Source organism: Rhinichthys klamathensis, unplaced genomic scaffold, assembly GCF_029890125.1.
Source record: "Rhinichthys klamathensis goyatoka isolate OS25496 unplaced genomic scaffold, OSU_Roscu_1.1 h1tg000051l_1, whole genome shotgun sequence".
Classification (NCBI taxonomy): Eukaryota; Metazoa; Chordata; class Actinopteri; order Cypriniformes; family Leuciscidae; genus Rhinichthys; species Rhinichthys klamathensis.
Window position 1 is genome coordinate 761,311 of NW_026606597.1, and position 127,174 is coordinate 888,484.

A 127,174-nucleotide genomic window follows, 5' to 3' on the forward strand; every position below is an offset into this window, starting at 1 on the left:
GTACTGACAGGCTCGCGGGCAGTATAAAATGCATGGGCGCAACAATTGCATCAGATTCTCTATGTTCACGCTGCCATCGTGGAAGCTGCACCAGGAGGACTAGGAATCTTTTTCTCTAAGCATCCGATGGCTTCAACTTGCCAGATTTGTGTGGGCCCCATCGACCCGACGAACATGAGTTCTGCGTAGCCTGCCTGGGCCTCGCCTCCACGTGCACCCACTGCACCCTAAGAACCAGGAGGGAGCGTTTCTCCGAGACGCAGAAGCGCGTGAAAGCGATGAGCCACGTGATGCCCCGTTGCTCGCTCCAGCCCTCGTCGAGATCTTGCTCTTCCTCTGCGCCTCGCCCCGCTCAGGGACCGGCTAGACAGCCCGCCGCAGCGCCCCGCCCCCGAACCCGATGTTCACCGCAAGCAGTGGACGGGGCCTGGGAGGAAGCGTTAGGGTCAGAGGAGAAGCCCGCGCTGCGAGAAAGTCAGCGCGCCATCCTCGGCTACCAAGCCTTCATCCTGACGGATCGGTCAAGAGGAAGAGAGAGTTCGCTAGAGGCCCCGCCTCCAAGCGCCATGTTCTGCATCATGTCCCCTGTGTTCCTGCAGGCGACAAATGTAATGTTTGTGTAAATGATGTGTCTGTTTGTGTGAGTTCCACAATAAAAACACAAAAAGAATCCCTTCACAAAAAGAGCTTTTTCCTCCTCTTACACCCAACACTGTCACTCGCGCTGCCCCAGAGCAGCACGCAATCGCAGCCCATAACTATAATGGCCTCTCGAGGGCGCGAGAGTGCCAATATTCCCCATCGTGCACGACCCCGCTCGTGCCCGATTAGCTGGCAGCCTATCCTCCACGAGCCGTTTCCCCGTCAGTGCTTCTAGCCTCGCTGGGGCGGGGCTCCAATCAAAACACGTCGCCAATTGCAACGGCGGCCGTAGAACTAACGTCAAATGTCATTTCCTAGACGCGTGGAGGGCTATTCCAGGCATTTCACTGTGGCTACTGGGAATAATTCAACACGGATATTCTCTTCAGTTCAGACGCAGACCACCCCGCTTCAATTGCGTGGTCCCGTCACTGACATTGAAGCATGGAAGTTCTCAGTCTGCTCGAGAAAGGAGCGATAGAGCGTGTCCCTCCGAGCGAGCAGGAGAGCGGATTTTAAAGCCGCTATTTCGTGGTGCCAAATAAGGATGGAGGACTCCATCCAATTCTGGACCTGAGACCCATCAACCGAGCACTTCACAAGCGCTCGTTCAGGATGACAATACTGAAGCAGATCCTGGCACAGATCCGTCCCAGGGACTGGTTCGCTTCAGTGGATTTAAAGGACGCGTACTTCCATATTCAAATAGCGACTTACAGTATGCGAGCGACTTCCTAGCGGCGCAGCTATTGGCTAACTCCTGTCTGTCTCTTCCATGGCTGGTGTAGCTCTGGTTACTATCGTAACCTCGGTTCCCATGAGAGGCGGGAATGAGACATTGTTTGATCAGCTGTGCAAGCGTTCAGTCGTGATCTGACGCAATTGTCGCGCCCATGCATTTTATACTGCCTACGAGCCTGTCAGTATTTGCATACTTCGGGACAATTGGCCAGCTGTTCCAGGCTGGCGTTAGCCCATACGATTTCAACAAAAGTGGAGAAGGGAGGAGTTCCCGCAGCGTTGGTACGCTATGTCTCGTTCCCGCCTCTCAGGGAACCGAGGTTACGATGACCAGAGGCGTTTTCCACAGAATTCAATCCAATTTCCAGTAACATGTTTTCAATCTATCTGCAGATGTTCCAGGAAAAGGAAATCAAACCAGGAAAAAAATAATATATGTAATAGGCCTACAATACATTTTCTGTTTAGTAACCCTGTTAGTAAGACTCATTTGCTTGTGTTTCTGGTTATTCTGTGATTTGGAGGATCTGCATGTCTCAGATCAAGAGATCATGCACTGCACATTGCGCATCTGCAAATAATGTAACTTGTTAAGGCAGCTATACGTCTGCTTTACTGACTTTAAGGCCTCACTCTTGTCTAAAGATCCTCATCGAGCCATTCACTTGCACTTTACAGGAACTGAATCTGACAGAATCTTCCTACTTCTGCTTTTCTCTCTGATACCCAGAGTGGGTTGCTTTATTTGTGTGGATCTGTGTGAGGGTGTTGTTTTAAAACAACAGGTTTGGTTGAAGTCAGACATGCAAGACCTTTAACAGACCAACAAGGGACCTGAAGAAATCGTGAGATTATCACCCATAAGAAGTGACTGATAATCTACCACTGATAACACTGTGCTCCTTTTGCTGTCTCTGAAACCGTCTGCAGTTCTCCATTCTTTGATATCTAAGGTTCATTGTTGTATTTAAAATGAAGTGCCTTAAATTTCCAGGGATATTTCTGTAACAGTTGCGAACCTCATATAGCAGTAAATACACACACAAATGATCACGCATTTATAGGTCAAAATCTACATCCATGGCTGAGACAGACGCAAAAAAATGTCTTTTTTCAGATCACTGAAATTGAGAAGTGAAATTTGTCTCACTTTCTACCTGCTTTTTTCAGTCAGGAATATACTAGGGCCTTACACAAGCATGTTTCCAGCAGACATAATACACTGTAAATACATTATATAAGATATTAATAGAGATATTAACCTTCAAATTGTTCCAAACCTGTATGACTTTCCACTGAACACAATTAAGATATTTAGAAAAAAAATGTTTCAATTGTTTTTGCTTACTTCATTTACAGTCAACAGAAGAAATAAAATGATACCGCTTTGGATCAATGTGATGGTGAGTAAATGATGACGGAATTTGCATTTCAACAGGGATGTTGGAAAACTCAAATACTATTATACAGAAACTGCACTAGTCAAGTTAGTCCTTGTTTGCATTTTTTTTAAATGAGCAACACACTTTTAAGCAGTCGGTGCTGTGTAATGGGAAGAATGTACAGGTTTAAGCAACACATTCACAGCTTTCCCACAGTTGCGCCATGCTAAGACTGGCAGGGAGAATGAAGCAAGAGCTAAAGGAGCTGACGTTGAGTGGATGAGGAAAGGCAGTGTGGGTGGAATGAAGCACTAGAGCTAAACATAGTCAAATGCCTCAAACACTAATGAAGAGCCAGCAGCAAATTGGAGAATGAACCAGATCATTTCAATTCCAGCTACATGTAAACAAAGAATACGTATAAATATTTTTTAAAAGTGCAAAGCCAGTCACAACTCAGTTTGTATAAACCACTTTACAATAAAACATCTGTGGGGCTGTAAATATAAAATTGAAAAAGATTGCAATGTTTTCATCAGAATAAAATAAGAAAAGAAATAGTGTTTTCTCATATGCATTTTGTGTGCACCTCTTGAAATAGCATTGGAGAAAATAGACTGCTGAAGTAGCTGCGACACATGCAGTGTGTATTAATATATAAAGAAAACAGTGAAAGTCATCAGTTTTAGCCGGGTGTGCAGGCAGCTGTGTGTTGCACCAGGGCCGCAGTGAGCTCTGTGGTTTGGACAGCTTGAATCGTGGTGAAACGGAGCAAATACAATAGCAGTTTTAAAAACATCACAACTTTATTTAGAAATGTACTAATACGCTGAATGCAAGATTCCCAAAAGTCTTTTGTGCATTGCTAAGCAGACGAAAGAAAGTAGGCCTGTTAGTGATCTAGAAAGAAACCATGACTGTTTAATACAAAAAGTGGCTCTCACAATATTCTAAAATAAATGTATAAATAAAAAGGGAAACTGCTTTGCAGGAACAATATGAAAGTAACAATTCATCCAAAATGGAAATCCTGTAATCGCCGTTCTAAACCAGTATGACTTTTTCATCCGTGAAACAGGATAAGGGATTATGGTTGATGAGTTCATATAATTCATATTATACTTCTGAAGTCATTCAATTACATGTGTGAAATTCAGAGAGGCAATTAAATCATTATGCATTCAAATCTTGACCTCCCAACTCGAGTCTAGCGCGCATGCGAGAACAACTTTGTGTTTCTACATAAGGGCAGTGCAGTGAGCACTCTCAAGCCCATATAAGCAGAAGAAGGTGGAAAATAAGAGATTTTTTTCTGGCATCCAGCATCAATACAAAATAATTAAAATTTTGTGAGTCACTGCATTAAAAATATGCAGCGCACATTTTGCTGCAAATCAAAGGATATGCAACATTAGATAAATCATTAGGTATCATGAACTATGTCTAGTTTAATGCTGTTCATTCCAAATAAATTAAAAATATTTGCAACCTGAAATGTTCAAATTTATTTGTATATGCAGAACTAAACATTAACCAAGATTAATAAAGGCTGCAAGTGTTGATCATCGTTTTTTTCATGTTTGCTATTGCAACTAATGTTATCATATAGGCCTACAGAATTTTATTTTGAAGTTTTAGGCTACAGCTCAATTTGATACAATATGTAACAAGGGTTCCCTCTCTATTCAGGTGCTCAGTCAGTTACCTGACAAAGGTTAAACCCCTGAGCAAAGACAACAAAGACATAACTCTTTTTTTGACACTGAGATTATATGCTTAAGCAGTGCAGATATTCAGAGGCAAAATATATGTTCAGTCATTTTCACGTAAGCGTCCTTGTGATAACAACAGGTCAGTATAATCATCTTATAGGTCACCACGTTGACAAGTGGATCATTTTTGCATCTAGCCAGTTTCATGTTTGCAACTAGTTCGATAATAATGTCTCACTTAAAAAAAAAATACAATTAAGTACACACACCCTTTAAATTTAGAGTCGCAAGTTATGGCAAAAACATTATATAATTGTACAATTCATAATACAAATTGATAAATCAGCAGGGATGGGCAGTATTTCACATGTATTTAAAATACGTATTTGAAATACAGAATACTATTTTGTATTTTAAAGCCTTTGAAAAATATCTAATGTAATTGGTTTAAATATATTTAAGTTTAGTTTTTTCAAAATACATAAAATACTTGTACCAGTCAATCTCTTTATTAGGCTGCTGATTTCCTGTATCAACTAGTTCAGGCCCCCCAACCCCAACTTTCATGCATGTGGGCTGCAGCTGTACGACTAGCATTGGGTGAGCACATTTTCTGCATTAATAAGGAAGAAGATAAGGTGAGGATGTCATGGTCAATTCTATTTGTTGATTAAGTTTAAATTGGAACATTATTCAGATTTACTATCAGTTTACATAAAGAAATAAAAGAGCAATGGTAAGGGTGAAAATAGTGTTAGCCAACCCGATCTCACGGCAATTCGTACGAATTTTACACAAACATGTTGTAACCAATCACGTCAACGTGCGGGACAAGGCTTAGCATATCATTAAATATTCTGGCTATACTAAATGAAGCAAAGGGTGTAGAGTTACATTCAAGCTATTTTAAGGCGTGAATAAATTATTTTCATGAGAATTGTTTTTTAAATGTGTAATTTTGGTGATCAAATATGAGTTTTAAGGGATAAAATCATTGACTACATGCAGGGGGACGTTAACTTTTTCTATATAATTGGAAATATATCCATGCAGCTTTTAGTGGACAGGAGTTATTGACATGATAGAGCGATAAAGAAACATGGGTGAGTGAGTAATAAAGAGCAGGACGTGCTCAATGTTATAAAGAGTTATTATAAGTGCAATATCCTGCAAAAGAAAAAAATCACTATTCGCACACTGACTGGCAGCTTTCTGTGTATGGCTAAATGGTTAAATACACATACAAGTATGTCAAAATCACTGCTCTTGACTGAATAACTTTTGTAACTTTAATATGAATCAATTTATATTTAAATCATCTAGTGGAGACTATGCAGTGTTTTATTTTACATTTTATTACTTTATTAAATTTCCGTAGTATTTCTTACTTAGCACTCTTTATTTAATTTGTCTCTTTTTTTGAGTTTTTTTGAGTGAAAACAAAAGTTTCTAAGCAGTTGTATACAAAATCTTCTTTGCATTCAGAATAGGTCCAGACAGATTGCAGCCCAATAGCGATACTTCACTGTTCACGGTTTTTCACTCCCAATTTTACATGCATTTTGTGTATTTCCAAAATACAAAATACTGTATTTATATTTAAGTTAAAAAAATCAACACAGTATTTAGTATTTTATTTTGACATTATAACTGAGTTTAAAAAAAAAAACATTTTCATGTTTGCCCATTTCTTTCTCTGTAAATCAGTTTGTTATGGGTTGGGTTGGGTTTTGTTTTGATGATAGTGTTAGCTAATACATGCAAACATGATTATCCTACATTAACATAATGCAGACATAATATTGTACATAAACTTAAAGATAATCACTAAGGGTTTTTATCATGTGATATGCCTGACTCTCTTGTGTGTACTTTTTATTCTTAAAGGGGCCATATTCTTTTGCAATTACATATCCTTTATATAGAATAAAGAAGTGTGCACACAAACACTCACAGCCATAAATGCAAATACAATCTTTTGTTATATACTGTAAAAAAAAAAACAAATCTTTATCTTCCTGCTGCAGCTTAGCTTTGTGATAAGTTAAACATGTGGTAGATGAGGCAGTAAATGACATCATACGCTGTATTCAGCTCACTAATCACTTAGTTTTGATGTTTTCAAAGCATTCACTGTAGGTAAACTGTCTGTATGCACACATGAATGAATGAACGAACATGTATGCAAGTTTGTCCTCTGTAAATAATTTTTTTATGATATTGTTATATACATGACCAAAAGAAAGGCAGACAGATGGTTTGAGACAGGTGGAATGTTTGATAAAGACGGTAGATTCTTTCATCATAGTCATTCAGGATGTTGTATCTCCTCTCCCAGAATGTACTGATGCAGATAGGACATGCAACACAATCAATCAGCCATCTTGTCTGTTACTAGGTTATCTGTCTGCAGTCGGGATGAGGCTAAAGCCCAGACTCCAACCAACTAGAAGCTTTTCTAGTTTATTTATGGATCAATCATTTGTTCCATTTTTTTTATTTGGGATATATTTGTCCTCGGATTTATTTTATATATATATATATATATATATATATATATATATATATATATATATATATATATATATATATATATATATATTTTTTTTTTTTTTTGTAAAATATATATATTTTTTTAAAGTAGGAAAACAGCTTGGAAAGTTTGTACATAAAAGAAAACTTTTAGCTTAATACTCTGAAAATGGCACCAATTTTCTGTGTATTTTCATCCGGCATTAAGGACTTTCCATAGAACGACAAGCACTATGGAGGTGGACAGGAAAAACAGCGGTCAGCTGAGCTGTCTCTGATTGGCCATTGGGGGAGGTGACACTTTACGCCTATTCTAACTGCAAAGATAAAATCCCCACCTGCCATTACCCTAAAATCAGGAACCTCCAGCGGATACGCACACACGCTTACCCACACACCCCAAAAATAAAGAAGTAACAAACAGAAACTCTGTCCCTTTTTCGACGGCCACTGTCAGAGTAGGTTACCCTTTGCAGTGTATCTCTGGTTGGCTTCTTTTTTGGGCCCTTGGCGATCTCTGAGGCCCCCTGCGTGATACGGTGCATGAGTTAGATCATTGGTTTCATTTGTTAAGAGGAAATTTAGCAGAGTTGAGCAATGGTACAGGGACAATTTTGAAAGCCCTTGAGAAAGCATCAGAGTTGCCGATCGAGTGTCAGGCGGCGAGGAATCCATGCTGCATCCGTACAGAATGGAGGGGTACATCATCCCACCAGTGAGTATTTTATTCTCTAAATGGTCTAATTATGATACTGCTGCTTGCTTCTGATAGATGCGTAAAAATTGCTGCCAGCGTGTCAAAAGGCATTATGAAGATAATAGTCATTGTGGACATAGTAGCTGACTGACCAGCTGGATCTTTTTTGTAATATTAGTGTTTGACATCCGTCAGTCTAAATATCTTGAGGATAATTTATTTTTGTTTGTGTATTTTTTTTTTTTATGTAAAAAGTCAGCGTTAGTTTCGAGATGCATACGTGCTTGCGCCAACCACTTTAAAACAACAATATATTGAGATTCAGCTACTCAGATGTACATTTAAACATCTGATGTTTTTAGTGTAATGAATAAATGTCTGTAATTGTAGCTAACGTGTAGAGGTGTGTTTATTGTAACAGGCTATGATTAACATCAATAATGAAAAAAATAAACTGTTCTCCAAAATGTATAATAATCATAATTTCTATGTAGAAAGAAGAGAGTAGAGAGAGAGTAACCTGGACTGGCTGGATGTCACAGACACCGTCTGTACAAAAAGATTACTGGGCAGTTTTAACCAAAGATGTGAGGCTTTTCTTATATGCTAAAGTGTATTATTATTTCTGTATTGGCTCCAGTCATTCAAACTGGTCACTCTTTGTTTCTTATCTATTTGCTCAGCAGCAAACAGAGGAAATGTTTGAATCAGAGATGTATCGACCCCAAATGGAGTATCAGTATATAATTGATGACGGTCAGAATGGTGAGTTTGTATTCTTTGTTATCTAAATTTATAAGCTACACAATAAGAAGGTTGGTTTTTTTTATTCATAAAATCTAAAAACAGTCCACAAATAGCTGATAAACTGATGATAAAATAATGCAACTGTTACAATAATCCAAAGTTACAATAATGTGCACTCGAATGAGGTTACTAGCTGTTGGCTCTCAGCCTCCTGCCCAAGATGAGTAACACACGCAAACTAATTAGCATGTGGATGCATTTTAAAAATAGACAACATAAAGGAAGAATGTAGAAATTAAAAATATCATATCTACTAACTATGTTTAACAACCTTATTTCTTATATATTCTGTTTAAGTATGAATTGCTCGGAATAGTTTTATTTTGCATAGTTCAAATAAATAAAATGTTCAATACACATGTGTGTATTGAATAGCCTGTAGTGTTTGATGATTTTACATTAGGCCTATACAGTGTTTTTTTTTATACCAAAGATAATGTAAGGTTTAATATAATTACATTGAGTAATTTAAGTGAAATATGTGCATATATATCAATCACAGGCCAAACGTTACTAAATTTAGCTGAATTTAAAAAGCCAGAAGTGGTACTAAATGAAAGAGCCGTTTGGGAGCTGAAAGAGCCGGCTCTTATACTGAGCTGAGCCAAATGATTCGTTTCCCTAAAAAGAGCCGGAATTCCCATCAATGATTATAAACAGGTAATTGATACCAGAATAAAAGTCATTCAGAAACAATTAATCAAAACCACAAACTCATAATTCAGTCAAATCACAATCTGCCTACAAATTATAATTGAAATCATAAAGATAATAAACCAACAATTCATTTTAATTTAGAATGAACAAATGCATTTAATGTAATGTAATGTGAGGAAATGTTCATTTTCCCCTTTTCAGCCCAAGTTAAGCAAAGTGCTTTGACTAAATGGGCTGCATTACTGAAGATGTCTTCTTACGTATGATCTGTTTTATTATATATTACTGACTAAAGCCCCAGCTAATAAAACACTTAAGGGTTTTAACACCTAGAGAGGCCCATGTATAAACAGCACCTTTTTATATTGAGCTAACGGATCAAAATCACACCCAGGGCAGCTGGGCCTGAACTGTAAGGGGGACGTTAGGAGAGCGAGCGAGTGGAACCGGGCCAGTGACCTAGCACAAAGCAGGAAACAGATGCCTCGTTCTGACAGGCAAGAAAACTACAGACGTAGAACGACAAATATCCCCAAGGGTTTCTGTCCAAAATGAGACAATATTGCAATTTAGCTATGTAGGCATCTAAAATTGGGTGCTAAACTGTAACAGCAGTCTTTGAGGTTGAGGACGGAGATTGCATTTTGCTACTGTGTAGGACTGTGGTACAGTTTATAGTGATCTTTGGTTAGACATTTGTATTATTTAGTCAGCTCTGTCGTCAGACAGCTATGTGCTGATTTTCGAAGAAGTTAAATGACAGAAGCTGAAACCAGTTTTGAGTTTCGTTATACAGCAGTGGAGAAATGTACATTTTCCCCCCTTTTTCCCCACAAGACCATTTATGTAAAAGCTATTTCTGTTCAGTGGAGGTATGTGCACATATATGTTTCTCCAGAGAATGTAATAAATGTAATGTATGAACACTAGTGTGATTGAAGTTCAGTGAAATTAGATTCCTTAGAATGATTGGTTCATTTACCAAAACAGATCATTTAAAAAATCGGATACATTTGATCACCCATATTTAAATCTTCCATTTAGAGATCTAACCGTTAAATACAATAATTAAAAAAAAACCAACAACAACATGCATGCTTGAGGCTATTCAAAAACAGCAAAGGAAATGGTGGTGTGAACAGGAAACAGAGTGACACTCGGTCCCAGCGCAGTGAGAAAGTAAATGTAATTTCTTGCATGCGATTGAATTGACAGACAGCATATAGCTACTTGATTTATCAGTTGCTTGTACTAGCTTACACAAAGCATGTGACGTATTGTCACATTTCCTTCAGTTGTTAAAAGATGCTTTCTACTGACCTTCTGTTTCAACTTCATTGTCCTTGTCTAGATCACGCATGGGATTATAATACACATCATGTCCATCCAGTGGATTTCGAGAACTTGCCAGAGAGCCACTTCACAGAGCTACAGAGCGTGACGCCACTACATGCATCGAATGTGCATCGCTTCCCAGATGTTGAGTCTGGTCATTTTATTGACCCAGGCCTGACCGGGCATCACCTCACCCTGCCCCCTCCACAGGTGAGATCTGCATTACCTATAAAACACCTCATATTTAATATCCATTCACTTTCACGTCTTTAACTGTCCTTTTATGTGCGAGAGCTCTTCTTTGTACCTGACGTGTTTTGATGCCCTGTCCTCACACGAGTTCTTTGTGAGCTTTGGTCACATTATTGGTGACGAGAAGTAACCATTTTGTTTAATACAGTGTAGGAGACATTTAGGAACAGAGAAATCTTTCGGAGAGATACTGCCAATGGGTTTAGTAACTTTTGAAACTTTCCTTAAGTTTCACCTGTGCTTTGCGATACAAGTGGGTGTTGATGCTGGTTAGGCGGTTGTAGAAAGCATCTGTGCCCAAGCTATTGCTCAACTAAGCCGTATCCTGACCAAAACTCAACAGTGTCACCGTAACTGCAGTCTGCATACTCATCAACTGCCATTACACAGAACATCCCCACTTACACAAACAAAACCGCTCTTTATTGTGACACAAACACACAAGTGCACAAATGTTAGAGCTTAAAAAAACTAAGCTGGAACACTTTGCATACACAAAAAACATACATATGACGTTAGCATGTATACAGGAACCATATTGTGATTAAACCCATATTCGTTTTTTAGCCTCTTTTAGGCAGTTTATTAGAAAATAGCTACATTCTAGAGACTTTCTACATCGCCTTGGCCTTTTGGTGTAGGTGATATTTGAACAAAAAGAGGATATACGTCTTGCATATCCATCAATGACTCCTCTGTGGGTGGAAAATCAAAGATCACCTCTTGAAAGAGATCATTTAAAATCTCTTGTGAATAATGCAGTGATTGATTTCCCTTCCTTTGGTTGGACCTCATCTCGAAGGCAGACTCTAACCATAAAGCCTATCGCAAAAGAGAGCTTTTCCTTTCTAGACGTCCTTGTAGGAGGAAGCAGAGATCCGTCCACCACGGACTGATATACTGCCTGTCATACTAGCTTAGTCTCACTGAAAGGCGAATGATGCTTGAAGAAAAAAAGTTCTAGTTTTCAGCTCAGTTTATAATAACATTACATTTTTCTGATCATGTACCGTTTAAAAGTTTTCGGCAGTAAGATTTTTTAAAATGTTTTTCTCTTATGCCCACCAAGGCTGCATTTATTAAAAAACTAAAAAAACAGTAAAACAACATTTTGAAATATTGGTACAATTTAAATAACTGTTTTCTATTTAGAAACTTTTTTTATTATAATTCCTATGATGGCAAAGCTGAATTTTCAGCATCATTACTCCAGTCTTCAGTGTCACATGATCCTTCAGAAATAATTATAATATGATGATTTGGGCTCATGAAACTTTTATTATGATCAATGTTTAATTTTTTTTTTACTTGTCTTATGTAGCCATAAATATTGTAAATCTAGACTACATTCTACCAAGATAACCAGAGTTTCCGCCATAATAAAAGTTACTACAGTAATTGTCACTACTAAAACCATAATACATGCACAGTATATGAGATCTCCTTTAAACAGTGTAAATATCTTACTCATTTTAGTAACTGTTATTTTGGTGGAGAGTGTGTTTGCCATGGTAATTTAATCTGTAGATTAGTTTTTTACACCTCAACCCTAAGCAATGACTTAAATGGGCTCTATGCACAGCGGTATTTCCGGTGAAGGTCTAAGGATGCTGGATTACTTCCGCCGATCGTAGAGTCCAATGCTATACCGAGAATTTATATTGGTTTTTATACTCTATTGCTATACTAAAGAAACGTTAGTCACAAAAACAGACAAAACAGACACCCCTCATTTTGTTCATGCTTCTGTGTTTATTATATTAAATAAACATAACTATATATAAAATTACATCTCTAAACGTAATAAAGTTTCGTTTCAAAGACGAGAGGACAGTAAATTTTGAAGACTCTGCCATAATCGCGTTTTCCTCGGTTTTCCTCCGCTTTAAATCTCCCCAACCGGAAACGCAAGAGCATCCTTGCGTCAAACGCGGAAGTTATGCGTGCATATAGCCCATTGAACTCTTTGAGAGAAAAAAAATGCGGCTTCCTTGGCCGAGAAGACAAGTATCACTCTATCGTGCTGAAAAGAGGAGAAATGTAAGAAATATTCTTTTTTATATAAGTATTTTCAGGGCCTAAATGCAAAACAACCACAATTCCAGCTGCAGTCTCTGGCCCTGTACAAAAAGGGTGCAGTATAACAAATGCACAAAGAAATAGTAAAAATGTTCCTTATGAAAATACTGGAAATTTCTAAATATTGTATGACTGTCATGTGTTTTTGAGGACACTCTCCTCAAGTCATCAGACTCTGCAACCGTCATGTCACAAGAAACTGCAACCCCAGCACTGTGTGTGAAATCGCACGAGACTGCTATGATCCTTGACACTTTGGGTTTTTGTAAGGGCTTTACACTGAAGCGGTTTAACTGAAAAACCTTTCAGATCTCTCATAACATTTCCTTTCTTTAATATATATATTACATACTGTACATTGTATGTATGAGTTCGATTGCATCATATTCTGCAGCTTGAAGTTTCACTGCACTTTTATATCAACATTAAACGTAAAGTTCCTCTTTCTTAATGTTGAACAAGGCTGAAATCTCCAAATGACAAATTTCAGACCACCTGATTGCACAAACCTGGTTTCCACATACTGTATAGCTCATATTATTTGAGCCATTCAACTGCATGTGAATTTAGCACCACCCTTCATAATAAAGATTCTTAAATTGCTCTTTTCAAGAACCACTTGCTGTATAGAGTTCTTGAGTTAGCTCTGTACTTAAGAAGAAACGTTCTTTACTAAGTTTTACATGCTCTTATTGGTTCCTGGGTTCTTTACAGCACCAGTATGTTTTCTAAAGAACTATGGTATTAATTAGTTGATTCTAACTGGAATCTTTCTTTTGTGTGTGTGTGATCTCTGATAAGTATGTCCTTTATGTCTTCACAGATGACATATTTGCCACGGCCATCAGTGTGTTACCCTCACAGTGTACAGCCCTCTCCTCTCCAGCGCAGCTCGGATGACGATGACCCCGGCAGTCGCAGTCCTCCGTTAGAGGTGTCTGATGAGGAGTGTATGAGAGACCACATTACTTCAACAACAGGAGTGGAACATGGTAAGGACAAAGGCAAAGGCAAATTTCACTTCACTGACATGAACACAACGATAATGATCTATGGCAAGCGGATAAGTGATGCAAACCCAAGCCAACTGTTATTGAAACAGTATTGTCAGTAACTGTTGACTGTAGTAATCTTCTAGATGTACACTCTTAAAAATAAAGGTTTAAAATGGGGGTTTTGTAGCGATGCCATAAAAGTAGGCCCTGGATTCGATTCAGATTTGATTCGATTAGATATCGATTATTTTGGATATATATATATTAGGTACAGTAGCCTATACGTCAAATTTTCTCAAGGAAAAAAAAATTTCAACTAATGCTGTAAACTATACATGGGAGTCAGTTGGTGCTAAGGCTGTGCGATTTGAAGAAAATATTTAAATGCAACTTTTCTGACAGATATTGCAATTTGATTTGTTCATTTTGTCAGCTATTTTTTTTTTAGACATAGTCCTTTGTCAAATGTACTTTTTTAGTTTTTATCATATTTAGTCACCCTTGTCCTGTTTTTTGTTTGGTCAAGTTTTAGCCTGAGCATTTTAGTCTAGTTTTCGCCAATGAAAACTTAGTCACATTTGAGTAATTTAGTCATTAGTCACACTCACATAGCATTAGTCATGCTATCTAGCTAATGGTTAAATTGATCAATATTTTGCTCAAAATTATAATCATAACGATTGTTGTAATTTGAGAAATGTATTTTTTTTTTTTTACATTTAATCGAAATTATTGCACTTTCACCTATGTGACCCTGGATCACAAAACCAGTCACAAGTAGCACGGGGATATTTGGGGCAATGGCCAACAATACATTTTATGGGTCAAAATGATCGATTTTTCTTTTTACGCCAAAAATCATTAGGATATTAAGTAAAGATCATGTTCCATGAAGATATTTTGTAAATTTCCTACTGTAAATATTTAAAACATTGATTTTTGTGAGTGAATGCAGCACAATCATAGGCCAATCGCAAACATAAATGGACAACTTTAAAGGCGATTTTGTCAATGTTTCGATTTGTTTGCACACCCAGATAGTTGTGTCTCCGCCAAATATTGTCCTCTCCTAACGAACCTAACATCAATGAAAAGCTTATTTATTCAGCTTTCAGATTATGTATAAATCTCAATTGTAAAAAAAATTACCCATGTGACTAGTTTTGTGGTCCAGGGTCACCTATAAGCACAAATCAAGAGAATGTTAACCCATTGGCTAAGCATTACCTCATCTTGTTTCCTGATTTATTATAGGCTGGCTATTTATCATATAGGCCTACTGGTAAAACAAGAAATGTGCACATGGTTGCCAGATTGCAAAGATTAGCCTAAAACACTGGGTATAACACACGTTCTTTCAAATGTTCAACCCCAGTTGGTAGGCTATACATTAGCCTACAATAATAGGCTATACTATAGGCATACGGGTAAAATGCTGACTAACAAACACAAATTACACTCAAGGAAGTTTTTAAGTTAGACCGACTAACTTTAAATTTACATTATTTCTACTTGCCGGATTGAAAAACATTAAAAATTATAATGTATAATATTATTAGGCCCTACAAGGCTATAGGCCTATTTAGCAAAATGCTCCTCTCTAGAGTTTTTTTTCTAGCTGACCGTTATGGTCACTAAATAGCCTGTTTTTTCCTGAGGTAAATGTTACGTTACATGACATTGTTTACAAGCGGTTTTAATGACTTCTGACGGATTTCGGTAAGTTGTAGGCTACTTTATTTTTTAACATAGCCTACCTTAAGATGTTTATTTCGCGCTGTAACCATAGGCTGTAACTGGTCTGGTTTTAAAGCAGAAGAGATGATCAGTTCAACTTCACGCGTGCTCCGCGCTGCCGCTTCTCTTGAACTCAGGTGTTTACAGCGATCTGTCATGCCACTGTAAACGGTATCCCCTCCCCCTCCCCCCGTACTAAAATAGACAGAATTTGAAATCTGAGACTTTGTTTCAAATCAAAAGTAACAAGCTTATTGCGATTTATTGGATGGGAGGCGGTGGCGCGCTACAATGAAATCAACTGAAAACAGGATAGACTAATCGATTCTTGGGATTTAAGAATAGGCTTAGTCTAGGCTCGTAAAAATGAGAAATGATTAAATCGAGAAATCGATTTTTTTTTTACCCAGCCCTACATAAAATAATATTTTTTTGCAGAGAACCTTTCAGTCAACAGTTATTTTTTTTTTCTTAATGTAAAGAAATTTTAATAATCTTAATGACCTTTCTCCACTATTAAGAACCTTTTGTAGGCTACAATGGAAAGGTTCTACAAATGTTAAAAGTTCTTCATAGAATCATTGATGCAAAAGAACCTTTATTTTTAAGAGTGTAGGTGCTGATTTCCTTTGTTTTTCAAGGTAATAAGAAGAAAATTCGCTTGTATCAGTTCCTGCTTGACCTTCTGCGAAATGGTGACATGAAGGACAGCATCTGGTGGGTGGACCGAGAAAAAGGAACATTCCAGTTCTCTTCCAAGCACAAAGAGGCTTTAGCAAACCGCTGGGGCATACAGAAGGGAAATCGCAAGAAGATGACCTACCAGAAGATGGCAAGGGCACTGAGAAACTATGGCAAGACGGGAGAAGTCAAGAAGATCAAGAAAAAGCTCACCTACCAGTTCAGTGAAAAGGTACTTGGGAAGAGTCACACAGAAAGGAAGATTTACATGTAAACATATGCGCAAAAATGCGTGAAAAAGACTTGGGGAAAACAAGAGAAAACCTTTTTCTTCTGTGAAAACAGAAAATGACTGGACCTGAACTTTTACCATAGTTATGACCCTATGGTTTAAAACTCAACGATTTTAATTTCTATTCCTTATTCCTTCACCTTTGCATTAATTTAGTAAACCTTAAGTCATTTTAAAATTTCACTAGTTTTTGTGCTGCAGGACCAACATTTACACACGTCTGTACAGTGTATATATATATATGGGGAGAGCACACATTTAAGAGAGCAGATACAGGGAAAATTAGTAAAGACAGTTGCAAACTTTACCACCACACATGATGGAAAAAAAAAATCACAAAAATATAAAAAGCAGAAGTGAAAACCAATGACACAGGCTCACGCAGCACGGAAAACTCTGTCACGTCTGGGTAACACACACACACAGACACATTCTCTGCTCATGTTTGTACTGTCTTTCTCTCAAGATCACATTCAATCTAAAAAAAAAAAAAAAATCTTTATAGAAACTAGATAAATAAACATTAATTGTCGATACAAAGTGAGCAGCGTGTTTGCTGTGAACCATTTGTTCATAAAGCTGTATCATATTTCAGGGTAATTTCTCAGCAGTGTAATGACTCATTGTAATTGTTTAAATATAACCTTAAAAAATAAATCCTAAGAACTGTGGGAAAATTTGAGATAGATCTGTCGTCACATGGAGTGACAATTAATTGTCCATTTGAGACAGAACTCTTAGGCTTGGCTTCACATACAGGGATTAGATTAAACCAGGACAAGGCTTTAGTTCAATTAGGACATTTAAGTAGCTTTTATAAATGTGTCTTACAAATAAAAACATTACTGGTGTGCATCTTGAGACAAAACAATGGAACTGACATATTTTAAGATGTCAGTGCAAGTTGCCAAAAAAAAAATAAGGCTATGACAAGCTCAAACATGCATTTTAGTCTGGGACTAGTATTAAACTGTGTTTGTGAAACTGGGCATTAATGACTTGGATTAAATTGAAGTTGGCACACTGATTTTCCCAAAGGAATGTTTAATGGTACTCTCACCAAAAAACATGAAATTTCAAGCCACATACCTTTATCAGACATACTTTCAACAGTATGCTGCACTTTGTTTTAAACTTAATCCAAGTTATTAAGAGTTATGTCTCAAATTGATTGTTTATATATCTCTTGTGCCGTTTCAGTTGTTTTTGAATGTTCATGCTTTTCAGCATTTGGATTAAGTTATTAAATGATGATATAAGAATTATTAAATGATATAAGTATAAGTGTTATACAGGTGAAACTTGAAAAATTTGAATATCGTGCAAAAGTTATCATTTTGATGATTATGGCTTACAGCTTATGAAAACCTCAAATTCAAAATCACAGAAAATTTGAATATTACATGAAATCAATAAAAAAAAAGGATTTTAAATACAGAAATGTCGGCTCTCTGAAAAGTATAATCATGTATATAGTTATATATACTACATATATTAGTTTCACCTTTTAATTTGAATTACTGAAATACATGAACTGTTGCATGATATTCTAATTTTTCGAGTTTCACCTGTATCTTCAATAGATGAGAAACTACTCAGAACCACCAGTTAAATACAACACTTACACCAAAACCTCAACTGAGAGCAAAACAACCTCTCAGCGCCCCCTTCAGTAAGACCACTGAACTGCTAAAAACAATATTTAAGATTATTTGTCAAATAATATATGTAAATGAAACCCATCAAATTAAAGGTCATCGATTAAATTTAATTTCTTACAAAATAATTAAAGAAACCTATAAACAGTGGTTACTGTGGAAAAAATTCATGCAAATATTCCTGGATTCACATATCCATTCTATGATTTTTTTTACCCTTGGGCTGCATCTGAATCATGCAAGCACACTCTCCATTCAGAGTCCCTTTTTTCAGGATGCAAAGCAGCTTATCTTTCTGAATAAAAATAAGTCCAATCAGGAGGTCTTCTGTAAGCTGGAGGGTTTCACAAGAGGAACATACCACTGTAGGTAAAGAGGGGGATCATCACAAAAACTTGCAGAATATAAAACGACATCATCAAAGCTTAGAATTGTCTTTAAGTTACACAGTAAAAAAAGGATGATCACTCTTCAGAAATTCAACAATGGTACGTATACCTCTTCTGTCATTCCTGCTGTCTTCCTTCCTTCTGTGTTGAACGGAGGCTTCAAAAACCCTTTGAAATGCAGCTTCACCAATTCATGGAATGTTTTCAAGGAATCCTGAAATATGAAAAAGCAGCTCTCAAGCTAGGATAAAGACACAAGGTGCATCCCAATTTGTGCACTTGTGCATTATTTAATGTTTTGTTGTATAAATAGTGCGAGTTGTGTTCACACACTGAAAATTACAAATAGAAAGACTAGATGATGCACTTAATTAACCGAAAAAACAAGTGTGGAATGTTGGACACTTCATGCACTGAACTGTTGCAGCTCTAATTACGTAGCAGAGGGGGAGGGGCTATCAGACTCCAATGCTAAATGCTAAATTCTAAAGCTAATACACTTCACATAGTGTATACTGCATCATTTGGGAGCAGACGCAGACTTTGCTCAAACAGTTGAATAGTTCAGCCATGAAACTATCGCCACGTTCCGATTGGTTCATTTAATGTAATGTTCCCAGCCAATCTATTTCACGTATACATCACAGTTTCCCTATATAATCTCTGTGCACTATGCAAATTCTCATTCTAGCCCTCTGCCTTCCCCAGCACCACCTGCCGAGATCTGCTATGGATTATCCTTCTCCCTCTCTCTAGCGGCAGCAGTGTAGCAGATCTAATCCGCCAATACCAAATCTGTGTACATTCTATTTACATTAATAAAAATGTTTTACAAACTATCCCCAGACTAGTTGTCATGAGTGAACAGCTGTATATCTCAAAAGCATCATCTGCATCAGTAAGGGTGTGTTTTAAAAATATGATGAATATGATGTTAAGATCAAATCATTCACTCTCACACGGTCATTTACAGGCAAATTTCACCAACCATTTTAATTGTACTGTTACATGGTTAAAATAAGAAATCTGAGCTGTTCTTACCCATCCTTCATGTGAGCAGATGTATGTGAACCATCTCAGCCCTGCAGCCACATGTGTGATCTCATCAGCATAAATCACCTCCAACACCTTCACTGAGCTTGTGTCTCCATGAGAGGCGAAGCGGGACAGAGTCTGAGGGTGCACATCTAAACCTCTGTGTAAAAACAATGAAAATAAGTACATACGTATGTGAGACAGTACATATGTATGTGAAAATAACAGATGCTAACAGACATGAGATGTGTTTTACCTTGCCTCATGGACCATGTGCACTATAGCTAGCCTTGCCAAAATGTCATGAGATGTATCGGTTGCTGACTGCCATAAACCTTTTTGAAAAGAAAAGTGATAGATTTTGAATCTCTAACATCACCTATGCTAAGTGAAATAAGTAAAAAAGACAAACACATGAAAACACGGACCATTGTGTACTGGTAAAGCACCAAAGAAGCTGCCAAGTTCCATAATCCTTTGCTCTAGTAACTGATAATGCTGCAGGAGAAGGTTATGTCAGATTAATGTGAATTACTTAGTTAGAATTTTGCCTAAATAAATTAAAGACGTCAACATTCAAACCTTGGCTTCATCTCCTGCTACTTTGACAAAGTCATCAAAGAACTGGCGAGGTAATGGCTCTCCAGTGCTCAGTCTAAATGTGGAGAATCTTGCTATCACATCCCAGGACAGGTCTATTGCCCACTGCTCTATGTTAGCAAGTGAGTGCAATAAGGCAATCCTACTCGCCTGATGGAACACAAACCATTATTCTTCAATCAACTTTCTGTTGAATAAAAAATAGAGTCTAAAAGGAATAAAGTTTACCAGTGTGCCGCCTTTGCCTCGTTTAATTTTTCCAGGCTCCACAACAGTCAGATTGTCTTTTCTGTAGGGATGCGCAGGGGGGCTGGCCTCTCCAGTTTCTGTTATTTTCCCGCTGTTCCAGTTCTCTTGCACCATCTTGGTCAATGAAACCTACATGTCACAGAAAAACAAACAAGCAGAAGTCATGTGATGATCTCTGTTGCGCAATTAAATACAGCACTGTGATGAGGGATACAGTTTAGTCAATCACTATTTGTTAAAGGACATTTCCAAACCTTTTCCTGTGGGTCTGGGGTGTGAAGAATTTTGGTGGCCCACGCGCAAAGAGTGTTTTCTGAGGAGTTTAATTCCATGGGCAAACTATCTGCAAGGAATACAGCATGTTTTGTGTACTACAACATTTCATATTCACAATTAATATATACAAGTTCTGCCATTCCTCACCTTTGCCGGTTATCTTTGTCACTGGGATGGGACAGAGGGACAGTGTGCTCTGAGTATTTATATACACTTTTCCATCCAGTACTCGGACATCATACACCTGGTTCTGGTTACAATAATATGAGACGTATCAAGAACACTTGCAGGTTTATCACTATACACATTATATGGATATATTCTATCCACAAATGAAAATTCTGTCATGATTTACTCACCCTGATGTTGTTCCAAACCTGTATGCCTTTCTTTCTTCTGCAGAACACAAAAGAATATATTTTGAAGAATGTTGGTAACCAAATAATTTGTGACATTTGACTTCCATTGTATGGGCAAAGACAAAAACAACAACCATTTCCAAAATATCTTGTTTTATGTCTCACGAAAGAAAGTCATACAGGTTTGGAATGACATCAGGGTATGACTGTCAGAGTAAATCAAGACAGAATTTTCATTTTACGAAATATCTCTTTAACATGGCCCATCATAACAACTTGCCTGTAGTCCAGAGGAAGAGGAACCAGTTTCAAGGCTGAAATCAAAATAATGCCATGGGCAAATCAATGCCAGTTTCCCATTGCCCAGATCCTCAATATCACCTTGCTCAAGTGGCCCCCCTGTTGAGCAAGAGATCATGATATACAGTAGAACAATTCTCTCAATTTACTGTATTACAGATATCTGTGATATTTTCACAGGGATTCATAATTAATTTGTAACTTTTTATGGACCTTTGTGGGCACCAATTGTTCAACTAGAAAGTGGAAGTTACATAAAACAACCATCTAGAAAAATTCTCTAAAAACTTTCTGTGTAGACAAAGGCATTTGAGGGAAGCCACAAGAAGGCCAAGAGGTGAGAACGGAACAGAGACACCAGTCAACAATATCAAGTTTTGCGTAACATTGTTTTGTATGAGAGGGCACAAAAGAAACTGATATTCAAGAAGAACCATATACTCATATGGAATTTGTCAAAAACATAAAAGTAATGTAGTTGCAATTGACACAAAACTGAATCTAAAACCAAAACCAGTCTGTCTAAACAAATAAAAAAACACTTGTCTTGACCAATGCATAATGCACTGGAGTTCTTTAGAGTCATAACTAACCTTCATGTGGGCAAGATGAATCCATAGCCCAGAATTGATCATGCTCTGTATGAACCAGGACTATATGCTCTCCATCATCTGAGTAAAACCTTAAAAATATTTTTATAACATTTTCAAAAAATAGAAAAAGTGTATATAAGAAATATTGTACTCAGGTAGAACATAAATATCCACATATTTTACTTTTTTTAAATACATGCATGTGGTCTCTTTTGGACACCATTGCCTTTTTCTAATTTAAGACACCTTTTCCCCTTGTGAGTTATTTTTACTAAACAGTTATTCAAAACATATTCATTTGTCACGTAACATAGATTCACTTTTTAAAAAACGCCCTTCCGAAACGTTATCTGTTATACAGAATGCCCTCTTGTGACAGTTCACGAGCATCATATATTTGTGTGAGCATATTATACAATGACATGCGCTTACTTCGTGCATGGTGACTTAAATTTAGATTTGTCTCCCACACACTGCCAGTTTCCAGCCTTGACAATGTCTTTAAGCGCATCAACTAAATCCTTCTCGAAGTGATCCATTCAGAAACCCTTTATGGCTCTTCCACTACTGATCAGGAGCCATGTGGCTACTAAAAATCTAAAAACACCGTGGACAATTTTTGTTAAACTTCCGGGTGCGACTTATTTCAAAATAAAAGTTTACAAATTATAGGTTTACTTATTTTTGTCTTTAAATTTGTTTATTTTTAAAGCAAGTGTACGAAAAACCTTTGAGATTATCAAATATAAAATACTGGCGTAAAGGCATATCTAATCACTTGGGAAATACTGTATGATCTTCTAAGGCGCTGCATGGATCTCTGTTTGGCCGCCCAGTGGCCGCTAAACAAATAACTGCGCATGCGCAGGAGGTGAGATACGCGTTTTACCGCTCACTCCATGTGAAAATGATTTTGGTTTGTGTGGAGCAATAACAGGCTTCTACATTTTTATCACGAATACAGAACCATGCCGATCTCCTGTTCAGCTATTGATTGCTCAAACCGGTTTGTTAAAGGGTCAGAGATCCGGTTCTATAGGTGAGCGTGACCATAATGGCAGTTTTGTTGACACACTTGAGCTTTGTGTTTGGCTTCAGTGTTTAGGCTAACGTTACGTAGCCTACGTCTGCACGAGTTGCTATGATATAACTTAGCTCAATAAGATTCTGTTACGGCGGATAGGTTTCCTATTTAACATCTTGTCGTAAATGCAAAATACTTTTTTCTTTAATACTTTTTGTTGTATAAACAAGAGGCAACGCAGTATTTCCCCCTCTTGATTATTATGGTGTGTTTTGTGCACCTTTTTTTTGTTTAGTTTATTTGTCAGTTAGTCATGGCCGCAGATATGGACCCCACAGCATAATTAACTGTTATAATTGAATGCTTGTGTTCTGTTGTCACAACAGAATTTAACTTGTAAAAACAGATATTATTGGTCAGAGTTTACTATGTGAGTCGGCCTCATTTAAATCTAATTGATTTGCACAAGTGGCTGACTTCAGAATACAACAGACGTGTGGATAAAACTCTCTTGAAAGTAACAATAACTAATGGAGCCTTCTTTGCTGTCTTTCTAATCAGGTTTCCAATCAGCAAGCCTCAGCTGGCCGAGCAATGGGTTCGAAGCCTCGGGAGAAAGAACTTTGTTCCCACTCAAAACTCCTGTTTGTGCTCGGAGCATTTTCAGCCTGACTGCTTCCGTGATTATAATGGAAAACTGTTTCTTAGAGAGGATGCTGTGCCGACTATTTTCAACTCTGGAGGAGATGGTACAAAGGTGTGTATCCTAACACTCAGTAAAGTTATTATTGTTGTCCAACTCAAATATATCTTTCTGTCTGCTTTTGATTCTTGAAATGCAATCCCTCTCACTGTTTTATTTATTGTTTACAGATTGAGTTACGGAAAAACAGGGGAGGATTAGTGGCAAAGGATGTAAATGATTCCAGTCGATTCAGTTCACTTTCTGATAAAGACAGAGCCAAACAAATCACAAAGGACAGAAGACAACCCATAAGAGACTCCAGCCTGAAGGTAACGCATACACTGCTGAATATGCAATTGCTAACACTTGCTTTAGTCTGTTTTTAGCTTCTCTGCAGGTCATTAATATGTCTCACAGCTACAGTCCAGCTGCATACTTTTACCTTTATCAATTTTTTTTGTTTGTTTTATTACAGGGCAGAGGTATAAATGACCGGAGACGTGCTGGGATAAAGCTCTCATCAAGTGACAGGTATCTGCCTTTCTTTTAGGGCAGCCCCCAAATAGGCGAATAAACGCTAGTCGCTAAGAAGAGGATTAGACAACCAAATTTTAATTAGTCGGTTAGTCGCTGGAAAAAAGTTCTCTCTAAGGTTAACCTCGATAAATGTGCGTTATTATTAGGCGCATATCCAAATGTTCGTGCGGAGTGTGAAAGATAATTTAGTACCGCTCTCACTGAAAATGAAATGTTTTACTTAACCCTTTGATGCACAACATGGGTCTAAATAGACCCGACTGAGTTTTCATTTTCTATATCTTTGCAAGAAATTAATTTCATCATTCAGTATTCCAGGTATTCCTCAATTAACTCGTTTTAGATCATTACAAATCCTTATTTAATTTTTCCCTTTCTTACTTTTCGAATAAAAATCGTTTTTGTTTCACTACCCTTCTAATGCGCAACATGGGTCTAAAAAGACCCGTATTCATGTTTCTTTGCTGAATATTTGAAAGAAATGTATTTTATCATTTATTAATCCAGGTATTCATTAAATATCTTGTTTTTGATTTCCACAAATCATTATTTTTCTTTTTCTTTTCTTACTTTATAAACAAACACGGTTTTTGTATTTCTACATCAATTTTACACACATGGGTCAAAAATGACCCATATAGGAACCTTTGATATTTATAAATAGTATAAATATATTTACTGCAGAAAACTATTCACCTGCCACACATTTCACAATTCAACACGGCTGCTTTTGTATATTTCATGCATGTAAGTTTTATTTAATACATTTTTTGTCACAGAAAATATTTGATATTTTGTGAAAGACATCTAGATATAGCCTAAAATTTGAACGTTTAGGCTAAGGTTACCTTGACCTTGAAATCCATTACTAGTGCAAAAGAGAAACATGTCCAATACTATTACCGGTAGCTAGCTTGCGGTCGACATATTTTATTTTATCCAATGTTAGCTATAGGTCAACAAAATAAAAGTTGCAATAGAAAGTTATATATACAAGTATATATTGGCGCTGTTGGGCAGAAACCTTACCTGGGCAGTACCTCCATATTAATTTTTATAAATGGTCATAAATCAATGCTATCGGTCACATAAGCCGTCGTGTGGTGCACTATGGCTGCTGTCGCATCATCCGGGTGGATGCTGCACATTGGTGGTGGGGAGATCATTGGTGGCGGGGAGATCCGCCTACAGTTGCACTACACTACAGTTCAATTTCAGTGTTATCGGTTATATGTGTGTTATGCGTGACAAAGTGGCCAATAAACATATTTCAAGTGTTACAGTAAATGTGTTGATCTAAACAACTGTGACAATGGTTATTTTAACAAAAAGTTTTCTTTATTCTTTTGTTTTATCACGCTTGCATAGATGGGTCATTTTAGACCCATGTGTGTAAACTTGATGTATTTACACAAAACCTAATATTAAAATATGAATTTGTGATAATTGAAAACAAGATATTTTTAATATTCATAAATCATGAAATTTATAGATCATGAAATATAAAATGCTCAAATAAAGTGATTTCAAAAGGTAAAAAAAAAGAAAATGCAGAGCCATGCATGAAATAACATAGGAAATGAATACGGGTCTTTTTAGACCCATGTTGTGCATTAGAGGGGGTATCCATAGCTTGCGCATCAAAGGGTTAACATGCATTTTTCTCTATAGATCCATCCACTATACTGCGGAGATAAGTCAGGGTCGTCAACTTCATCTTCGCAGCTGACATTGACCCAAACACTAGTTTATTAATAAATTATTAAAATGTTCACACACTTTTCAGAGACCATCTGTTTTTTTCGACACATTCACAATCATTAATTTTGCCAGTGCACTGCAGCAAGCTTTATGTGTGCACTTGAGTGCTTAATTCATATTAAAGGCTCATTATTATGGTTTAGTGTTTCTCTGTAATGTAAAACAAGGTTAACAATGTTACACATAATAATATTCTTTCTCAGCCCTGAAACATTTTCTAATGCCACCGTCGACTTATGGCGTGACAACTTGTTGACAAGAAGAATCTTTAGTCGGGGCAGCACTACTTTCTAATTTTTCAAAATCATGAACACCAAATTAAATCAGTCATCATGAAGATTTATGTATAAATCATGTTTTGAGTTAAATGGATTGCCGTTGTATTCAAAGTCTTTTATATGGGGCCTTAGGCCTGGTTGCACACACAGGGCTTAGATTAAGCCTTAGTTCAGTTAGCTTTTATAAATGTGCCTTGGAAAAAAAACAACTAATGTGCATCTTGAGCTGACAAAAGCTGTCACTGTGGCAGTACCCTTTCAAATGGTACTAAATATGTACCTTTTAGGGGTTAATAAGGTATAAAGTTGTAACGTTTGAAAAGGTACTTCCCCAGTGACAGCTTTTGTACCTTTTTTTTTTCTGTGGGACGAATTATCCCATTTATATGCTGTCTTTCTTGTCCCTACAGACAGTCCCTGTCTCTCAAGAGTAAAGTGTATGACAACAAAGGCTTGCTGATCTCATGTGGGAGGGATCTGTGTGACTGTCTGGATGTAGACTGCATGGGTTGCTTCTACCCATGTCCCGAGTGCGGCTCTCGGAAGTGCGGTGTGGAGTGCCGCTGTGACCGGAAATGGTTGTACGAGCAGGTGGAGGTAGAAGGGGGAGAGATTATTCGCAACAAGTTTGCCAATTAGATAACCTGTTGGAAGATAGAGAAGACGACATCACTTCTGCCTCTGAGCGTAAAGGGACTGACACTGGCTTTGTATATGGACATTGCAGAAGTACTTGCTTAATTCAGTGCATTTTTTATTGTTTTTAAATGTAAAAGTTTAATATAGAATGTTATCTTATATTTTTGCTTTTTTCCATACCATCACAAATGTAAATTTCTTTAATTTCCAGTTCTTTGGTTATGCTGTAATGCTGTGGCTGTTTTTTTCCCTTGAAATTTTCTTTTACATTTACAAAAATAAAAGCTGAGTGCTTTAGTGCAAATGTTTGTTATAGTGCAAGATTTTACAATGATGATCTTTTAGCCTTTTTCAAATGATAAGAATATATGGATAGATGTATCTACTCCAAATTTAGACTAAATCACTATAACTTATGTAAAATACCAAGCATAATCTGTATACTGGTTTTATTTTATTATAAATTTTATGTGTATATATATATATATATATATATATATATATATATGTGTTAATACATCTTTAGATGATGATATATGATGACATCTGAAAACGCTGTTGGTTATTACCTCAGGGCAGTTGAGTGGTGATATCATCTATTAGATATTGTCTAAGATGTTTTTCTAATTGGCCCATATGTCTCATCGTGCACATTCAGGGCACTCCACCTCACATTGGAGTGCTAGGAGCCAGGAACCTCAAGATGAAGAACAATATGTTATAGGCCCAGTTTCCCCTGTAGCTGCACAACAATAACACGTACAAACAGCAAGAAAGTTGACTGGAACAGGGATAATGTATTGCAAAAGAATTCGAATGAGGCAGATTTGATGATTTCCAAAACATTCAGGCAGACAGGCAGTTTGTCTAAGTAAAACAGCCTGCATGAAGCTTTTTTCCAGTGCAAATAACTGGCAATGCAATTTTAAAGGTGAAGCTGCACAGCATTGATACAGCTTTTTAAAATTATTACAACTCTTACAATGTAAGGCTATAGTAAACCTTTTTTGTCATTAAGGCGTCTTTTCTGCCAGTTTTAAATCAATTGATCAAAATCCTGATTAACAATTTCATTATATATATATATATATATATATATATCAATCACAATATATAATGTGAGTTTTTTTTTTTACCTTGTGAAGTTTTTACTCCTAAGCAACTGTAAGTTATGCATGTTTTCATTTGTAGATGACACCTTCAAGTGCGTCTGTTATAATGTACTGGCTCTTGATTCTATCATCTGATCCTTTTATTACGACACATGAGTATTAAATGTGCTCTGTGATGTGCCATAACTAATTTCTCTTTTTATATGTATAAGAGATTGCCCCTTTTCTGAAAACTCTTTGATATTCATATTGATTCATTACTAATATGATTATGTAAATCGAGTATGGTTTCAGTGAGTTTGCTCAGTGTATTAGAGAGCATCCTCACAGAGAGAAATTATTACAGTTGGTCTCAGAAGAACAATTATAAGCTCTGGTAAAAACGCAGCAATTTCACAAGCAAAATGAACGTGTCTGTGTGTATAAGCACTTGGGAACAGATGGTTTATCACAGGAAATGAGTTCTGTTTATGCTATGTGTAAGCTGTTTTAATGGTGCAGTTTGTGCCTGACTGAGATTATTGACACCAGGGCCTACAGAGGATTCCAGAAAAACAACAGGATGAATCAACATCTCACAGATGACCTGTTGGAAGCCAAAATATTTTTTTTTATGTGTATGGGTTATTGCAGTATGATATGTTTATTGATACAAGCAATACAGAAATGTTTAATTTTTGTTTTATCCATTATGCAATTTACATTTGATTATGAAAAACTGAATATTCAAACTTGTACAACAGGCTTTCAAATGGTTTGGTTTCCTTGTCTAATGTGCAGTGCACCTGGACGTCTGCTGGCTGAGAACTCCACAGTCTGTGACGTCAGAGTTACATTTGCTGCAGTCACAGCTGAGGGCCACAGGGTAAGTGAAAACCGAGTCAGCCCCGGCAGGACAGCCTTTAAACTCGTAGGTCTCGTAGGTCCATTCTCTGAAGTTACAGATGTTCTGGTAGTACTGTATCATGGGGCTACGGTAAACTCTTTCCTGTCAAAATGGAAAATATTTTAGTTCCCCTTTTATCTGATGCTAGTGTATTATAACTGAAACAAACAACAACAAAATGTCTGCACTTAAACTACGCTGTTTCATACATATATAATTTATACACACACATACATACATATATATATATATATTCAGCAAGGACACATTCAATTGATCATAAGTGAGTGACAATAAAGACATTTATAATGTTACAAAAGATTTCTATTTCAAATAAATGCTGTTTTGTGAACTTTCTATTCATCTAAGAAATTAGAAAAAAGTAGCACGTTTCCACAAAAATATTATGCAGCAATGCATTGATGATAAGAACCATCATTCATAAATAATAATTGAGCACCAAATCAGCATATTCTAATAATTTCTGAAGGATCATGTGAATTTGAAGACTGGAGTAATGATGCTGAAAATTCAACTTTGCCATCACAGGAATAAATTTGAGGCTTGAAAAATATTAAAACTATCACAGATATATGTCTAATGTGCACACATACATCTCAAATCAAAGGTTACAAGAATATTACTTCATCCTACCTGTGTTTTGCAAAGCCCGGCACAGGCAGTGGTGTCGATTGTGATGCAGCTGCCACATTCCTCACTTTCCACGTTAATGGAGATATTGGAAAGCCGACAGCTGGACCTGCATTCTGATCCTGCCCTCATTAGCGCTGGCAACAGCATCACCATAACAACGAAGCGCATCCTCATCTGGGAATCAATGCGAAAGAGTGCGGCTGATCAAATACAGGTACTACAGGGGATAGAGTATTAGCACTGATGTTGAGTCAATCTTGGGGTTATAGTGTGATTTGGGCCTACTGCTTAATAAATGATCTTTTTTTCCACAAGAAAATCACAATTGAAAGAGTATAAGCTAACCCAGAGCACAGGAAAACACAAACAAAAACTTAAACAAAAAGTTGATACATGACTAACAAGGATAAATAAATGTGTCTATATAGATTTGGTTTGGGCAAAGCAACTAACAAACACATTCAAACAGAGGTCAAACTACACTCATAAAGTTCATGTCAATCTTACCTGCTGGAGTTTCGCTGAGACAAAATCAATTCACCTCCATTCACATGGACACTTATACCCTCCTGTCAGACATGACGCCCACGTCTATTGAGAGCAGCCATGTCTTATCATACTACTGCATTTGCTTTTGTGGAGGTGGCACAAATCCCTAAAAGCCCAGTGGCCATGGCATTCAGTCTGCGAGAGGCTTAGATAGAACCGGATCCATGTAAGGGCCACCACTGATGTTCTGCTTTTCAAGGTCAGTGTTCTACAGAACAATTGATGGATTGAAAACCACTGGAACAACAGCTTGTCTTTTCTCTGAATGATCCACACATGACTGCTTCAACAGAACGTAGCCTACATCTGTTGGAGGAGATTTAAAAAAAAAAAAAAAAAAAACCCTGCCAAACAGGACATATTTAAGAACATTTTAATAACATAAAAATCAATCAGTTTTCAATCTCCGCTGAATCTGTTCAGTTTGTACCTATTTGAAACAGTTTCTCATATTTCAGATGTAGGTGATGATCCTACAAGAAAAATAACAGGCATCAGACCATATCACAATTTGCAGCACACACAGTATGTTAGTATTTATGTCGGTGTATGTATTTGACATGTCAAATGGTCTAATAATAGCATTTTCACCACCAGATCTATCTATTAATATTTGAAATATATATATTGAGATGCTCACAGGCATTCAAATGTGTAATGGTTAATTTGTGCATTTAACTGGTGAAGGATGCATTTAAATGATCTAACGTGATCTAACGTTGAAATGATCTAATGTGTTTAACACTTTGTAATAAGTATACAGTAATAAAGTTCTTACAAATCATTAACAAACTATTAGTTTATAGTTTATTCATATAGCCTAGTTTATATATTGTAACCTCTACATTGTTAATAGGCTACAATAGTCAGTTCTTCATTCATTGTCACTGTAATTAACACAATTATTATTGTTTCATTAGCTTGTAAAGGAATTGTTAATTGGTTAGTAGGAGTAAATAGTTCTCAATTTGGATTAGATCACAGAAAATGGTATTATTTAAGTGCTTTAAACCAAACTTTATTGGACATAAATGACATTTATATTCAGTTTTCCTTAAAATGTTTACAAATACAATTTGTATTATTATTGTATTTGTATTTACAAATACAAATATGTGGTTTAAGGGACTCTCGTAGTGGTTTTTATTCAGTACTAATTGTATATCCCCTTTCACTAATCCCACACACACACACACACGCGAACACATACACACGTATTCAAGGAACACTTAATACTGATGCAATTTATGTCTAATAAATGTTGGTTTAAAGGACTTCATTAATGACATTTTCCGTGAACCAATCTAAAGTGAGAACTATTTACAGTTAATACGTTGTAACAAAGCATAAAAAAACATTATCTAACTCTTTACATATGAGCTATTTAACAATAATAATTTGGTTAATTATACAGTGACAATGAATGAAGAACTCACTATTAGTATTAAGCCTATAATATAATAACAATATAGAGACTACAATATATAAATTATTAATGTGAATACTTTATTACTGTATACTTATAGTGTTACCAATTTTAGATTTTTAATATAATATTTAATTTCTTTTTCAAACAATTTCTATTTTTTTTTTACTTTCTATTAATCAGAAGCCTGATAAAATGGACAACTGTTATTTTAAATGGTAATATTTCACAATATTAGTGTTTTTACAGTATAACAGCAGCATAAGATACTTTTTGTAAGATTCAAAGATAAAAAAAACCGTACTGACCCCAATATTGTCAGTGTTATGTTTAGTTATAGTGTCATTGTGTTTTGGTTTCTTTTTTCCTGTTCCTGTTTTGCCTGTGCCATTCTTAGGTTGTTCATTTAGTTACACATCTGGGGCCTAAACCATGAAGCCGGTTTAGGTGGCTAGCCAGGCATGTTTCAGTTTAGTTTGCGCCAACACTGAGTTTTAGGCACCATGAAATTGGTTTGGCTTTTAGCAGTGTTCATCGCCATAGTAACTTACGCTCCACGGCTAACCTGGTCCGGGGCAGGTTATGTTCCAGGTAAGAGGTTGCAAAACGAACTTGGACCAATCAGCTGTGAGCAAAGTGACACATGTCTGATGCGATAAAGTCACTCCACCTGTTTCTACTCCAAATTAAAGGTCACTACATAGCAAATGATTTTTAAAGACAAAATCATCTGGCTTTTAGTAATGCTTATTTAGAATAATAAATTTGTATGATTTAGAAATCATTTATGTAATTATTATACCCTTAAACGATCTCACATGTACAATTTCAGTTCATCAATTATTACGCAGATTTAAATGAATAAGTATATAAAGGTAATATAAATACGCTTTAGATTTAATAAATGAAAATGACTACATGTGAGCTTAAATGTTCAATTCTCTCTATACCTTTATCAACTGTATAAACTAACTTCACAACTTTTATTTGCACTAATATAGCAAGACCTTTTCTTTTAGTTGTCCTCTAGACAGCTATTTTCTTCTTGCTGTGTAAATTTGTTTAAATTCTTAATATTTGAATACTTTTATTTAATAAGTGAATTGCGCTGCTTCTCTCGCGAGAAATTAATTTCAATGAGTTTTGAATGAGTTTCCCTCTTTCTCAGCATGCGATTGGCTGTTCGCTACTGATGTCACACCTAAACTCCTAAACCCAGGACCAAAGCCTGAGTTGACAGAGAAAGTTGATGATCAGCATCATGGTACCAACTGAACAAAGCCTGGTTGGATTGGTTTGGTTTTGTCAACTCGAAACTAATCCTGCAACCCTGAGTTTGTTCAACTACCATCATGGTACAGGCCCCTGTTCCTTGTTCTGTTGATTATCCTCCCTTGTGTATTCAAACCTTCAGTGCTCCCAGTTCTTTGTTTGGTGTATTTGTTGTATTACGTGGTTGTGTGATGATGTTATTATTCCTGTTATCTCCTGCATGTTCCTGTTGGATTTATTAAAGACTGTTTTTGTTTATATTCCTCATCATCGTGCGATTATTGCAATCACGCCTGACAAATACTTTACTGTGTAAATATATATAATGGTTAGGCCTGCAGCTATATGGAATGAATAGTTCTATTACAGAGACATTTTTGAGAAAATATCTAGCATTCATTTCATATAGCTGCAGGCCTAACCTTTATTGCCTTGACCAATATCTGTTTAAAAGTTTATACAGTGTTCTGAATTTTCATTTTGTTTCTGTTCATTTTCTTTTACAGATCTCAGTCTGTCTCTTTGTCTTTTCAGCCCCAGCTCAACCTTGACGAAACTAAGCTTTTTTCTTTCAGCCATGTTCTCTTTCAGTCTCTTTCCATCGCTTTTGAAGGTTGTACAGTCATTGACTCCTGATTTGTACAAATCTTGGAAATTGTCCAAGATGACCCAATGACCTTCATTTATCATGCAGCGACAAGTGCCCCATCCAAATAAGACAATCTGCCTTTTCACTCCTATCAGTGCATCCAAAATGCTGCTGCCTGACTCAGTAATTCTCACATTTACTCAGGTCTCAATGTAATTATTACTGGAGCCACAGTCATATTCAAGACTGCGTTTCTGGCCTACAATGCATTCAGCACCATTACTCTAATAACTATAAGCCATTATCCAATCGCACACCCACAACCTACATTCAGAATCTTTACTCTCTACACATAAAAAGCAGCCATCCTGTGTTTGCCCATCAATAGTACAACGACAAAATTCTGTTTTGTGAAATACTGCCCCCTTTTATTCTGTATAGTGCCAGATGCAGGTTCATAGCCTATACAGAATTGACAAGCATAGACCAAAACATAAGCTAAGGCCATAGAAGCTACTGCATTTCATAGGGTATTTGAATAATAAAACAGCAAGATGTCAATGCAGTTGTTAAGATTGTAAAGTTTGCTCAATGGAAACTGTTTTACCAAGAGCAAACACAATGTCTGCTGCATTACTAATGAGCTGGATCAAACAGCCCGATCATTCTGATTTCCCGACACATTTCCCACTCTACGACAGACCTGGTTTTTGTTGAGCATTTCCGTGGTTTGCAAGGTAAAATGTTTGCTTTCCAGGTGATACATAAAGCACCCGTGGCTTAAACACAGTGCTGCTGATGATACTGGTTTTCTAAAGCTCTCTTTTATAAGTGTCCCGGGAGAAACAGGCAGGTGGCGTAGTGGGAGTAATCATTTGCATTTTGCTTTCATACAAAGATCAGTTTGAATTTTGTCTAAATAATCTTGATTGTTATGTTTTTTTGTGTAGTTTTACAGTGCCATCATTCTGCATGACTGAGAGCTAAACCAGGTGTTTTCAAACCTTTTAATGCCTAGATCCAAAATAAAATCATTGGTCATTATATTTCCATTGTATACTAAAGGCAAAAAGAAATTGATATAAATATTATCTGGAAAAAAACTACTTTCCAATACGTTGACAGCATCTTTTAGCGATACTCGCTAAAGACATGTTAGTGTACAAATCTTAAGAAATACATTTTCAATTCAATTTATGCAGATTTAGGTGCTATTTTAAAACAAACCAAAAAACCCAGTGATTAATCTCATGCATCTGCTGTTTATTAAGAGCAGTAATCATTTCAAAGTCTGATAAATGTGTTTAAAAAAATATTAAGTTAAACATGTATAATTGACACATTGAGTCAACATTTTAAAACAGCTCTAAAACGAAATGTTGTAAAACTCTTTTTCCCCCTCCAGTTTTCCCTGGATCCTGTAGCACCCCCTTTTCGACCCTTCGAGGTCCCCGGACCTCAGTTTGTGCTAAGCTAAGGGAGGTGAATCTTTTATTTATGGTCTTTGTATAAACGCCTGCTTGTTTAATGGACCGTGGAAGAGTGGAACTGCAGAGCCCTCACGACACAATCACATAAGTCTTTTTTATGCTATGTTTACATTCTTATCTTTTTTCCCAAACAATGACTATACACAAACAGCCCGTGACAGAAAGTGTATGTGGCAATTTTTGACAGAGCCACACACAGGCAGCTTAGTGTGTGCAGCTCGTGCTCTGCAGCAGTCCCTCGGGTAGGCAGTTGCGATGAACTGGATGTCAACAGATGCACAAGGGGCTGTCGAAGTTTGAGAACTGCAGCACACCGGTTCGCGCGCAGTGGCCTGCCACGGCCACTCGGGGGCGATCGAGCTCTGCGCGCTGCGTAAACGTGCCTCTCGCGGCGGAGCTCAGCTCCCCAATAACACGAGCACAATGGTCAACGGGCGAGACTGAGCGGCAGACAGATGCGCGCTGCGCATACTTACCTAAGGCTATTTCACATGGCATCCTAAAACTTTGATACATCTCGATTCTCACGCCGCTCGTGTGATTTATCGAGCCACGCAGCATGCTCTTGGTATAGCAGCACCTGCTTTTTGGTGAGTGTGAGACCAGGCTTAAATGCAGGGGTGCATGTTTTTTTGAGGAGGGGGAGATGGGCAGGTGATGAGAGATCCTGTTGAATAAAGACCCAACGGCGAGCCGTGGCCAAAGCTGTCATCCCTCGAATGCGATAACACCTGACTGTTAAGGTGTCATGTTCTGCTTTTGGCTACGTCGAGGAATATCTGGATTCCCTGAGCAAGAGGGAAATTTGGACAAACCTGGGATTTAAATCCTCAGCCATCTCTAGCTTGTTATATGAAGGGTAAAGCTGTGAAGACGTCCTCAAACCATTTTCTACGTAAGTGGCTCGAATAATGGAAGGTGGAGTGCATGAGAGAGCTGATAAATTTCGTGCGACGACTGTTATAATTAATTGTCAAGGGATTTTGGATCAGTAATATCACGCGCTGTTTTCTTGGCTGGCCTGTTACCATAAGGGTGTGCCATGTTATTATTATTATAGTATGTAGCACAAAAATATTGACTTATGCCTTTGTTCCTGATTACTATTTAAAATTGTTTTGCTCATAAGCATATCCATCACAGTCTGCCTCGGCTACATTATGATGTGCAGTTTGCCTTTTACAACACGTTTTTCTTTTCTTTACAGCTGTTGCTGGTGTCAAGCGGATTTGTGATTCATTCATATCCACTGAAGGGGCAGAGGATGGAACAAACCGACACCCCACCCCTCCCTCCCACAGCGAAGATGGGAACCAGTGATTTCATAGGCGAATAAAGTCTCTGTGACCGACCTCAGTTAACGGAAAAGAGCCGCTCTCTCTCCTCCATTAAGTTTCTCTTTGGATAACGCGCGCGCGCTACGCACATGGATTCTATAACTGTTGGGCACATTTTTTCAAGATGATGAGGATGATAATTATGATGTCACCAGAAGCACGTCGCTTCGCCACAATTGTAAAGTCCAATTACAATAAGTGAAAGTGCACTGAAAGACCGTAAAGCACTTCCGAAGGTAGCGGACCTACAGTGCCAGTCAAGTGCATTTATGAACTTGCTGAACTCGTCTTTTGCTCAGCCTATTTCTTCCGCCTGTTTTCCATCATTCTGAACACTTCGTAGTTTGAGAAGATGGAATTTGCTATGGTGGGCGCGGACAGCGGGGGCTGTAACACCCACCTGCCCTATGGATATGCCCAGGCTCGCTCACGGGAGAGAGAGCGCGAGAGGGAGAGACAGTCTCGCGCAGCGGCGGCAGCTGACGCTGGAACGGTCGGAGAGGGAGGTGGGTCGAGTGGCCATCCCCAGAACCACCCGCATCAGAGTCGCACCGCCTCTTCAACGAATGCCAACAACAGTAGCGCCGGGACCGCCTCGCGCCCCTCCTCCTCCTCCTCCTCCTCCTCCTCCTCCACCTCCTCATCGCAACAGCCGCAACAGCAGCAGCAGCAACAGCAGCAGCAACACCACGAGCAACCACAGCAACTTCTCAGAGAGAGAAAAAAGGAAAGAGGCGTCGCGCGCTGGAGACGGAACCGCGCGGCACTCGGCGGGGATCTACGCCAGTCAGAGTTGGCGCTCCTAGGATCTGAGGAGGACGTCATGATCGAGGAGGACGAGGCGGAGGGCGAGGAGGAAGAGGAGGACAAGGGAATCAAGAGGTCGAGTTTTGTCTATATCATGGATCATGATGAAGAGGAGACGGTTTCGTTAACGGACAGACGTCCCCAGTCAGGCTACGAAAATGTTTACAATGAGTACGGCTGCTGCGAGAGAGTTTTCATCAACGTGTCGGGCTTGAAGTTTGAAACTCAACTGAAGACTATCGCCCAGTTTCCGGACACTCTCCTGGGGGACCCTGAGAAAAGAATCAGGTACTTCGACCCTCTGCGTAACGAATACTTCTTTGACAGGAATCGACCGAGCTTCGATGCCATTCTATACTTCTACCAGTCAGGGGGGCGTTTAAAGAGACCTGCCAATGTGCCGTTTGACATCTTTTCCGAGGAGGTCAAGTTCTATGAACTCGGGGAAGAGGCAATGCTAAAGTTTCGCGAGGATGAGGGCTTCGTGAAGGAGGAAGAGAAGCCGCTGCCCGAGGACGAGTTCAAACGTCAGATCTGGCTGCTGTTTGAGTACCCGGAGAGTTCAAGTGCAGCCAGGGGGATCGCGGTCGTGTCAGTGTTGGTCATCGTCATATCCATAGTCATTTTTTGTTTGGAAACATTGCCAGAATTCAGGGACGACAAAGAATTCCACAGCCCAGGTAAAAACTCCACACAGGCAGACAATGGATTTACGCCATTCAACGACCCCTTTTTCATCGTTGAGACGGTGTGCATCATTTGGTTCTCGTTTGAGATAATCGTGCGCTTCTTTGCGAGCCCCAGTAAAGCTGATTTCTTTAAAAACGTTATGAACACCATAGACATCGTCTCTATTTTGCCTTATTTCATAACTCTCGGCACAGACCTAGCTCAACATGAAGAGAACGGGCAACAGGCAATGAGTTTCGCGATCTTGAGAATAATACGTCTCGTCCGCGTGTTCAGGATCTTCAAACTGTCTCGACACTCGAAAGGTCTCCAGATCCTTGGGCACACTTTGCGCGCGAGCATGCGAGAGCTGGCGCTGCTCATCTTCTTCCTCGTCATCGGTGTCATCCTGTTCTCCAGCGCGGTGTTCTTCGCAGAGGCAGACGAGCCCTCGTCACAGTTCACCAGCATCCCAGACGCGTTCTGGTGGGCTGTAGTGACCATGACCACGGTGGGCTACGGGGACATGAAGCCCATCACGGTCGGGGGTAAAATCGTGGGCTCGCTGTGCGCCATTGCCGGTGTCCTGACCATTGCGCTTCCAGTCCCTGTCATCGTGTCCAACTTCAACTACTTCTACCACCGGGAGACTGATAACGAGGACCAGACGCCCGTTGTGGAACAACCACCGCCGGGCTGCCCGTATTTTACGGATTTCCTAAGAAAATGCAAAGGGTCCCAATCGGGGTCGTCTTTGGGTGACAAGGCAGCTGAGTATATGGAGATGGAGGAGGGCGTGACAGAATCCCTTTGTGGGGGTGACACGCAGAGCCCTAGCAGAGGGAACGGTACTGACATAGGCGGAAAAAACAGTTCACATTCACGAACCCTACAGACAGATGTATGATAATGGAAGAACGATAACCTCCCCAGGAGGTTTTTCATGAAGATGACTGCACAAATGAATCAGTTAACAGCACACATGCACAACTTGAAGACATATAGCCTACAGTAGCCTACGCGCGTGCGCTAACACACAAAACACACTCATTAAGTTCTGGACCTGAGCTGAAACATTTTTTGCAATGTGGCTACTTTTGTAGAGAAACATACCCTGTAATCACGTGACAGGCAACGCAAAAATCACCAGCTTTACGTGACGTGGAGAGAGGTGTCTCTATCTGCCCACCTGTTCAGTTCAGTTCAGTTGACAGAATTGAACGACTCCCGGTTCATTAATGAAGACAACAACAAGGAACTTGCATAGGCACTTTATGAGTTACATTTGTCAGTAATTGTAGGGAAAAGAGTCGAGTTCTTATCTAATGCTATTATGCAATAACGTTTAAATCGTTTGCACTATCATCAATTATGTTATAGTCTCCCAGTTCAATGCCGAGGAAAGAAACAGATGTAACACTGAGGTAGAGAGGGAGGACATCGAAAAACGACTAATAGCCTAACCATAATACAAATTGCATTATTAATTAATTCGAAATTATAGCAAACATACGCTGCAATCTTCACTGTTGAGAACCAATTCAGTTAATAGTAATGACTTATTTTAACTTAGCAAATTTAAATTATTATACATAATTGGAAAGCAGCATGTTGTAGCCTAACTTAAGGCAATGCTATCTTAAATCTCATTATGGCAAACGTGTGTCCGCATGGCAGTATTCAGTACTACACTGGTAAAAACCCCTTTAGCACACCCCTGTGTGGTTATTTGTACATTGTCCACGGTGACTGAAAGAGTCATTATAGTCAGTCCCTTTTGTGAGTATTGAAAAACCAATCGATCATGTTAGTTTGTGTTCATTAGCACAATATTTAAAACATCATCACGCAATCAAGGATTCTTTTTTTTCTAAGCATCAGAGTCACATTTCGGAATACTTAGGCCAAAATAATCGTTTCACATCGTCTCACAACACCTTGTACAACAGAGTCAGCGACACCATGGCTTGAAGGATCAGTTTGGCCAATGTTTTCAAGTTACTGTCATGGGAGTATATTTCAAGGGAATGCTTCATGCAACTATTTGTCTTCATCCCTTTACCAAATGACAATGCATCCCTTTATAAAAATGCTGACGGAAATGTACTGCACTGAAGGGAACATGAACTTGGTGGACTTCATGCACAGCGAATACTCATCCTATTGGAGTGCACGATTACCACAGAGCATGCGCAGTGAATCGCAGAACCCAGGTAAGCGTTTTCTGTGTTATGAAATGGTTTAGTCACACACACACACACACACACACACACACACACACACACACACACACACACACACACACACACACACACACACACACACACACACACACACACACACACACACACACACACACACACACACACAGAGCAATTATATTGTCATTATTCACGGTGAGTGTTATACGGCATCCAGATGTTTACGCATGTGCTCAGTGTTTACGCATCTGCGTGGACTTGTCTGTCAGGGCTAGGAACAGGTGTTCCACGTGATCTCAGCATGCATGCGACTTCAGATTTCATGTTTTCTCGCTTTATAATAATATATCAACAATGCCTTGGATTCCTTAGCAACAAGCCTTATTGTCAAAGAGACGAGTAACCGTGCTGTGTTTCCTTGGAATCCAAATATCCTCATTGCTCATTAAGTGTTCCGAGCTTCATTTTCTGATGTCATAATAGCTGTTACCATCTTTTTGTAGACAAGATAATTGTCATTTAATCTCCAGTAAACCGATATTTTGTCATTAATAAGACATACTATTAACACACGCTACAGGGAGATAACTATGGCATCCTTCGGCCTGCCCATCTCTCACAACACGTCACGATTACTTGGCCAACGTGTACTTGTATAAAATATGCACACTTGATATTAGATTATCATAAGTGCCTTGCGTTTCTGCATGCTAATCTAATCCTTGTGGGTTTATTACAAGAAACTGTTAGAAGAAAAAAGTAACAGACGACTGGCATTATAAGCTCATGAGCTTAGAATTATAAGGTTTTATCTCCGTTTAGGGTAGTTCTGAGATATTGAGCATCAAAATGTTTACATCCCTGCTGTTTTGTGAGATGGAACCTTTTTATTTTATTAATAACTACTAACAAAATATTTTTTTTTTACAAAAATAACACCACACGGGCATTAATAAACACCTAATGGATACGATTATGTCAAAAACTCAATTTCGACCAAAAGTGGAGATAGAACCTTATAATTCTAAGCTCACGAGCTGTTAATGCTGTCACCTATAAACTATGCACACAATGTACAGTGTCCCTTTTCAGTAGTGATCCTCTTACAGCTTAGTAGTAGATGCACTACTGATAATAAGTTATATAATGACATTAAATTACAGGCAGTGTTCTCTGTCTTTTAGTAAAATATATATTTTAAGCATACTATTGCTGTCTTTATGACTTAATGTGTTTATAGATTTGCAAATATTTTAACCCTGAACCATATTTATATTTTGAAAGGGATAGTTCACCCAAAAATGAAAATTCTGTCATCATTTACTCACCCTCAAGTTGTTCCAAACCTGAATGAGTTTCTTTCTTCGGCTGAACACAAAATAAGATATTTTGAAGAATATGGGTAACCAAACAGTTGATGGACCCCATTGACTTCCATAGTATGGAAGTCAATGGGGTCCATCAACTGTTTGGTTTCCGACCTTCATCAAAATACTTTCTTTTGTGTTCAGCAGAGGAAAGAAACTCACACAGGTTTGGAACAACTTGAAGGGGAGAAAATGATGACAGAATCACCCCATATTTGAGTGAACTATCCCTTTAATGTACATTCATGCTCTTATTAACAATTCATTGGTGCTTGGCCTTCATTTTCAAAGTCTTCATAATCTTTTAATCAGAAGTCAATAACTGTACTTCGCTTTTGCTGTGAAATGATTTTTTCTTTTTAACATCACTTACTTCGCACAGACTATAAGATCATTTTAAGTCTAATCTTTTAATAGTCTAATATTTATACTTCGGAATTGTTTTATCAAGCTCATATTCATTTAATTGGTAAATATCCTGCTTCACTTGGAAATACATAATATTATGGATCTATCTGATAGATATTATATATATTTCTGTCTGTCTGTGAGAATAGTTTTTTTTTTCATTTTATGTGGTATATATGATATTCAGTGCTTATGATATACTTTTTTCATGCCTTCTGATACAAAATTTTGTGTTATTGTTTGCACTGTTATGGGAGTGTATTGACTGTCCCATTGCACTGCTAATAAGAAGCGTTAGTGAGTAGTCTTTGTACTAAATCTTTAGGGTTACTGTTGAAATCTGACATGATATTCAGTTAATGAGGATATATTGATAGCCCTTAAACATTATGGGATTCTGCTTGCTGAGTCATGCTGTACTTTAGCACATATCCGCACAGGCACTCATATTCATGATAACCCAGGCTATTAAGCACTCGTTTACAGGTTAATGTTGCATAGCCTGTGGAGAGGTGTTACACTAGCTGTGTCTTCATTTTCTGCTGGTGTAGTTCATATTGGACTGCACCAATACTTCACGGCACTAGTTATTTGCAGTGCTGAACATTTTTGGGCTGTGAAGTAATGACTGTTGCCCATCTTGAGCAGTTTCTCTGGGCCTAAATGTCTTTGTTAATGAGTCCAAAAGCTGAATCTGCTTCAACGTCTGAGTATATTTTTGAAAACAGTCTCTTGTGCTGTAGTCCAGGTCTTGCATTTGTGAAATGCATACCAAACTAAAAGTTGGCTTCTTTCTCAGACTTTAAGATTTGACATCTTCTCTTAATATGTCTTCAATCTGTCTTCCTCCTTCTTTCTCTGTTCCTTCCATTTGCCCCCTCTTATCCTTCTTTCACAGCCATTGTAAAATAAGTACTACAGGGTGGAAGCATATCCCTCCGTTTGTGGCAGCCCCCCTCACTTCTGTGTAGAAAAACTCAAGAAATCACATTTAATTCATGCGAGATCAATGGACTGTACAGTTCACATTCACAATGCATGTTATTTGTTTAAAATGTAGGTCCATATGTGTGTGCTTGCTTGTCTGCGAGAGTATAATAAATCAATAAAACCCTTCACCCACATCACCTTCATAAATATCAGGCTCAATGCCACAGTAAATGGATATTAAACTAGATTTCCTAATATCAATCACCCATGACTATGACAGACAGTTTGCCATATTGATAGATCAGTGTAGCAGCACTCATTCCCATAACACTGACTCTCTGTAAATATCAAGACTGGCATTTGAGCAGTGTGGAGGGCCAGAATAATGTGGCATTAGTCCAACCGAAAGCAATCAGCATCACTCCACTCGGGGCATTAATTAGCTGGCGTGCGTGATGTGTGTCGTATGACACAGAAGCTGTACTTGGCTTGATCACCATACCCACACATACACTGAGGCTTAGCGGATGATGGGGGAATCAACAGAACTATAGATTAGAAACTGAATTGTCATGGCAGATTGTTCACTCTGTAATCCCTTCATCTTCTTCCTGTGAACAGTATAAACAACAGCACTGCACGTGTTAAAATTGGTTGGGCAGAAAAACACAAGCTAGTTACCCTTGTGTAACCTTATAAATGAACGTTTTTATTTCTGCTGCTAAGTGTCATCTGAACCGTTGTTCGTGTCAAGTGCAATGTGTGGCCCCAAGCACAGGTGGTGTGATGCAGCTGACAAATTAGCATTACTTCTTGTTCTGTGTAGAGCAATGTTTAACATCTTAATGACACGGAGGTACATGTTCATGCTCAGGGGGGTACAAACTGGGCTTTTAGGATCACAGGGCTTGATAGCACCAGTGTAAAGGGGGTTTGGTTTAATTCAGAGTCCTGCAGCTAAGACAAAGTTCAGTAAGAGGGTCAATGACCATGATCAAGAAAAGGAAGAACAACTCTTTGTGGTTTCACTATATGTTGGTTTCATATAGTTTTTGATATATTTTTTAGCCATTTTCAAGAAAAGCTTCAGTTTAATGAATGTGGTGCAACTATCAACTAAAATTACATTTGTAAAATGTAATAAATATACAAAGGGGCTAAAGGCACAGCTTAAGAAAAATCTGCTTTTCACTACGCACATAGTGTATGATTGCAGGAAAAAAAGTTTTTATTGAACATTGGAGCAACAGATTTTGTATGAGAATAAATCATAAAAATGGTTTGTTTGTTTGTTTATTTAAAAATCGTATGTATGAGGTGGCAAGGTGGGCCTTTTACCCCACACATGGGGTAAAAGGCACAAAGTTTTTACACATTAAAATGTCATTAAAATATGTTCATTTTAAAAATACAGAAACAAAATTATATTAAAAAATATACAATTCTGAAAGCATCAAATGAGATCCCACAATAATGCAAAACATTCTATGTTGAATCTGTCAATTTGATGTTTTTCCTCATTTAACACAATATTGACTTTATGATCTTTTAGAGGTAATTTCTCAGCCAAATATGATGTGCAATTAATTAATCGGCACATCATGTAATTAATTAAACATTTTAATCGCTTGATATATACTGCATATATAAGCATTATGTTTTTGTGTAGTTACATCACATGACATTTTACAACTAGAACTAGCCTTGTCATGCAAAGGTCAAATCATGTGATATTTTAAGATACTTATTGGCCTTGACACACAGTCATGAGGGTCTGCAGGGGTCCTTTCTATTATATCCTAATAGAAATTCATGTTTCTGTATACATGTAGTTGCACCACATGACTTCTAAAATATTTTGCATGTCAAGAATTTCTGTCTTTTAATAAGGCTTTTTTTTCTTCAGTATGATATCAGGACAGTTGTATCACCCAATTTTGTTTTTAAAAGGGTCTTTTTAAAACAGAAATAAAAACATGGCTATCATAGAATAGATGTATCCAGTCATTGTATTTGTGATTTTGTCATTTTAATGTAGGCCTATTTTGTGTTAAATTAATAGATAGGACAGAAAATAAGGGCCACGTCATTGCTCTAAAAGCTGATTCGGGGAAAGATTCAGTGCTTCTAACAAAAGGGTCTTTCACATTCAAGTCATGTCTGCTGAGTTTTATACACTAATATTTTCCTTCAATTCAGACAGAGTGACTCTGCACCTGAGTGTGTGGAGGAATAAACTTGTTGAACAAATATTCCTTTTCTCCTGCTTGTGTTCCATGAGGAAGTTTCAGATATTTTGAAGCTCAGTTCTTTAGTTGTCAGCATATCCCTCCTCGACATGTTTGTTTGTGTGGTTGACTTGACACAAACACACACACATAGACAAAAACGCTTCCCTTCGGGGTTCTAATAACACTCCCATAGGGCAGGGTACTGGAGGTCAGGATGTGTGTGTTGCTGAGCAGTTCTGTCTTGTTGGGTTTTGTTTCTCTTATCTGACGGCTTATGCCCAGAGGGTCAGGGTGCATTGTCTGTACTAATAGGACTGACCCCTCTGATGAGAGAACCAAGACGGGACGCACGCAATGGGACGCTCTTACAAACTTCATGACCTTAGCAGAGGCCAGCACATCATGCCTGTCATCTGCATTTACATCCAGCAAGTAGAAGAGCAAGTGATTGAAAAAGTAATCAAAAGACAATTCCAAAAGCTCCCGAAGCTATTTAGAAAATGATTGGTAGTACGTCTGTGTCTTATGACAGCCTCCTTCATTAGTGTAGCATGAGAACATGCAATTAATGATAACATTTCAATTGGAAATGAAATGGATGTTTCCTTCCAGCTGACCTGCCATTTTGTGTTAAATTATTTTGATGTAGTTCTTTAGTATGGTACTGTGAGCAATGGTTACCTGACTTGTCTTTTATTTGACCGACATATGCTGGAGAACACGCTTCAGACTGGCAATAATGCTGAAGGAATCGGATATGCAATGCAATTGAATTCTGCTCTGAGTAAATCCTGTTCTCAAGATATTGTGGAAAAATTACTGATGCTTCAGTACTGCTCAATATGATAAACTGTCAAATCTGAATATCATACATGCCACATCTGTTGGAGATGATGAAAGTTGTTTTAAACAAGTATAAACTGAATAAATAAGAAGAGTGTAGATTGAAGGCAATCTCTAACAAAGACATCTCTAGCACAGGCCTACAAAACATCATTATATCATCATCGCAAATTAACTTGGCATGTGCTAGAATATTTCTGGAATTGGAGAGATTTCAGAATCATATTCTCAATTTTAATCCATCTATGCATTTATATACATGTAGTTATTAGAGTTGACAGCAAATCAATTTGATTTAAAATTCTTTTATAGGGGATTATAGAATCCCCAATGTAGCCAAGACCGAGAAGGACGATTTATTACACCAAAAGTAACTTAAGAGGAAAATCATTTTATAATATAAGTACATATATATGTAAAATAATCGGACAGCATTTAGTCGAGTAGCATTGTTTGCATTTTTACAGATAATGATGATGAAGTTTAAAGAATCAATTTTGTGCTAAATGTTTTTCTGAATTAAAATTTTTTTACACAATAAATGAATAGTACGCTTGAAAATGTATGTTCATGGTTAAATTAATGTTCAGGTTAAACATTCACATGATATAGCTTTAATAAAAGATGATCTATTTTACATACAGTGGGGGTAGACATATTGACTAGCCAAATATTACAACTTTTACCCAGGATACCCTGCTGATTTTGGACACTTATGGAATACATTTTATGTCACTGACTGTGAAAAGTGCATTTCTACAATGGAAGTTTGTGTGATCCTGCATCCAGGTCAGCGTAAAGTACAAGGTAACCATTGGCATCAATAAATTACTGAGTGCACATTAAATAATTTTTTTTATGGAAGCTTGTTTCCATCACGGAATAAAAAAAAATCAAAAGATAATTGCGACTCTTTGTCTCACAATTCAGACTTTTTTTCTCCGAATTACGAGATTTTGCAATTTGTCTCACAATTCAGACTTTTTTTCTCAGAATTACGAGATTTCGCAATTGCAAGAAAAAGTTATAAATGCAAGATATAAATTTGCAGTTTCTCACAATTTATATCTCGCAATTTATATCTCTAATTTATATCTCGCAATTCTTTTTTTTTTCAGAATTACGAGAAAAAAAGTCAGATGCGATATATAAATTTGCAGTTCTGACTTTTTAATCTCACAATTGCGAGTTTATATCTCACATTTATGACTTTTTTCTCATAATTGAGAGTTTATATCTTGTAATTCTGAAAAAAAAAATCTGAATTGTGAGATAAATAGTCACAATTGTCTTTAGTCACAAAAATTATTCAGTGGCGGAAACGAGCTTCCATACAGCATTTGTTTCACATTCAGCATTGTTAGTGGCCATTGCATTGAATTGGTTTAGCAACTAAATCAATGGTCTGAACACACCTACATGTACTTGGTGGTGTATTGGCAAAACAAATTAATCGTTACACTCCGAGTTATTATTTGCATCACTGCAAAGACACATTTCCCAAATGCATAAGATCGAATTGTATAACAATTCAGTTTCTTGTCCTTCCTTGTCAAGTTATTCAACCATCCATCCCTCTAAATGACACCATCTTTCATGATGTGACACTGTAGTGTCCTGGGGAAGTACGTGGCCTTGCTCTGCATCATAGACCATCTCCGATCCAGAGCACACATACACACTCATCAGGAGAAATGAATTACAGACGGGACTGACTATGCCCTGATGTAATTCCTGCTCTTTTTGGTAGTTATAGGTAGACAGCGAAGCCAAGCGGGAGTCAGTGACCTTCTGACATTCATGCACTTGGAAATAAAGCATGGAATCCGCTGAGCTGTAAATGCAGTTTGCTTCTGCACAAGTAGGCCCATCATTTCCTGCATGTTGTCTATGGCTCCCACTAAAAAATGTGGGGTTGTTTTAACCCAATTTTGGGTCAAATATGGACCAACCCAGCCGTTGGGTTAAACATTTTTACATTGAATTTTTAATCCAATGTTTGGGTTTGTCCATATTTGACCCAAAATTGGGTTAAACAACCCAGCATTTATTATATAGAAATAGTTTATCAACTTCTAGCATTTGCCTCACATCCTGTCTCATTGTACAGCCATTTGAGTTTCTCCTCTTGCTGAGCAAGGACGTCTTCATTGTTTTGATCATTCTGCTCTGAATGTTTATCTTGGTGGGTTTCCTGTGCTTTAATTGGCTTGTCATGCTGCCCCCGGAGAGCAGGCTGAGAAACTGCAGTCTAGGGCTCTGGAATTAGCCAGCGCTTCCTGTTTCTCTGTGGGATAGACACACTGTTGTTAGTATAAACTGAGACTAATGTGTTTTTTTTATTATTATTTATAGTACTGCTGCGGTGGGTACGAGAGCATCTATGGTTTTTCCTCAAGAGAGCTTTTTATTTGCTGTTCTGCTAACCAAACATTTAATGCAGATTTGCTTGTGTAAGACCATCAGGGCCTACTGCAAATCTGTTTTAGCAACAATATGTTTTCTTGTAACACTTGAAAAAAAATGCTATATTTTAACATTACTATAAAAACATATTTGTTGTTTTGGTTTTCAAAGAAAAACACATTTTACTTTACAAGATATAGTTTCATGGCTGAGGCACAGGCAAAGTGAGATGACATTGATTTATGATCATTTTATGAACATCCCGTCCAGCTTTACATTGTGAACATAATGAGGTGACATGACAACCAATCACCTGCCATGAGTTTTGTATTGAAATTGTTTTTTGATTCTTCCTATTGTAAGTGCCAGATGTGTTCTGTTTACAATAATTCAAACTACACAACAGCAACAAAGTAATAACTCTAGATTAACCAACCCACAAATGAGAAATGCACTAAATTAAATCATTGATGTATTAGAATGAATGTATTGCATTTTATCTTGATTTCTTGTATGCAGTCTCTGCCAAAATGTATCTGCAAACTTTACATATTTATTCAAATAAGACTCCTTCCTTCTCCACTCTAGAGTTACAGACAGACAGACAGACAGACAGATGAGGCCTAGCAAGATGATTGACTTCCCCCTTGTTGTTCTGTGCACAAATGGAGGAAGAGTTTTTCTTTCCTTTCCATTCTCCCACCCTCTACCAGCCTCTGTATAGCTATAAAGCTGTCTTAGTTTGGGGGGTTAATGTTGCCATGGAAACCTGAGCTAAAATCTATTTTCTGGTACTTGCTCCAGAGTTAAGTGTGTGTGTATGTGAGGGGAGAATGAGTGAGGAAGCCAGACTTACTTTATTTATTTATTGTTAAGTTTTGCTCACTAACTAGATGATATGTGATAGATGATGCAGCATAGGCAGAGTACTTTTGTGCAGGGGTCTTTTCACTGAAGGAGGCAGTGAATGTTAATTTCGAAGGCAGTGAATTAAAAAAGGCATAAGCTTGATGAGATTTTGTTGTGGCTTGATTTGATTAAATAGTGGTAAGTTAATAAAAACGTGAGAATATACGTCTTGTTTTCTTGTTTAGTGCAATGGTGATAAAATATCAAATGGAAATTATGAATTTATATTAGAAAAAAGAGAGTGCAACTCCTTGCATGGGAAAAGTTGGGTTGTGAGGTGGCAGAAGTTAAAGTGACATACTGTGTCCAAAATTAACTTCTTGCCATCTTCCAACACTTAGTGAATTTAGAAAACTATAGAATTATTTAATGATTCAATAACCATGTATATTTGTGGCATACTCTGTAATGTAAGCTGTGATTGTGCTGCCCTAAAAGTTTAAGTTTAGTCAACTCAAATCTCCAAGTTGTCACTTAGTACAACTTCACATTTCAAGCTCACTAAACTTAACATTTTAAGGCAGCATGAACACTTACTTGTTTCAACTTAAAAAAGTAAGTGTTCATGCTGCCTTAAAATGTTAAGTTTAGTGAGCTTGAAATGTGAAGTTGTACTAAGTGACAACTTGGAGATTTGAGTGACAACTAAGTGACAACTAAGTGACAACTTGGAGACTGTATACAGTGAAGGTGATCTTGTCACTCATGGCATCAAATATTTGCCAGTCTCTGTGTGAAATTCCATCTCTCATAATAACAATTATATACCCGTGTTTGTGGCTTAATGCAAGTAATGTCACAAATGTGTCACAACATGCAATTCTATAGAAAAGCTTATCTGTTAGAAGATGTTCAGGATGCGACAGTCACTGTGTGGGCTCATCTCTTTATGAGCAAACAGGATGTCTGTGTCCTGAAAGATCAGAGGTGGAGAACTGCATGTATAAACACACACCAATCATTATTAGACAGTCACTTTAGTAGAGAGCTTGTATGTCTTACATTTGATTCACTCATGTCACTTATGTCAAGTACAAAAATGGCGAGGGAACTATATTGTTATTTGGAACTGAAAGTGCATTACCTTATAACTCCTAATAAAGATACCAGTCAAATGTTAAGTAAATTCAACTCAGATTTCTTGAATTTGGCACTTGGCAAGTGAATATATATATATATACGAAAGGTATGTTTACACAGAACTTTTTAATGAGCTGAAGAGACATAAATAATTTTGCAGAGTAATCACTATCGCGTGAAACATTATCACATGCAGAATTGTTGTCATAAGAAAAATATAGGAAAGAAACATAATGGTTCTCATGACAACAGCCAAGTTTAAGGCACAGAATGAAAAGGCTAGATTTCTAAACCCTTCTACCCACATCAGTAATTCATTTTCTTCAGTTTATTCACACACTCATTCCACAACATTAAAACATTTTCAGCACTGGGCACTGGGGGAGCTGTTCCCCCAGCACTTCTTAAACCCGCCTATATGACGCAGATCTTTTACCCCTCCATCACTCACACTCCGTCTCTCTTGCTGTGTTTTCTCGCTCAGTTACCTGTATTGTTTATAGTGATTCCATATTCATTGCAGTGCGGCGACAAACGCCATGACTCGGCTCATGATATCTTTGCCGCTCCCTCAGGCTTTGCTGCATGCAACATGTGGAGCACTTAAGTGCTTTCCTGCTCCTACTGCCTGAGAGAGGGCTGGATCCCCAAGCACAGCTCATCACGGCAGCTGCTGCCTTCTTTCCACGTAAAGTTTGACAAGTTTCTCCCTGTCGCTTAAATAATGCAAACTCCCTTGCTTCGGCTTAGAACAGTTAACCACAGTGACACTGTGTTTGTGATTTGTGCCTTTTGTTCTGTATGTTTCTGTAAGAATTACACAATTGGCTGATTTGTGTACCAACGATAATTGTACACTTTTAATCCTAATTCTAATTCTAACCGGTAATAAGAGGATTTGATCATAGAAACTTTCCTTATGGTTCAGTAATGCGTTAATATGGGCGCTCAAAAATGAGCAGTTTCAAGACAGGTGCAACCTATTTCACTTCTGTAATCAGAAACAGAATACTCGACAAAAAATAATGTACGATGAATGAGATTTGATTTTGTTCTCCATGAATTGATTGGACCATTAAAAGGGGTATTACAAATCAGAATGAAGCCCGGTAGTTGGAGTAATTGGGATTTATGATATCAGCCTAAAGTGAAAGTCATTTCAGAGGTGGAGAATCTGAAGATAAAAGATTATGAATCATTTTAAATATCTAAAATATTATTGATGTTAATCTACCCCTGTGCAATGCAATGCAATTTTGTTTGCAAAGCCTTTAAGGAAATCATACATTTTATTAAATGACTCCTCTTCAGGTGAATGTGTAATAAGCTTATACTGTAACTGATAAGAACAAAACAGAAAGTTCAATTTGCAATTATTTGATTCTCCGTAAAAATGTCATGATCATGTCAGCCCTATATAACAACTTAATTATTCACCTATTTTAATTGAGTTTCTACCTTTGACTTTTAGACACAGCTGGATTGCTGTTTCCTCAAATCTTTATATTCTGGTTTAGTTCTTGTCATCCAACATTCATTCTCTCTTTGGTGACATTGCACTTTACATCTTGCTTGTGTCTCCCACCACCTACCTGCCCTGCTTTCATTTAGGTGAGGCTTGAAAAATGGCAGTAGACTGCTGTGCTCATTGTGAGCTTGTGAGGGAGATTTGTCTCACTCTAGAAATACTCTTATGCTTCAAATACCCGTGTAGATGAAGCAGGCTTTATCTAAAGTGGATTGTCCAGACAGTAAGCGAATGCTTGAGACTTTGAAGCAAGACATTTCATAAAATTGTGTTGACACACTGTAAAAGTGACATTGCTGCTAGATAATAAGTAAAAGGGCAGTCTACATCTACTATATTGACATAGCCTTAGAATAGAAGAGTTTTGTCTCTTTAATTCCTAAAAAGATGTTCATTCTTTAAGGATTCTTCTCTTTCTTTCATAAAAAAATTGAAAATTCCTTTTATTTGTTTTCCGTTCTCTGTAGCAGCAATATATGCAGCTACATGTGATCCAACCACCGTCACTTTATTCGTTTTTATTAGCCTGACTGCTAATGTAAATGGCATCTTGAGCCCTGAGAGTATTCATTCATCTGTCACAAATTGCAATAACCAAACACGAAATGCATAACGCTATGCCTCAGTGCATACGACAGAACTGAGTATTCCTGCAACAGATAGTGTCAGGTAAAGCATTATTGATTCGTGCACACGTACGTGTGTTTATGTGCATGCTTGTGTGTGAGTGCGTGTATGTGAATTTGTGTTTGGAGGAGGCAGAGAAAGCATTTTAAGTCCAACAACTGTGCAGCTTAGACACTGACAGCTGAATCATAGGCTGCTAGGGCAGAAGGAGAAAAATCAATGGCTTTTAAATTCACTTTGTAAGGTAATATCAAAGGCTGTGACTGTTGAATCGCAAATAAGTACATGGCTGCTGTGTGCAGGTGTTATGCAGGGGCCGGATGAAGGGAATGAAGTGTTATGCAGAGGGTGTTTTCAGCAGGCATTGGGCAACAGCATGACGAAGATGCCTGACGCTGATAAAAACTCTTTCAAGACCTCCCACTCACCTTCACTCAATGCTGAAAAATGTCTCTCAGCTGCAACAGCTTGAAATCGCAAGCTGACAATCCATCAGCATACAATAGTTTCATTGGTTTTGAATACCAATATGTTGCAATTGATGAATGATGGACAGTTGATGGACTCATTGTTGGTGCAAATTTCATCACTCAAATTTGTAATATTTTTTATAATTAAGTATTATTTATCATTGTTATTTTTTGTTTTAATTTATTATTATTATTATTATTAAATGGTATGCATTTGAGGCAGAAATATCTGTGTGTTCCTTTTTAGGAAAACTGTTTTAGTGCAGTCATTATTTTTTCAATTCTGTTGATCTTATTGGTGCAGAAATTACACATTTCCCTTTTTAAAGGCAGGCTTTGGACTGATTAGGTATGGAAATGATTTTAAAAAGTTGGGTGTTGGCATTGTCTTTTCTGTTTGTGACATTCTGTTGTGTTCTGCAGTCTGTCTGCTTTTAACATCTACCAGCTTAATAACAGAACCTTATCTCTCGTTGATTAAAAAAAACAACAACACACACATCTAGCAGTTTGAGTTGGGCTGTATTTAAAGACGTGGCCTTGAAGTATTTAACCTTAAGTTCAAACCCCAATTTCACGTTCCATTAGCTATAATCACTTTGTGCTTGAGCAAGGCACTTAATGGGATAGTTCAACCAAAATTTATAATCATGTCAATATCGCCACATTTTTATTTGAAACTGAGTTCTTTTCAGTGGAACACAAAAGTAGGGGAGACCGGGGACGGTTGTAACACGGGGCTAGTTGTAACACTACCAATTCCACCAATCAGGGATAAGATAGGAGTCATGTGACAGTTTCAGTTTCCTCAGGCTTCCTTTACGATCTCACACGGAGGTTTTTGAGGTTTTCAAGTCTTTGTTGCAATCTCTCCTGAAGCTACAGCAGAAAATCTAATTCTGAGATAAGAAAATAAAAAAACATAACAAGATAATATTTTGTTTAGTACTTCTACCGTTGTAGATAATGTTGTATGAGTTATATCAGGTCAAACTGTAGTTTCTATAGTAAAGAATGGTGTATCAATCTCCTGGTAATTTCAAAGCACCATGCTAATACAGCTAGTTAAACAATTGTGACAGTGGCGGGGTAGGTTGTAACACGTGTTTTGAAAGTGTTATTGTGTTAGTGTATAAGTCCATTGTGACTTAAAATGCATTTCATTTGTTTGTTCTTGTCACCATTGTGACGTAAAATGCATTTCATTTGTTTGTTCTTGTCACCATTGTGACTTAAAATGCATTTCATTTCTTTGTTCTTGTTCACCATTGTGACTTAAAAATGCATTTCATTTGTTTGTTCTTGTCACCATTGTTTACACATGCACAAACTCGAAATATGCACATACACCCCCCATATTCACACATATTTTATTGTTGCAGCCATTCATTTAAAATAAAAATGATGTTGTGGCATATCACTTGGAATACCCTTAGTTTTTGTGCATTTTGTCTACCTGTTACAACTTACCCCAGTATGTGTTACAACCTACCCCAGTAGTGGGGTAGGTTGTAACAAAGGACCACCTTGTATTCATGATCATCTCACAAAGTCTGTGATATATTTTGAAGAAATTTAAATTGTTGCCATTTGTAGTAGACAAATATGGGTACTTTGCCTAAAAGTTTCAGACGTGTAGCTAAAAAAAAAAGGTCGTTTTAGGAGCTGAAGAAAAAAGTGTTACAACCGTCCCCGGTCTCTATTTATTTAGCAAAATGTCCATTAGGTTCCATAAATAACTAAAAATAACCTGTATGACTTGCACCATGTTTTCATTCTATGTCTTTTAAATCAATACAATAGCTTTTTTTTCTGTGAGAGACAGGCCCTAAATTAAGTTATTCACGAAAAGGCTCACATTTTGCAGCTTGTGTACTTATGTGCATTGTATTTTAAATTGCTTTGGAAAGAAATAATTAATGACCATTAACATGTTTGTTAAAGGTTCTCTAAGCGATCCTGGGTGACGCTACTTCTTGTTGACGTTCAAACTATTGTCAAACAAAACGGAGGCTAGCTAGACCCTCCCTCCTCATCCGCACACTAACCCCCCAAACCACACCCCCAAACCCTTCTTGTCGGTCATTGGCTGGAACAGTTTGTTATGTTTCGTGGTGTGGGTAAGCCCAGTTTGTTTTTGTTACAGTGCATTTTTACAGCCGCATTTTTTTACAGTGTGTTCAGGGGACAGGCAGCTAGCGGATAGTGAGGAGATGTTTGCTGTATGTGACAAAAAAAGTTTTGGCCTAAAAAACGTGTGACATCGCGTAGAGCACCTTTTACAGGTACCTATAACTTACCAGCATATTAGGGCAGCAGCAGTACAGGGCATATTCAATGTTGCGGTCTGTGACATTGTGTTAGTCTTACGTTGTACCACCACATGCTGGAAGGCCAGACGTGTTTCTCATGGCTGTACAGCGAGACATAATTGGCATTAGGCAGAGCCCGTCTGAGGCATTAGATCTGTCTTCCTCTAATAGGGATGAAGGTCATTGGCAGCATAAATCTAGCGCATGAAAAGAGATGAAAACGGGCACGGGATGACTGCTGAAATCATTTCTGTTTCAGATACGTCTGTGTGATTGATGAGATTGAAAGCAAACAATAAATCTTCTCTCAGGTGAAGAGAAGCAGCAAGGCAGCTGGCACACTTGTGTCCCTCCTTTAGATCACTCACAATCCATTTATGCTCTGAATGATCAGACATATTGGCATTCGACTCTATCACAGATAGAGTGAGGTGTGAATCAAGAGCAGACACTCTTGGCTTCATATTCTCTGTCAGCATCTGCATGTTCATTGGTTAATGGATCAATTGGTAATGATTATAGTCCGAAAGAGACACTATGTAATTGCTGTCTCATAGATCACTGGTCACTTATATTGGTCTTCCTTACATACATGTTATGTAATCCTTATATGTACATCCTTATAGACAATGTTACATTGACACCCAAGTCTAAGCGAAGCAGCACCAGCAGCACATGTTGGCTCACAAATCTCTGACCTATCCTGGATGAAGATCAGTTACATGATCACATGCGCTACGTGGAAGTGTGTTTTATTCTTAGTTATTCTTTAGGCAAGAGAAAATTAGACTTCAAATACTGTACATATATCGTTCAAAAATTTGGGGTCAGTAAGAGTTTTTTTTTTCTTCAACAAAGACATATTATAAGTAACAGTAAAGACTTTTAAATTGTTAAAAAAAATCTATTTCAAATAAAAGCTGTTTTTTGAACTTTCTATTCATCAAAGAATCCTGAAAAAAATTATCACAGTTTTCACAAAAATATTGATCAGCACAACCATTATCAACATTGAAAATAAGAAATGTTTCTTAAGCCCCAAATCAGCATATTAGGATTCTGAATGATCATGTGACACTGAAGACTGCTGAAAATTCAGCTTTGCCATCAGAGGAATACATTTTAAAACAATTAAAATAGAAAACAGTTATTTTAAATTGTAATAATATTTCACAGTATTTCTATCTTAATGTATTTTTGAAAAACATTAAAATATCATATTGACCCCAAACTTTTGAATGGTTTTGTATATAAAATATTATATATTTTCTGATATGGGTAAATGTACTTTTACATAAACTGAGGTGAGTGCAAACCACATGTTACATTAATGCATACTAAATGAAAACGGCTTAATTGTGTCTTCAAGTTTCTTATTCAGGTATTTGAAGTCGAGTCCGATGCCAAGAGAGAATACTGAATTAACTGAAGCTTGATGATTTAATTGAAACATCATTTTAGGAATTAATCAGAGAGTGACGTCCTTATTTGGACATGCAACTCTCAAGTGTTTATGTAAATTTCATGCACACATCTGTTTGTACATTTTAACGTTTTGTTGCTAGAGGGAGAGTGTACAATTAAATCGGTTAGACTTTATCCATTTTTACTATTCCCCTAATTTAAATCTAATAATAAACACTGCCTCAGAGCAACACCACTGACAAGCCTTTTTGCACATCATTCTGAACATTGCCCTTTTTAGTCACCATTCTGCTACAAGAATGTGTTTGTTAACACTGCCAGAAGCATCAGCTAAAAATGGAGTTTACAGTTTTTCTCAATTGCTAAAACACTAAAACCCATTGGCTGAACAAAGTTCTCAGTTGCCTGAACTCATTTAGCTAATTGTGCAGTCTGTTGTCAATACCTTAAACTATTTCACATGGCAAAACACAATTTGCAGATCTTACTTAGACTTTTCAGCAAAACGCTAAACACATTCTCATTCTCAAAACATATTCTGCACTGTAATGCACACATCATCCATACTGGTAAACACAAGTGGCAATGATCAAATACAAATAGAGAACAAATGTCATTGATTGAACACAACCACTCAAAATTGATTTAACCTGTTTCAAATGATGCCCAAAGACAAGAAGAAGCACACTGATCACGTTTACTCCTTTGATTTTTGTCCCTTTTAGTATTGTATACTGTAGTACAGTGCATTGTAGGCTGTATACTGTACAATGAACAAATTATATGGCCCCGAACATCGTTACTGTAACAGTACCATTTGTTACAGTACTGAATGCTCAATAGATTTTACTGGTTGCACTTGCAGGTTCATATCAACAAAGAACAAGCATTACAGTATCAAACAATAGAACTGACAAATGAGACGTTTGTGAGATGCAGGGCACTGTACTGTAAAAATAGGGGTACAAGGAGGAAGAACAAATAAAATTGCAAAGAGCAAAGCAGAGTAGTAATTTCTGATCAATTTTGCGCTACTATGATGTTTTTATTCATCAAAAGACAATGACGGACAAATATGAAATTTGTTTTAAGATTAAAAATGTACTTCTCCCTGAAATTTTGATGGTACAGTAATGTGTCACGGGTAAGTCTACAAACAGAATAGCCGTCAGTAGATATCTTTCGAGAACTGTATGTTTTAAACAATGTGTTTTCTATTTTTTGGTGTATTGTTTACTGACTGCTTGATAGTGTATATCATTTTGATCACTTTGTCTATGATTTGAGAGCAGTGTTTGATTTTGAACACAAGTAAAACTGTTTTGAGGCGAAAGTTTCATTTTGCAAGAAGAGTCAGAGGTTTTGTAAATAGTGCTTGAAGATGAGGTTTTGTGTTTAATGTTTTCAGAAAAAGGAGCAAGGATTCAGAAATTGTGTTTTAGCAATTGAGAAAAACTGTAATAACCCTGTACGAGCTAAAACGTCCGTACACTGTCGCAAAATTGGTTGCTCGTCCACTGGGGGAATGCAATGCACTATTTAGTTTTCTTGAAATGATGTTGCTGTTAGTAGGGTATACTGGTAAAAAACCTTTAACAACAGCTATGTACTGTATACTCACGTTGTGCTTTAGTGTGGAAGAGACACAAAATATATAATTGTGTTTGTGGTCCTTAATCTCATTAAACTTTTTAATAATTTATTTCCATTGTCTGAGTTTCTTAAAAAAAAAAAAAAATGTGTCACACTTTAGTTTAGGGTCCAGTTCTCACTATTAACTGACTTTTGCCTCAATAAATCCTAATTACTGCTTATTAATAGTTAGTAAGGTATAGTTGTTAAGTTTAGGTATTGGGTAGGATTAGGGATGTAGAATATGGTCATGCAAAATGCTGATATGTGATGCTTTTTATGCATTAATATGTGCTGCTTTAAGTACTAATAAACAGCCAATATCCTAGTAATATGCATGCTAATAAGCAACTAGTTAATAGCGAGAAGTGAACCCTAAACTATAGTGTTACCCTAAATTTTTTAGCTAAATTTTAGTTCTTCCCATTTTCATGTCAGGTGTTTGCCTGACATGACAAGTGTATATGCGCTTTATATTCACTTAATATTCAAGGTCACACTTCACTGTGCAACTAAATTAGTGAAGGGTCTTTAAAAGCTTAATACAAAGTCTTGTGTCACATTACAGGTAATACAGCGTATATTCAGTGTACAAGTTTATCTACATGTGTCGTATTTTAGCTCTCCAATTATCAATCCACTTCATTCAAGTTTATAGAATTAGAGATGTTTGTGATGGATGAATCAAGAAAACGATCTCTAATTGTAAATGATTTGCTGTCAAACTCAAGGCTGTCTGTAGACACAATGAAACTTCCTCTGATTAAAAATCAATAATCGCTCGACAGGGCATAGCACCCCACGTTGCCGTCTTCATTGTCTCACAGAGACCCCTGATGTAACCCTGATCGATTCTCATTCTTATGTTCTTGGTCAGAGGCATTCTGTACAGAATATGCATTCCGTTCTGTCTAGATGCCTTAGTCGTATGTGGTTGTGTTTGTGCCTTGTTTTGAGGGGGGCGGAGGACGTCTTTGCTTTAATGATGTTCCATAGCCCCCGCCCCCGTGAGCGGGATGCTGCTAATTCGCACTGACGGTCTGTCATAGAGTCAGATGACTCAGAGGCACATCAGGCACATGTGCCTCCATTGTGCACACCCCCCAATAAATCAGAATGCCGAGGGTTTCAGTGCTACACTTTGTCACATACTTACTACATGCTCTGCCTGCTACAGGGACGGCAGCCAAGAGGGAAAGAGGGATAAGAAGAGAGAGAGTCAGAGAGAACGAAATAGAAAAACAACAGCAGCTATGTAGGCATTCAGGCAAGCCAAAGAGAGATACATTGCTCATTGCTCAGGATAGATCTGCAGTAACTGATGGGAATTTCTGCTGTGGACATTTTGTTTTTGATTTAATGTGTATGATGGTCATATCAGAAATGAGTTTGTTTTTTTTAAATAGAAAAACCTACAGGTTCGCTTGTGTTATTTTTTTGTTATTGTTGTTATGGCCAGATTTATATTTATAATATACTGTATATAGCCTTAGTAGTATAACAAGTAGTATAGTTGTTTCTGAGTATCATAATAGTTGTGTTGATATTGGCTGTGTTGACGTTCAGACCAACAGCACAGTTGCGAGTGTGATCTAGCTTTTGTAGGCTTTTTGCAGGCTTAATAAACAAACAAAATGTTTTTGAGTAACTTAATGTTATAGACAGACATAATATTGTCAGTTACTTTGTATAGTTTTGCCTTGTCCGCAAAAGCCACAGTAAAATTAATCATGCAACAGTTTTGTGGCGTTTCTATGAATCATTCACATCCGAAATCGCATACTCTTATGAGTAGGTTCTCATTTGAAAAAGTACTTTGGGAGCAATAAAAAAGTCCGGACGTACTACATTCGCCATGTTGTCATTATCATTTGACCTACCAGCGCCAGTTACATCGCATTGCTGCCATTCACAAATCCTCTCTTGTGGCCTCATGGGACAATGAAGTGTCCATCGAAATGCACACTTCAGATTCTCTCTCTCCGAAAGTAGTAGGTCATTGGGGTACTTTTTGCCTACTCTTTTATCAGTAGTGTAAATTCTGACAGACTTCTTTTGTCACATACAGTTTTTTCGCCTACTATATAGTAGAGAAGAATGCGATTCCAGATGCAGCCAGTCACTTGATTCACTCTTGAATGAATCAGTGATTTTGAACAGTTGGTCAGGGAATGATTCTTCACTTGTCACCACCTACTGGTGTATTGATGAAATCTGCAGATAGAAAACATAAAGAAGAAATAAATAGGAAAAACTGAAAAAATCCCCATCACTAATACACAGGCTGAGTGTAACAAACAATGAAAAGTCCCAGTTCTGTTGGACTGTATATCAACACTCTTGGAACGCTGCTTATTCAATCAAATTGGTGGACAACAAGTGTGCAAATTATTAAATAAATAATGATTTTATTTTGTGTACAAAAAAGAAGAGTGACGTGTGTATATGAAATATCATTATTGTTAAAATGACTCATTTTGATTATTATCCTGAAACTAAATGTATATGTTCTCTCGTCGTTGATCCCAGCTGCACAGTAAATCTGAGCAGTGCTGCTTCAACCTCGCCAGAGTTCATGGGATTTGTGGTTGCTGTTCACAACACACACAAAAAGTCTGTGCAGGAGAGCTAAAATTAGCTATGGAATGAAATGTCTCAGAAATAGGAAAATTGGACTCAATTACTGGACAATTCCTTATTCAGTCATGTTTTGACCTCTCCTGTGCCAGGAAAATATGAACGTCGTTTAGTAGCAGAGAGAGGAAAAAGAGGAGAGTATGCAGGGAGAGGGAGAATGTATTTGTTAGTCTGTGGCTCTGAGGGTACGCTTGTTTCCAGTGGCACAAATCAACTCTAAATATTACGCTTTGATTAGACCATATGCTTGGCTGTTTTTATACGTTTGACTTCTCAGCATAGGAACAGATCTCACACATTTGATGGCTTGCCAGCCCATCAGTGTGCCAGTGTTTATTTATTACTTTAGTGTTTATTAAGAATTCAGATGTAAGAGGAGAATTAGAAAAAACAAACAGGCATTTCAAGTAGCTTAGACTTCCTAGTTGAAGTTTGCCAAAATAAATAAAGCAATCACATGCACAATTATAGTATTTACAGTATCTACTCAACTACACAACTGCATTATCTTCAGTTCTTTTATAGATTTCAATTCTATAGAGATAATTAAAATGATTAAAATACATTCATAAAAGTCACTTTATCTTGTAAACCATACATTTTAAAAAAAATGTGTTTGTTTTTCTGCTTAAAGGCTGCATTTATTAAATACAGTGAAAACAGAAATATTAAGACATTTTATTACAATTTAAAATAACTGTTTTCTATTCATATTTGTAAAATGTAATTTATTCCTGTGATGGCAAAGCTGAATTTTCAGCATCATTACTCCAGTCTTCAGGGTCACATGATCCTTTAGAAATCATTCTAATATGCTGATTTGGTGCTTAAGAAACATTTCTTATTATCATCAATGTTGAAGTTTAAAAGAACAGCATTTATTTGAAGCAAAAAACTTTTGTTATATTATAATTATCTTTACTGTCACTTTTGATCAATTTAATGTGTCCTTACTGAATACAAGTATTAATTTCTTTTAAAAATTAATCATGTTGACTTTTGACTTTTTATTGACTTTTAATTGGTGTGAGTGTGTGTGTATATACTGTGTGTGTGTGTATATATATACATTTATTTCATAAATATATTTCATAAATATGAACATATTTTATTTCATAAATATAAACGTAAAAAGTATCATATTTGACAACTGAAACCAAATGTATCAAATTTGTCAACAAACATGTCCTATGAGCTTGATCAACTAAATTGTATACCTTATATTAAGCTATATGTAATAAAAAGAAAAGTCAACATGTCAACAAAAGTAGAAATAACTGTGAACGTTAACAGTGCAGTTGCAGTGCTTTCAGTATCTTGTGTTACTGTCTATTGCAAGAGATCATAATTCATGGGATGTTTTCCCACAAATTTTGGCAGGCAAAAGGCTTACGTTTCTGGACCAGTGTGACGTGTTGGTGCTGCTCTGGCATAATAAGTATGGATTGTTTATCTGGCCAGCTGAAATCTTCTTGGACTTAGATGAGCAGCCTATGTAGTGTCTTGCCACTTTGGTACGTGACATGAGCAACAGCACGTCATCCCGTGGCCCTCGCTCTTGCCACAGCTGGCATTTTAGGCATTGTGGAATGCACTGAAAATGACTAATTGTGGGCTTTCTTGCACTGATGACCTACAACTTATCTGGCATGGATTTGGCCTCTATGGTTAAAAGTGCATGTACTTTTTTTCTTTCAGGCGATTGTCCCATTGTAAATTCAAGCTGTGTTGTAAATGACCTGAAGGAATAGTTCAACGAAAACTGTAAATTCTCACCTGTTCTCACTCGTTCCAACCCTGAAATACTTTCTTTCTTCAGTCACTCAAAAGGAGATGTTAGGCAGACTGCTGTCTTATTCCATAGCATATTTTCCATACAATGAAAGTAAATGTTGACTGAGGCTGTCATTCTGCCTAACATCTCCTATATAGCGCTATAGATTTATGACATACTTTCATTTTCAAAAGTGTTTTTCCATTTATATATGTTTATAATGTGCACAAGTTTGCTTTTGTGTCGAGAAGAATATGCATGGTATTGCCTAAGGCGAATATCCAACAGCATGTTTGTGTCCTTGACGGGCACTGCGGGAAAGGGACGCTACTGGGTTGTTCCAGATGGAAGTGAGCGACCAAATACCGAGGCCATTATAGGGTACATGTGATGGAGGAAGTCATTTTAAAATGTATGGTCATGTGATCCTGAGTGGTGTATCCTGATTAATTTTGAACACTGAGGTTCTACAACAGTCTTAACAGTATGAATTTTACTCTTATATTATGAAGATATAAGTATAAGGCAGTAACCTACACTACCATTCAAAAGTTTGGGTTCAAAAGCATATAAAACATATTATATGTTTTAGATTAATTATTTATTTCTTTTATTCAGTAGGGACACATTAAATTGATCAAAAATGACAGTATGACAATTATAATGTTGCAAAAATAAAATGCTGTTCTTTTGAACTTTCTGTTGATCAAAGAAACCTGAAAAAAAATATTAAGCAGTTTATTTTCAACTTTTTTCAACATTGATAAGAATAATAAATGTTTCTTGAGCATCAATTCAGCATATTGATTTCTGAAGGATCATGTGACACTGAAGACTGGAGAAATGATGCTGAAAATTCAGCTTTGCTATCACAGGAAAAAAAATACTGGTACATTTTTAAATATATTAAAACAATTCATTTTAAATTGTTATATTTCACAATATTGCTGCTTTTAATGTATTTTTGATAACATAAATGCAGTCTTGATGAGCATAAAATACTTATTTCAAAAAAAAAAAAAAATTTGACCCTAAACTTTTGATCCAATTTGATATAAATGTATATATTTTGAGCCAATTCAATATATCATTGTGCCACAAATGAGACAATTATCCCAGAGAGTGCTCACTTCAAGTGCCCTTTGGGTTGAGTATAGGGCACTTTTGAATTAATTCACCTTTAATATCATTAGCTTGTTGTTATTGTTGTTGTTGAGCAATGGTAAATAACTGTATGTTCTTTATAGGTGAAGGTTGTCTGGGTTCATGTGCCAGACGGGACAATTTTCTTTGTGTCACTTGACACTGCTCTTCATTGTCACTGTAAATAATGACTCCGTAATGACGTTGAGGAAACTCTTACTTTAATTTCCTTCTATGCCAGGTGAAGGACCTAGAGTAAAATATGATAGTTGACCATTTAACTGGTAAAAGTCAGTAATCAAATACTTTTTTTTCCCTTTTTGTTGCAGTGTTGTGAGTCTTGTCTATGAGAGACTTTTCCGTCAGACTTTGGACTCCCACAGAGGGGAACAGCCATGACTGACAGTCACTGGACGGCAAGTGGACGGGACGGACCCTTCGACACAGGTGTCACTGAAGCTACTGCTGGACATCAGATAGACACTGGACATCAGACACTGCAGCCTCTCCGCTGAGCATTAAGACAGGAAGTCCATCATTAAGCCAGGTGTCAAACTGTTTAAGATCCGCCCCAATAAATGCCTTAAAGACACAGTATACTACATCTACACTACATGTAGAGGAACCTGCAGCAGGAGTCTTCTATAAAAAAAGCTTGACATGTTTTCATTTTTCTCTTTATGAGTGAATCAGTGTCTTGCAAGAACAGACGTGAATATTTTCTTATAATAGAGAAATATTTGTTTGGGTGTAATCCTGCCACTTGTTTTTTTTTGTGTGGTAGGCCTGGTGAAAGCTGTTAAATATAAGTGAAGGGAAAGTCTACTGTCTGTCTGTGGCAGCCTCTTCCATCTAGTTTTATCTCTTTTCATTTCCTAAACCAAAAGACTGCCAGCTGAAACGGAGAAATTCAGCGGCAGTGCTCAATGATGTCAGTCTGGACGGGTCACAAATTTTCAGTATGAATGCAGGGTCAAATCACATTCCCCTCAGCACCTGACTCATTGCTTTTGCTCAAATTTTCAATGATTAAGATCAGTCTGCTTTTAGGTTAGAGTATCTGTGTCTGTGTCATCAAAACCCTAAATGTTTTTAAAGGGATAGTTGGCCCAAAGATCCTGAAAATGCTGTTATTTACTTACCCATATCATGTTATTCCAAACCTGTATGACTTTATTTTTTCTGCAAAATACCTTAGTGTTTTTTATCCATACAATGCAAGTCAATAGCTACGTTTACATGCACCCAAATAATCTATTTGCAGAACATGATTTCACCGAGTACAACATGTTCCTGGATCAACATCTTTGTTGATCCTGGAACAACATTCCAATCAACCAATCAGATTTGAGGGATAAGTTCACAGTTTATTTCAAGCTTAGGCTTACAACCAGGGTGAGGTGCTTCATTTCCCTCTGATTTTAGGGATAACTTATGGGTAGGGGTTAGGTTTAAGGGTAAGGATATGGTTAGGATTACATTTTCGGACAGGAGTGTTTTTCCAGGATCAACAAAATATGTTGATCCAGGCACACGTCTAACTCGGAAAAATCAGGACATGCAGTCTATTTATAGTCAGATTGAAGGCTCAGTCAGACTAAAACAAGTACATGTAAACATCTCTATTAATTAAAATTTCGATCAGATTGAATGGGATAGTGTAGACCTGAAGTAACAGAAAAAAACGCTTGAATCTCAATTTTTCATAAATACCTTGCAGACATGCGCAGTGCTGTCATATGTACTATTTGCGTTTTACATCTTACGAACGTGTGTATGTTTAATTCTCACGTCTTACGAACTGGTCAGTGGAGGAGACTATATTTACTAAACATTTGCTAAAAAGCTCTTGTGACATACATGTAAGCTTTCTTTTTTAGCTATATCATGAAGGCAAAAACTACCGTACCTTTATACTCGCGTAGCTCCAGGGATGTTATCGCAGTGGCTTTCGCTACTTAAAGGGGTAGTTCACCCAAAAATGAAAATTCTGTCATCATTTACTCACCCTCAAGTTGTTCCAAACCTGTATGAATTTCTTTCTTCTACTGAATACAAAAGAAGATCTTTTGAAGATTGTCGGTAACCAAACATTTGATAGTCTATGAAATACTATGAAGGTCAATGGGGCCCATCCACTGTTTGGTCACCGGCATTCTTCAAAATATCTTCTTTTGTATTCAGCAGAAGAAAGAAATTCATACAGGTTTAGATCAACTTCAGGGTCTTTCCCTTTATCCCCGAATATGTCAATCGGATTGCAATGTTTAAGGTTCATATAAACGAAGCATTTAGAATCTGAAATTTGAATGACGGAAATAAGTGCATGTAAGCATACCTAATGTGGTCCACTGTTTTGGACCCCACTAACTTTCATTGTATGAACAGAAACATTCTTTAAAATACCTTTTTTTGTGTTTTGCAGAAGAAAGAAAGTCATACAGGTTTGGAACGACATGAGGGTGAGTAAATAGTTTTTGGGTGAACTGTCCCTTTCACACCCAGTGGAGTAAAACAGTAATCAGTAATAGTTATCTGAATAATAGACCTATATGTTTGGTGGCCTTCATGGTCTCCAAGGTGCAGATAAATGATGAAGGTTGAATTGTGGGTGCCATCAGGTTTGGTGGACAGCTGGTTATTCATTTGAGATGGTGCATTACTGGACTGATGCCCAGAGCTCAGATGGTGAGCTGAGTCTGCATCCTCTTTAAATATCAGCGATGACCCACTACAGAGTTTGGTTAATAAATTTTACCCATCCGTCTTATCGCAACAGGAATAACACTGCTCTGCTGTTGTGGACTGGGAATTTTGGTATTGCAGTTCAATTCGCCTCTTTGCAAAACCCACTAAAAATAGTGCCATCAAACAGAAGACTGCAAATTACAGTGCCACACATCGACAGCAAGACAATAAAGCCACATATAAACAGATCTGCAAGTCATATTCCAGGTTAACTTACACTCCCTCTCTCTCTGTTGGGAGACACAGCAACAGAAAGAGACGATACTCTCTCTCTCTGAAATGACTGCCCCACAATCCTCCCTGTCTCTGTCTCTCTTTTCATCTCCCACTCCTTTTTTGTTCTTTGTCTTTTGCTCTCCTTCCCTGCCTATCTGACATGCAACCAAGCATGCAGACTTATGCACACAGTTGTCTTCTCTTTCTCTGTCCCTCTCTATCTTTGTCTGTCTGTCTTTCTTTCCTGTCGGAACTACTCTGAATTAGGCGACGTGTCGATTTTTGGATAAAAGTAGTCTGATCTTATAGAATTACAACACAAACTATTTCTAGAATGAACCAGCTGCTTCGTTGTCATGGAAATACATCCAAGTAATCTGTATGCAAAGTTCTATGGAAGTGTACTATCTATTTTTTTAAATCTAGCCTTGAATATTATATAACCAAAGTCGAACCCTGAAAATCTATGTTCTATGTTTGGACCTCTTTTTATTTCTTGAAGAGATTTAGTCCTAGTAAAAATAGATGCACATGAAACACGACGTATGTACATAAGCAGATGTCTATTTTATTGTGTCCTCAAGGTCACGTGTCAGATCTACTTTTTGACTGTTAGCCTTCTCGAGTCCCAGGCCCTATTTTTCTCGTTCTCTTAATTCTTAATGGTTTTGTGCACCTTGTGGAAGCCGATCCTGCCAGTTGCAGACTCTCTCTCCTCAGCTCTCTCTCTCTTTTTCGCGTGTGTGTTAGTTAGTTGACTGGACTCTCTAGCAGAGGACCACTTGCTGAGTGCTTTTCATAAACTGAAGGCGAGATCATCAGGTGGATCAGCGCCATGAAGCAACTAAACATGGCGCGTTGCGTCACGTCACATGTTGTAGATCTGCATGTGACTTTAATATGTAAATATGTGTTAGTGCTGTCACCACGACACGTGCTCGATGCAGTGGATCGGAATGGTTTACACTTCAGAACAAACGAATTCCTTAACATTCGCACGGCTAAGATGCACACGGCTCTTTCATTACACACTGAGTCAACAGCCAAGAATTACCAGCCAACCGTGAGACTATGTTACCATGGAGATGCTCTGCCAGTGCTGACTGGTCAGCTGGCTTTGGAGGAAAAGGAAGCTTTGCTCTGTGAAAGAAGCAGAATTATGAGTTAGACCATATCAGCACATCCTCTCATTGAGTTGATCGATTATTTTGTTCATATTCAACTTGCTGCGATTAAACGGTGGCTGATTTACTGATTTACACAGGAATATGTAATGCAATGGAGAGATATCTAAAATCTCACTTATTTGATTCACACACACACACACGATATTACCAGTATGAATTTTGTTTGACTATTAGGGTTGCACTGACAATAAAATGTATACCAATAATTATTTTTACGTCATGGCTGATAGATGAAATTAAGATTTTATGCTATTTGGTTTGAATACATTTTAAAATAAAACTAAAATAAATTGTTTTTAGCAATACAACATTATAATGTAAAGGAAATGAGATTGCTCAAGGTGACATTGAACAGTGTTATTGAATTAATAGTGTTTTAAAGTTAAAGTATCTAAATGTAAAAGCGGAAATGAGCATGCACAAAATTATATTCAGTATCGACTGACATCTACAATATATAAAGTAAAAAAATCTCTATTTGATTTCCAGGTACTGTGTGAGAGATACTGAGTCAAAATGAAGAGAATCTTTAGAAAATATAGCAATCATAGAAAGAGAACCTTAGTACACCAGTGTGATATTTGATGTAACGTATGACAATAAAAAATCTGTTGTGGCTTTCATTACAGCATTAAATATATTGTACTTTGTGTACAAGTGACTGTCTGCTCATTGTTAATGGACTTCAGTGAGCTTAGATAAATTTTTTCAGAATCATGATTAAGCATTTTTTCACTTTTGTAAAGTGTCGTAATGGACAGAGTTACCAGTGTAACGCTTGGCTGCTCACACAGTAATGAAACCGCAGGAGAACACTGCTGACTGAAAAAGATCTCTTTCAATTACCAGATCAACTTACTTCTGGTGTCCATCATACAGCACTGTATACAGCTAAGTCACTAACCAAACACAGGCAATCGCACGCCAGAAATAGGAATCTAATATCGGATCATTTTGGTAATCACAGGTGTATTTCCACTCTGATGAGAGGTGTGTTGGGTCAGCTTTTGTGCCTCCTATCAAGCATGCAGAGGGAGATGCGCTCGGTGAGTCTGTGTTCGTTCGATGAACAATCTGGACGGCAGGAAATCCCCCCCCTGGTTATAGTAAATAAATAACCAGATGTTCCTCTATTCATGTGAGTTTTGGATGGGCTTGCCATTTCTTTCTGCATGTGCTTTGGTTTTAAAAACTTGCATCCTGATTGACAATGTATTTGTGTTATTTATTTATTACTTTTTTTTCTTTCTTTCTTTTTTTTGTATATCGGAGACCCTGTATCATTTCTTTCTTTCTGTTCCTTTTTTTGTGGGGGTTAATTCATCAATCTTCTGGATTTTTCTACATGCATATCATTTTGTAGGCAGCAATATGAGATGTGATGGAATTGAAATTATGTGCAATGTTGAAAATTAAAAAAAAAAAAACATAATATATTAAATAAAAATGAAGAAGGCCATTTTTATCTCTCTTTTGTGTGTGTGCATTTTTGAACAAATCTTCCACTTCTGAGATTGTGTGTATATGTGACAGTCGATATAGTCGAGAGACTTACAAGTCTCTCGCCATGTGTTCGTACCGTCTCCAACTAAGACCTGTGACCGAGGACAAAGAGTTTTGCCATTAAGGGACATTTTCTGATGCAAGGGCCCATGGACTTGTTTTTGACACCTGATCCTCCAGTCATTCATGTACGGCAGCGTTTAAATATTTAACATGGAAGCAGCATGGAGTAATTACTTGACTCTTGGATTTGCTCCAGACGCAGGAGCTGAACTCCCACTGAAGACAATGTGCCTGAGCTCACACCCTGCAAACAAAATAGCACTGCGCCACGCTCCATCTAGGGTCACACGCATACGCTCAAATGCGGCGATGTAAACACAATAACACTTGAATGTTGATGTCGTCCTTCCCCTTTTACGCACATTCACTTGTCCACACCAGTGCACCAAAAATAAATGAGGTGTTAATTAGTCCCAGTCTTATCTCCTGCCATTGTCTGACTTCAGGGAAAAGTCACCAGTGGCTAAGACGAGAGTCGACAGGTACTAGGGTACAGGTGACCTTTCTACTTTAATTATAGATTGTCCCAATCTCTGTGGGCTTCTTTATTTACTGTAAACTGCAGAAGCTGACATGGAAAGAGACAGATTTGTCTTTGTGTGTTTGCATTCCGCCTTGAAGGTCAGTGCCTGTGGACTCTGGGCTACGGACGCAGGGTGTAAATCAGCGCTGGGGTACTGATATTTATAGACTAGCGCCCATCATTGTTGTCTGTAAAACGGGGGTGAACTTGCCAGAGGACCCGGAACAATCTGTGAAGTCTACCCGTCTTTGCTTCCACTCCAGCTTGCTTCGTCACACTTACGTAACATTTCTGACGTGGAATGTCAGCTGTCACATTCGCATTAGCTGTGTCCGAACATGTTTGTTACCATTGGCTGGAACAGTCAGGGTGCAAACGCACATTTATGTAGACTGGCTCGCCAATGTGCTTGTCGTGTTTGGTCTGAGGAGCACGATACTATATGCATCACCCTCATGCAAGGTCATTGAATGAAACAGGCCAAGAGTAGTATTATATTTAGTTTGGAGTCAGTCTTGCTGGCTTTGAGTTGGAGCTTGTGGCTGTCTTCCAGGAATTGGCCACATCACTCAAAGGTGTAACATTAAACCTGACACAGAACAATAGCCAAGCACATGGTGGGCATTCTGTAGCGTTCACACTACCAGGAAACGTGGCAGTAAGTGGCTAGCCTTATCCCTAATGCTGCTGGAAACATAATGCCCAGCCTGTTACTGTCCCTAGAAATTCGACACCATTTAACGCTCCAACAGTTTCTTTTAACCTCTCTCTGCGCCGTACTCCTGGTTCCTCTCTTTTCACTCTAATCTCCCCCATTCTTAGGTTCCCCCAACTCATCCACAGATAAAAGTCCAATCTCTCTCCTGCTATGCTATTGTGCCCTTTTCCTCATCACGAATCTGTACCCTAATTACCAGCTCTTTTCCCAGGGCTTCTCCAGACGGCGTTTGATTTTCAAGCAATTAAAGCAATCAAGTGATAATCAAAATTTTGATTTGCCCAAAAATGATCGTCGGTCATGGCCAGTGAAAGATTTAGCCAAATTATTTCCCCCCTTTGAACTGCAATTGAGGAAGAGATCAATTGTGATTTAACATCATTTATGAGATATGTGCGTAATAAAAGACATCCTCGTCGTTATATGCATATCTTTTAATTGATAAGCTTTGAATGTTTGCCTTGTGACAACACTAACTACCATCTATCTTTTGAGTTCAAAGGTCATGGCTTTATGGTTGCCTTTGTCAAAGTTAAGGTCATAGTTCTAATTTTAAAAACATGCGTCGACATCAGGGTTGTGAGCCATTAAGAACTGTAATTTTAACTATAAAGGGTTATCCAGGTCATCTTTGAACGTTAACATAACAGAGTTTTTAAAGTTTTCTTTTTAAGCCTTACAATTCAGTAAATTTCTTTTCCTGACATCCCAATTCAACTTCCTGTTGGGTGTGGCCAAGTCAATTGAATTGCAACTCATGAATTTGAAGGAAGCCAATTCTTTCAACCCTGGTTGACTTATAGTAATCACAATGAGTTACTTCACAATAAGGCGTACAAAGGGCTGTCAACATCACTCTTAAATGTGCTGTAATATTTGCAGAGAGAAAATCTGCTGTCTTGGCAACAGAAGCCTCTTTTGAAATGGGTCCCTTCGGCAGCTATGAATATATGTTAGACCAGTCTGGTAGCTCTGCAGGACTATGTGAAACAAAGAGAGGGAGATAAGAGAGGGAGAGGTGATGAGAGTGGGAAAAAAAAAGACTCAAATAAATGAGTTCAACAATGGATGACAGAGCAGAATAACAGTCGAGGGACAGTTCAACGGGAATGAGAGGAAGAGATACAATTGTGAAAGAGTGCAGAAGAAAAAAAATGTATGAACAAGAATAGGAGCATGGCAGAGTGAATGGAAGTAATACTCTGGCAGAGAGATAGAAGACTGTTGATGCAGAAACGATTGAATTGTAAGAGAACAGAACACATAAGACTGCATGTACTCAGCCAACCATAACTCTCACACACACACACACACGCACACACACCGCCACGGGCACACGGCACATCCTCATCCGCTCTGTGCAATTACTGACATCATTCTCTGATAACTCTATACATGGGACTCATCTTAAGCCACCCATAATACCAAACCAGCCTCCGAGAGATAGGCAAATGAGGACCAGAGAGCGTGATTCTATATGACACTCGTGCCTTCGCGGTCAGCGTGAGGCCTTGAAGAAGCTAGTGGGCTGTAGCTTGGAGCTAAGGCTTAGTGACATGGGTAGCAGTGCGGGGAGGAGGGTTTTTGGGGGAGAACTGGAGGTTGAGCACAAGAGCATGGCACAGACAGTTTGTGACATGGAAGGCAGGCGCTGTCTTCGATGCACTGGCGGTGAAATGCACCCGCATGAGGTGTGAAGGGAAATTTCTATTTGTTGTCATGGAAACTGCCAGTGTGAATTGTCTGAAGCAAAAATACAAGTGGAGGAGAGGGGAGAAGAGAAGAGAAGTGAAGAGGGGAGAAGAGAAGAGAAGTGAAGAGAAGTCACGTGGTAGATCTATTCAGGGGAGACCCTTTCTTTCATTGTAGACATGAATACGATTTTTTTTTAGGGCTGAGGTGCACTCTTTTACTATCAAATGTAAACTGTTTATTGCTTCCTCTTTTGCTCACAGCTAAAGCTTTCCAACATGCCTACAAACATGAGTAACTGGATTTGTCAAGTTTATGAAATTGATATGATGTATTAGCCAAGTCTAGCTGCAGATATTCATATACGCTGTATACCCTGAGTTGTTCTTCTCACAGCGGAATAGGTGTCGGGTTACATTTATTCCGATTGTGAGCGACTGAATGGTACATTCAAGCCTCTGAATGGTACGCGAACACAGTCGTGCAGAAGCATTCTGCTTAAGCGGCTCTATCTCAGAGGATTTAGACTCAGGGGGAGGACAGTATATTTCCTATGAGCATTCAACACAGTGATATATAAGGGTGTCAGGCCATGTCAATCACATACAATGGATATTTCCATTTGTCCGCTCAACCTTTCGGAGCACACAATGCGGCGGGTCCTTTTGGAAAGGCCTCTGACTGACGCACAAACGCATCACGGACACATATACACGCACACACTTTCAAAGGCTTCTGCCACTCATCGGGGGCCTGGGCTGAACCTGAGCAGCAGGAGTCAGTCTGATATTTTCAGCTGTGACACCCATGACCTGCCAGTGCCCTCATCATCCTAGGTGGCTATGCGTGTATGTATGCAGGTGTGTGCGTGAGACTATAGGGATTAGAGTTTCAAATTAAGTTTCAGACCAAATGAGAATGAAAGCCTCTCGACACAGCTGTGTAGAGACAATTGAGAAATAACCTTCAAACAATGTCACAGAATTCCCAAATCATGTTGGTTGCTGGTCATAAAAGCACCAATTATCTGGGATCACAATCTGGGATCATATCAATCAGCAGATGTCAAAGCTTTCCCCTAAATACATATAATATATACTATTTTTTACATAATCCAAATACATATAATTTTAACTGATACATTAATGAAAAAGTAATACATTAATAAATTACATTTTTAACTTTTTAAATCTTAAAAAAAAGATAAAATTAAACACAATTTGGTGAAGTTCTATTGAAAATACGCTTTATACTTTTATTTATATTAAAGTATAAAGAGAATGTTAATTTATACAGTTTAAGGATAAATTGTAGATTTCAAAGCAACTTTGTTGTTTAATGCGAACATTAATTATCAAAGTTTGAGATAAATAGCTCAAAAACGTGTTACAACTATTGACAGTCTCGCACCTCAAATGCACTGTAAGTCACTTTGGATGAAAAAAAAAATGTGCTAATTTAAAACAGATATCAAATTTGAGTCTTGTGTTTACAACAATGCAAGGTTGAGCAGAGGTCATGTGATCACTTCCATGCACATCCTCATGTGTACACTTGCATGATTAACAATGGGTAGACGTTCATGAGAGCTGCAGCATAAACATTTGGTGCTGAAGGGGGTTAGCTTTGGACTTGGATTTCAACGAGGAATGTTCCGAGGAGGTTGAGATAATGCATGGGGGTGATGTGGAGAAAACGGGAGTTTTTACAAGTGCTGTATTTTGATCCTACAGTGAGTCACTAGCTGATTTCACTAGGACAGAAGAGTGTCTGGTAATTTGGGATGAAATAGCAATGGAGCAGCAGATACTGCATGCAGAGAACATCTCTTGGAAAGGCTGCAAATGCAAGTGACATGAGGGTTTTATGCAAGCATGTGGTTTGATTGGCAGGACAGTTTAAGGATTATATGAATAAGTGTCATACTTTCCTATTGAAGTTATGCCATGTTGAGATGTGCCCCCTGTGTTGAGACATGTCGTGGTGCACATTTTTAGAATTCCTGTTTAGCATTACTGGTGCATATATCTGCAGCATTCTGTGATGAAGTGTGTTGTATAACTCGGGTTCCCAAACTATTTTATACTAGGACCCAGCTAGAGAGGTAATAAATCTCAAGACACAACAAAAACACTTTTTTAGAGTGAACTATAAAAATAAATGCATTGGTTCCAACACAATCTCACAGAAAAACATAACTTTTACGAGGTGAATATGTACGAAAATGTATGATTAAAAAAAAAAGTAAGCATGAAGGTCCACCCCAAACCCACCCACCATAAATGTACAAATTCATACAAATTAGCCACCTATATTTGCCAAAACATACAATAGTTACAAATTGCCATGTGGTTGTGGATTTGTTCTATTTCTCTTTTTTATATTTCTTGTCAAAGTATTGCATGCCTACTTTTCACTTGCATTACTATAAGTGTTAAGGCAAAAAAAAAAAAAAAAAAAAAGAGTTGCAGATAGAATCTATATTTTGCTTTCTTGGTTGCACAGTAAATAACAGCCGCCTAATGGATTTATTAAACTAATGATGCTTTGACATAGAACTTGCAGTTCAGTAAGTGAGTCAAATGTTGATTCATTAGCTGCTCCCACTGATCATTCACTGAAGGATTCGTCAGACTGAATCAAACCAGTACCTCCTGAATTAGTCTTTTTGAATGATTCAATAAAATAAATGTTTTGTAAGATTCATTTGTTTGTGAATCGAATTAGACAGATCACCCTGTATGTTTGTTTTTCTTGCAACACTGATGCATGATGTTAACTTGTTAATTGATTTTGAGAACAAATATTTTTCATATTTATGGCATGAACCCATTCTCAAATTTTGCGCTACTTATTTCCACTCTGTGAAACCGCTAGAACTTTAGACGTGCACAGCCCTGTGTTTATCTAATTTTGGCCTGTGCAGATAAATGGTATGCAGTGAAGAGTTCAGCTGAGCTGTGTTGAACTATGTTGTGCTGTGTTACACTGTGCCGTTTTAGCTTAAGCTGCTCTGAGGGAGCTGTCAGTCAGCCCTGTACATGGCTGAGCAGCTCACAGGCATGGGGCATATCATTCAGCCTTACAGAGAGAGAAGAGAGAGAGAGACAGAAAGAAAGAAAGAGGGACACTAACAGTTTCCTGTGGGAGCAGAGCAGTTCACTTCCAGCCTCACACTGTTAGAATACCAATTCATTCATCAAAGACTCAAGCCACACACACACACACACACACACACACACACACACACACACACACACACACACACACACACACACACACACACACACACACACACACACACACACACACACACACACACACACACACACACACACACACACACACACACACACACACACACACACACACACACACACAGACAGTCTTTTTCATTTTGCCATGTACAAAGCTTTTTTAATGACACAGAGTAAACAGTATATGTTCGATTTTCTCTTGCAGTGCTTTGCCCCTAAAAAAAGTAAGGAAAGTCATAAATGAATTTGTTATGGATGCCTAATTTGACGGACAGAAAAAACAAGCTACTATTTGCTCCCAAACCAAAGAAATCCTTTCTTAAAATGGTCTTTTTTTGTTGTTGCATCTTTTCCTCCTTTTTTTTCACGGACAGAAATAGAATGAAATGGCTTGGAGGAAAACGAAAGGCATCCTCCTGTTGGAATACCACACAGGCTCCGCCTGTAAGCTTGAGCTTTGCATAAAATGAGCATTGATAAATTTAGCTGACTTACGTAACCATTCCTTCCTCAAATTCAAACTGATGAGGCAGGAAAATATATTTATTTCATTCTAAAGAGCCTCTATGCTAATGAATAGTGGAGAGGCTTTGAATGTGTCACACTGTGCTGGCTAAGTGACAGGCGGAGAGGAGCTGGGATTGGACTTGGCTAAGCTCAGATCCACATGCTGTCTCTGTGATGAACAGGACTACCTGCAGAGGGTTTGCTGCTTGGCCGTGGAACACTCATGGAAATAAATAAATAAATTCATAAAAAAGATCTCACATGCTGGGTTGAGATCTGCATTCACTGTTTAGGCTTCAAACATTTTGCCTCAGTGAAGTGCTGAGTTCTATCTCCATCTGGAATACTCGAGTGTGAAAGCGATTCAGCGACGTGCAAAGTAACACATAGCACACACACTAAAATGCTGCCTGAACATCTGTTTATTGTCTCGCATTTGCAGAGATTTGTAAACGAGTGTGCTAACATTCCAATTCTTGGTAATGGCTGGTTAAAACTGATCTGATGGTACCTATTCCTCGGGTGAAGCGAGGAGATCACGGTTAGGTTAGGTTAGGTTACATCAGAGGAACTCTCTCGCCTTCTTCAGTGCAGCTACATCTATTTCTTATTGGCATCATGCCTAAAAATGTTTACAAGCCATCACTGCTGTAAATCCATCCTGTGGCTACTCACCCAGAGCTGCTCCAGGGTCCACTTATCTTATGATTGTACAAGGTTTGTGTGCATAACTCAACCTCTCTGCTGCCATCACTCCCAGAAACATAAGATGTGATCTTAATGTGCGCTTCAGCTATTCTGTCACACTGCCTGCACTGGTTCATATATCTAAAATTTAGGAATGTAAGAACAGTTGACTTGTGGTGATAAAGTGCACCTGTGTTATCAGGAACCAGAATAATAATAACTGTAATATACTTAATATATTGTACAGCAGCCATGTTTTTTTTAATGCATTATAAAATATAGGGAAATAAACCAATGCAGCAAGAATGCAGTCTGGTATATTAGCTAATTACAGAGAACAAATAAACCAGCAAGATAAACAAAATGCAAAAAAATTATATATATACATACACATATATATATATATATATATATATATATATATATATATATATATATATATATGTGTGTGTGTGTCATTGACATGGCGTGTATATGTTTGTCCACTTGCATCATTTCCTTTTAAAATAATCTGATAAATTCATGACATATATCACTTTATTCTATACAATTATTTAGTTTAAATTAATTTTCAGTACATTCAAATAATAAATATTATTTTATGTTTTGGTATCTTAAACCAAAACATAAAACATCATAAAATATAAAATATTTTAATACTTAATATCTATTTAAGTTGTATATACAGGTCCTTCTAAAAAAATTAGCATATTGTGATAAAGTTCATTATTTTCCATAATGTAATGATAAAAATTAAACTTTCATATATTTTAGATTCATTGCACACCAACTGAAATATTTCAGGTCTTTTATTGGTTTAATACTGATGATTTTGGCATACAGCTCATGAAAACCCAAAATTCCTGTCTCAAAAAATTAGCATAATTCATCCGACCAATAAAATAAGTGTTTTTAATACAAAAAAAGAGTCAACCGTCAAATAATTATGTTCAGTTATGCACTCAATAGTCAATACTTGGTCGGGAATCCTTTTGCAGAAATGACTGCTTCAATGCGGCGTGGCATGGAGGCAATCAGCCTGTGGCACTGCTGAGGTGTTATGGAGGCCCAGGATGCTTCGATAGCGGCCTTAAGCTCATCCAGAGTGTTGGGTCTTGCGTCTCTCAACTTTCTCTTCACAATATCCCACAGATTCTCTATGGGGTTCAGGTCAGGAGAGTTGGCAGGCCAATTGCGCACAGTAATACCATGGTCAGTAAACCATTTACCAGTGGTTTTGCACTGTGAGCAGGTGCCAGGTCGTGCTGAAAAATGAAATCTTCATCTCCATAAAGCTTTTCAGCAGATGGAAGCATGAAGTGCTCCAAAATCTCCTGCTAGCTAGCTGCATTGACCCTGCCCTTGATAAAACACAGTGCACCAACACCAGCAGCTGACATGGCACCCCAGAACATCACTGCCTGTGGGTACTTGACACTGGACTTCAGGCATTTTGGCATTTCCTTCTCCACAGTCTTCCTCCAGACTCTGGCACCTTGATTTCCGAATGACATGCAAAACTGAGCAACAGTCCAGTGCTGCTTCTCTGTAGCCCAGGTCAGGCGCTTCTGCCGCTGTTTCTGGTTCAAAAGTGGCTTGACCTGGGGAATGCGGCACCTGTAGCCCATTTTCTGCACACGCCTGTGCACGGTGGCTCTGGATGTTTCTACTCCAGACTCAGTCCACTGCTTCCGCAGGTCCCCCAAGGTCTGGAATCGGTCCTTCTCCACAATCTTCCTCAGGGTCCGGTCACCTCTTCTCGTTGTGCAGCGTTTTTTGCCACACTTTTTCCTTCCCACAGACTTCCCACTGAGGTGCCTTGATACAGCACTCTGGGAACAGCCTATTTGTTCAGAAATTTCTTTCTGTCTTACCCTCTTGCTTGAGGGTGTCAATGATGGCCTTCTGGACAGCAGTCAGGTCGGCAGTCTTACCCATGATTGCGGTTTTGAGTAATGAAACAGGCTGGGAGTTTTTAAAAGCCTCAGGAATCTTTTGCAGGTGTTTAGAATTAATTAGTTGATTCAGATGATTAGGTTAATAGCTCGTTTAGAGACCCTTTTCATGATATGCTAATTTTTTGAGACAGGAATTTTGGGTTTTCATGAGCTGTATGCCAAAATCATCAGTATTAAAACAATAAAAGACCTGAAATATTTCAGTTGGTGTGCAATGAATCTAAAATATATGAAAGTTTAATTTTTATCATTACATTATGGAAAATAATGGACTTTATCACAATATGCTAATTTTTTGAGAAGGACCTGTATATATATGTATGTATATTGTACAAATAAATCACCTCTTACAAGCAACTGGTTCCCTTCAATCATGAAGTGAATTTGTCTGTGTAACATTCCTGTAGTAAGAATGTTTTTTTCTGTGATGCTTTTTGTCATCCTATATTTTATACCATGTGTGTCTGATTCAGAAGAGCGGCAAACCCTGAAGAAAGTCAAGGTTCAGCTGACACTTCAAATCGAGGCATGGCAAACTCAAGGTCACCCTGTCTGCCCCTTATAGGGCAGGGAATAAGGAAACTACTGTAGGAGCAGATAAGACCAATATTAATTCTGATAAAGACATGAATAGCATAATGGGTAACAAACACAGATGATATTTTTCTTAAAGTGTATGTTTTGCTATATGATGCAAAAGTTTTATAACAGGAGACTAACAGCATGACTGAAAATGGAAACAGGAAAGGCCTGTAAGTAAACCTATAGAATAAAGACTCCCTACTACATTTTCTTTATTGCATTTATTCATACTATCAATGTATTCGTCATATTATCTTTGTTGAAATCATATTAAGACATATTTTTTTGTTGCTTTATGCTTGTTTAAATAATCTAATTTAATTATAAACAAAACAGAGAGATGACCCGTTAAGATAGCTAAACTCCTTTAAGCTCTCATTAAAGGAGAATTTGATATCTGCCACTTGAGAAGTCCCTGTAATCGCCTGCAAGACTCTGCTAAGTGCTTCACAGGGCACCGTCCATGAACCGGCATGACTGTACACGGCTACAATCATTCAATCTGTCCTCAGTCTCACACACTCTCTCTCGCTTCAGTGCGAAATGCTTCATGATTCAGTAGCAGCGTGAGACTGCTATTGATGCCAGTCACCACCAGGACTGTAAACTCGGCAGGGCCGAATAAGACGGAGGGGCCCTGCTAGCTTTGGCACAAGAGGCAGATGGAGAGTTGTCTCATACCTAGTGGTCTTCCCTTTAGGAGGCTGCCAGGACAATACAAAGATGCCAGCAGCTCCACTTTCTTGTTTGTTTTTTTTAATAACAAAAAAAGTTATATTTTTTTTGGTAAATGTAAAGGCCCTTTCACACCAAAAGTGCACATGCAAAAGAAAATGCAAATTCACGCATGTACAATAGAGGGTGCAGCTCAAACAATCCTCTCAGCTGTGCTGCCATTGTGGAATGCAAAAGAATAGGGTGCAAGCTTGCAGTTTGCTATTCCCAGATAGCAAACTGACTCCGGAACGGATCTGCCGCGGAGGTATCACAAACTCCGGAACGGATCCAGAACGGAGTCCACTTGCACAGCGCAACGAATCCGGAACAGATAAGGATTGCGGATCCGGACTAGATCCGCAGCAGACCCTATCCGTATCCGCTGATAAAGCACCTCACCCGCCGCGGACCCGATCTGGACCCGTTCATTTCGGTATGAAAACCTTCAGATCCCTCATTCAAAAGTAATCTGGCCAAAACTACAGAAATATTTCAAATCTAATGGTGGACCAACATTAGATTGACTGGTTTGCTCTATAAAAGCTTGAATAGTTATTAATGTGTCTGCCTTTATAAATATTAATACAACATTAAATCATTCAAAATTTTAAAATCATAATTTTTTAGCCAGTAACGATAAAAAATAGAAAGTATAAAAAATAGGTCATTAAAGACTTTAATGACTTTTTTAATGAATTTTTTTAATAGTTTTATTATAGGCTACTTTAAATAGGCATTACAGAAAAAGGAAATTCAACTATAAATTGTTCCAAGAACATCGTTTTATTTAACAAAAACACATTTTACTTTACTGTTGCCAGGTTGAACCACCGTATTACATGTATGCTTTAATCTCGTCATCGGTGGCGGCACGGGAGACATGCTTTTCTCACAGCACCTGTAATACACAAGCAGATTTTCATTAAATGTCATGAAATCACATTGAAGCTACCAGGTTTTTTTTTTTTTTTTTAAGGATAGACATAACCACTGCCTTTAAAACAAGTGTACGTACACTGTAACTTTTTGCGCTCTAGCGGTTAATAAACAGAAACGTATGCGTCTTGCGGTAGAACATTGACTATGTTTACAATGCAGCCAATAACCCGTTCAAAACCGGGATATTAGCAATAACCCGGTCGCGCACGGCCATGTAAACACCTGCAAAAACCCGAATATGCTTATATCCCGGATTTTAAAAACCGGGGTATGATACCTGGGGTACCTCTTTTCTAACCCGAATTTTTGGTCATGTAAACGCGCATCGGCATATCCCCATAGTGATTTGTGTTCTGCGCATGTTCTATTCGCAAGGAATCTTGGTCTTTTGAGTAGAGGAACTTCTCGGCGCATACAAAAACCTGCGTGCAGTATACCGGAAGTAAACATGGCGAGACGCAGCACAGCATACTTTTGGAGCGAGGTCAGTACCAGCACCAAAGCGCAAACAAAGGCGATCGCCATCTGCCCCGAACTATTCATTATGCGCGTGCTGCTGCTGTTGTTGTTGTTGTCTTTGGATACAGGAAGAAGAATCGGAAATGACGCATTCTGCGTCTTGAGGTTGTCCGTACGTCTTGACGCTAACCGTGCGTCGCCGTTTACATCGGGATATTGCAATTCCATGCATACAGGAGAAACTCTCTCTGCTCACGCATGTAAACGGGTTATTCCTAATGTTTCAGAAACCCGAATAGTGACCTTAACCCGACCATAACCCGAAAATAGGCTGCATGTAAACGTAGTCATTGTAGCCAGAGCTACTTCTCTTTGTTTATTTCTATGGCGAGTTACGGAAGGTAATGGGATACTCCGCAGCGGTTGGCATCCCGCGCTGTCTAAAATAGTCAGAATATAAACACTTATTATTAGCCTATAGGTGTATTGTAGTGATTCAGGATAAGACAAAAACACACTTTGGAAGATGGATTCATGATGTACTTGTTCCACATTAATGTTGTACATATTAAACAAAAAAGTTACATAGTGTACCTTTAAGTAAAAAGTTTGACTTTTTGTAGCTTATATTTTTTAGACAGACAATATAATACATTTACTTACACAGGAGTAACTTTTTAGACTCCATCTGGTTGAATGATTTTTTCCCATTCATGCCCTTCCAGTTGATCCTCCTTGCAACATCGTCATGGAACATGCGGGAAAGGATGTTCCATGTGACATATTTGGTGTCATGGCCCCAATAGTTGCCAGGGAGGAAATCTAAAATGTAACAAAAATGTGTTATTTATTATAGGCATAACAATATGACTTTCCGATTGGCTGGAAGACCATTCAAAACATTTATAAAATGGCTGATAAAATATATTTTGCTTAAAATTTTACGGTACACTGTGTGGGAATTTTCCCATGTAGCCTAATTAAAGATAATAAATTCTTCACGTACAAGGATAAGTCAGATTATTGGCAGAGCTAATGTTACACCAATGAGGACATATTTATGAATAAAGACATTGATTTTAGCTAATAAAATACTTAAACTACAGTGTACCTTTAACAATAATTAACTATAACACAGCATGTGTTTTTTCACACCCCAAGGTTAAAATGCACTGTAAACAAAATGATCGTAATTTTAAAGTGCCTCTATTATGGCTTTTGAATATTCCCTTTCATGCAGTGTGTAACATAAGTAACATATGTTTGTGAATGTGAACGTTCTGCAAAGTTGTAAATGCATGATAAATAAAGTGATTGTCTCCCAAAAGAAAGAATCGACTCTGAACAAAATTAGGAAATATCAAAATAACATAATAGGGTAACTTTAACAGTAAAACATGAGATTGGGAAAAACAACTCACCACACTAAATTGTGTTTGTTTATTGAGCCACTCCTCAAAATTCTCCACTTCTTCCATTGATGTCAATGGAAACTCAACTTGGTTGTCAGCCATTTCCATGTCTTGGCCTGCAGGGTTCAACTTGCTTGTCAAATAATTAACTTTAGACATGATTTGCTCTTGTTGATGTTTTATTAATTCCAGCAAGCTCATTATGTGGACTTCCACAGCTGTAAAAAAAAAGAAAGAAAAAAAGTTTGTAATATATAAATAAATTTCATTCTGCATTGGTCAACTCTTTAAAGGGGTCATATGATGCCATTTTCATACAAGTTAATATGATTATTTAGGGTCTAAATGAAAAGTTTTTAATATACTTCGAGGCCTTAGGCTTTTTTTCACATATAAACATTAATCAGCGAACATAAACAGAAGCTCAACTAAATGATTGATTAAGTGATTATCATTTTAACCATGACATGGCATGACAAAAATGTGTCAAGTTTTCATTGAATAAAACTAGATTAAAATTGAGGGCGGATCCGCCCCGGAGTCTATTGCTATCAGGGAGAGAAGTTCAAAACTCTTCAGCAATGAAAACATGAAACACAAATGTAATGTTTATCTGAAGTCATTATGTTTGAACTGAATCATCAAAGGTCAGCAGCAAAGACATTGGTTAATAAAGTGAGATTAAATAAAGTATATTTGTGTTTTTTAACATATTTAGTCATTACAGGTTTGTGAAATATTTTGAGTTTGCATTTTACAGTTTTTATTCATTTTCAGGAATACTGAATACTGGGGGGATGCATAAACAGGGGGTGCTCTCCTGACATTGTGCTGGGTGGCAAAAGGCAGACTCACACATGCTGCAAACAGATGGCACATTTGTCCTTAGAGATGCTTCTCATATTTTTATCATTAACCCATATTAGCAAAATAAACTTTTTTCATGATGTCTCTTAATAGAGGGTCTTTGAGTTTTACTCTTTGACCAAAGCAGGTGTCTGCTTTGGATGAAGTTACGCTGTCATTGCATCACATCTGGGCAAAATCTATCTGATCTGCCTCCAGTGAATCATAAAAGGGTAACTACTGAAAGTCAAAAAACTCTCTGCAATGTCTTGACTTTCACTTATAATGGTTGTCATTTAGTGTAGTTGGCTTCACTTTGGCCCTCTTGGCTCAATCAAAAACAGCTCTTATTATATTGTAAAATCAGAAGAAAATCAGTGCAGTATTAAACTGTATTTTTTTCTTCTTCCAATGTAGTGCAGAGGCTCAAAAGCTAAAAGGATCACATATAGTCTACCATGTGTGTTATTTGCCCTTTACAGAATACTGCCAATGCTCCTGCTCGTTGTGATAAACTGATCCCCCATCAGTTGTCTGTATCAAAACGCATCCAAATCCAGGTCACATCCCAGCCAGTGTCTGAATGAAAGCCAGCATCCTAGTCTTACCTACTTCAGACCTGCAGTGACATATGTATCCAGTTTTCCCTTTTGCATACGTCACCTAATATCTGAGTGGAACACAGATTTAAAGCTAATAAAGGTCTCATGAAATCACTTATAGTGCTGGTCAGAATTATTTTCCCCCTTGGTAAATATGATCAAAGATGGCTGTAAAAAAATAAATCTGCATTGTTAATCCTTTTGATATTTTATTTTAAAAAAAAAAATCAAAAATCTAACCTTTCATTGAAGTAAAATAATTGAAAGTGGGGGGAAAATCACATTATGAAATAAATGTTTTTCTCCAAAACGCATTGGGAACAATTATTTGCCCCCTTTTATTAAATACTTTTTGCAACCTCTTTTTTCCAAGATAACAGCTCTGAGTTCCCTTTCGTTGTCACTCCAAGTTACGTCGGATGACGACGAATGGGGTTTCGCTTAGAAAGCCTATCAACTTCGAGTATACTCCGTAAGTAAACGAGCCAATGGCAAAGAATTGCCAGGGGTCTGTGGAATTTGCATGGCGCAACTCCGCCCCACCTCGTGGGTATAAAAGGAGGACACTGGCAATATGCAGATATGTTTTCGCTTCGGAGCCAAGTTTATTCTTCACTCGACAAGCCATCTCTGAACTGTCAGCTTTACAGACGAGCGAGATTCTCCGGTGTTGGTGTGACTGCGATCTCCCAGCGAGTGCACACTTCCTGCTTATCTGTGCAGTGGTTTGCCAGTGATTTGCCAGTGTTTCTCCGTGGACGCTTCAGCACTGAGTTTCCTATTATAAAAGAGCTTGCACGCGGCACGTCTTTTTAAAGATGCCTCGCCCGTGCACTTCTGGTTGCTGTAGACTCGGGTCGACTCTGATGGGCACGAGCGCTGTCTAGTGTGTTTGGGCATTGATCACTCTAAAGCAGCGCTCGTGGATGACTCATGTTCTCTCTGTGGGAACATGACCATTGCGTCACTACGGTCGAGACTCAATGATCTCGCAAGAGTGAGAGTCCCCTCATCCACACCCCGATCTACTTCCTCTATATCTAGTGCTAGTACTTCGGCTGGTGGCCAGGGTGACCTGAGGGTGACGGTGTGGAACAAGGCGCCGACTATTTGTCCGTGCCCCGCACCTCCCCCTCCAGTGACGGTGCCCGTTAATGTTCACGGGATTCCCGCGGGTCCATCTTCGGGTGCCCGGCGAGTTTCTTTTGGCGCTACAGAGGAGGATGCAATGTCTGTCGCTGCATCACAAGGTGGGCAAGATTCATCGAGTGAAGACTCGGCAGCGCTGCCGCCTTCGGGTGTGCAGTCGTTCGCCGAGCCTGATCCCGAGATGACGTCCATGCTTTCCCGGGCGGCTGGACGATTGGTTTTTGGGTGCCTCAATACCTTTCTTCCCGGATGTACATGATGATATCTCGAAGTCTTGGAAGACCCCCATGTCTTCCCGGGACCGCTCGCTGATCTCATCCGCCTTTCCTCCCCTCGATGGGGCAGCTGCCCTTGGGTACACTGGGCTCCCCCCGGTTGAACGCTCTGTTGCGATGCAACTGTGTCCTCACTGTGTCCAACTGTGCTTCTTCTCGTGGCGAGCCTAAGCACCCATCCAAAGCCTGTAGATTTTCGTCTATGTTAGTGGCGAAGTCTTACAGACCAGCGGGACAGGCGGCTGCTTCTCTGCATGCTATGGCCACTCTGCAGGTCTACCAGGTCCAGATGCTCAGAGACATGCATGAGGGTAGGCTCTTTGATGAGCTGCGCGCCGCAACCGACCTCGCTCTCCGGGCGACGAAGGTGACCGCACGCTCCCTGGGTTTGGTGATGTCCACAGCCGTGGTCCAGGAGAGACATCTCTGGCTGAACCTGGCTGACATGAAGGATGCCGAGCGGTCCCGGCTGCTTGACACCCCCATGTCCCAGACCGGCCTTTTCGGCGGTGCAGTCGAGGACTTTGCCCAACAGTTCTCGACAGCTCAGAAGCAGACAGAGGCTGCGCTGTCGGCCCGCTGCTGCCTCCACCCAGCCGGCCGGGCAGATGCCTCTGTTCGCCGCTGAGGGCGCCCTTACAGGATGCCGTTCAAGATGCTCACTGCCAAACGCATTTTCGAATGTGTGCGGCCCCAGGATTGGTTTGCAGCGATCGACCTGAAGGATGCCTACTTCCATGTCTCCATTCTCCCTCGACACAGACTGTTCCTACGGTTTGCTTTCGAGGGGCAGGCATACCAGTGCGCGGTTCTCCCTTTCGGGCTAGCCCTGTCTCCTCGCGTATTCACGAAGGTTCGTCGAGGCAGCCCTTGTTCCCCTTTGGGAACACGGGGTTCGCATCCTGAACTATCTCGACGACTGGCTGATACTAGCTCACTCTCGAGACCAGGTTTGCGAACACAGGGACCTAGTGCTCCGGCACTTAGCCCGTCTGGGCTTTCGGGTCAACTGGGAGAAGAGCAAACTTTGCCCCGTGCAGAGGATCTCTTTTCTCGGTATGGACATCGACTCGGTCGCCATGTCCGCGCAGCTTACGAGCGAGCGCGCGCAGTCACTGCTGAATTGTCTGAGACAATTCGAGGGCAAGAGTGCGGTTTCACTGAAACTATTTCAGAGGCTCCTGGGGCATATGGAATCTGCAGTCGCGGCAACGCCGCTCGGATTGCTTCATATGAGACCGCTTCAGCTTTGGCTTCGCGACCAAGTCCCGAGGTGGGCATGGCAACACGGCACCCTCCGAGTTCCAGTTACTCCGACCTGCCATCAGACCTTCTCCCCGTGGTCGAACCTCAGTTTGCTACGGGCTGGAGTGCCCCTGGAACGAGCTTCCCGGCATGTTGTTGTCTCAACAGATGCCTCGACCACGGGTTGGGGTGCCATGTGCAATGGACGTGCTGCCGCGGGCTCCTGGACAGGACCCCAGCGCCTATGGCATCTCAATTGCCTCGAGTTGCTGGCAGTACGTCTTGCTCTGCACCGCTTCCGGGCGTTGCACAAGGGACAACACGTACTAGTCCGATCAGACAATACTGCCACTGTAGCGTACATCAACCATCAAGGTGGTCTACGCTCCCGCCGTATGTCGCAAGTCGCCCGCCACCTCCTCATATGGAGTCAGAAGCATCTGAGGTTGCTTCGAGCCATTTATATTCCCGGAGCCCTGAAATGTGCAGCTCGACGAGCTCTCACGGCTTCAGCCCCTCCCCGAAGAATGGCGACTCCATCCCCAGTCGGTTCAGCTGATTTGGGACCAGTTCGGGGATGCACAGATAGATCTGTTTGCCTCTCACGACTCGACCCATTGTGACCTGTATTATTCCCTGACCGAGGGCATGCTCAGCACGGATGCACTGGCGCACAGCTGGCCGCGGGGCTCCAAGTATGCGTTTCCCCCAGTGAGCCTCAGTGCAGCTACAGACTCTGCGCAAGGTCAGGGAGGATGAGGAGCAGGTCATTCTGGCCACGCCGCACTGGCCCACCCGGACCTGGTTCTCCAAACTTGTACTCCTCGCGACAGCACCTCCCTGGCCAATTCCTCTGAGGAAGGACCTTCTTTCTCAGGGACGGGGCACCCTATGGCACCCTCGTCCTGATCTTTGGAACCTCCACGTGTGGCTCCTGGACGGGACGAGGCAGGTTTGAGTACCCTAGCACCAGCGGTGGTGGCTACCATCACTTCCGCTAGAGCGTCGTACACGAGACACGCCTACGCGTTGAAGTGGAACCCCGGAGATGTTCGATCGGTGTTGTGCTTTCCTTCCTTCAAGATGGGTTGTAGCAAAGGCTGTCTCCCTCCACCCTCAAAGTATACGTTGCCACTATTGCCGCACACCATGCACTGGCACTGGCCTCCATCAAGAGGGTAGGGGACCTGCACACATTCTCCGTTGACGAAGCGTGCCTGGAATTCGGGCCGGCTTACTCTCACGTGTTGGGGAATGTAAGGTTTGAATATAGGTAGGTGAATGCTCATCCACTACGGGGCTCCGGTAAGAAGCGTGACAGGAGACAGGGAACCGTTAAACTCTTTATAGGTTTGAATGTTCACACGCAATGACATCATCCAGCTGTACTGAGTTTTCTAATATGTACAAGGTATTGAATGTGGTTTTTCTAGAATAAACAGAATACAAAGTTACATCAGTGTATGTCTAATAACTTTAAGTTACACAAACATAAACAGAAACTCACTACTGACACGTTATTTTTATATATAAACCAATGTCACATAGGATTACAGCTGCAACCATATACACGTGAATCACTGTATATAACTCTTACATTATGATGTTGTGCACAATGTAAAGTTCGGTTGGACTAGCTAAATATTTGAATACAACAATGTAACAAACATACATCACTTATAACTGTGTATGAATAAATAAACTTACATTCAATCACGCACATTAACACCTGAGGAAATGGCGGAGCAAACGGCTGCTGAAAGTGAAAGTAAACACAATAGAGGAATAACGGAAACTAACGTTACCCAGCAGCGTGCACACTGCACAGTAAAACGTTTCATAATAAAAGTCCTTCTCGTATACTCTTATATAGAGGGAATTTAGAACACTCACATGATCCTGAGACCCCGGCCTGGATATGTGCCCAAGGTTCCCACCACTGCCTTCCGGGAACAGGTGGTGAACCTGCAAGCGCTGCCCCTGGAGGAGGAAGACCCAGCCTTGGCACTGCTCTGTCCAGTACGCATCCTCCGCACCTATGTAGACAGAACGCAGTGTTTCAGAACCTCAGACCAGCTCTTTGTCTGGTGGGAAGCTGAAGGGAAAGGCTCTCTCCAAGCAAAGGCTGTCTCACTGGATAGTGGACGCCATTGCTTTGGCATACCAGCAGCTAGGTCGACCGTGCCCCCTTGGTGTGACTGCCCACTCCACCCGGAGTGTGGCGTCGTCTTGGGCTCTAGCGCATGGCGCCTCGCTAACAGACATCTGCAGAGCTGCAGGCTGGGCGACACCCAACACATTCGCCAGATTCTACAATCTCAGAGTGGAGCCTGTGTCCTCTCATGTACTCGCTTCAACCAGCTGGTACTGGACCCGCTCAGGTGTCTTCGCTTGCTCGCCATTCCACTCCATGGACTGGATACGTGCGATATTTTCCTCAGGTGAGCTTCCTCCTCAAGCCCTGAGTTTCTCCAGCACTGCTGACGTCGACGCCAGTGTCTATTGCCTGTACGTTGGCTAGGTGCATCCGTGTGCATGGTCCCCCCTCTGGGCGACCCCCACATGTGTATTTCCACTGTAAGCCTCTCTGAGCATGTGTCTTTCCCTCGGCAAGCCACCTTGCCACCCCTGGGGGTTGAAATATTCCACCTGCGGCTGGACACCCCAGTGTTCTCCATATGCATCCTTCTGGGTCATATGTGTATTCTCTAAGTCAGTGTCAGTGAAGACATTTACAATGTTACAAAAGATTTGGATTTCAATTAAATCCTGTTCTTTTGAACTTTCTATTAATCAAAAAATCCTTAAAAATTGTATCACGGTTTCCATAAAAATATTAAGCAGTACAACCATTTTAAACATTGATAATAATAAGGAAAGTTTATTGAGCAAAAAAAAAAAAAAAAAACATATTAAACTGATTTCTGAATGATCATGTGACACTGAAGACTGTGTAATGGCTGCTGAAAATTCAGTTTAGGAATAAATTGCATTTTAAAATATATTAAAGGTGCAATGTGTAAAATTTTTGAGTATCTATTAACAGAAATGCAATATGACATCCATAACTATGTTTTCAGTGGTGTATAAAGAACGTGTGTGTGTGTGTGTGTGTGCAGTTTATGCATCTATACTGCGGGCACCCCCTTCTATGAAGGTTGACATATTGTGACGTCATGTTTCTACCGTAGCCGACAGCGAACAAACAGCGCTACAGAGCGCGTTTCGTCACTACCTTGAAAGAGAAGCAGCAGAAAGCTAGAAGCTAGCCATAAACACCGTGAGTAGTGACTTTTCCCTTGTCAGTGGTGTAAAATATGTAGCTGGATTGTTTCATGTAACTTAGTTCTTCTCCCTCTGTGTTATGGCTTTGCTATGTGGGGATAAATGTGCTGGTTACGTTCGTGAGACAGCTGATTAGTACTCTTGTCCTTAACCGTAAAACAGTATGTTACAGGAATCACCAACCCGTCGATCGCGGTCGACAAGCCGATCTTGGAAGCATTTTAAGTCGATCGCGAAGAATTTTCAAAATCAGAGAAAAAAAAGCCTATTGTGTGTAGTAAATGGTGTCTAGGGGATGCAGTGGCGCGCTCGCAGTTACAATCATGTCATTTTTGCCGCGCGCACCTTTGGGCTCATGCGGACGCGTCGAGTTTAAACAAGGCTTTACGCTTTAACCAGCTCAGCCACAGAAAAAATATATAGTTGCATAGTTTCATGTGGTTCTTCTCCCTCGCTGTATTATGGGTTTGCAATATGGGGAGAAATGTGCTGGTTACGTTTGTGAGACAATCAGCTGATTACTATTATTATATTATATATTAAGACCCTTGATCCTCACCTGACTATGGCTTTGTAAACTTCATCCATGATGTGGTTTATAATGGACTGTGGTACAGAAACAGTGACAATGTTACACACTCTGGCTATTCTCTGCTGTCTCAGACGACGATATGTTTGTCCCGTTTTAGCCACCGTAGCTTCTTCGAAAGGGAGGGGTGAGCAGTGGGCTGAGCCCTTAGTGCAACTCGCAACCGAACCGCTAGATGCCGCTAAAAAATACACACTGCACCTTTAAAATAAAAAACGGTTATTTTAAATTGTAATGATATTTCACAATATTACTGTTTTTACTGTATTTGTGATCAAATAAATGCAGCATTGGTGAAGATTTATAGAAATATAAAACATCTTACTGACCACAAACTTTTGAACAGTAGTATTATTACTATATATTATATATTTACTAAATATTACTAAATATTATTATTACTATATATTATATATTTACAAATATTACTAAATATTATAATCTAAATATCATCAATTCATCATCAAAATATGATGACTTCAATCATCATGATTTATGACAAATCTGAATGCATACATTTACCTGATCTGTATGGACATATTCCATGTTATTTGTTTGTTTTTGTAATATTTTGGCATTGATACATTAACAGCCTGGAATCCTTCACTCCTGCCAAAGTACGAGTGCCACGGCAACGGTTTCATAACGACACAGTCATCAGTGAGATGTGGATGAGTTTGTGGGCGATGAACTCTTTGGCTGACTTTAAATAATGACATACAGCAGAGGTGTATTCTGACCTTCTCCTGTATCACTCTGTGAAGATGAATACACCTGTGCTGATTTATAATTCATATGAACATTAACATGATCTTGTCCAGAGATTTTATTAACTAAATAGAATTCAAGAAAATCAAAAAAAATGCGATTGAAATTATATTTATAATATATACTATGTATATATTTATTAATAATATAATACATGTTATTAACATATACTTGTCAAATTATTTTATTTGTAAAATGCATTTGTATAATCCACATAATGTTAAAAGTAGCCTACATATTAGTGTCTTGTATTTCTTGAGTAAATATAATATAATATAATATAATATAATATAATATAATATAATATAATATAATATAATATAATATAATATAATATAATATAATATAATATAATATAAGACTACTAGTCACACTTTAGACTAGGGTCCAATTCTTACTATTAACTAACTATTCACTACTGTATGACTTTTGCCTCAATAAACTCATATTTATTGCTTTTTAATAGTTAGTAAGGTAGTTGTTAAGTTTAGGTATTGGGTAGGATTAGGGATGTAATATATGGTCACGCAGAATAAGGCATTAATATGTGCTTTATACGTAATAAACAGCCAATAGTAATATGCATGCTAATAAGCGACTAGTTAATATTGAGAATTGGACCCTAAATTAAGTGTTACCAATAATATAATATAATATAATATAATATAATATAATGTAATGTAATGTAATGAAATGTAATATATCAATCAAATCAAATATTTTCAAATAATGTTAAATGCACACCTAGTGACTTTTATTTCTGGATGAAAGCTATAAACAAATCTCCAGATTCCAGGGGAAGGTTTTGTCAGTGTAATGTGTATCTGGTGCACTTCACTTTTGTGTGAATGACCAGGTCGCTCCTCGGCTCTCTTGAGCTCCAGTAGTCCGTCACAGGTTAGGTTAAGCCTTAGGCAGCACTTAGCGTGCTTGTATTCATGTCTGATATTCTAGTGCTTCAAAGCAACAGCAGAGTCGTGATCTAAGCGATCTGATTCAGAAAAAGGGCTCGAGCACATATGCCTCATATTGCTAGACTCAAAAATGTTTACCGAACAGTTTAGCTAGCAAAAATTCTCTTAATCGTATGCAATCATCATAGCCATTGCTTGGATATTGGGTAAATGTTTTTGCCAACGTTCGAGGAGCGTGTGTGCACTTTGGGATCCCTCCCACAACGTTGGCTCCTCAAGAGCAGTCAAACGCCCACCACAGACCTATCTCTTTATCGCTCTCTCTCCTTCATGCTAGCACTGACTTATGCACAGGAACAATCAACAACTTGATAAATATAGTTATTTCAAAGGCAAAGCTTCTAGCCTGTTTAAAGAGTAGGTTCATTCGGTCTACTGCAAATTAGCTCTGTTGCAGCCATGCACATTATCCATTTTACAACCCCGCTCTGCAACTACAGGCTCTGTAAGCTGCCAATAAAACAGTGGAAAGAGCCACTGAGTCACCAACTCTTCAGCGAGCATACAAACGCACATGACTCGTCATTACCCAGCCAATATGGCATGACATCGCAGTGTTCATACAGCCCTCCAAAGTGTGCTGAATAAATGTATCCACAGTTGTTCAGCTGAGAGAATAAACAACTCTTTAGAAGAACTCCTTGACCGTATTTAAAATCATGGATTGAAAACAATATTGTTATTATTTCATTATATATAAGAAATCATCTGTTGTATCATTGGAGCTTTCACCAAATGTTTTATATATATTCTCCTGTAGCTCAAACAGTAAAACATGGAAACATAAAACATATCATTTCACATGTTTGACATTAAAGGTGCATTGCGCAAGTCTCTGAGTTTTTGCAGAACTATGTCCCCTCTGGCGACAAGCGAAACTGCAACCAGAGGTGTGCACGCTCATGGACCACACGCACACGCACGCTTGCACGAGCTGTTCATAACCAAAGGAGCATCAGCCGCACAAATCTTTTGTTTACAGTCATAATGTCTTCAGAGGTAATGAAGTTATAAATCTGCAAGTCATTTTAAATATATGAAAGGAAAGGCATTTGAGTAAATTACACACTTGTGTGAGGGGAAAACGGAGTAGAAAACTTCGGTTTTTGTTTCCATCTATCTCCATGTTGAACTGTTTTATGTGTTTACTGTATCCACTTATGATTGTGTAACAGGTACATAAAGTGTACTGTTGAATGTATGTATAGTTTATAAGAATTCACACAAAATTGTTCGTTTACATGTCCTGATATGAGTGCCTAAGTGGAATGAGTACCTTCCCCTTTAATTAATGTGATGTCATGAGTCAATATAATTTCCTGTTCTATCCCCTCCTCTTCCTCTTTGCATTGGTGATGCAGTGAGAGGTGAGGTTATTTTGGGCTCCCGATAATCATCTTTAATCCTAATTTTAATTGTTGCTTTTATGTCTATATTTTCACTCTAATTCATGTGTATAATATTATTTTACCTATCTGTGTGGCGATTTTTGTAATTTCATCACGATTAAGCGATATTTTTGCTTATGGGCCTAAATGTGAAATGAGAGCACACGTGATAAGTGTACATCACATTTGTTTTATAGTGTTAACGAGGGCGACTCTCACTAAGAGGCTGATTACATTTTGTTTGTATATCAGGTACGTTTTCTGTTATATGCATTTTATTGTGATTTATTCCTCTTTGCATTGGTGATGCAGTGAGAGTGTTAACGAGGGCGACTCTCACTAAGAGGCTGATTACATTTTGTTTGTATATCAGGCATTAAAGATTTGTGAAGCTGCCGAATGCTGTCCTGTTATTAAGTCAACAAAAACACAACGCAGACAAGAGACCAGTTACAATTGTATTATTATGGAAACACGTTCATGAACAATATAAGTTATTACTTTGTAAAAGCTCAAAATAACAATCATACCACCATACACAGTTGGTCAACAAAGTACACTTAAATGTCTCAAGGTAATAAACAATCAAATGGCACTATGACGTTACCGTAAAAGCCAAACAGGCTAATCCGCCGAAGATTTGCAGGGGTTTAGCCTGTTTTATTGATCTGCTAAGTAGCATATTCCAATAGCAATACATCCTAATTAGGCAGTAATTTGCTCAAAATTTGTGTCTAATTATCTAACTTATATATCAGCATTTTATATAACACTCAATAATCTTGTTTTACTCGAATAGCGAATCACTAAACTACATGTAGTGCTGATTTATGTAGTAGATATTTTGACAGGGACAATACACACTGACGAACATTTATGTGAAATGTGTCAATACTTTTCAACTGCTGTCTGTCACGGTTTCAATGTTGTTTAGTTCTGTTTTGAGATCTTGTTTCCCCCGTCTTTTGTGATTTTTGGTTCAGTCCTGTTAGTTTTCCCGCTATGTCTGATTAGAAATTCCCTTCACCTGTGTTCTGTTAATCATCCCATTAGTCCCTGTTCATTTAAGCCCTGTGTTTTCCCTCAGTGTTTGTTGGTCGTCGTCCGTGCATGGTTGTGTGTTTTGAAGTCCTGGAGTTCCTTTCCCTTTGTTCTTGTATGTTTATGGAAGTAAAGTTTGTAAATAAATACCTATATCGTAGATTCCGTGTCCTCGTCTTCAGCAGCCTACAGCAACCTGACAGAACGACCAACCCTTACAAAAAGAAGAAAGGAAACCGAAGATGACCGAGCGGGAGAGAGGACATCCATTTGCGGGGACCCGGTTGGCCATATTTCGCGGGACCCGTGGAGGCCGCAGTAGAGGAGGTGGTCGAGTAGAAGCCCGACACCAATCTACATTCTGGCCTCTTCTCAACCCTGGGTTGGTGATGTCCAGTCCAGGGCTTCATCCGCCACCGTTCCCGTCTAGCCCAGAGCCCTCGCCGCTGGTCCGACCCAGCCCAGAGCTTCCCTGCACAGTTAAGGTTAATTACGAGTTTGATGACTTCACCGATCTTCCTCCTCTCATCGGTCCCGAAGTGCCAGAGTTTCCTTCGCCGCTGGTTCCGTCCAGCCCAGCCAAGCCCGCACCGCTGGTTCCGTCCAGCCCAGCCAAGCCCGCACCGCTGGTTCCGTCCAGCCCAGTCAAGCCCTCACCGCTGGTTCCGTCCAGCCCAGCCAAGCCCGCACCGCTGGTTCCGTCCAGCCCAGCCAAGCCCTCATCGCTGGTTCCGTCCAGCCCAGCCAAGCCTGCACCGCTGGTTCCGTCCAGCCAATCCGAGCCCGTCGCCTGCCCGCCAGAGCCTGAGCCCGTCGCCTGCCCGCCAGAGCCTGAGCCCGTCGCCTGCCCGCCAGAGCCTGAGCCCGTCGCCTGCCCGCCAGAGCCTGAGCCCGTCGCCTGCCCGCCAGAGCCTGAGCCCGTCGCCTGCCCGCCAGAGCCTGAGCCCGTTGCCTGCCCGCCAGAGCCTGAGCCCGTCACCTGCCCGCCAGAGCCAGAGCCCGCTGATCCTGCGCCAGAGCCCGCTGATCCTGCGCCAGAGCCCGCTGATCCTGCGCCAGAGCCCGCTGATCCTGCGCCAGAGCCCGCTGATCCTGCGCCAGAGCCCGCTGATCCTGCGCTAGAGCCCACTGATCCTGCGCCAGTCCTGTCCAGCCCAGAGTTTCCTTTGCCACTGGTCCTGCTTAGTTCAAAGTCCTCGTCACCGCTGGTCCTGCCCAGCCCAAGACTCTCGTTGCTGCCGGATCCCCCCTGTCTTGTCAATTTTCCCATTAAAATTTTGGGGGGGCGCCCACCCGAAGGGTCTTCACCACCGTGGCCGCCTGAGGGGTCTTCACCACCGTGGCCGCCTGAAGGGTCTTCACCACCGTTGCCGCCTGAAGGGTCTTCACCACCGTGGCCGTCCGAAGGGTCATCACCGCCCTGGACGTCCGAGGGTCCGACAGCTCCGCCCTGGACGCCCGAGGGTCCGACAGCTCCACCCTGGACGCCCGAGGGTTCGTCTGCTCAACCCTGGCCACGCCCAAGTCCTGCTCCGCCCTGGCCACGCCCACGTCCAGCTCCGCCGTGGCCACGCCCACATCCAGCTCCGCCCTGGATGCCCGAGGGTCCGACAGCTCCGCCCTGGACGCCCGAGGGTCCGACAGCTCCGCCGTGGCCACGCCCACAGCCTGCACCGCCGTGGCCACGCCCACAGCCTGCACCGCCCTGGCCACGACCACAGCCCGCTCCGCCATGGCCACGTCCACAGCCGGTTCCACCCCGGTTCCCCAAGCTACCAGCTCCGCCCTGGAGGCTTCCCGTCCCTGCATCACCATGCCCTCGTCAGCCTCCAGGGCGCCCACCCTCCCACCCCTTTGGATGTTATACGGCGCGAGGTCGCGCCTTCGGAGGGGGGGGGGTACTGTCACGGTTTCAATGTTGTTTAGTTCTGTTTTGAGATCTTGTTTCCCCCGTCTTTTGTGATTTTTGGTTCAGTCCTGTTAGTTTTCCCGCTATGTCTGATTAGAAATTCCCTTCACCTGTGTTCTGTTAATCATCCCATTAGTCCCTGTTCATTTAAGCCCTGTGTTTTCCCTCAGTGTTTGTTGGTCGTCGTCCGTGTATGGTTGTGTGTTTTGAAGTCCTGGAGTTCCTTTCCCTTTGTTCTTGTATGTTTATGGAAGTAAAGTTTGTAAATAAATACCTATATCGTAGATTCCGTGTCCTCGTCTTCAGCAGCCTACAGCAACCTGACACTGTCCCTGGGCAAGGTCACAATAGTTCATACATTTAGAAGACAAAATTAACTACAAGCCGGTCTCTTAGAATCCATCTTCTACTTTTGTCGAAAGTTGACTGAAGTTTTGTCGCTCGAGTTGCCTTCGCTGATACGGAGAATGGCGGCGAATACACAAACCTGCCAGACATAGCCAGTTGAGCGTGACATACCTGCCAGACATAGCCAGTTGTACCTCTGCATTGCGCAACATTTCATGTTAAAAATACCCGTTTTTCTAACCCATACAGGCTTAAACAATTGCCTGATGGGCTGAATGAGCCCTGCGTGACGTCACGCCCAGTCTCAAATTCCGTCCCGAATCCCTCTTATTTATTTTACTGTACATGATTATAGAGGCAATCGCAGTGATCAGAGAAGGGCTCATTCAGCCCATCAGGCAATTGTTTAAGCATGTATGGGTTAGAAAAACGGGTATTTTTAACATGAAACGTTGCGCAATGCACCTTTAATAATCAGCAGCTGACTGACTATATTCTTATCTGTAATTTTTCAGTTCAAAGGTTTATGGATTTTAATGCAGTCTCATTCTCACCAAGGCTGCATTTATTTGATTAAAAACAGTAATATTGTAAAATAGCATTACAATTTAAAATAACTGTTTTCGAGTTTAATGTCATTTATATACAGTATAAGTGTAATTTACCCCTGTGATGGCACAGCTGAATTTTCAGCATGATTACTCCAGTCTTCATTACCGTCACATGATCCTTCAGAAGTCATTGTAATATGCTGATTTGCTGCTCAAGAAACATTTCTTATTATTATCAATGTTGTCAACAGTGGTGCTGCTTAACATTTTTGTGGAATTTGATATTCTTTGATAAACAGAAAGTTCAAAAGAACAGCATTTATTTGAAATTGAGATCTTTCGTAACATGTTTACTGTCACTTTAGATATTTAATGCATCCTTGCTGAATAAAGGTATTAATTTATAAGTATTAATACTAAAACATCCTACTGAACCCAAACTTTTTTTGTATGGTAGAGTACATAAATGTACATTATTTTTATTAAGCACTTTTTTGTTTTTCTTACACGAATGCAACCAGAGCAGACTAAGATGAAGTCTGTTCATAAACTGCAGATCTTTACTGTACAAAGAAAGAGAAAAGACACTCAGATATATACTGTAGAATGATAGACCTGAATACACAGTAATATTTACTTATTTAAAATATATAAAATAATGAAGAGTAGAATTGTAAATGAAAAAAATATGTATATAAAGAATAGAATGATAGAAAAATATGTTTAAAAACAGAACATACAGTAAGAGGTCAAAAGGACAATGTTAATTTCATAGTTTTCCCAAGGGGTCAAATGTGTCAGACAGATGTAAGATCCCGTGTAAGCAGATGGTTTCTGGATGCTTGTCCAGAATAAGCAGCAATGTGGATCTGATTTTTGCCAAAGATCTGGCTAGACAAGACTAACACATTTAACCTTACAATGACGCAAGTAAATATTTTTTGTATTAATACCTCTCTGTGGTGCTGAATAATTAGTTTGGCTTGGACTCATTTTTTCTCTGGTTCCAATATGGACCAGATGTGTTCTCCTTTTCCTCTGAATGTGTGTTGTTAAGAGCAGTGATTACTGAGGATCATGATCGATTGCTAGGATTTAGTAAGGTGCAGAAACTCTGTAAATGTTTCCTGGCAGTTGGTTAGTTCCTGGCTAGTTTCCTATAACTGGCTGCCATATCCTTGCTGGTTTCGGCCAGTTGTTTGTGTACAGTAAATGCCAAGAAATACGGCCTGCATTCACAGAGAATTATGGGACAATTACAATCTCTCCATGGAGAAAAAGTCACATACCAATAAATAGTATAAACCATTTTGCTAGTGTATGATGTATTGATGACAATAAAACATTTGGTAACACTTTACAATAAGTTAACCACTTTAGTTAACATGAATTAATAATGAACTGCACTTCTACATTTACTAATACATTATTAAAATCAAATGTTGTATTTGTTAACATTAGTTAATGCACGGTAAACTAACATGAACAAACAATGAACAGCTGGATTTTTATTAACCAACATTAACAAAGATTAATAAAATGTATTGCTCATTGTTAGTTCAGAGTTAATATACAACTAATGCTAACAAAGTAAACCTTATTGTAAAGTGTTAGCAAACATTTTATTTATAAAAATAGATGATGTAGGCAATCAGCTTTGTTTTATTTTTAAAATATTAACAAATACGCTTGTTTTTATACATTTTCAATGATATGTCAGGCTGAAACTTTCAGTTGAGGTCAAAGAGCTGCCAAGAACAACTTTCAGAGCCTTAGACGTCTAGACTTATCTTCAGGCTCACTTTCACTTGACTGAAGAAAGTAATCCTTGACTCAGACAGATTTGAATGAATTTAGTCAATTATCAGCATTAATTCGAGTGATACATTCTGCTGATAAGAGGTTTAGAGCTGAAACTCTAAACTCTGTTGATTGAATCTCAGGTTGAATCTTCACAGACTGATCTAAGCTCATCAAAATGGATGGACTCTCTCGCTTTCTATCATCCTTAATTCTTTCATTTCTGAAGTCTGGCTCTCTGGACCGCGTTGTCTCCCTAAACTGCTTCACTTTGCACAGAGGCCTGTTTTGGGTTTTGAAAGATGTGGAAATAACAGCACCAGGCTTTCCAAATCCAAAAGTTGTGTTTGAAAACAGCAGCCTGTTGTTTTGTTCACATAGTGGGCCCTTATGTCACCTGGCTGTAGGCTTGGAGGATACTGTGTGAGTTTTGGCTCTTTGGTACGCTGTGGTAGTCTGTCATGTGATGCCAAAAATAGATATAGCTTCACTCAGCGGACTGAAAAAAAAGAGGGCCGGTGCAAATCCCTCCAGAACTAGTGCTTTCTAGGAGAGGATGAAAGAGTCAGGGCAACCATGCAGGGCTCGACTCCATTCAGCAGGAGGGTTTCCCTCATAGATTCATCAAATGTGCTCTTCTGTGGGTATGCATTTAATACTAATATAGCCTACATAATAATATAATATTATGTATATTAGTATGAAGAGATTGCTATTAAAACCATGTGACAAATGACAAGAAGAAAATGTCAAGAATGCATTTGGGCTGGTCTATGTTAATTGAAATGTCATCTTACATTTTGTCATCTCATGCAGAACATTTTAAGACAGGCAATTCCGCGTTTTTGTCACAGCATGTTCATTTGTCTGTATGAACAAAATATAAACTGGTTGTTAAGATCATTCTGTGATGGGAGGAATGTTTCTTGTAACGCTGTCTGTTCTTTGGCTCACTGTGTCGTAGAAAAGGTGTATAGATTTGTTAGTTAGTTACAAGTTTACTGAATAATCCACCACCAGTTTTAACGAATGGGAAAGAAGAAAGTATTGAATGTAATATTATTGTTGTGTTTTAAAAGTTGTTTATTTACCTTTATAGATTATTTTAACCCTCATGTGGTGTTCAAAACCCTATAACACCTGTGGTGTTCCCGGTCAAAAATGACCGGGCCATAAAAAAAACCTTATAAATCACTCATTATACCATATTTTCACCCAATCTTGGATTCAATCTTTTTGTCAACATGTTCTCTTTCAATTAGGACTGGTTTTATATTTTGATTTGCATCTGAATAATCATAGGCCTCATTTATTTGAGAGTAGGCATTTCATTTTTTGAGTAATTTTTTTAAAATTTTTGAATAATTTTGGAAATATTAAATAAAATCTGAAGAAAATTGGTATTGTTGATCACACTAGTCAACTTAACATTTTCACCAGGAATTTTGTTTTGAAACTTTTGTTTTGTAAAAAATATGGCACATAGTCACACTTGTGGTGTTCCCGGTCAAAAATGACCGGCCTATAAAAAATAGCTTATAAGTCACTCATTATACCATATTTTCACCCAATCTTTGATTCAATCTTTTTGTCAACTTGTTCTCTTTCAATTAGGACTGGTTTTATATTTCTGTTTGCATCTGATTAATCGTGGGCCTCATTTGTCTGAGAGTAGGCATCTCATTTTTTGAGTAAAAAACAAATAATTTATGAGTAAATTTGGAAATATGAAAAAAAAAAAAATGAAAAAAATGGCTACTGTTGATCACACTTGTCTACTCTAATGTTTCACCAGGAATTTTGTTTTGAAACTTTTGTTTTGTAAAAAATATGGCACATAGTCACACTTGTGGTGTTCCCGGTAAAAAATGACCGGCCTATAAAAAATAGCTTATAAGTCACTCATTATACCATATTTTCACCCAATCTTGGATTCAATCTTTTTGGCAACTTGTTCTCTTTCAATTAGGACTGGTTTTATATTTCTGTTTGCATCTGATTAATCGTGGGCCTCATTCATCTGAGAGTAGGCATGGTCAAAAATGGTCACAATGGCCGACCATTGAAAGTGAATGGGAGAGACTGAAAATAACAGAACAATTTAGTTTTCAGGAGCATGTTCATTATTTTCATGTACATATATGAGCATGTGTGCTTGCAAACATCGAGCCCTTGGACCTGTGCATGTATCGATACATTTATACACACGCTACCCAGACACACACATGTTAAAAAACACAAACTTTTAAAAATATTACACACATTCTTTTCCACAGAGAGAAATTTGATCCTACCCTAACCTGCATCTAATATACATTTATCCATCTGACATTACCACACACACACACACACACACACACACACACACACACACACACACACACACACAGGCCGTGATCAGATTTTTGACTCAGAAACTAGTGAGGAGGAGAAAATTCAGGATGCATCTTGCAGTGAAGATGTTTCTGAAGAGGAAGGCACCACTGAATCGGCTACGGAGCTTGAAACAACTGATGAGGAGCAGTCTTCCAGTGATGAGGGCCCAGCTGAGGTTACCGTTTCATTCTGGTCAAAAGATGGAACTTTCTCCTGGCCTTCATCCCCACCTATGAGGCAAGGCAGGTTTTCTTCTGAAGGCCTTCCTCTTCAGAAACATCTTCACTGCAAGATGCATCCTGCATGTCCTCCTCCTCACTAGTTTCTGAGTCAAAAATCTGATGAATAACATCATGTGCAGAGCTGAAGCCAGGTCACTGCAGTAACGGCCAGTTTGTGTGTGTGTGTGTGTGTGTGTGTGTGTGGTAATGTCAGATGGATAAATGTATATTAGATGCAGGTTAGGGTAGGATCAAATTTCTCTCTGTGGAAAAGAATGTGTGTAATACTCAAACAAGTTTGTGTGTTTTAACGTGTGTGTGTCTGGGTAGCGTGTGTATAAATGTATCGATACATGCACAGGTCCAAGGGCTCAATGTTTGCAAGCACACATGCTCATATGTGTACATGAAAATAATGAACATGCTCCTGAAAACTAAATTGTTCTGTTATTTTCAGTCTCTCCCATTCACTTTCAATGGTCGGCCATTGTGACCATTTTTGACCATGCCTACTCTCAGATAAATGAGGCCCACGATTAATCAGATGCAAACAGAAATATAAAACCAGTCCTAATTGAAAGAGAACAAGTTGACAAAAAGATTGAATCCAAGATTGGGTGAAAATATGGTATTATGAGTGATTTATAAGCTATTTTTTATAGGCCGGTCATTTTTGACCGGGAACACCACAAGTGTGACTATGTGCCATATTTTTTACAAAACAAAAGTTTTAAAACAAAATTCCTGGTGAAACATTAGAGTAGACTAGTGTGATTAACAGTAGCCATTTTTTTCATATTTTTTTTTCATATTTCCAAATTTACTCATAAATTATTTGTTTTTTACTCAAAAAATGAGATGCCTACTCTCAGACAAATGAGGCCCACGATTAATCAGATTCAAACAGAAATATAAAACCAGTCCTAATTGAAAGAGAACAAGTTGACAAAAAGATTGAATCCAAGATTGGGTGAAAATATGGTATAATGAGTGACTTATAAGCTATTTTTTATAGGCCGGTCATTTTTGACCGGGAACACCACAAGTGTGACTATGTGCCATATTTTTTCACAAAACAAAAGTTTCAAAACAAAATTCCTGGTGAAACATTAGAGTAGACTAGTGTGATAAACCGTAGCCATTTTTTTCATATTTTTTTTTCATATTTCCAAATATACTCATAAATTATTTGTTTTTTACTCAAAAAATGAGATGCCTACTCTCAGACAAATGAGGCCCACGATTAATCAGATTCAAACAGAAATATAAAACCAGTCCTAATTGAAAGAGAACAAGTTGACAAAAAGATTGAATCCAAGATTGGGTGAAAATATGGTATAATGAGTGACTTATAAGCTATTTTTTATAGGCCGGTCATTTTTGACCGGGAACACCACAAGTGTAACAAGGTAACAATACTCCCACAAAAAAATAAGAAAATTTTCAAAAAAACACTGAGATTTAGTTATACCGTTTGGGAACAAAGTCACTAAGTTTCAGTCCAAAGCGATAACATTAACTAGTATTTTCGGGAAAAAGAAAATCTTCTCCGGGTCAAATTGACCCGAACTAAAATGCGTTTTTTTTATTACGAGAATTTTGCAATGATTTTTAATTTGAATGTTTCACTCTTGGTCCCACAAACCTAGGTAGGTTAAAAAAGTAAAAATAAAATACAATTTAGCATCAGCTATTCATTGTTAAAGTATTTATCTACACACATGATATGAGGGACACAACAAGCTGTTTTTTTTTTTTTATTTTTTTTTATCACCCTTCAAATTCTAGTCTATTTTTGTACATTTGGTCTTCATTGTAAAAAAGGTAGTGGACATGTATAAATAATCTTTCTAAACAAGAACACCTGATCATCTGCAACAGGCAGTTTCGTTGTGGAGGTGATAATGGTTCATCTATATACAGTGGGTATAGAAAAGAATCACCCCCCTTTAAAATAATCCAATTTTGTTGCTTTGCAGCCTAAAATTAAGACAGACACAGTTTTTGTTTCATTCACCTGTATTTACTCAGTGCAACTTATAACATCCAAGTGAAAGATATAACACCAACATATCAGAAAAATTTCAAAAAATCAAAAAACATAATAACTGAGTTGGAAAAAGGATCACCCCCTTGTTTCAGTATTTTGTTGAACCACCTTTTGCTTTAATTACAGCCTTTAGTCTGTTGGGATATGTCTCTACTAACTTTGCACATCTAGACGTTGCAATATTTGACCACTCTTCTTTGCAGAACTGCTCAAGTTCAGTTAAATTTGATGGTGACCGTTTGTGGACTGCTGTCTTCAAGTCATTCCACAGATTTTCAATGGGGTTTAAGTCTGGGCTCTGACTAGGCCATGCAAGGACATTCACCTTTTTCTCCTTTAACCACTGTGTGGTCAGTTTTGCTGTGTGCTTTGGGTCATTGTCATGTTGGAAGGTAAATCTTCTTCCCATTGACAACTTTCTGGCAGAGAGCAGCAGATTTTCCTCAAGAATTTGACGGTATTTTGCCCCATCCATTTTTCCTTCTATCCTGACTTGTGCTCCAGTCCCTGCTGCAGAGAAACAACCCCATAACATGATATTACCACCTCCATGCTTTACTGTAGGAATGGTGTTATTTGGATGGTGAGCTGTATTGGATTTTCGCCAGACATATCGTTTGGCGTTGAGGCCAAATAATTCAATTTTAGTCTCATCTGACCATAACACCTTTTTCCACGTGGCCTTAGAATCTTCAAGGTGTGTTTTGGCAAAGCTCAGTCGTGACTGCATGTGGCCTTTCTTGAGGAGTGGCTTTTTTCTTGCAACCCTCCCATACAAGCCACATTTGTGGAGAATTTGTGATATTGTTGTCACATGCACACAATGACCACTCTTTGTCATGAATTCCTGCAACTCCTTCAGAGTTGCTGTAGGCCTCTTGGTAGCCTCTCTGACCAGTTTCCTCCTGGCTCTTTCATCCAGTTTGGAGCGACGTCCTGACCCAGGGAGGGTCTGTGTTGTACCAAATACCTTCCACTTCTTAATAATAGACTTCACTGTGCTTCTAGGCACTGATAACGCCTTTGAATTTTTTTTGTATCCATCTCCTGACTTGTGCCTGTCCACAACTTTATCCCGGAGATCTTTTGTCAATGCCTTGCCACCCATAGTTGATTGTTTTCTTCAGTTGCACTACCAAGGACTGAAATGCTTCAGGAAAAGCTTGTTTCATGCTGAGCTAATCAAAATGACCACAGCTGATCACATTTGAAAGTCAATTGGCTTTGTGTGCTATTGAGAAGGTGATTAACTACACCTGGTTGGGTTTACAAGTCATTTTTAGGAGGGGGGTGATTCTTTTTCCAACTCAGTGATTCTGTTTTTTAATTTGTAAAAAAAAAATTCTGACAAGTTGGTATTATATCTTTCACTTGGATGTTATAAGTTGTAAATACAGCTGAATAAAACAAAAATGATTTTTGTCCGTTTTCATTTCAGGCTGCAAAGCAACAAAATGTGATTATTTTAAAGGGGGGTGATTCTTTTCTATACCCACTGTAGACTGACAGATTTAAAAATACCTGCGTCCTTGTAGAAAAACTTGTACATTGTTCATCCTTCAAAAATGCTGTAGAGACTAGAGAAGCTGCAGAATTTTCCTATACGCTCACAAGTGCTTCTGTTCTCCTTTCAAAGACTGACACACCCCGGCTTAAACCAAACAAACAATTTGTAAAAGAACCGAGTCATCAGAAGCAAGTTGTCAAGGGTGTGGGGGGAAATAAAGACAATAAGAGAATGGATAAAGAGAAAGATTGGGGAACAAAGAAAAAAATTTCTACCAAAACAAGAAACTCCTGCTCTAGTCTGCGTCCATGCGTAAATCTTATGATTCTCTGAAAGTGCGCTGCATCACTGACTCATTTTCCGTACTCTGCATACAGATGATGTCATTGGTATATTTGGGAGGACAAACAGAGACCGTAAGTGTGTTTGACATAATGGGGTCTGACAGAGTTGGTCACAAACCAGTCTGCCCTCGTCTTCATCTGAATAGTGACAACCACAATCTGCCGAAACACAAGAGAAAATAAGGAAGACTGTGTCTTTATTCACCCATTGGTCACTATAGAGTGATGCTCCACAAACTATATTGGTCTTGACAAAGTTATTGAAGATGATTGAGCAAGACATGGCCACAACTTCACGAACACTAAATTCACTACTAGTTTTGTCTCAAAGCAAACTGAAAAAAGGATGTCAAAAGACTTTAATCCAATATCTTCACTTCCACTGGTGAGATTCTGTGGCCTTGGACGTTAGTAGCATTTAAATCGGAATCCTTTGAAATGAAAAGAAGGTCTGGCAATCAACCAACAAGAAATCGGGCAAATAAAGTATAGAAAGCCTGTCTGAAATCCCATGATGCATTTGCTTTAATTTTTTTTTTTTTTAGAATTAGATTAGAATGTTTAAATTAGAACGTTTTCCCAATTGTGTGGTTTTTTTTTTTTTGTGTGTGTGTGCTGTAGATCTGGATATCCTCAGCATCCATGAACATTTAAGAAGTAATGAATATGAGAGTGATCTATGGCCCTGTTAGAGCTGGGTGGAACAATCACATGGAGACGTTTCAGTCCGAGAGAATCCGTTTGCTGTGAGATGTCCTGGAGGTAGATGACGCAACAGTGCAGGGAGAAGGGTAGAGCTAGTCACGCGTTTGCCAGTCCACTGTTTTCATCAGGCATGCTCCCCTGCAACAGGACAGTGTGTGTCACCACTCACCACCACTGTCATAGCAGAACACTCACTCAGCACGAGCTAACACTCAAAACCATGCACAAACACAAAGAAGAGCAGGAAATTACAAACACAGTTGGTCGCGCAATATTCTCATTTACACAGAAGAACACACAGGCTTTTACTCAAACAGCAGAATAAGTCTGATTTAGTGGTTTTCATTACATTTTCCTTACTAAATAAATAAACTCATGTTTAACCGACATATTAGCAAATTAGACTTTCAAATGAGCGTCTGTTATGCTCTGCGCTTAGGAGGGGCTTCACAGATGTCTGACTGAGACACTGCCATGATGCAAACCCTTGCAAGTCGGCAAATCACCCTCCGTCTGCAACCTAAGATATCGTAATGAGAGTTATTGAGCAGAGATACGGCAGTCCAAAAAGTATCCTATATATATATATATATATATATATACACAGTGAGATAAGTCTTAAAACAAACATTGTGGAAGGCTGGAGGAATGATTGCACGCATTTAACTATTTTATATCGTCACATATTAAATCCCAGTGGCATGTTGTGGAATTCAGTGTAAATCGATATACATATACAAGACATTGTTCGACAGTTTGAAAGTTTTTTGTGTTTTTGAAAGAAATTTGAAAAATAAAATTAGCCTAAGGTAAAAAAAGATATATGTTATTCCGATTTCAAATAATAATTAATTTAAAAATGCTAAATATCATTTATTGTGACGTGATGGCAAAGTTGGATCTTCAGCATCATTACTTCAGTCTTCAGTATCACATGATCCTTCAGAAATCATTCTAATATGCTGATTTGGTGAAAACAGTTGTGCTGCACAATGTTTTTGTGGAAATTGTGATAGGCTACAATTTTTTTTTTTAGGATTCTTTGAATATAAAGTTGCAAATGTATTAACAGTTTAATTCTGACTGAATAATAAAAAATACATAAAAAAAAGAAAGTTTGTGTGTATTACACATAGGCTACATATACTGTATGCAGCAACATATATTTAATATATGAATTGTTGAAAAGGCTCAGTGAAGTTAATTCTTATTGGTGGGTTGTGAATTATTGACAGTCGTAACTTAGTCCCGCCCCCAGAGTTTGACGCAACTGGTTATGTTCCGCTTGAAAGCTGTGGAGGGTTCGCGTGTATGAGTGTGCGTAACTTTGAAAAAACCACACTTACAGACCAAATATCACATACATCTGTTCATGCACTGCATTGAGTATGTTGATGGCTTGAACCTACCATTAAAACCAAAACAGTGATTGGACTTTTGTGCATTCTTACCGATGCCCCGTGATGATCCCAATTAAGTCAGACCCAGTCAATACAGTCCAGAAAACTATTTAATATTGGTCCTTCGAGCCGGATTGCGGTGATTGCCACGGGATAAGATGTCCAAAGCCCATTCAGAGTCACAGTGTGAGCCTGATGTCCGCAGTAAACGTCTATCACGCCCTCCACGCCACTTGGAAGATTATGAGGTGGACTACAGTGGCTTCCAGCATACATACCCTCCTACTTTGAGGATGCAGACAGAGCCTTACCGCTGGGAGTCGGGAAATGAGGGTGCTGCCGGGATGACACCCTTCACTAGGTGGCATGTAACTAACCAAAGTGATGTTACTGAGGATACTGGAGAACAGTATGGAGACAGAGATGCTCAAACAGTGATTTGGCAGCTACGAGAAGAGAACAGACGTCTGCATAAAACCATTGAGGACATGACACACCGCTCTGAAAGGGATGAAACCAACGCATCACAGTGTCCTGAGCCTTTGCCTCGCACTCACTCATTAACAAAGGCAGCTAAGAAACATCCCCCTGTTCCCACTCCACGTCGGAGCAAGTCACCAGTAGCTCAAATGAGTACTCGGATTTCTAAAGAGATTGGAAAATCAGTTATGGAGGATGGAGAGGAAGTTTCTGCAGATGAGGAGCTAGACGGTGAAATTAATTTGTCAGGTGAACTTGCAGAGATGAGATTGCAGTCCACACCAAAGAACAGGCATGTGCAATATCAACCAAATTCGCCATGTACATCGCAACCTCAGCACAAAATAAGTGTACACGCTGCATATAGCCCAGGCTATGTACATGACCAAAGACACATCCCACCACAGCCACAAATACGTCATCCTTCCCCTGCAGCTGACTTCAGATTTAGAGAACAAAATGATTACCACCCAAGGCATCATTATCATCCAAGAGACTTTGTTCGGCCCCCTCATCCTCCCACAAGAGAGAGCATTTTCCGAGGTCCAAACCCTTCAATACCAGATTTCACAGTGGAGGATCCACGGCAGTTCGCTAGGCTCAAAATATCTCTTGACAATTTGCTGCCATACGATGCTACTGAACAGTTTAAATATCAAATTCTGATTGAGCATCTGAAATTCGAAGAGGCCCTTTTAATCGCTGATTCTTACAGCAACTCTCGTTATCCATACACCCATACAATGCAATCGCTGACTGAACATTATGGACAGCCGCATCAGTTGGCATTGCAGAAAATTGCTGACTTGATGGACGGGCCAAATATTCGCAGTGGAGACACTCAGGCCTTTCGTAAGTTTGCCCTCAGAGTTCGAGCATTGGTGGGTATGCTTGACCAGCTGGATGAGAAGGGAGCTGTTGAATTGCAGTGTGGCTCACATGTGGCAAGACTCATGTCTAAACTCCCTCATGATCTCAAGGCTAACTTCAAGAGGTATGTTCACCCCCTCAGAAACCCAATTCCAAACCTGCTTGACTTTTCACACTGGCTTGAGTTCGAGCTGCAGGTGCAGCCCACTGACTGTAAACTCAATACTAGTGAAATGAAGGGAAATGTTAGACAGCAGAAAGAAGCTCCGCGACAGCGTAAGCACACTTTTCAGACAGCAGCCATTTTGCATGTGGATCAGTCCACAAACCCTCCAGCTGCGAAACCATCAGAATTCCAAAACCCCGGCAATAATGTGCACTGTCATTACTGTGACAATAACCACCACTATCTTAACCAGTGTAATAACTTCACGCAGCTTACCAGTGAGCTCAAAACCAACTGGATTAAGTCAAATAAGAGATGTTGGCGGTGCGGACGGAAACATCAGGCAGCCCAATGCAAACTAAAAGCCACATGTAAAACTTGCAATGGCAAACATCTAACTGTCTTGCATGACATCAACAGCAAATCAACAGAGATGAAGCACTATCACGAAAGACCCCAAGAGAGTCAGATGCTATACCTGGATCGTCCAGCAGGTGGCAGCCAGGTCCTTCTGAAAATCTGTAAAGTGCTGTTGCATAATGGAAAAAATTTGATGATGGCTTATGCTATTTTGGACGATGGCTCTGAACGTACAATCCTGCTTCATGGTGCAGCACAGCAGCTTAAACTTAACGGACAGACTGAAACCCTCTCTTTGAGAACAGTTCGACATGACACCCAAGTCATACAAGGTACAAAAGTATCTTTCACTCTGTCCCCAGCATTTCAGCCAAGCAGAAGGTTCAAGATAACGGGTGCCTTTACAGCCGAGAACTTGGGCTTGGCCAAGCATTCACATCCAGTTTCCATTCTACAAGAAAAATACCAGCATCTCAAAGGACTGCCTCTTCATGCCTTTTCTCAGGTTCAACCATTGTTGCTTATAGGCTCTGATCATCACCATTTGATCATCCCCATGGAGCCAGTGTGCTTCGGCCCACCAGGCGGGCCAGCTGCTATACAAACCAGATTAGGCTGGACGCTGCAAGGGCCAGCTCATGTACTCCAGCACCAAATCCCCGAGCAACAATGCTTTTTCACATCTGTGACTTCCACCTCATCAGAGCTGTTGCAGCATGTTGAGAGACTCTGGCAGCTTGACATATTACCATACCGCAATGAGAAGGTGGTGACACGGTCACGCTGTGATCAGGAGGCCATCACTCTGCTTGAGACCAAGACTGCAAGGGTAAATGTAAATGGAGTGTTTCGTTATGCCACACCGCTTCTGCGAAAAAAGGACATGCCCCAATTGAAAGCGCCTAAAGAGTCTGTTCTTCCCCTCCTCAGAGCATTAGAAAGGCGTCTCAGTAAAAGTCCCGAACAGTCAAAGGCATATAACCAAGAAATTGAAAGGCTGGATCAATCTGGTTATGTTGTCAAGCTGGCTGATGAAGCAGTTGATCAAACCCCTGAATCATGGTACATACCTCACCACATGGTATACCATAATGAAAAGCACAGAGTAGTGTACAACTGTTCCTTTCAGTACCAAGGCCATAACCTCAATAAGTACCTCCTAGCTGGGCCTACCCTCACTTCCACTTTACTAGGAATGTTACTCCGTTTCAGAGAGCATGCTATTGCCATCACAAGCGATATCAAGGGCATGTTTCACCAGATTCGTCTTCTCCCAGAGGATAAACCACTCCTCAGATTTCTGTGGAGAAACATACAACGTGATACACCAGTCAGTGTCTATGAGTGGCAGGTTTTGCCTTTTGGGACTACATGCAGCCCATGCTGCGCAACATTTGCTGTCCAAAAACATGTCCAAGAGAACACAGATCCAGAAGAAGATACACGTGTGGCTGTAGAGAAACATTTCTATGTGGACAATTTCCTGCAGAGTGTAACTTCTACTGACAAAGCGACTGAACTGGTGAACAAGCTTCAAGCTCTTCTGGTATCTGGTGGGTTCGAGTTAAGGCAATGGGCTAGCAACATTCCTTCTGTCGTTGCACACCTTCCTGTAGAAGCCAGATCTGAGAAAAATGAGCTTTGGCTTACTGAAAAGCAATGGGACGTCTCTGAATCCACCTTGGGTCTACATTGGCTTTGCCAAGCAGACACTCTTGGTTACGAAGCTCGTCTGAAGGAACCACAAGTTCCCACAATGAGGTATGTCTATCAGGTCTTAGCTAGTCAGTACGACCCACTAGGCTATATTATCCCCTTCACAACTAGAGCCAAAGTACTGGTACAAAGACTGTGGGATAAAAAACGGGAGTGGGATGACCCATTGCTACCAAGTGACCTCTTGCAAGCCTGGCATGAATGGGAAGAAGAATTGCAGTACCTGAACAAGATTGCTATACCCCGATGCTACACTAGCACAGAACTGGATTCTAAAGTGTGCAAAAGAGACGTCCACATATTCTGTGATGCTTCAAATCATGCTTATGGGTCAGTGGCGTACCTTAGAACAGAGAGTCCTCAAGGCCAAGTCGAGGTTGCATTTATCACAGCAAGATCAAGGGTCGCACCAAAGCGGCAGTTATCTGTTCCCAAGCTAGAACTCTGTGCAGCACTCAGTGGAGCTCAATTGGCAAGACTTCTGGAAAAGGAACTCACCCTGAGCATTGAACAGGTGACATTGTGGAGTGACTCAAAGACAGTTTTAGCTTGGATCCAATCAGATTCATGCAGGTATAAAGTGTTTGTGGGCACAAGAATTGCAGAAATTCAGGAGCTGACTGCTTCTCAAGCATGGCATTATGTGAAGTCTGAAAACAATCCTGCAGATGACATTACCCATGGTAAAACACTTCACCAACTATCAGTGCCAAGTCACTGGAAACAAGGACCACAATTTTTGTGGCAAGACCCAAGTACCTGGTCTAATGACCCAGAGGAATTGGTTCCAGACAGCACAGATGAAGAAAAGAAAGTAACCTTCTGTAGTTTGACCACAGTAGATTTCTCTGACATAATGCAAGAATTCTCACCATACCGCAGTTTTGATCAACTGGTGGAACATGAAGCACAGGAACAGTTAAAACAAGCCAATGAGACAAGAGATTTATCCGCCCAAGACTACGTAGCTGCTGAGATCTCACTCTTGAAACAAGCCCAAGCTATGTGTTTCCCAGTTGAACTTGATACATTAATATGTGATAAATATTTGCCTTCTAACAGCAGATTAATCTCACTTGCACCAGAGATTGACCAGTCTACTGGACTCATAAGAGTTGGTGGCCGTTTGCGACGTAGTGAGCTGCTTAGGCCAGATACTGCCCACCCAATTGTCATGGATCCCAAACACCCACTCAGTCAACTCCTGATCCAACATTATGATGGAAAACTTCATCATCCTGGCCCAGAAAGAGTATTTGCTGAGTTACGCCGTAAATACTGGATCATTAGAGGGCGAGAAGCAGTACGGCGGCACCAACATCAGTGTCGTGAATGCAGAAAATGGCGTGGAAAGCCTGAAGTGCCAAAAATGGCTGATTTACCACCAGCCCGACTCCGTCTCTACCGCCCAGCTTTTTATTCAACAGGTTTTGATTGTTTTGGGCCTTTCACAATCAAAATAGGCCGGCGCAATGAAAAACGTTGGGGGATCATATTTAAATGTATGATGACCAGAGGAGTCTACATTGATTTACTTCCCAAAATTGATACAGATTCATTCCTCATGGCCCTACGCAGATTCATTGCACGCAGAGGAACTCCCCATGAACTCTATTCTGACCAGGGAACAAACTTCAAGGGAGGAGAAAGGGAACTATCAGATGCATTTGCAGCCATGCAACCCACTCTGCAAAGTCAGCTTGCAAAGCAGAAAATTCAGTTCAAATTCAATCCCCCTGGAGCTCCTCATTTTGGTGGATTGTGGGAGAGGGAGATCAGGTCTCTAAAATCTGCTCTCAATGTTACACTTGGAGCCCAACATGTTACTGAGGAAGTGCTAAGTACAGTGCTTACAGAGATCGAAGGCATGTTAAACTCCAAACCTCTGGGTTACGTGTCATCGGCCATAGCAGATGTTGACCCCATCACTCCAAACAGCCTGTTATTGGGGCGGCCAGACCCTGATTTACCCCAAATTGTATACCCTGAGTCCGAATTACTTAGCAGAAGACGCTGGAGACATAGCCAGGTCCTTGCCGACCATTTTTGGGCCCACTTCATCAAGAGATACTTGCCTGAACTGCAAACTCGTACAAAGTGGATGACTGAGACTGGCAAAGATCTAAAGACTGGGACAGTAGTGATGATAGTGGATCACCAATTGCCTCGAGCCCTCTGGCCAGTGGGTAAGGTCTCAGCCACAGTACCAGGGGCTGATGGGAAAATCAGAACTGCTGAAGTACAAGTGCAGGGTCGGAAATACATCCGACCAGTGAGTAAACTTGTCCGTTTGCCACCACTACCTGATGATAACAAAGACTCATAAGCCTTTTCTAAAGTAGAATTTACAACGTAAATTGGGGCGGCTGTTGAAAAGGCTCAGTGAAGTTAATTCTTATTGGTGGGTTGTGAATTATTGACAGTCGTAACTTAGTCCCACCCCCAGAGTTTGACGCAACTGGTTATGTTCCGCTTGAAAGCTGTGGAGGGTTCGCGTGTATGAGTGTGCGTAACTTTGAAAAAACCACACTTACAGACCAAATATCACATACATCTGTTCATGCACTGCATTGAGTATGTTGATGGCTTGAACCTACCATTAAAACCAAAACAGTGATTGGACTTTTGTGCATTCTTACCGATGCCCCGTGATGATCCCAATTAAGTCAGACCCAGTCAATACAGTCCAGAAAACTATTTAATATGAATGTTTTTTTAACATCACTTCTAAAATAACTACAATGTTCCTAGCTCATTTTCTCATGGGCGAGCCATTTTTTACAGTCTATGTGGGCGAGCCAAATTCTCAATGCAAAAAAAATGTTTTGGCTATATTATAATTAATAGTCATCTTTTATTAACAGTCTTGGAATCCTAGGTAAACATCACAAATATATTGATGGTGGCTGGGACAGAGGGGTCCCTATCATTTATTTGCTACCAGATCACTCACATCAAAGCATCATTTCAAGTCGATTCGGACGCGAACAAAAGTGATTGGGTGAGTTGTTTACTTAGTCCGTCCTTTTTCATCAGTTCCTCTGATTCAAGCTGATTTGTGGACCTGCTGGAAGCATGAGAGGTGGGCAATCAGCCAATCATCGTAATAATGAGAATATGCTGTCATTATCACACTGATCACACCACTGTTGTGATTTAAACATGATTTGAGCTTACGTTTTAAATATATTTATTATATTTATTTACTCTCATTTATTTTCTACTTTTTGGAAGTGCTCCTGTCTCCCTTGCCATCCTTTAACTTTGTGTATGTACACGAAATTCTAGGTTGTTTCAACCCATGTTCAGGTCAAATATGGACAAACCATACCGTTGGTTTACATTGTTAAATTACATTTTTAAACCCAATGGTTGGGTTTGTCCGTAATTGACCCAAACATGGGTTGAAACAACCCAGCAATTTTTATAGTGTAGAAGCTTGCCTGTTTATAGAAAACAGTATGGTACTTGAGACTGATGCATTCATAAAATTACATTGCTTTTGTTCAAAACAACCCTCAAATGCCTGGGAGAGGTGCTGTGTGTTTGTCAGGGGAGCAACTGAGCCTCTGATTGTGGTAGCATTGTGCATCTGGCCTCCACTTTACATCAGATATGTGTGACATCTCCTCAAAGGCTTCAGGCTCTGAAATCCCCCACCTTAGTGCATTAGACCAAGTAAGACTGAGTGCCGTGATTCAAAAATCACCATGTTTCTGTGCAGAATTAGGCTATAGTCATTCACGTGAGCCAAAGGTCAGCGGGAACCGCTTCAATATCTGAGCAGGTCAGATAATTGCAAACAAATCCTAAAACACAATTTTATAGACTAGTGGATAAAATCATGACAATAAAATTGACATGATTTAAAAATGTATTTTCTACCCGGCATCCCTCAGCCCGAAGCTAAAAAACAGGAGCAACTCCCTCGCTATCTTTCTATCCGTCATACACACTTATATAACTCTAATAAAAGACACAGCTTGCGATGAGGATTTGATTTAGTGTGTCTTTGGAGTATTCCGAGCCATGTTGCAGCCCGTGGCCCAAGAGGAGAGGGAAGGAGAGGGGAGGGGGTGAGGAATGGAGACTGGACACACTCATGTGGAAAGGAGGATCTGGCCTGGAGGTGCTCAGCCGACCCTCATAGCCCCATCTCGATGTGGTTATGTGTGTGTGGCCATGTCAAGGAGGGGGGTGTCTGTGGGAATGAGATTCAGAATGCAAAATATGTGGGAGAAGTTAACCATGCATAACCATGTATGAATGTGTGGCTGAGCAAAATGTCATGTTTCTACGCCTAACTAGACATGCATGTCGCGTGAACATGGATGGGTTTGTGTGTTCATTTAAGCGCTCATGTGATATAATATGTGAAACATAATTACGTTTGTGTGACATGTTTAATTGTACGCCTCCCTTCCAGAATGCAGAGGATGGACACGGATCCGTCCCAGGGTGACAAACACATGCCGATGTAAAAGTGTTTCAACACACACACCTTGCATGACAGCTCTTCGTTATGACAAATGGAAGCAGACGTGTACTGCCCCGCTGGCCCTCCTGTCACATCCCGCTGCAATGACACACAGCAAAGAGGGAGACAGCTCGGATTTATTCGAATATAATAATGTAAAAAGAAACAAACAACAACACATACTTAGCATTCATAATCTAAAAGACGTCAGCAGAGAACAAATATACACTGCAGCACTTTAATCTACCTCATATTTCTGTAAAGAGCTGTATTCACTTGAGCCGCAGAGCTGTGAAAGTGCCCTGATGATCAGGTGGTTGGGAATAAGGGACCGGCCAGTCAGTATATTTGGCTGGGTATCTCCTCTGCAGTGCACCCTTACTTTGACTTTGGAGCTTCTGTCTCTGTTGCATTGTTAAATTTGGTTTGCTGCAATTTTTTTGGGTGACTACTTGATATATGCTGTCCTTTCCATGAGCATTTGTCCATGAATAATCAATCAGGTGCTTGGTTTATAGCCAGTAAAGTGTCCCTACAGGTACTAGAGTGTCTGCAAAGAGGAAAAAAATAAAAGAGTTTCCTAAAAAAATGCCTCAAGTGATTCCATGAAGGCAATGGACTCTCGTGCTTACAAAACTCTGCTTGTTAATGTAGCCAGACTCGAGTTGAATCAGGGACCGGTGCCTGTTCTAGTGAAACTCTCCATCAAGTCATGTTTGATAATCCATGACCAATCTCATTTCGCTACAGATCTATTATTGTGCCTGAATTCATTCATGCAAGCACAACGTTTGGAGATTAATGCAAATTGTAGTTATATAATTTACTTACATAATGACACAAAGTTAAGACAGACAGTATTTTATAATAACTCAGTAAAAATATCGGTGACATTTTACAATAAGGTCCTTTTAGTTAATATATTAACTAAAACGGTAACAGTTTAATTTAGGGTCCAATTTCACTATTAACCAGTTGCTAATTAGCATGCATTTACTGGGATATTGACTATTTTTAGTACTTATAAAGCACATATTAAAGCCTCATTCTGCATGACCATATTCATCCCTTAATCCCACCCAATAATACCTAAACTTAACAACTATCTTAATAACTATTAATAAGCAGTAATTAGGATATTATTGATGCAAAAGTTGTAGTTAATAGTGAGAATTGGACCCTAAAGTGTGACCACTAAAAATACTAACAGTGAGCAATTCATTAGTCTCTATCAATATTTGTTAATGTTGGATAATAAAATTACAACTATTAGTAATGGTTGAAATGAACATGAACTAAGATTAACAATACTTCTTTTTTGTTTTCATTGTTAGTTCATGTTAACTATAAGGAACTTTATTGTAAAGTGTTACCAAAATATTTTCCTCCAGATTCAAGCAGCGTGCAGCTCGTCTCCCTTCATTCCACTTCCTTCCTTCCTTCCCTCCCTCCTTCATATTGAACATCTCATTTATTTTACAGCCTCAGTTTTTTTCCAGCAGGGACAGCGGCTCGACAGCCCAAGATGCATTTGCATGTAGCATTTGAAAACCCAATACACATTTAATAGAACATAAAGTCCTATCAGGCTTAAACTTGCTCAATTATGATACACACTGCAGCATTCAAACCAGTGTTCTGCCTATCACAGCGGATGAATACTGAAGGCTGAGCCAGAGGATAAAAGTGTGTCTCGAACATGAGTTAAGAGTCATCAATGTTTCAGTAAGGTTGCGTTGTGCTGTGTTTTACATCCTATTGCAATGGATGCCTAAATCAGTGGCTGGGAGAAACAGCTGAGAGATACAGCTGGAATGAAGAGGAAAAAGTTGCACTAGGGCCCAGCTAACCTTAAAACAACCACCTACTGCGAGGAACTCCACAGTGTCCGAGTGAATTAGAGCGGCCCTGTGGGATTGCATGGCTGATATGAGTGAATGGCAGAGTGAAGAGCAGTAATGGATTAACGGACACTCATTTCATGACATCAGGACAAACCCACCTGTTTGCTCAATGTGAGATCATGGTGTGACATTCCATTGGACCTAGTAAGACAATGACAAGGAGTTCAGTGTTGATTTCATGCAAACTCATATTATACATCAAACAAATTACATACTGTACATTATCCAATTTAATACACAAAGGCTAAAGGTATGCTAAGCTAGCATGCTGAGCAGTTAAAGAACAGAAAATATTTAATTTCACAATCTATAGTCTTGTTTATTTACCATTATATCACATCACACCAAAGTAAGATGACAAATCATGCCGTGAAGGTTTCATAATCAGGCACTTAATATAGCAAAGAGGTACCAGTTAACAAAAACATGTTCTAAGAATGTATTGCTAATGTTACCATTTAGCTATAAAAACGTTATCTCTGAACGTACAAAAGAGTTTAATTTTTTTTTCATGGTTATGCAATTGTTTAGGAAACATTCCATTTTCTCAATCTGCAAACATTTTGAGAATGTTATTTGACTGTTCTCTGAACATTCTGAAACAAGTTGAAACATTTAAAAAACGTGAGAGGAATGTCCAACTAAAATGTTTCAGAAAAAAAGTGTATAAACAATGAAGAAATTATGTTTTTGGGCTAATGTTTTGGGAACATTATTAAAGGTCCCATGACATGAAATTTTCACTTTCTGAGCTTTTTTAACATTAATATGAGTTAGCCTGTATATGGTCCCCCAGTGGCTAGAAATTTCAATTGGTGTAAACCGAGCTTTGGCTATCTTTCTCTGCCTTTGAGAAAATGAAAGCTCAGACGGGCTGATCTTGAATCTCCTCCGTATGACGTCATACGGAGGAAAGGTAACCTCCCCTTTCTCCAGTATAGAGCTGGTAAGTCCCGCCCATCCGTAAAACTCCAAGTGGACCTCTAGGTTGAAAAAGCGTCAATGCAAGTGAATGAGAGAAAATAATTATTTTCTGATCCCGTTTGAATTGTGCCATGAATGTGAACATAATGTTGTCTGTGAATTTTTTATATAATTTCTCATGTAACGAGTTTGACAGTATATTGTATGATTCTTTGGCTAGCAGTTGTGGAATAGACATAACGAGAAAGACTACTACTACACGTCGCATATGTGACGTCACCGCATAACACATTTTCCCTCCACAAATCACGGTGCGATAATCTAAGGAATTAGATCGAGATGCCTGTGTGTTTTGTACCCAAATGTCACCATTCAAACAAAGGCATGTTTAGCGGGATCCGTGTGCTAGTGGTGGTGACGTGTATCAAACGCGTCGAAAGCAGCGAAGAGTTGTAGTCCACAAAGTGCTCTCACACAAAGTCTAACCGTATGAAAATTCTACCCGCTAAATTGTAGCATTCTTTACACGAAAAATTATATAAATAAATTCACAGACAACATATGTTCACATTCATTGCAAAATTCAAACGGGATTAGAAAATAATTATTTTCTCTCATTCACTTGCATTGACGATTTTTCAACCTAGAGGTCCAGCGGGGTAAGCGGAAGGGGCGGGACTTACCAGTAGAGCTGGACTATTTTTCTAAAAAACATACTAATATTATAAGGGCAACCCAGGAAACATTATAAAAATATTAAAATAACCCCATGTCATGGGACCTTTAAAGACCAGATAACAATGTACAAATATTCTATTGATGTTATTGGATGAATGTTTGTTCATAACTTTGAGAGAACCTTTTCCAGAATGTTTTGAGAACATTGTTAGCTGGGTTTGACCCGTTTGTGCAGGGAGACTCAATTGTTGACGTCTGATACCAGTCGGGGTCAACCAAACAGAATCAAGTATTCCAGAGAGTTGCGTAATGGGCTTCCTAGTTGTACATTTCAATGCATTACTCACAAAAACCTCTAATATGCATAGCGTAGTATCTAGTAAAATTATATGGATAACCTAACGTGAATTAGGAAAGCGTTACATCCCAGAAGCTTTCCTCATCAACACAGGGGCTTAAAAATGATCCTTGCCACGGTGCATCTGTGTGAGATGTTTGACAGCGAGAGATAAAGCTTGCATAAGCAGGATGTGGTTAAGCTGAAGCCGTTCCCCAATGAGGCGGTGATCACCTTCAGCCGTTGAGAGAGGAAAGCCAGGGGGAGATGAAAACGGGCAACTCAGTGTGATTAGGTATGTGCTCTCTGTAAAAACAATCAAGATGGCAGATGTGCCACTGTGAATTACCTTGTAATGTTAGCAAATGCTAATCCCTCAGCACATTCGTGCCCTTTGCTCCCTTTATCAAATAATGTCTGCTGATATGAGCAGAGCGTGTTGTCAGAGATACCACAGACAAGGCCATGGGGAGAGGAACTGTGCTATTAGCAGCCTCTCGAGTGGATAGAAATCATACTAACTTTTTATTGTTATAGGGGTGACGTTAAAAATCAACTGGAACTAACTTTCCGTTTACAGGCTGTCTGACTGTATTTATTCTAAACTAAGTAAACACACTTGGCTCCATTGAACAAACAATCATAGTCTAATATGTTATATTGGTGTGGTTATGTATTGACCTTGGTGGAGACTTTCCTTTAAACTAATTTCAGCTCCGAATTATTTTAAGCATGTCACCATCCACTAGACAGGTATTTGTCTAACTGCTTATGAAGCATGTTTGACTAGTCGTTGAGTAAATGGTTAAAAAAATAAATAAAAAAAATTAATAGCCAAACAGATTGGCCTCTTACATGGCATAGTTGGAAAATCAGAATATGAGAAATTACAAATTTTAGAAAGTTTAATGGTCTTTAATGCGTTTGTTTTCTACTTTAGAGTAAGGTGACTAATTCTTTTCATATGGGTTATTTTCAGCGCTGTTATCTTTAACAAAAAGAAAAACTAAAATGATTCAAAATAATATTTGTTCATTTAAATAATGCTGAAATAAAATGACATGTAAATTTAAAAAACTGAAATGAAAATTAGAACTTAAAGGTATTGTAGGTAGAATTTTTTTTAAAAACTTTTTGCCAAATTTGTTTAAACTTTCTATATATATCAATGCATAATTAAAATGTAAGTACTCTGGAAAAGAGAGTATAAAAATCGAGTGTCTGTAGTCCTCTCAGGGCTGTAATAAACACAGCTACTTATCTCCATTCACTTCCACCCCCTCCATTCTGGGCTCCTTCCAAAACCACGCCCCCAAAACACATGAACGCGCGATGCCGACAGCTCACAGCTGGAGGACGCGCTTACTTGCGCCGAGCGGAGAGGAGCAGTGCATGTAGTGACATCATGTCAGACTCACATGTAATAAAATACCTAACTTTATCATTATGAATATAAACAACTAACATGGCTGTTAATACTCACTATCAAGCTAGCATATCGATACTGTTAAAGTTTAAAATATATTGAGTTTGATTCGTTAACGAGCTAGTAACATAAAGCAAAGCTAAAAACAGGTTGCATTGATACACGTTTTCCCATTACAATCAGTTACACTGTGATGAAGGTGAATTTTGTGTAAGATTCATAACATATACGCCGTGTTTTGCATGTAATTGTGTCTCTTACTAGTCTCTTACCCTCCTCGAGTCAAACGAGTGCGCGCATGTGGGCAGCGCATGTAGCAGCGGGGGTGTTGCCATGGTTGCGAGAGAGTGACAGTCGCCTAAGCCAATCCTTTGTTTCGTCCCGGAAGGAAATAATGAGCTGTGTTTAGTGCAGATTAAACGGTGTAGAGTCACTCGATTTTTATACTCTTTTTATCAGAGTACTTACATTTTAATTATGCATTGATATATATAGAAAGTTTAAACAAATTTGGGAAAAAGTTTTTTAGACCAAAAACGACCTACCCAACCTTTAAGTAAAATAAGTATAAAATGACTAAAAGTTAAATAAACTTGTATTAAAGCAAAATAAAATAAAAAACGAATTGAAATGACAAAAGCACATCATGAAACGACTAAAACTAAAATGAAAATATAAAAGCTAAATACAAAAATAGTACATAAACAATACTAAAATAACATTGATTATAATATTACATTTATATAGTGTTAGTGGGTTAAAGGTGGTGTGGAAGGTAAGGTGGAACTATATTTGGCGTGTGAGATTTTCTTCTGTGTGCCACAGCTGACTGAATTTGTAGCCGACAGACTGAGGGGGGTTTATTTTTAACAGTTTAATTTTCTTGACAAACTCAGTCTACGTTGTCTCTTCCAGGTCCAGATGGACAGCTCCACTGATACCCTTTGCTTATTCATTTCATGCCAGAAAGAATCAACATTCTGAACGCCAAAAGATTTTCCTTTTCTTTTAGCAATATTCTCTTTTCTATGGTTCGGGTCCAGCGTCACTCCCTCCAGTTTGTCCTTTATCTAGAATCTGCACTAGGAGAGATTTGTGGCTCAGCTGCTCAGTTGGTAGGCCTACTGTGCTCTGAATGACTTTTATGTGCTAATGACTCGGTTTAATGAAACCTTGTAAAATTCTGCACATGGTGAAGAAAGCATAATTTAAAGACTTGGAGATTTCTAGCTCACTAAATTGCAGCACTGACGGCTCTGCTTGGGCCTTTCTCCATACTTTCTTAATGATTCAAGCTTTCCAGTGTACGTGGCAAGTAGGGATGGTCATTTTTGTCAATTTTTCATTTCGTTTCTGGCACGGAGATAATAAAACCAAAAGACTTTAATTAAAACATGTATACGAAAATGAATGTTGACGAAATAAAAATGTCATAAAATATGTCTATCATAAAAACATGACTAGAAAAATAACACTGCTAGAACATCAATAATAACCAAACACATCCTATATGAGATTAATCAGATATAGCCAAAATAAAAGTAATATTACAACTTGCATTTGGAGAAAAGGACGCTAATGCGCACGTGAACTTGATGTTTGTCTGAATGTGTAACTCCCGTAGCCTACGTTGTGGATGCGCTAACAACAAATGCTGAAACACGGGCGACTAAAGCATAAAGAATTTACAACGTTCTATTAAAATGTTGTTCTCATTATAATGTTAAGTATATGGCAGATTGGCACTGCACATCTTGCACTTGTAGTTTCAAAGTGCTTCCAGGCCAGGCATGAGGCATCACTGCACGCTTTCAAATCCATAGTTTCACTTTATTTCGCAAGTCTGGACGGCATGCTGTCCTTATGTTAACCAATCAGACCTCTAGTACCGCCCTAAAAGCCGCAGTAACCAATCAGAAAAAAAGAAAAGAAATATATTTTTAGTCACAACGATCATCGTTTTCATGATTGATTGTTGCTGTCGCGTCAGGGTACTAGATTAATCCTTAATGGCAAGATGATACAGTTTTATATGACATTTAAAGTTCATTTATGGAAATATCTGTCACAGACCTGATCGAAGATAACTATTCTGCATTATAATCTCAATCAAATGAGTACGAACACTAAATAATTGAGTACAGCAAGTAGCTACTGTAATTTTGAAATATGTAAATTAAAAATGGATAAAAAAAAATCAGGTAAAGCTATTAGCTTTTCCAGTTCACAGTATCACCATAGCAACTCTCTTGGAGACTAAATACTTTATAAAATGGCAATGTCATAGGCCTACATCTTTGTATGGTAGATTTCAGCAGTAGCCTACCAGATATCGGAACTAGTAAAATAAATAGGCCTACCGGAGACAACAACAATACGTAGGCCATAAATCTGGATCATATTTACATGACTCTTGAAGTAAAGACATTCTGAGTTTTTAAATGTATGCAATTTTTTATTAGGCCTAACATTAATACGTAAGTGGGCGCTTACTTTATTATCCTACCTCTAGCAGGTGGTTTCTCTGCTAGTAGTGGCTAAGCAGGTCCATGTGCATTGTACACGTACATATGAAGGTTACAGGAGGACATTTGGAAAGATCAGAGGCTCTCAGCGGCTGTGGAAAATCTCCCATTTAATGTAAAGCTGAAGTAGCACAGAAAATGAGAAAGTGTTGATCTGTAAACTAGCTGAACAGCACTGCCATCTAGAGGCGCCTACAAGCCACAACATCTGCTGGACTGGTAAGAACTGGAGCATATGAGGCCTCCTTCCTGTCAGAATCACTAATTACATGTTGAATTGCCTGTCACAAGCCGTATATTTAGTACTGACTGTGATATTAGTCTTAGTAATGAGTCTTTTTCTCAGCCTGGATGGTTTTAGTCTATCACCAGGAACATTAAGGTAATAACAAATCCTGGCAGGCTACTACTTCTCACCCCTGCCTAATCAAAGCTATCCATTCAACACAGTGAGGTCTGCAAAAAACTATAGATCTCCTCAAACACCAAACCGCAGCCCGTAAGTCAGGTAAGATCAGAATCTTCAATCATGGATGTTTAGTGTGCAAAGATCTGTAAGCTACTAAAAATTCGTAAGATGGCAGTTTTTCAAGCGTTAACCAGCGTGACTGTAATATTGCAGAAAGCATTCACGCTTAAGCGCTTGGTTCAATTACGGGCACCTTAGGAAAGATTCCCACTGAGATGTTTTAGCAACTCGACGAGCTCCAGGGGATCTACTTCAAATGTTCTTATTCCGCCCCTGCAGTTAAGCATCGGGAGTCTGATAAGACGAAAATTAGAAGCAGAAAAAAGCAGAATTGACTATTCCCTTTATTAAGAATCCCTCCCTATCCCTTCTGGCAGTGTCTGGTGGTTCCACAATCCCCGACCCGGCTGCTTGATTGGCGGAGCCGTTTTCCACAGCACCGGCTCTGATGTTTTTCTTTTCTTTTAGGCAACATACAATTCCCATGGGCTTAACAGACGATTGTTTTGTAGACACTCTCCTCTTTCTAAAAACAAAGTAATGCTCCATTAATTGAATAAATAATCATGACAGGTATTTAAACGCTATTACAGGTTAAAGGATAATTATTGCATTAACCACATGAAACATTTTAATATTGAGGATGGCTACTATTTTTGGATGAAAAGCATTGAAGCGCTAATGTTCATTGTTATGACACGAAGGTGACGTTTTAGGAGCTGCAGTCAGTATTATAAAAAGCCAATTTAGGATGACAGCCATAGTATTGCACAGTTAAAACTTTAAATCTATCAATGAAACTACTGCTATTTAAATGAGCAGTGTCAGGACCTTGGATTTCAGCTCGGAATAAAAAGAGCATGACACAACATGTGTAACTCATCAACTAAAAGAGGACTAAACCATCAAGAGAGAAATTTAATAACAAAGGACAAGCACTCCCATCTTTAAAGCGAATCAGTTTATATAGTTTGGTTTACAAAAATGTCTGTATACAGTATGTCATTTTCTCCCAGTACAAACTAACGCACGACTCGTTCAGTGAGAACACACAACTAGATGTATTTACAGCGCAAGCAATCATACCAACAAAATAAACATGAAAACGTAACCACATGTACTACTCACTACTGGTAGCCACTACGGTTGAAGAGGTAGCTTCCACAGTTAGACAATGCATCCCATTTTTGATTAGATGTGTCCTACAAAAATAATTTACAACATACTGACATCTCTAAACCTCTCTTACACACACACACTTTGGAATTAAGTCAGTTCTAGTAGCTACGACCTGCAAGGCTTGTCAGTTGATGCCAGAGCTTATATGACTGGCAAAATGGCATCCACTTTGCAAACATATTAGAAGACCAAAGGAAGGTGTTGACATTCGGTATCTAAGGCAAACAAACACATTTCCTTTCACTTGAATTCCTGAACATACATGGACAAAGGTATACAAGTAGAATCATGATGATGAAATGTTCTATATTCCTGAACACAAAGACATACTTTGGTCCCCTTGTCCATCCCACATGACATAGCTTAATGGCAACATCAACATCAATATATTATACAGCTGATTACACGGATGCTACTGTATGGATGTTAAAGGGATACTCCACTTTTTTTGGAAATAGGCTCATTTTACAACTCCCCCAGAGTTAAACTGTTGCGTTTTACCGTTTTTGAATCCATTCAGCCGATCTCCGGTTCTGGCGGTACCACTTTTAGCATAGCTTAGCATACATCATTGAAGTGGACAAGACCATTAGCATTTCTAAAGAAAAATGACCAAAGAGTTTTGATATTTTTCCTATTTAAAACTTGACTCTTCTGTAGTTACATCGTGCACTAAGACCGACGGAAAATGTAAAGTTGCGATTTTCTAGGCTGGTATGGCTAGGAACTATACTCTCATTCCTGCGTAATAATCAAGAAACTTCAATGCCGTACCATGAGAGCAGCAGGCGTAATGATATGACGCAGCGCCTGAAAATAGTTCCGTTGTGTTGACGGAAGGTGGCCTATTTTCAGGCGCTGCGTCATATCATTACGCCTGCTGCTCTCATGGTACGGCATTAAAGTTTCTTGATTATTACGCAGGAATGAGAGTATAGTTCCTAGCCATACCAGCCTAGAAAATCGCAACTTTTCATTTTCCGTCGGTCTTAGTGCACGATGTAACTACAGAAGAGTCAAGTTTTAAATAGGAAAAATATCAAAACTCTTTGGTCATTTTTTTTTTGAGAAATGCTAATGGTCTTGTCAACTCCAATGATGTATGCTAAGCTATGCTAAAAGTGGTACCGCCAGAACCGGAGATCGGCTGAATAGATTCAAAAACGGTAAAAACTCAACAGTTTAACTCTGGGGGAGTTGTAAAATGAGCCTATTTCCAAAAAAAGTGGAGTATCCCTTTAAGTGTAGAGGAAAAAAAGGGTTTTCATAAGGACAGGCTATGAATATTAAAGACCTTGGTAAAAGCATGTAACATCAGCTATTGTGTAGGGATGCACAATATTCAAGATCAAGATATTTTCGTTTATAAGATTTTTGATTTATAAGATACGATTTTTATTTTATTGGGATTTAACAATATAGAAAATTTAATTTTGCATGCTTATTTCATATTTTAACATTTAGATTATGTTTGCAGTCATCAA

At 39.0% G+C, this 127,174-nt stretch overlaps 5 protein-coding genes and 1 long non-coding RNA gene across 9 annotated transcripts; 4 read left to right on the forward strand and 2 right to left on the reverse strand.

Annotated features, from left to right (window-relative positions):
- The first annotated feature begins 7,356 nt into the window (after positions 1-7,356).
- Positions 7,357-17,223, forward strand: spi1b (Spi-1 proto-oncogene b). 4 transcript variants are annotated; one of them, XM_056247961.1, is made up of 6 exons: positions 7,357-7,724; positions 8,201-8,293; positions 8,393-8,471; positions 10,522-10,715; positions 13,660-13,828; positions 16,210-17,223. In XM_056247961.1, exons 1-6 carry the CDS (start codon positions 7,683-7,685, stop codon positions 16,521-16,523), a joined length of 891 nt encoding a protein of 296 aa, XP_056103936.1. In that variant the 5' UTR covers positions 7,357-7,682; the 3' UTR covers positions 16,524-17,223. The 4 variants fall into 4 exon arrangements, with proteins under 4 accessions (XP_056103936.1, XP_056103935.1, XP_056103937.1 ...); XM_056247960.1 differs by having other exon boundaries at positions 7,358-7,724; positions 8,390-8,471; XM_056247962.1 differs by lacking the exon at positions 8,201-8,293 and having other exon boundaries at positions 7,358-7,724; positions 8,390-8,471.
- A 333-nt stretch (positions 17,224-17,556) lies between these two features.
- Positions 17,557-22,595, reverse strand: si:ch73-314g15.3 (uncharacterized protein LOC368688 homolog). Its single transcript, XM_056247959.1, has 12 exons — positions 22,433-22,595; positions 22,001-22,089; positions 21,388-21,506; positions 20,896-20,998; positions 20,727-20,815; positions 20,452-20,601; positions 20,206-20,373; positions 20,052-20,121; positions 19,880-19,958; positions 19,630-19,783; positions 18,698-18,802; positions 17,557-18,562 (listed from the first exon to the last, which is right to left on the reverse strand). The coding sequence occupies exons 1-12, from the start codon at positions 22,537-22,539 to the stop codon at positions 18,515-18,517; spliced, it is 1,281 nt and encodes a 426-aa protein (XP_056103934.1). The 5' UTR covers positions 22,540-22,595; the 3' UTR covers positions 17,557-18,514.
- A 275-nt stretch (positions 22,596-22,870) lies between these two features.
- On the forward strand, positions 22,871-27,230 carry arl14ep (ADP-ribosylation factor-like 14 effector protein). Its single transcript, XM_056247979.1, has 5 exons — positions 22,871-23,039; positions 23,586-23,781; positions 23,898-24,038; positions 24,185-24,240; positions 26,696-27,230. The coding sequence occupies exons 1-5, from the start codon at positions 22,969-22,971 to the stop codon at positions 26,922-26,924; spliced, it is 693 nt and encodes a 230-aa protein (XP_056103954.1). The 5' UTR covers positions 22,871-22,968; the 3' UTR covers positions 26,925-27,230.
- A 1,471-nt stretch (positions 27,231-28,701) lies between these two features.
- On the reverse strand, positions 28,702-105,805 carry fshb (follicle stimulating hormone subunit beta). Its single transcript, XM_056247981.1, has 3 exons — positions 105,745-105,805; positions 29,577-29,750; positions 28,702-29,024 (listed from the first exon to the last, which is right to left on the reverse strand). Exons 2-3 carry the CDS (start codon positions 29,748-29,750, stop codon positions 28,806-28,808), a joined length of 393 nt encoding a protein of 130 aa, XP_056103956.1. The 5' UTR covers positions 105,745-105,805; the 3' UTR covers positions 28,702-28,805.
- On the forward strand, positions 35,297-39,926 carry kcna4 (potassium voltage-gated channel, shaker-related subfamily, member 4). Its single transcript, XM_056247970.1, has 2 exons — positions 35,297-35,797; positions 36,110-39,926. Exon 2 carries the CDS (start codon positions 36,592-36,594, stop codon positions 38,620-38,622), a length of 2,031 nt encoding a protein of 676 aa, XP_056103945.1. The 5' UTR covers positions 35,297-35,797; positions 36,110-36,591; the 3' UTR covers positions 38,623-39,926.
- Positions 64,047-66,353, forward strand: LOC130083018 (uncharacterized). Its single transcript, XR_008806806.1, has 2 exons — positions 64,047-64,185; positions 66,064-66,353. It is a non-coding gene; the product is annotated as an uncharacterized LOC130083018 (long non-coding RNA).
- Positions 105,806-127,174: the final 21,369 nt, after the last annotated feature.

What these genes read in the sequence shown, in the direction of transcription:
- si:ch73-314g15.3 (XM_056247959.1), bottom strand. Translation starts at nt 22,539, where the DNA reads ATGGATCACTTCGAGAAGGATTTAGTTGATGCGCTTAAAGACATTGTC. An exon ending in TTCATCTTGCCCACATGAAG is followed by an intron (nt 21,507 to 22,000) that starts GTTAGTTATGAC and finishes CTTGCTCAACAG; the next exon opens with GGGGGCCACTTGAGCAAGGT. An exon ending in TGCTTTACCAGTACACAATG is followed by an intron (nt 19,959 to 20,051) that starts GTCCGTGTTTTC and finishes CTTTTCAAAAAG; the next exon opens with GTTTATGGCAGTCAGCAACC.
- arl14ep (XM_056247979.1), top strand. Translation starts at nt 22,969, where the DNA reads ATGCCGATCTCCTGTTCAGCTATTGATTGCTCAAACCGGTTTGTTAAA. An exon ending in TAAGAGACTCCAGCCTGAAG is followed by an intron (nt 24,039 to 24,184) that starts GTAACGCATACA and finishes GTTTTATTACAG; the next exon opens with GGCAGAGGTATAAATGACCG. An exon ending in AAGCTCTCATCAAGTGACAG is followed by an intron (nt 24,241 to 26,695) that starts GTATCTGCCTTT and finishes TTGTCCCTACAG; the next exon opens with ACAGTCCCTGTCTCTCAAGA.
- spi1b (XM_056247960.1), top strand. Translation starts at nt 7,683, where the DNA reads ATGCTGCATCCGTACAGAATGGAGGGGTACATCATCCCACCA. An exon ending in GGGCAGTTTTAACCAAAGAT is followed by an intron (nt 8,294 to 8,389) that starts GTGAGGCTTTTC and finishes CTATTTGCTCAG; the next exon opens with CAGCAAACAGAGGAAATGTT. An exon ending in AACAACAGGAGTGGAACATG is followed by an intron (nt 13,829 to 16,209) that starts GTAAGGACAAAG and finishes TTGTTTTTCAAG; the next exon opens with GTAATAAGAAGAAAATTCGC.
- kcna4 (XM_056247970.1), top strand. Translation starts at nt 36,592, where the DNA reads ATGGAATTTGCTATGGTGGGCGCGGACAGCGGGGGCTGTAACACCCAC.
- fshb (XM_056247981.1), bottom strand. Translation starts at nt 29,750, where the DNA reads ATGAGGATGCGCTTCGTTGTTATGGTGATGCTGTTGCCAGCGCTAATG. An exon ending in CCGGGCTTTGCAAAACACAG is followed by an intron (nt 29,025 to 29,576) that starts GTAGGATGAAGT and finishes CCATTTTGACAG; the next exon opens with GAAAGAGTTTACCGTAGCCC.